This window comes from Hemiscyllium ocellatum, chromosome 19, assembly GCF_020745735.1.
Source record: "Hemiscyllium ocellatum isolate sHemOce1 chromosome 19, sHemOce1.pat.X.cur, whole genome shotgun sequence".
NCBI classification, from domain to species: domain Eukaryota; kingdom Metazoa; phylum Chordata; class Chondrichthyes; order Orectolobiformes; family Hemiscylliidae; genus Hemiscyllium; species Hemiscyllium ocellatum.
The window spans coordinates 6,817,447-6,961,625 of record NC_083419.1 but is presented as its reverse complement, the minus strand read 5'-3'; the positions used below and the strand labels follow the sequence as shown (position 1 = coordinate 6,961,625).

At 41.6% G+C, this 144,179-nt stretch overlaps 2 protein-coding genes across 3 annotated transcripts; both read left to right on the top strand.

The window, feature by feature from the left end:
• Positions 1–9,939: 9,939 nt before the first annotated feature.
• Positions 9,940–29,187, top strand: LOC132824850 (sodium-coupled neutral amino acid symporter 2-like). 2 transcript variants are annotated; one of them, XM_060839635.1, is made up of 16 exons: positions 9,940–10,214; positions 11,078–11,339; positions 11,612–11,693; positions 11,815–11,930; positions 14,516–14,589; positions 14,690–14,782; positions 14,955–15,036; positions 18,043–18,125; positions 18,803–18,861; positions 20,484–20,684; positions 21,760–21,839; positions 22,446–22,546; positions 23,143–23,267; positions 25,169–25,313; positions 25,427–25,524; positions 26,249–29,187. In XM_060839635.1, exons 2-16 carry the CDS (start codon positions 11,221–11,223, stop codon positions 26,348–26,350), a joined length of 1,560 nt encoding a protein of 519 aa, XP_060695618.1. In that variant the 5' UTR covers positions 9,940–10,214; positions 11,078–11,220; the 3' UTR covers positions 26,351–29,187. The 2 variants fall into 2 exon arrangements, with proteins under 2 accessions (XP_060695618.1, XP_060695617.1); XM_060839634.1 differs by having other exon boundaries at positions 11,612–11,699.
• Positions 29,188–62,693: 33,506 nt separating this feature from the next.
• LOC132824619 (sodium-coupled neutral amino acid symporter 1-like) lies at positions 62,694–127,250 on the top strand. Its single transcript, XM_060839218.1, has 16 exons — positions 62,694–62,889; positions 84,371–84,520; positions 85,515–85,593; positions 88,024–88,139; positions 100,167–100,240; positions 104,856–104,948; positions 111,188–111,266; positions 113,034–113,116; positions 117,716–117,774; positions 118,529–118,639; positions 120,023–120,102; positions 120,187–120,287; positions 122,752–122,870; positions 124,194–124,335; positions 124,456–124,553; positions 126,795–127,250. The coding sequence occupies exons 2-16, from the start codon at positions 84,435–84,437 to the stop codon at positions 126,915–126,917; spliced, it is 1,443 nt and encodes a 480-aa protein (XP_060695201.1). The 5' UTR covers positions 62,694–62,889; positions 84,371–84,434; the 3' UTR covers positions 126,918–127,250.
• The last annotated feature ends 16,929 nt before the right edge of the window (positions 127,251–144,179 follow it).

The following is a 144,179-nucleotide window of genomic DNA, read 5'->3' as shown; positions in this document are numbered from 1 at the left end:
TTTAATTTAACGCAGAACCAAATCCTTTTTTGACTTGTGCACAAATCTGTTCAAAAATCCTGTGAGAGGATTTGGATCTCAACTTTATTCTAATATGTTAGGAGCTATGCAGTGACCTTTAATATGTTGCATTGAGCTTCTCAAGCATGGGAAAGGAATGGCTGGCAGTGAATGGAACACTAAATTATATTTCTGTAGTTAGCAGCTGATTTCTGGAATGGTTGACAATCATTAACTTTTGATATTCTGAGCGATTAAACTGGGATTAGCTAGGATTAAATCCTTCACTAACAAAGGACCTTTTACTTCAGAAACACAATCAGAAATTGCTGAAAAAACTCAGCAGGTCTGGTAGCATCTGTAGAAAGAAAGCAGAATTGATGTGTTGGATCCAATGACCCTTCTTCAGAACTAATCTCATAGCTCAGTTTGATTTTTATGATCAATTCCCTCAGCTAATAATTATCTAACTTCAAGACATGATTACAATGATCAAAGGGACTTTATACATCCTTTCCCATCACTAATTATTCCTGCCTTTCATGCTATCCAGTGATCGACACGTGGAATTGAAAATTCATGGCCTCTCCAGTGTATCTTATAGGTATGAAGAGTGACATCACAAAGGCTCCAACTCCTTTCAGGATCCAATATGAACAAGCTTACACCAGGATTCCACAGGTTTTGTAACAAACAGAACTTCTATCAGATGCAAGGTAAAAAGGTGGGATCCACTTCCATGCTACCATCTCCTATACTTCCTCAGGATCAAGGAAGACATCAAAAGCTTTTAAAATCACATGACATCTCCTTCCCAGAACTGACAAGCAATGCCACATTTTTTCAGCTACTGCATGCACCTGATTTTCAACTAGTGACAAAAGCACCCACGATTGCCGATGTAAGAGGGAATCTTCACATTGGGTCAGGGTGGGTAGTGACAATTCCCAGCAGCCAATTTACATTGCCTGAAAATCAGTTTGGGGGTGGAAATTGCATCTTTAAAGACCACATCTGAGCTTTGGAAACTTTGGCAGCATTCTCATCACTATGCCCAAAAAGATTGCAGTACAATTTCCGGGCTTTGGATTTGAGCACAAACTATTTGGGTGAAACTCTAGTGCATACTGAGGGAGTGCTACACTGTCAGTGGTGTTGTCGTTTGGGATGACATGTTCCAAGACCCCAGTTGAACCTTTTAGCTGAATGTCAAGGGTGTCATGTGACTGTATCAAACAAAATGCAAGGAGGGAATGGATTTTATCTTGTGTCCTGACCAATTCTCATTCATAAATCACTGAAAAGCAGATTCGTAGGTCATTATCCCATGATTCATTGTGAGAATTTGCTGTGTGTAACTTGACTATTGCATTATGTTTCCTACGTTATGATAGCAACAACACTCCAGAAGCTGTTCATATGACTTTGTATATCCCTGCAATTATGAAAGGTATAAATGAAAGTCTTTCTTTCATCTTTTCCAACAATAGAAATCAAGTATTTATAAATTAGGTGACACATTCATGTACTTACCAAACATCGATGCATGATGCACATGCATGTGATTCTATAAATGACACCAAAATGGATGGATCTTCTATTTTTACCATTTCTGTCAGGATACTTACATGTCAAGAATGCAGAACAGAAATTCAATCAAATGATTCAGGCATCAAAAATTCTTATATGCACCCTCAATATGGAAAGCACCCCTTCGGAATGAAAAAAAATCACAACATTATCCCCGTAATATGAATAGAACAGTAACATTGACTGCTCTGATCCTATACGTAAGAGTGGGCACATGGTTAAGGTAAGAAATGGTGAACAAGAGAATGGAGCTGTCACTCTAGTAAAATATAAAGCATTCTCAAGAGATGGAGGGAAAAATGAAAATGACAAATCAAAATAACAGGCATAAGTTGGAACGTCCATCACCACTTTTTCCAAGGCAGCTGGGGACAGTCAATAAAGGTTGGCCCATCCAACAAAACTCACACTCCACAAGCAAATAATAAAAAGAGTAATCATAATGAAATAATTGCACAGAAGCCAGTATCCTGTCACCAAGTCACCTTTTACTTACATGTGCATAGTACACTGGCTGTAGATAGTTATCCTCCCAGCACAGAGTCAGTCCCTGAACTGAGGAGATTCTAAACCCTCTTTTTTTTTTAATTTTGTACATGGTTTTATCATGAACAGGTAATTAGGCTTTTACTCAGAACATAAATTTAATTCCCTGTTTATATTTTCTTTATTTTCCCCGCATTACCACCTGACTGCGGTAGTGCTTATTTTTCCACAGCACCCATGTTGTGTGTGTGCAGGTGTGAGACACAGTGAAAGACACAAGGTGCACAAATCTTTATTTGTTTTATGCCATCAGGAAGAAAGGAATCAGCTGAGTGGCCAGTGACAAGCAGTGCCCTACACTCCTGTTTTTTTTCTCTTTTTTTTCTTTTCCCCCCGCACTACCGCCTAACTGCGGTAGTGCTTATTTTTCCACAGCACCTATGTTGTGCGTGTGCAGTTGTGCAACACAGTGAAAGACACAAGGTGCACGAATCTTTATTCAAATTTCCACCATTAGGAAGAAAGGAAACACCCGAGTGGCCAGTGACAAGCGGTGTCCTTGATCCCCTGTTTATATCAGTCATCCAGGGCTTCCTGATTGGCCAGCTTAACAACCCCAATCAAGGATCTCATAGTCAATGAGATCCACCTGGTTCCAATTACTACATATTTTAAATACTGGGACACTCAAATGCTAATTTTATATTTTGCACTATCCACTTGTTTTATATCTGGGTGCAGTGTCAAATGGATAGGTGTCATTTTTTTATGCTCCAAGTTATGCTGTAAATACTACATGGGAAGGAATCATAAATTCAAACATATATTAATCCTGATCCAGTGTCTGAAGAAAAGTCATATTGACTGCAAAACACTAATTTTATTTCTCTCTCCATCAATGCTCCAGACTCTCTGAGGCTCTACGGCACTTTCTGTTTTGATTTCAGATCTCCACCATCTACAATACTTTCCAATAGGCACAGCCATTCCGCCTGTCAGCAAATGGAGCACAGGGAAGCCAAGTGCAAGGGTCCAGAATCCAGAACATCTTGCCCAATGCTGCCTGCCCCAACTGTGGCAGAAACCACAGCACCAACCACCCCAGAACTCATCCACCCACCACCACCAGAGTGAAAATAAGTCATCCTTAACCCTGAGATACTGCCAAGGAAGAAAACTTTGCTTTTATTATACTTGATCTTGTCCCAATGTAATTTTCAACAAGGGTCACCGTTTAACAATTGGAGGAAACTATTCCTTAACAAAAGTGTTCTTTCTGGCTAATTTACAATTTGAAAAATATTGTGCACAGATGCTATCTGTTCCCATCATGACCGCACCTCCAGGGGGAATTATCCTGTGTGAATGATCTTCCCCCAGTCCAGTTAAGGGGTAAGAATTTCCAATGCAGCATTTCTGAAGTCTACTTTTAATTGTGTTCACCAAGGTAATGTTGGAGAACTGATTGTGCCCTTTAATTTAGTTTATTATTTGAATCCCCGATTGTACAGTCTTCACAAAATCTCACTGTAGCTCCTAAACAAAGATTCATGCCAATGCCTATTCTCAGACCAATGTTAACTGTATTTGGTTAGTAACAGGAACCCTGGATTGATCTTTCTGCTTAACCTTTCCTTTCATGCCTTGCATAAAGGGATTGTCAGCTTGGACGTACACCCAATGTACAGTTAATGCTGTGATACACACATGTATCCTATTCAGCCAGATTTCAGTCCATCTTGCAATTTAAGGTGGCTGATGGGATAATTCTTCTTGTAATACAAACCCATTAACAAAAACAGCTGATCCACCCACCAATGGAGAATAAAAACTGGACAGTTGGCACTGCAAAGACTCTCACAAGAAAAGGGAAGCAGGACTAACATCTGGCTCCTTCTTTCAGCATCATGGCTTTTCCATTATAACTAACCTGCCTCAGGAATGCCCTGTCTAATGGGGAGACATTACATTGCTTGGAAAAGGAGGCACTCCTGTCAAAACCAGGTGCCACAGTTATTTTTATATCCCACCAGTGCATTAAATTTGTTTATTAGCAAACTGTTTGAATGTGTGGCACACCCTCACTCACACAGCACTGTATTGCAAACAGGAAGGAGAGAAAGTGACATTTTATAGCAATTTGACACAACCACAAAAAGGTTTCCACTAAGAATGTTGACCCTGTACATGCCAGAGCCTGAGCACCTTGAGAAATGATAAGACCATAAGAAATAAAAACGGGGTAGGCCATTCAGCCCCTCATGTCTGCTCCACCATTCGATAGAATTTAGGTGGCATGGTGGCTCAGTGGTTAGCACTGCTGCCTCACAGCGCCAGGGTCCCAGGTTCGATTCCAGCCTTGGGCGACTGTCTGTGTGGAGTTTGCACATTCTCTGCGTGGTTTCCTCCTGCAGGTCAGGTGAATTGACCATGCTAAATTGCCCATAGTGTCAGGGGCATTAGTCAGAAGGAAATGGGTCTGTGTGGGTTACTCTTCAGGGGGTTGGTGTGGACTGGTTGGGCCAATGGGCCTGTTTCCACACTGTAGGGAATCTAATCTAAACCAACATTCCTCAGTCTTACTTTCCTACCCTTTCCCTGTACCCCATGATTCCCTGACTGATCTGCCTCAGCCTTAAATACACACAAGGACTCTGCCCCAACAGTTCTTGCTAGTAAAGAGTTCCAAAGACATTCACCTTTTCAGACAAGAAATTCCTTCTCATCTCACTCTTAAATTGGAGCACCTTTATTCTGAGATTATGGCTCTCCCATAAGAGGAAACATCGTCTCAACCTTTACCCGGTCACGCCCCTTAAGAATCGTTTATGTTTCAAGGATGTCACCTCTCATTCTTCTAAATTCTAGCGAGTAGAGTCCCAATCTGTTTAGCCTTTGTTCATAAGACAATCTCTCCATCCCATTGTGTGGTGAACCTTCTGATAGCTGTTCAAGCTTGGTGTTTGTAAGTTTGAAAATATGTTCTCTTGTACATTTCTGTTAGTACAACAGGGAAACAAAAAACTTTTCAAACCTACCACTTTCATGCAGATGTACACCTTCTATCTTTCCATGTATCTTGTAGAGCTCTATGAGGTCACCTTTCATTTGCTCCTTTGAAAGCTGAAAAGTTCACAAATCTTTGATTTTGATTTCTTGATTTGATTTTGATTTTATTGCCACGTGTACTAAAGTACATGATCCAGTGAAAATGTATAATGTCACTACACAAGGCACCATCTTAGGTACAAGTACCTTCAGTCTGCTCTTCTTCACCAAAGGTGAAGCATCTGGTTTAAGGGATCTTCTTTGAACTACCTCCAGGTTTTGAGTACGAATTAGGGTAGTAAAGGTGAAATCGACATTGGATGGTATTAATCTAAAACTCAAGCCTATTAAGCTGGTGGAAGAGAAGGGAATAAATGATTTCAAAATGAAATTAGATGGGCAACTGAGGGAAATAAAGTGGAAGTAGAAGCTATGGGAATGAAGTGGGAGAACAGGCCTAACTAGGTTGCTCTATAGATAGGTATGACTGAATGGGCTGAATGGCCTTCTTCTGATTTGTCATGATGCTGAAACTTTAAATTGCGACAACTAATCGCTAACTGATGGTAATGCAGTAGAGGTACACACAACCTTTAATCACTTTATACAATTTGAACATCATAAACTAGTTCTTGTGCTTCTTGAATTTTAAAGATTAATTCACAGCTGACAACTTCCATGGTCAGAGGTCAATAATCTGCCCACATCCTGAATCATGTTTTTCTTATCTGACTGCGCACTGAGCACTGGTCAGCCTTGTACAATGTCTTATATATCATGTTTCCTGACAATCGTCATTCTCCCAGTGATTTTCCTTTGTTCCCCATGGTTACACAGAAAAACTATCGAAAGTTCCCATGATTTTTCATTTCTCTCTTATGATGGAATTTCAAAGCATTCCTTATCCAGGGTTTTCAAGAAAGTTTGCACAGTGTCTTTGGTGTCTGGACATCCTCCTAGCCTACGCCATCAGAAACAATCATTATGGTCATCTTTTAACTAAAGCCCTTTCCATTAGCAGGTAACTAATCCACACAAAGTCCAATTCACTTCCTTCTCATCTCAATAATTGAAGAGGGAGGACTCTCAAAGTAAAAAGTCAACGAAGCACTGTAAATGACTTTGTCTTCATTCCATTTGGCTAGGGAATTAAACATTCACAAGTTTTGTTGCTCTTTCAATGTTAATTGTCTAATGAATGTTTCTACTTTTTTTGAAGTTTCTGTTTGATTTCCACAGTTTGCAGAGACTTTCTTTTAAATATCTCAATTTTCCATTTGCTTTGTTGATTTTAGCTAATCCTCCTGAATTGTCCTGGAATTAAAACTTTAGTCACCTAGACACCATTGCACACTACCTGGGAGAAAACATTCAAGAGCATGAAAAAGAGGTTTCATTCATTCATTTGTTTGCATTATATGTTTACAGAGATGGTGGAGAAAGTCTGTTTGTTCTGGTTGGGGGCAGGGTGGGAGTTTGGAGACCATGTGTTGGAACAGCCTTTGTCCCACCATCTGTGATGACCCTACTAACGACATATAGTACCAATCTGTTGCTCTGAAAGGTTAGACAAGCTTAGTTTATAATAGAGAGCCTTCCTGACAAGTGGGAGGATCTCTACTCTGAACTCAAAGCTGCAGGTTCAAGTGCCACTTCAGTATTTTTACTGGGAATGAAGGTGTATTCACAAACAGTCATTTGATTTATAGAGTCATAGGGCATGGAAACAGACCTTCCAGTCCAACCAGTCTGTGCTGAACATAATCCCATATTAAACTACTGCCTTCTGCCTGCTCCTGGCCCACATCCCTCCAAACCTTTTCTACTCAAGTACTTATCTAAATGTCTTTTAAATGTTATAATTATGCCCACATCCACCAGTTCCTCAGTCATTCCACACTTGTAAAGCTTGTAAATCTTCCTAGTCAGCAGTATCTGTACCTTTAAATGTGTTTTTAAATGAGTAGGCGCTGTAAAAGGCATTATGGTTTGCTGATGGAAGTCCATGATTACCAATGGATATAAAGCATGGTGGCTGAAGAAAGCAACATTGCAAAATAAGGACAGTGGTAGGCCATTCAGCCCTTTGAGCCTCCTCTGCCATTCAATATGATCTTACTCAGTACTCTGCTCCTGCAAGAGAGTATATGCACTTAAAACCATGCAGAACACCATCATAAGTATAAGGAATCTCTTGAATACTAATGCCCTCAATATGCAATTTTACAATGTGATTTACCAGTACTGTTACTGAGAGTAAATGCATTGTTTTCATTCTGTATAACTGGGGGAGTGATGGCCCGCTGATATTATCATTTGAACTATTAATCTAAAGATTCCAGCTGATGTCTGGGAACCAGAACATGAATCATACCAAGGCAGGTGTGAAGTTTGAATTCAATTTTTTAAAAAATGAAAAAATGTCTAATTCTGACCATGAAAGTGTTGGTTACAGTGAGAGTGAATATGTCCCAGGTGAGTAAATTAAATTTTAAATTCAGTAACATTCTGGATGGAGTTGTGCATTTTCCCATTGGGAGTGATGGCCTACTTGAAATATATGTTCTTTTATTCCACAATGGGGGTCTGCTGCCAATTGTCAGGGTAAAGCCCATCTGATTCACTCGTGTCCTTCAAGATCATAGAATCCCGACAGTGCAGAAGCAGGCCATTCAGCCCATTGAGATTGCACCAACCCTCTGACCAGCGTCCCACCCAGAGCCCGCCCCCTACTCTATCCCTGTAACCCCAAATTTCCCATGGCTAGTCCACCCAACTTGCACATCTTTGGAACCTGGAGCACTGGGGGAAACTCAAGCAGACACAGGGAGAATGTGCAAACTCCCAAGGCTGGAATTGAACCCAGGTCTCTGGCGCTGTGAAGTAGCGGTGCTAATTACTGAGTGCCACCCCGAGGGTTAGCCCCTCTAGGGAAGGAAATCCGTGATCTTTACCTGGTCTGGGGGTAAAAAATGAGGTCTGCAGATGCTGGAGATCACAGTTGAAAATGTGTTGCTGGTTAAAGCACAGCAGGTCAGGCAGCATCCAAGGAATAGGAAATTCGACGTTTCGGGCATAAGCCCTTCATCAGCCCTTCCTGATGAAGGGCTTATGCCCGAAATTTCGAATTTCCTATTCCTTGGATGCTGCCTGACCTGCTGTGCTTTAACCAGCAACACATTTTCAACTTTACCTGGTCTGGCCTACATGTGACCCCAGATTGATTACAACAAAATCAGAAATTGCTGTAAAAGATATTTAACCTGCAGCAATGTGGTTGACTCTTAACTCCCTTCATGGCAATAAATGCCCAGCAACACCCACATCCAGGAAATAAATAAAATATATATTTTAAAAATATACTTTATTCATAAAAATGCCTCTATATACATACATAGTCACTGGATCAGTCAGTTTTTTGGAGTTTGTCCTGACAGTTCCAACTAAAGTCATTAACTCCTATTGCAACATATATTCGAGGCACCAGGATCGTCCAACAATTGAAAGGACCCCACTGTAGAATATAAAAATATATAATTCATTACAGGCTGTCACTCCCAACGAAAAAAAACACAGCTCCACCCAGAGTTTTATCGAATATGAATGTAATTTACCCAGTGAACTTACTCTCACTGTAGCCAATAGTGAAGGTTCTCGGTGAGACCGCTCCTTTCTTGCTGATGCAATTCCTGCTGCTTCTGTCAGTTACAATATTCTAACAAAAAGCGCCATTTACTGTAAAATACTACTTGTAACTGTACTTTTCAATGCATCGCTTTATAAAGTGGCTGTGAACACTAGGAAACACACCAAGTCCAAGCAATCGTTTAAATATTTGCAGTTTAATTTATTTTTAATTTGTCGAAAGGACTTCGATCATGTTAATCGCTCCCAATATTTTGTACTTGATCAGCGCCCGCTCGATCGGGCACTACACCGTGCACCAACCCCCCCACCTTCGCCGTACGGAGAATATTCCCCTCCACTATTCCAGATACTCACTCCTGGGAACGCGGGAGGAGTAATCTAAGGAGGGGCTGCAAGAGTGAGTCATAGTGATGCACAAATACTTAGCATCGGTTGTTCATGAGTAATGGCGAGGTTAAAGTGTTCGCTATAGACTTTATGGAGAAGAGTAACTGGGGTTCCAGAAATTATTACAATTATTATTTTTCCAACCCATGACAAAGAATCATGACTGTATTGTGAGACTGGTGGATACTATCTCACGGACTGGACCGATATACATATATGACGGTTACATTGATCATAAATTTTAAATTCAACATCTTGTTTATTTTGCTACTTGCATTTTGCGGCCGGTTTTTTTTTAAAGGCTTGTATTCATTTTGAGAACATTACAAGTGCCTTTACTTAAAGGGAGGTTTGTGATCCTCAGTCGCTCTGTTCACGTTAATGTGATTTTTCCCCCACTCTCGGAGAAAACCATTTGCTCAGCTTCTTTTTTCAATCCAACCTCCACTCGACATACTTCTCCACATAACTCCCATTATCATATCTTTGAGGTTGGGGCTCAAGGAGGGGATTTGATTCGGATGTCTGCTTAGATAAGTTACATTTTATGGAAAAAGACGGGAACGCAGAAAGGTCACTGGAAAATATTTATCAATTGTAAACCTTAAAATAATTTCACTAATAAATTGTCTGAATTCAGATGTAAATGTTTCACGACGAGGGTTTGTTTACAAGCATTAAAATTATACGTCTTTCATTCACAATTGGGGATAGGCTCTCAAGAATTGAAAGTAGCTCCTCCCTCAATCTGATGCAATTTTTCCAAATGCTTCATATATCGGCGAGACAAGGCTTTCTCTCAGTGCAGACGAGACACTGGAGTAACATCGTTTATTGGGATTTTACCTGAAGTTTTTTTCAAACATACAATCTAAATACATACATAGATTTAAACTGGACAAATCTGGCTATCTCAGAATTAACGCAGACCTTGAAATAAGTCGAACTCTTATTGTTGTAATTTTTTGGAGCCAAAATAGCTTCGGTGACGAGGTTTGGACTGTAACGGAAGAAGCCGGGAAAAAAGCCTGATCGAGAAAGTCGTGGTTTGGGAGGTAAGATATGTTTGAGCGATTGTAGGTGTGCTAAATGTATCATTCTGCTAATGATTTGATACATTCCTAAACATTGCTACCCTTAACGCGCGGACTTGTAACAGCGTTGCGTTTATTAATCAGAATGTACATACATGTGCGATTAGTCAGTCAGAAGAATAGGATGATGTAACAATAGGATGATGCCGCCTTCTCATTTTCTGGCATTTTGAACTCCACATCAATGATCAGATTGTTATTTTGCTTTTTAATTGATTTTCAAATGGTATTTACATTTTATCCATGCAGTGTCTGAATCTGATCTTATTCTGGTTCCTCCATTTTTCGACTTTGTCTCCCTAAGTCATTCGGTGCTTTAATCAGCCATCAGAAGAGAAACTGTATTGTGTTGGGTCTTCATGACTCACTCATCCAAAGCTTCCCGCTAGGATTAGGAGACCGTGAATTGGCATACTGCTATGATGTGGGGTTGGGTTTGTAGAGCCATAAATGATGAGCCACGACCAAAAGAAAACTAAGATAAAGAATGGGAGATACGTACTTGCAAATGAAGATTTGAAATATCAGGAGGACAGAAATGGGGTGGCATTGGTGACTCGTATTTCTCCGATGAATGAGGCCTGGCTAAATGATAATGGCATGTACAAGCTAATCCTCGGTTTGAATGAGAATAAATTTATGTCCAGTCCTAACTGCTGCTGTGTTTACATTGTGTTACACTGCTCGCAAAACCCAGCATGTTGTCATTCTTCAGTATTTTTCCATTCGGTTTGCCTCTGCCCGTTGTGAGTCACGTGAGGAGAGACAATTAGGGAGGAGATTCTGCTGGTTACTTGGTTATTGATGTTTCACTATTTCCTTAGGGACTACAAGGACAAAGCACAAGCAGAAGAGGGAACGTTTCTCTGGGAAGAAGGGATAGGTGGCATATAAATTGCCAGTGACAACTGCAGCTGGGAGAGGACAGAGAGAGATAAACATTTAGAAGTGCTTCAGAAAACCCATCATGACTATAACAGAGATGAACAAATTTAACATTGCTCCTGATGATGACAGCAGCAGCACCAACAGCAATGAGTACAACTATCCAGGAAATACTACCATGAAAAAGGTTCCTATCAGCAGGTAAGGCAGGGCTGGTGATCTGTCATAATGAGAGATGTGATTGTATTACATATCGTTGTGGAGAATGTGCTTAGTAGAAAATTATTTATAACGCAAATTATTTTGTGCTATCTTCACTGCATTGAAATTGAGAGCCCATCACAAGACTTAATGAATAATTCAAATCTTTCAACTCGTGAGTTGATGCATTAAAGATTAATGATTTACATTTAGTGGAAGAGTACTGGGGAATCTTTCCTGCATAACACCACAATTTTCTTTTATTTTTGCAGTCAGTATGTTGATATCGATGCAGAAAGTCAAAATTTTCTGCCAAATTTGTACTATGGAAAGAAGAAATTTGAAGAAGAATATGTAAGTGTAAGAATATTTTGTTCATCATCCTCTCTTAAAAATCAGTTGTTGAGATTCTGATGTATATGAAAACATACTGCTGCAGAGCAGCTGTGACTATCTTATTCTTTTATTTCTCCAGAGAGCTGGGAATACATCATTTGGAATTTCTGCGTTTAATCTCAGCAATGCGATCATGGGTAGCGGCATTCTTGGCCTGGCATATGCCATGGCTAACACTGGAATTGCACTTTTTGTGTAAGTGTTTGAAATACGACAAAACAAAAAGCACGTGCTTTGTAAGATGCAGTTCTTAACCTGCTGACACTGCAGTGCAGCAACGACTGCAGCAGAACCTAATGCGGTGCTTTACAGTGAGCCTTACCTACTGTTCGACTCCTCCCCAGGCATGTGATTGGTTAAAGTGGGATGTTAAATGCCACAATACTTTAAAATCATGAGATTTCATTATACAGCCAGCTTTGCCATTTGTAAGAGCTTTTAAAAATTTATTGCAGATTAATAACACTAGCAGCAACAATCCAGAATTTGTCTTTCTAAGGAATGTGAGGTATGATATATTTTGGTGTAGAATTAGTAGTTTTACACAAATAAAAAAAATGCTGATAATATCTTTCACATGATTACCAGTGAACCAACAATTCAATTTATAGGTGTAGTTAAACATTAAAACTTCAGATTATAATATATGGGAAAGTTCGGGCATGATTTTCTGCTTGACTTTGTCATTAGTCATTCTGTATATATGAGCATTTTAATATTTTAAATCAGCCTGAAATGACATTTCAGCATGTAAGCTAACCAACATAACAATGAGTGATAGATACATCTGTGTATGTCGGGAGGAGTGGACATTAGAAGTCTGGGACAATTCAGCATTGATCACTTGTTCAGTTAGTTCAAGATAGTAAAACCATAAGAAATAGGAACAGGAGTGGGCCATTCGGCCCCTTTGTATCTGTTCTGCCATTCAATACGATCATGGCTAATCTGATTAACCATTTATAAATGGAAATCAAGATTTGCATTTTTAAACGACGAGTCATTAAAGATAATCTTGAGTAATTGCACAAGACAGGTTGACCGTGCTTTCTTGAAGGTGGGGTAGGTGTATTTACAAACAAAGCAGTAATTGGTTGGGATCAGTTGAATGGATGCATGGAATTAGATTCTTAAGCCTGATTAAGAAGGTCAGACTTGTGGAAAGTGTTGTGGTGTGTAAATGGTCATTTGTTGGATTACATTGTGAAATTGAATTTTATTACGTGACTATAGATGGTCAAAATGCAACATGTGAAAAAGTACAGACTGTGTAGTGTAGCAAAGCAATGACTTATTTGATGTCTCTCTACTGATATAAATTACATTTGTTTAGAATGCCCTTTATGTATTAACTTTTATAACCATTTGCTTGGAGTGACTAGTCTAAATAAAGGTGTGTTTCTTTTTATGAATGGTGTGTATAACAGGGCTTTTAAGCTACAGATAATTCTGCGGCCACCTCTCAGATCTTTCACTCAGTAAGATTACTCATGTTAATACAATGTCCAAAACATTATCAACAGAGCAATTCATCAGTAAAAATATCGACATTTTCTTAATTGTGAAGCACATCCGTGTTGAATTGTAAGCTGTTAAAATTCAGACATGGTTAATGCTAGTGCTAGGCAAAAGTGAGGACTGCAGATGCTGAAAATCAGAGTCTAGATTAGAGTGGTGCTGGAAAAGCACAGCAGCTCAGGCAGCATCCAAGGAGCAGGAAAATCGACACTTTTGCCCGAAACATCGATTTTCTTTGATGTTAGTGCTATGCTAGTGTGCCAAGATTCAATGGACTGACATTTAAATGGTAGTCTGAATTCAGCAAATGAAGGTTCTGTTCCTGAACTGTGGTGGAAAAATACTGAGAAAATGCCTTACTAGGTTTACTTAGATGTGTATAGTAATATTTTGAAATTTTGGATTTTTCTTTTGAAAGCCAATTGCCTTTTTTAGGATGACTGCTACTCAATGCAGTCCTGATAACAACATGTTTATTTTGAAATACAAAGCAACAAAGCAGGGTTAATGTATCTTTAAAATGGAGTCGAAGGGTGGTACCACTTATAGTGATGCAATAATACAATGAATAATTACTATAATGATCATAGGATTTGGTAAAATCTTCTAAAAGTTTGAACAATGGATTGAGTTTAATTTTGTTATATAACACGTACCACTGGGAGGGGGGGGAAACACATGACATAGGCCACAAAGGCAATGGATTGCACTTTATTCCTAAAGTAGCTAATTGTAGTTTAAGTGTAACATCAATTAATAAATGTTATTTGCTATTCTGAGAACTTAATCTTCAATGGATTAGAGCAGCATCTGTTTAACGTTGCCACATACAGGGAAGTGATTATGAAGAAGTATCCCTGGCATGTGAAACACCCTGAAACTGATAATCAGCTTTATGGTGAAATCTGTTGGTTATGATGGTAAAAATGTGGTAAATCCAGCTTTGTAAGCTATTCTTGATCACTACAATTGAATAAATTTAAGTTTTATTGTTTTAACTTAATATTGTGAGTGCCAAACAGTTTTCAAATCTGCTAACTTATTTACTATTCAAGCTCCATGATGATAGATTGATTGCAATCAGTTTATTGCATTAAAATTAGAAATATTATTTGTGACTGCAGCAGCCAAATCTTTTGATTTTAATGTAAAGTAAATTCTAACTATGATTTAAGGAGGTTTCATACCATGTTGTTTCAGTGCATCTTATTTAAATAATATTATAACATGTTAATTACAAAATGTCTTTCTTTCTTTTCCAGGATCCTTCTGAGTGCTGTAGCAGTATTTTCATTATATTCTATACATCTTTTATTGAAGACTGCAAAAGAAGGAGGTAATGGATAAGCTCTTTGCTTAAATGAGTAATCTAATCAACACGTTTTTAATCAACATTCTCCTTAACCTCATTTTGTTAAATATTTGATTTTGTTTAGGTTCACTGGTCTATGAACAGCTGGGACTCAGAGCATTTGGGTTACCTGGGAAATTGGCAGCATCTATTTCAATCACAATGCAGAACTTTGGAGGTAAAATTCTAGTGCCTCACTCAATTAGCACTTTTTTTTCATTTAAAAAGGACAACTTCCTCACTAACGTGTACTTAATCCAACATGAGGACTTTTAGATTAAATATCACAGCGTAGAGAGTTTATAATTTTTATTTTGCTTCTTTTCTCCCTGTTCATTTTCTGACTACAGCTACATCAAGCTACCTCTACATAGTGAAATACGAGCTACCAATAGTCATTCAAGCTTTCCTGGGACTTGAGGAAAAAACTGGGTATGTTGAATGAGTTGCTTAATAATGTTAGGCACACTTTGGCATTTTCTATATAATTCAGCACTTTTCAAGAAATAACTATTTTCAATAATTCCCTTAACACTACTCATAATTATCATGATAGTTAAAAGTTTATATCTAATAATGAGAAAAAACATCGCCTAGGCTTGGATTTGAATACCAAGTTGACTTCTTCAAAATTTAACTCAGAAAATTGTTTTGTACCAGTTCCTTGGGTAAATCCAATGCTTCATTTGACCCAATACAAGTATCTTGGTGCATTTTTTATACTTAAGATTTTTAAATATCTGTAATACAGACGTATGAGAACAGTTGAGTTCCTTATTATTCTTCAATTAAACACTAAGTAAACATATATTGAAATATTATTTATTTCTAACCAAAACTGCATCAGTCAGCTGATACACAAATAAACATGACATGTACCTTTGATACATGGAATGTGGGACATCACAGGCTATTAACATATTTTGACCATACTGCAGAATGTAAGAAAGAAGCAGTTTTGTACAATTGGTAATCCTATTTTTCCAGTGAAGTTTAAGGTCAGCAAGTCACAGCCATGTATTTTGACCAAGGCCACACATGTGCAGATTTCTTTATTGTTGCAGTTATGACTATTATCTCTATATTTATGATCAAATCTAAGTGAGCCATAAAGAAAATAAAAAAAAAACTGTGGATGCTAGAAACCGAAAACACAAACAGAGGATCATTAATATGCTCAAAGTTAGGCAGCTTCTGCGCAGAGAACAGACAAGTTTATATTTTAGGAGTGGCGCGCAAATAAGGTGCTTTCAAAATTGCCCCTGGCATTGCAAATTCCACCCCAGAAAACAGCAAGTTTTAATTTGGACTACCAAACAGATTGATCGCTTGGATTCTGCAGATAAAAGTAAAGATATGGCTAGCAGCAATCAACATTATTGAAGTGCAAATTTGATAATGTCCAATGACCGAATTAGATATGAAAATCTGAAGTTGCTCTGCTCCTCCTGAAGCTTTGTTGTGACAGTATCTTACCCAGACACTGATGATGGATTACACAAAATGGCATGCAAGTGTTGCACTACATAATATATGCTCACTAAACTTGCCAGAAAAAGTTAGGGTTATCCATTTCATTGTAAGTATTTTTAACAGTGTGATAAGTCATAAATACAAACAAACAAATTCTCACCATTGGGAAATTAAGCAAGTATGGAATCTCATCCCCCTCCGATTTTAATGATTGCTGCAAATGTTTAAAAAATATATTTTTGTTTCACAATTTTCTCTAGTCTCTTAAATCTCATCCTCTCTTTATTTCACTCACGTGACATGTTTTGATGTTGATGTAAATATACCAATGGCACCATCTGTTTCAATCTATGCAGGCCTCAGTAACAATATTTTGACCTGTTTAAGAAGATACGCAATTCTTTATCTCCACATATAATCAAATAGATCCCATAGAGAGGGGGGTTATGCCAAAATCAATTTCAAATATGGATGCAAAATAAGCATCAATGAGCAATTGCAGATGTAAATGAATAGCTGGTGCAGTTAGTAAACCAGTATCTGAAACAGTTGTCCATTGTTTTGCCAAATAGAAGTGATTTTGCAATGGAAATGTAAAACGTAAATCATACTTCAAACATACAATAATTTAGAACTTGCTAATGATTAATGGAATGCGTGACAATGTAATGGAAAAGTAAATCAATGATTAGGAAATCCCATTATAGAGTTGCCTTTCTGAAATTTCCAACACTTTTATTTGGTATCATCTAATTACTTTAGAAGCAATAATACAACATTAGAAATTTGACTTATGTTTAGCTACAGGCTAAATGGCATAAATGCTTTCTTAAAACATGAGTGCCTTTTGACAGTAAAGGGTGGAATAGCAATGTTTTAGTTTTACTTTTGAACTTTATTTACCGTGTAACAGAAATTAATTTCATAATTTCATTTCACAGCACCGGCTTTTACTGAAATGAATACTTCAAATAAATATTTAATTCACTTTTGAGTCATTTGATGTATCATGCCACTGTGACAAATCAGTTGACGTAAATCCTGCACAAGCATGTTCATATGAATATGTATCGAGTCACAGGTTAAATAAATCGGTGCATAATCCATGGCACCCTAGTACATACTAAAGATCAAACCGTCAGTTGTCATTCTGTTTATGTCAAGCTATAAGAGTGGTATTAGGAATAATAACGTGGCAGTGCCATGTGTAATTACAGCTTTCCCTTCCTTTGTGAAAGACAGCTCCTTAAACAATGATAAGGCACCATATCAGCTGAAAAGTGATTGGCGGAAAAATGAAAAGTGGGACAGTTTAATCTGTGAAATAATTAATGTCCTAGCCCAGGAGAGCCGCAGCACCCTAAATCCATGAGGTGTCATGCAAAGAGTAGAAAACAACTTTTGTCGATTCAAATGTTTTATTTTTAAGCAAATATCACAAACTTCTGATCACTTTTGCACAAATTATTAAATACATTTAAATCACAATTTAATGCACCACTATCAAGGCAAGTAAGATTTGTAAACTTCAGGTTTTTCTCTTCTAATTTAAAATAAATATGGAGTAGTGTCTCTCAGCTGGATTGGGAATGGTTACAAACTGTTTTCAGTTCCATTTGGCCTCAGGTGGCATGTAGCAAATGAATGTTTTGAACTGGTACTATCTGGTTCTTTTTTTCATGTTTTTGTTTTTGTATAAGCTGTAACTAGCTCTAACCAGCTCTAACCAGTTCCACTTCAGTATCTTGCGATGCTTTCCCTTGAAGGAAAGAGAAGACTAATCAAAGCTGCATAGCAATAACATTGAATTTTAAATTACATAAGTGACTTTCATTCAATTTTTTTAAAATTCTGGATTTATTGAAATCATGCATGATGTGCTTTTAAGAAGGATGTACAATATTAAAATAATTGTGATTGCATTCATGATAGTATTTATAGCAATTTGCTTGTTTTCTTTTTCAGACATTGGTATCTGAATGGTGACTACTTGGTCCTCTTGGTGTCTTTCATCATAATTCTTCCTTTGTCTCTTCTCAAGAACTTAGGTAAGTAGTTTGCACTGGAAATTTATTTAATATAACAGCAGAAAAGCCTTGATTTATGATAAACATTTCCCTATCTACATTTGGCCGTCTGATTTTTATGAATTATTTAGGAATTTCCAAAGTCACTACCTTAACATTAAGTTTTAGTTTGGGATACTATAGTTCATATGTTTTCATTTAATTCTGTCTGCTGTGATGTGCATAAAATAGTCAGTAACATTATTAGAACTGGTACTGAACACTCATCATCAACAAAGCAAATGACAGAATTCACATCATATTGATCTGGCCCTAGCCCTATCCTGCCACATGTTCTATTATGAACTCGACAAAAGGCAGTTGCTGGGTTCATACCAAATATTACATGAATATAATTGTACGTTCTAAGTCCGGCAGTGATATTTAAACCAGTCAGTTTCTTCTGACGTACTTTCATCTGTTCATCACTAGGGAATTGCAACTTTACTGGGAAAAAAAAATTCAAAAATGTATTTGTAATTTTCTTGCAAAATTGTATAAGTAGTAATTCAGAATTTTGCTACATTTACTGTGTAAAATTATTAAATCATTCATTAAAGAGTAACTGAGAACAGGCTTCTAGACTTCTTTTTTTGTTTTTCTGTTCATAAATGTATTATTGATTTTGAATCATAGAAATCTGTCATCTTATTTTGCAGGGTACCTGGGCTATACCAGTGGATTGTCTCTTCTTTGCATGTTGTTCTTCCTAATAGTTGTAAGTATGAGATTAGCTTAATATTGTTAGAAAAGACAACATAAACTGATCAAAATGTTGAATGCAAGGGTCAGTTTTGCAGGGATTTTGATTCATTTTTCAACCATTACCAAGTTGGATAGCATTTACTTTTGCAGAGTAGTAGAAATAATAGGATTTTAGTTCCTAATTTCTCCATGTCACTCTGATTCCTCTCTATTTCTCCGAAAATGCTAACTGTTTTAAAAGGATCCTGGCTGGCTCCTTTGTCATGTTCAGGCTGACTGTTATTTCCAAGTCAGCAATGACCATTGAGTCACAGAGATGTACAGCATGGAAACAGACCCTTCGGTCCAACCCGTCCATGCCGACTAGATATCCCAACCCAATCTAGTCCCACCTGCCACAAGGACTAATTCTGTGCTGGGAGAATCAAAACCAAATCCCGTCATCCAAATGTGGCATTCCTGGGGTTTCCTCACCTGCATACAGCAGAGACAAATATTGAACTAAGTATCTCATGTTCCAAAAGCCTCATTATTAGAATCATATAGATGCACAACATGGAAACAAACCCCTCGGTCCAACTCATCTATGCCTACCAGAGATCCTAACCTAATCTGTTCCCATTTGCCAGCATTTGGCCCATATCCCTCTAATCCTTCCTATTCATATACCCGTCCAGATGTCTTTTAAATGTTGTAATTGTGCCAGCCTCCACCACTTCCTCTGGCAGCTCATTCATACACACATTACCCTCTGCATGAAAATGTTGCCCCTCAGGCCCCCTTTAAACTTTCCCTTCTCACCCTCAACCTATGCCCTCTAGTTCTGGACTCCCCCTCCCCAGGGAAGAGACTTTGTCTATTTATCCTATCCATGGCCCTCATGATTTTATAAACCTCTATAAGGTCACCCCTCAGCCTCTGATGCTCCAGGGAAAGTAAGCCTATCCTCTCGCTGTAGCTCAAACACCCCAACCCTAGCAACATCTTTGTAAAATTTCTCTAAAGTCTTTCAGGTGTAGTGTTTTTATACATGGGGAAGCTCAGCCATTAATAAAAGGGGGACCAGTTGGAGATGTTGAACAATCTATTCTGTCTACTTTCTCAGAACTATTATGGACTTCAGATATTAATGTATTCAATTTGACTTCAAACCTTAGTTCTAGCCTGAAACATTAGCATCGGGCCATGTGGGTGTTCCTATCCAGTGTCTTTGGCAAATGGTTACTCTTCATCAAAGTACCTGGATCACGAGAGTCTGATTTACATTTCATTTCCCATAAAATATGCATACTTTTTGTGCTGGGATATCTGACTGCATTCAGGTGCAGGAAATGTGGCTGATGTTTTGACCTTCCCCACGAAAAGTTGTTGAGATCAGAAATGATGGCTTCTTGCTTTTTTTTTTCTGAAATTCATTTAAATGCAGAGCATGCATTGAACTCAAAACCTTCCTGATTGGCATCACATTATGTTAGGTGTGCACTCACTGAACCTAGCAAGGCAGAGGAATTAAAACCGCTTTTAAGGAAAGAAATGTGTTTCAGCAATAAATGTGTTTTCTCTTGATCACTTTCTGTAGTGTAGCCACTTATTTTTATATTTTAACCACAAATCTCACTTTACAAAAACTCACAGGTTATTTATAAAAGTGCTCATATCCCTTGTCCATTGCCTGATCTGGAGCAAGGTCTCGAAAATGCAACCTTGAATGCCACCTTAATGATGACAGCAACAGCTGCATATAAAACAGTTACAAGTGGATCTGACACTGCTTTAACGTACAATGCAACAGACGAGGACACCTGCAAGCCAAAGTATTTTATCTTCAATTCACAGGTATATAGGAGTAAATTTTAAAAGGTGTCATTTCACATTGACTTTGTGGGTCGTAATGTTGGAGAATACCAATTTATAACTCAAGATATTTGTATGTAACGTAAAATTTTATTAAAAGAACTGTGGATACTGAATATCAAAAACCGAAACAGAAATTGCGAGAAAAAGTTAGCAGGTCTGGCAGTATCTGTGGAGAGAAATCAAAGTTAACATTTTAACCTTTTTTGCATAAGACCCTGAGCTTCCAGTTGTGTGCCACTTCAAGACGCCACAATATTTCCTGGCCAACATCTTGCTGCAGTGTCCCAGTGCAGGTCAGCTCAGCACAAGCTGGAAGAACAGCACCTCATTTTCCACTTGGGAACTCTATAGTCTTCTGCACTCAACATCGAGTTCAACAACTTTAGGGCTTGAGGCAGTTTCTCCCATATCCTCACCCCAGTCTCCACACACCAGGCCTTATTATCACATGGACACACAACTGTCGAAAAGTGTGGCGCTGGGAAAGCACAGCAGGTCAGACAGCATCTGAGGACCAGGAGAGTCAATGTTTTGGGCATAAACCCTTCGTCAGGCATGTGGTGGGGTGTAAGGGGGCTGAGAGATAAATAGGGGGTGGGCTGGGGGGGAAGGCTGTATTATGCACCACCCATTGTTAGCCACTAATAGTCCCCATAGCTGTTCCTTCTCCATGGCTGACCATTATCTACTGCTTTGTCTGTCCGACTATCCTTTCTCTCTGTTTGGGTTCTATCTCCACTTATCGCTTAGTCCTTTCCCCCTTCCCCCACCCTGTCTTCTGCATAAGAAAACAACTTGTCCCCAGCTACTATCAGTTCTGAGGAAGGGTCACTGGACTTGAAATGGTAACTCTGAGTTCTGTCAACAGATGCTGCCAGACCTGCTGAGCAATTCCAGCAGTTCCTGTTTTTGTGTATAAAATTTTAGAATGCAGTTATTTTATTGTCAATAAATACAGCAAAGCAGCCCTGAAATCTATTCCTTAAAATTGCATTGAGTATTTTCTAGACTTGTTGATGTGTGACTGATCCAATGGTTCTCCTTTATCTTTCAGACTGTCTATGCTGTACCAATTCTGACATTTGCATTTGTCTGCCATCCTGCTGTTCTTCCCATTTATGAAGAACTGAAAGAGTAAGGATTGTTCTTCTTTTGAACTTATGTTCAGTTTAGGATTATAGTCACCTCTCTGGGTTCAGTCGAAGTGCCTTGCATTAAATAAATCGGGGGTCCAGCAGTCTGATCCAATTCCTGGGCTGCATAGATTTACAGATTAAATTTTCCCACAGGTTTGGAGAAATGCATGCTCACTGAAAGAAAGTCTGGTGTATATATTGAATTGAAAATTCACCACAGTGACTCTTCAGTGGTTGATATTGAAACACATCAAGGGGCAGATTAGAAAAAACATTTCGCTGTACTTGGCATATAGTACACCGAACATTGCAAAGTATGATTCTAACACTGGATTCCCAACGTGAAATATCTTTCTGTTCTTCACATCCTCAGCATGAGCATTTGCCAAAAATATAATACTTGATGATTTCCAAAATAAAATATTCAGTGTCACATTCTGAAGTAATAGTTTGAAGTGCATGACAATTTACTTATAAGCTTTTAAAAATAGTGTAAGTGAATCCTTCAAATGCAGTTTTCTGAAAGTAAATTTGTACTGTCTTAAGGATTAATACACCGTTCTGGCAAGTTAATAAATCAAATCAAATTATTTTTCTCTTCTAGCCGGTCCCGCAAGAAAATGCAGAGGGTTTCCAATGTTTCATTTCTGTTTATATTTATTATGTATCTGGTGGCTGCTCTCTTTGGTTATCTGACCTTCAATGGTAAGTTCTATTGAATATTCTTTACCCTTTCCTGTGACATACAAAATTCAATAATATTCTTATTTCAGAACTTCAGGAAATGCTTGCTAATAATTTATGCCATTAAAATTATATACATAAGTTTTGCTTAGGCTAAAATTAACTACATTTCTATGTAGGATCCTTCAGTAACTGTTGATGCATTTTGAGTGGTTACCTGTTTTACTAATAGTATGAGATATTTTTTACTGCATTAAACACATTTTTAGGAAGTCTTTAATCCAAAGTGATGACCCTGATAATGTTAGTGAACCATGGAATCGGTAAAGTAAATCATAAAAAAATTGCTGACAGTTCAAGCTTGAGTGCCATGAATTATTCTATATAGTTCTCTGACCTCAATCTTGACTGTAATTGTTCATATGGCAATAATTAATTGGCTATTTCTTATGAATGGCCAAATAAATCATGATTTCACAGGTTAGAGTCAAAGAATTAGAGTCCAGTTTTTGATGTCATTTGTGAAATTATTGCTACTAATTACAGGAGACATACACTTAGCAAAGCAAGGTAAATCAGACAAAATGAAAACTCATAATCTGTTTCTGTTTTTGCAGAAAATGTTGAGCCAGAATTGCTTCATACATATTCAAAAGTGTACCGATTTGATGTTGTCCTCCTTATTGTTCGGCTGGCTGTACTCATCGCTGTCATTCTGACAGTACCAGTTGTTCTATTTCCAGTAAGTACATTCAGTGAAAATAAATCTTCTCTTGAGTATAGTCTAATGTATAGTCTAGTGCTTTCAATTATGTCTGCCCTCAGAGTAATGCTGCTATTGACTCCTGTTTTAAAAATCACCTTGCTTATGCTTTTCTAGTGCCTTAACCAGATAAGACTGCAATTCAAATAGAGTAAGACGTAGTTCAAATATACAGTTCTCATAACTGATGTAATTGACGTCAGCATGTGTTTGACTAACGTCATCACAAACTGTTCGATTTTCCTCCTGCTTCATTCATGTAAGATCCCATTGATATAACAAAGTTCCATGGGGTACTACATTCTGCTTCGGAATGGAAGCTTGTTCTATTAAACTTGTGTTTTATTTTGGTGAAACATTACCCCACAAATTGACTAAAAGTTGTCATATTTTGAGTTATCTTGCCCTATTTGTATCTCCCAAACACAACCTGAGGACAGAAACACTTATAGAACATAGAACAATACAGCACAAAACAGGCCCTTCGGCCCACGATGTTGTGCCGAACATCTATCCTAGCTTAAGCATCTATCCAATTGCCGCTTAAAGGTCACCAATGATTCTGACTGCCATTCCCACAGGCAGTGCATTCCATGCCCCCACCACTCTCTGGGTAAAGAACCTACCCCTGACATCCCCCCTATACCTTCCACCCTTCACCTTAAATTTATGTTCCCTTGTAACTCTCTGTTGTACCTGGGGGAAAAGTCTCTGACTGTCTACTCTATCTATTCCCCTGATCATCTTATAAACCTCTATCAAGTCACCCCTCATCCTTCGCCATTCCAATGAGAAAAGGCCTAGCACTCTCAACCTATCCTCGTATGACCTATTCTCTATTCCAGGCAACATCCTGGTAAATCTCCTCTGCACCCTTTCCAAAGCTTCCACATCTTTCCTAAAATGAGGCGACCAGAACTGCACACAGTACTCCAAATTTGGCCTTACCAAGGTCCTGTACAGCTGCAACATCACCTCACGACTCTTGAATTCAATCCCTCTGCTAATGAACGCTAATACATCATAGGCCTTCTTACAAGCTCTATCCACCTGAGTGGCAACTTCCAAAGAGCTATGAACATAGACCCCAAGATCCCTCTGCTCCTCCATCTTACTAAGAATCTACCGTTAACCCTGTATTCTGCATTCTTATTTGTCCTTCCAAAATGGACAACCTCACACTTGACAGGGTTGAGTCAAGGTTGAGTTTTCTGCCACTCCTCAGCCCAGCTCTGCATCATATCTAAGTCCCTTTGCAGCCGACAACAGCCCTCCTCACTGTCCACAACTCCATCAATCTTTGTATCGTCTGCAAATTTACTGACCCACCCTTCGACTCCCTCTTCCAAGTCATTAATAAAAATTACAAACAGCAGAGGGCCCAGAACTGATCCCTGTGGAACTCCACTTGTAACTGGGCTCCAGGCTGAATATTTACCATCTACCACCACTCTCTGACTTTGACCGGTTAGCCAGTTCACTGCATCACTGTGGATTTGGTACCAGTTATTTGCAGATTGAATGAAGCTACACATTTATATCAGAGTTTGTGTTGTGAAGTCAACACCTGCACTTTCAATATTCCCAAACTAGTTTTCTTAATCATATTAAAACAGTAACTTAAATGTATGACTGACTTGAATCCATCTGCGTTCAATCCCACTGCACTGCCCACTTCCTCATGCAATCTGTTTATGTCCGGGTTGAAAACTAATAAATTTGCAGCAATAGTGTAGCACAGGTTTTCAAAGCTTGTTTTGACCTTATTTGCTTGTCATTTGTTGACTGCCATAAAATCTAGTGTTTTCACTTTTCGATGTTTTGGTAAACATTTTGTGGGATGTAAGAATGTTGAAAATAATGATAACCTTTTCCCACAGATTCGTACCTCTGTTCAGCAGCTGCTATTCTCAAGCAAAGAATTTAGTTGGATACGTCACAGTATAATCACTGTTGTAATTTTGGGTTCCATTAATTGCCTGGTGATCTTTGTTCCCACCATTCGAGATATCTTTGGATTCATAGGTAAGCAACATAAATGAAACAAAATATGTCTTTTACTACTATTCACTTGCACTAACTGTTCAATTGAACAAGCTTGGTTCATTCACTCTACATCTGTTCTCTATTTGTTCTAGGTTCCTCTGCTGCTGCGATGTTAATCTTTATACTGCCTTCTGCATTTTACCTCAAACTTGTAAAGAAAGAGCCTATGAAGTCCGTGCAGAAGATTGGGGTACGTACCAATGTGACTCTTAAAGTGCATTGAATAAATGTGTTTGATGAGCGCAAATATCTAAGATAAGTAGATTCCCTATTAAAAAAAAGTGTGGATTTTGGAAATCTGAAATAAGAACAGTGTGTTGGAGAAACTTGGTAGATCTGGCAGCATCTGTGGAGAGAAAAGCAGAGTTAATGTTTTGAGTCCAGTATTCTAAAGATCTCGCAACGATAACTATTTTCTCTAAACAAATGAGGTCAGATCTGCTGAGTTTTTCCTGCATTTTCTGTGTGGGACTTCTACTGTTTTTTTTCATCATTACACTTTAGCGGCAGGTGACATGTCTTCAGTAGGATATCATAGTTGCTCTTATTTCCCTCAACTTTTTGGATAACATAACATTACCTCAAAATGTAAAGGAAAATGTTGTGAGGTGGATGCTGAGAGGCCAGTCTATGATTGTTTGGTGGCCCTGTCAAATTTATTTTCACCAGACATGTTTTATCATTGTAATGTGAAACCATTTTTAAAGACTGCAGGAGCAATAGTACAGCACACTTTTTTAAAAAAAGTGTTAACCGCATAAAAGAATTAATGGATTTAACCTTAACTTTGTACCAGCAGATGTGTATTGACTAAGTTAAAATCGTGTCCAGTGATAACTTCTTGACACCTTTATTTTAACTGCATAGAATACATGAAAGCAAATACTGGATTAAATAGTTCTTTTCTTTTCTAGGCATTAATTTTCCTCATCAGTGGCATATTTGTAATGATTGGAAGCATGACCCTCATCATTCTTGACTGGGCCCACCATGCACCGTCCAGTGATGGGCACTAAGCTGCGACAGAAATAGACCACGTACTCAACTGAAAGGAAAGAAAGGCATTTACAAATTCTTCTCCGAAAGTACCATCACAATATTTATTTTACCCCTTCAAAAATTCCAAGTGATCAGGAAGGCAGACTTCATGTTCGCTGTCTTCCTGGAAGATAGGAATTCTTTTCCAAAGAGTAGATTATTTATATTATAGTCATTATTGAGTAATGTGGGACCCCAGCAGTAATAATACCATTCCTAGAGAATGGAATAATTGGTGTACAATATGTATTTATAAGGCCATGTGCTTAGCAGAACAAAATGTTACGGACCCTTTTATTTGTAGATACAGTATCTAAATTCCTGTAGGTGTGCCTGAATAGTTCACTGTATATTGGTAGGTTAAAAAAAGGTAGCACGTAAACATATAATAATATTTTTGACCTTTTTTAAAAAAAGGCTGTTTGTGGATAGAGACTTGACTAGTTCAATTTTAAGACATTAATCTGAATCTTTAGTTGAGAGTTGTGTTTACTTCAGTTCAAAATGTACTATTTATAAAAATAACACTGACAAATTCAGGTAAGACACAATGGAAAAGTCTTACTCTGAAACAGCCCAGCTTATCTGAATGAAGTGCTCAAACTTCCCTTAATTGGCAAGGCACAGACAATTGGAACTTAAGGAAACAATGTATAGAATTAAGCATGTTACCATGCCTTGTCAAAACATTTAGCATGTTCAGAGTATTTCTGTGAAGCTGGATTCTCTTCTTTAACAATGCTGTTTGTTACAGTGCTACCATGTGTGTAAGTATGAGAAAATTAGTGTCTAGAATCCAAATTAACAAAGTGAAATAGATATTGAATTTTTGAAATATATTTCATACTATATGTTCACTACGGTTGCAGCACTTATTCAGATCTGCCAGGTATTCAATTTTGTAAAGATTAATCTGTCCTATCTAACTTTCCAGCTTGCTGTCAGCAGTTGCTGGACATGTGAATTAGGTGGGAGAAGAGTCTGTGGTGTGCCATTTTGTATTCTGCTAATAAACATCAGCAGTACACTCTGTAGTACCTATATTGAATGCTTCACAAAGTGCACTCGTGACAATGCATGAGCAGACAAAACACCACTACATTGTCCCTTCTATATCACATGTCTGAAACCAAACAACAATTGTTGGGAACTAAAATTGTGTTATTGTAATGAACAATATGGTACCTTTATCAACAACTGAAGCTGAAAACATAACATTAAACTATTCACTCTCTGTCCCTTTCACACATTCCTCAGCCATCTGTCACTATCATTAATAAATGACAACAAAGTAGTGAAAAATGGCAACAGTAGAAGTTAGAAAGAGGGACCTAAAAGAAAATACAAAATACATTAAAAGTAATATTGTATTTCAGTATTTGCCTATCAAACTTTACTGATTTTCTGCCTCCCAGTGTTGTAGTGTTATCCTGCTGTCACCCTGGTTACTTGAAAGAAAACTTACACTTTGTGCTTCCTATGACAGTCAACTGGCTATGATGTGTTTTTTTTTAATTTGCTATTTGTCATGGAATATTTATAGACCTGGAGGAAATCAGTATAATTTAACATATTTATGACCATGTAAATATAAATGTATATAATCTTGGATAATGTGTACATATATTGTCAATATTTAAGAGGTGTTATGGTTCCATGAAGTCCTTATGTGTGCAGTTAATGGACTCTTTATTAAAGTCAGCAAAAGCTCCAACAAAGGCTATTTGAAGAACTTCAGCTGACTACTGGTGGAAGGAGCTCTGTTTCAGTGCTTTGCTCAATGTAAGCTTGTCTTAACACAATGTTAAGTGCTAAAACAGCGTGATCATGCCAAAATGGTGAATGAACCACCACAGTGTAACTGTAATAAGTGACTGAACAGTTGCAAGTTCTGAGTTACTGGCCACTTCTGTCAAACAGAACCTTAGTTGTTCAATCTTGAAACCATGTCTGATGGAAAAGACTTGAGTAAATTGGACTGAATGGAAATCAATAATATTTGAAGGGTTTGTTGTTAGACAACGTAAAACATGCTCTTTCTTTAAAAAAAAGTGAAACACTGGCCAATTGATAAGATGATTTTTAATATCTTTGGGGAAAATGTTACAAAATGCATAAGGATGAACTGTGACGTACCACTGAAGTTCATGTTTGAAAGATAAATGCTAGAACTTCAGCTAAAAAAGCTTGTGCATTGATATTGCTTGTATAATTCACCTTAACTATTTCTATCAGTGCAAGCATGCAGTGCAGAAAGCTTATAAAGCATGTCTGCTGCTTTTAGCCTATTCTTTTAGTTAATGTGGGTAGTATGCCTTCATGTATGTTGCTTTTTCAGTCACTAATTAAAGCTTTCCCTGACATTATGTAAAAGTCACCCTGTATGTACATTTCTATGCCGTTAACTGTGAAAGGCTGACAATGTGGATGGAGGGACTTTAGTTGTTAACAAAGAGAGTCCATTATTGCCAATGCTACATTCTTGTTTCAATGAAACACTGATTGTACTGTACATATTGTAAATAAAGTGATACTCTGAAACAGTAATTTCATCTATGCCTTTTGAGATTGTCACAATTTCAGTCTGTCATAGCTGCATTCTGGAGTTTAGTCACCTCCATTTGTCACTTAAGCATATTTTATGGGAATTACCTCATGTTATCCTATTTTTATAATGTAGCTTGTTTCGGAGGGTGTAAGAGCTGTAGACTACAGTAATCTGTGACTCACATATGCATCTGATGAAGAAGCCTCATCTGATGAAGGAGTAGCGCTCCGAAAGCCTGTGATTTCAAATAAATCTGTTGAACTATAACCTGGTGTCATGTGACTTCTGACTTTGTCCACCCCTGACCAACACCAGCACCTCCACATCAAATGCAGTTTCTCAAATGCAGTTCTTTCAACTATCCAAAAGCCATTCTAATAAACAAATCATGTCAGACATGACGGTAGTGCAAATAATTTACCTCCATCATTTGACCATTAGCTCAGTTGGCTGGACAACAGATCTGCAATATGGAATGACACCAACAGCGCAGATTAACAGCGCCTGTACTGACTGAGGTTAAGAACAAAGAAAATTAACAGGCCCTTCGGCCCTCCAAGCCTGAGCCGATCCAAATGTACTGTCGGTCAATTCTTAAGCGTCTGTATCCCTCTGCTCCCCACCTACCTATGCATGCGTCCAGACACATCTTAATGAATCTACTGTGCCTGCCTCTACCACCTCTGCTGGCAATGCGTTCCAAACGCCCACCACCCTCTGTGTGAAGTACTTGCCGTGTGTATCCCCCTTAAACTTTCCACCTCTCACCTTGAAACTGTGACCTCTCGTTATTGAATCCTTTGCCCTGGGAAAAAGCTTGCCTCTATCCGCTCTGTCTATACCCTTCAAGATTTTATAAACCTCAATCGGGTACCCCCTCAATCTCCTTTTTTCTAATGAAAATAAACCTAACCTCCTCAACTTCTCTTCATAGCTAGCACCTTCCATACCAATCAACATCCTCATAAACCTTCTCTGCACTCTCTCCAAAGTATCCACATCCTTTTGGCAATGTGGCGACCAGAATTACACAGTACACAGTATTATACATGTCATGTACAATTTTAACATGACTTGTCAGCTGTTACACTCAATACCTCGTCCAATGAAGGCAAGCATACTATATGCCTTCTTGACCACTCTATCCATCTGTGCAGCAACCTTCAGGGTACAATGGACCTGCACTCCCAGATCTCTCTGCCCATCAACTTTTCCCAAGGCTCTTCTATTCATTGTATAATTCACTCTAGAATTAGTCTTACCTAAATGCATCACCTCACATTTGTCTGGATTGAAAAACCATCTGCCAACTCTCCAGTCTATCTACATCCTCCTGTATTCTCTGATAGTTCCTTATGCTTTCTGCTACTCTACCAATCTTTGTTTCATCTGCAAACTTGCTGATCATACCAACAGTGCCCTCTTCTAGATCATTTATGTATATTACAAACAACAGTGGCCCCAACATCACCCCTGTGGAACACCACTGGTCACCTTTCTCCATTTCGAGAAACTCCCTTCAACTACTACTCTCTGTCTCCTGTAGCTCAACCAGTTCTTTACCCACCTAGCTAGAACACTCTGCACACCATGTGACTTCACTTTCTCCATTGGTCTACCATAGGGAACCTTATCAAAGGCCTTGCTAAAATCCATGTATGTGACATCAACAGCCTTTCCTTCATCTATCAACTTGGTCACTTCCTTGAAGAACTCTATTAAGTTGGTAAGGCACAATCTCCCCCTCACAAAACCATGTTGCCTACCACTGATAAACCAATTATTTTCTAAATATAAATAGATCCTATCCCTCAGTACCCTCTCCAGCAACTTCCCCACCGCCGACGTCAGGCTCACTGGTCTGGAGTTACCCGGAATATCCCTACTACCTTTCTTGTACAGGGGGATAACATGAGTGTTCCAGTCCTCCGTTACCTCAGCTGTATTTAAGGATGCCACAAAGATATCTGTCAGGGCCCCAGCTATTTCCTCTCTCACCTCCCTCAGCAGCCTGGGATAGATCCCATCCGGTCCTGGGGATTTGTCCACCTTAATAACCTCTAGCCTACCCAACACATCTTCCCTACTTATGCCAACGTGATCCAGATGAATCAAACTTCTATCTCTAATCTCAAGATGAATTATGTTCCTCTCCTCAGTGAACACTGATGCAAAGTAATCATTCAGAATCTCACCCATTCCCTCAGGTTCAACACACAGCCTTCCTTCATTATCCTTTCATGGACCAATCCTTTCTCTAATTACCCACTTGCTTCTTATATAAGAATAAAATGCCTTGGGATTCTCCTTAATTCTGATTGCTAAAGCTATTTCATGACTTCTTTTAGCCTGCTCAATTCCTTGTTTAAGACTTGTCCTACTCTTCCGATATTCCTCCAGGGCCTGTTCCATTCTTAGCTGCCTAGACCTTATGTACACTTCCCTTTTCCTCTTGGCTAGCCGTACAATTTCTCCTGTCATCCATGGTTCATGAATATTGCCCTTCCTATCCTTTGCCTTCAACGGGACATGCCTATCCTGCACTATCTGTAACCTATCTTTGAAAGCCTCCTACATCTCAAATCTGGACTTTCCTTCAAATAGCTGTGTCCAATCCACATTTCCCAGCTCCTGCCTAATTTTGATATAATTGGCCTTGGCCCAGTTTAGTTCTCTTCCCTTAAAACCACTTTTTTCTTTATCTACGAGTATTCTAAAACTTACAGAATCATGGTCACTGTTCCCAAAGAAAACCCCACAGCAACTTCTACCACCTGTCCTGGGTCGTTCCCCAGTACTAAGTCCAATATGGCCCCTTCCCTCATCAGACTATTGACATACTGTTCTAGAAAACTCTCCTGGATGCTTCTTACAAATTCTACCCCATCCAGGCCACTGACACTAAGTGTATCCCAGTCAATGTTGGGAAAGTTAAAATCTCCCACCACCATGATCCTATTGCCTCTACATCTTTCCATAATCTGTTTACCGGTTTGTTCTTCTACCTCACTATGAAGATTACCGTGAAGAACTGTCCTTCTCAACCTCTTCCCTCGCCTGAGGCATAGTGACCCTCAGGTTAAACCACCACCAGTCCCATCTGTCTTATCTTCCTTCCCACCGATCTGCACCACCCTCCCCTCCGACCTATCACCTTTACCCCCACCTCCATCCATCTATTGCACTCTCAGCTACCTTCCCCCTTCAGCCCCATCCCCCTCCCATTTATTTCTTCACCCTCTAGGCTTCCAGCCTCATTCCTAATGAAGGGCTTTTGCCCAAAACGTCGATTTTCCTGCTCCTCGGATGCTGCCTGACCCGTTGTGCTTTTCCAGCACCACACTCTTGACTCTAATCTCCAGCATCTGCAGTGTTCTTGCCTTATGAGTGAGCAGTCTGATAAGACTATGGTGACTACTTTTTTTTGCTTCAAGTACAGCTATAGTTGATCAGGCACTAACATGATCTGATTACTTCATTTACATCAATATATGTTTCACCTTAAAATGCAAAGAAGTGTGGAGTTCTCTGCAATTCTCTTGATTGTAATGAGTTTGTGGATAATGAACTAATGGGCAGGGAGAGGTGGAGTAATGTAAATATGTGAAAGGGCAGAGCTAAGGCACTTTATTTTTACAATTAATATGATTGCAAAATATTCTGATAAATATTCTGCCCAATTAAGGTCCAAAGATGTGCAGGTTGGATAGATTGGCCATGCTAGTGTACAGGCTAGATGGATTAGCCATGGTAAATGTAGGCATTACATGGATAGGGTTTACAAAGTTAAAAATCACACAACACCAGGTTATAGTCCAACAGGTTTATTTGGAGCACTAGCTTTCGGAGCGCTGCTCCTTCATCAGTGCATCCAATTAAACCTGTTGGACTATAACCTGGTGTTGTGTGATTTTTAACTTTGTACACCCCAGTCCAATACTGGCATCTCCAAATCATGGATAGGGTTGGGGGTGGGGAGTGGTGAGATGGACTTCGGATATAGATTCGATGAGCCAAATAGCCTGCTTCCACAATGTAGGGATTCCAGGGATTGAAGATAGAAAAGCAGAGGGGAAACCAATTTGTCAATGTTTGGAAATGGCTGCTAAAGTGTACACTACAAGCTATTGCAGTTCCAGTCTAGAATAGTTTGTGGTCATGAGAGGCAATTTCCAATTGCTTTTGGACATTTAATCATTACAAATGATGGGACTGAGATTCGATTATACCCTAATTCCAGTTCACAATACTGGTCAGTTTAATATTGGCTCACACTCATCTAAGAGTAAAAAAGGAGGTCTGCAGATGCTGGAGATCACAGCTGAAAATGTGTTGCTGGTTAAAGCACAGCAGGCCAGGCAGCATCTCAGGAATAGGGAATTCAACGTTTCGAGCATAAGCCCTTCATCAGGAATGAGAGAGAGTAGCCAAGCAGGCTAAGATAAAAGGTAGGGAGGAGGGACTTGGGGGAGGGGCGATGGAGGTGGGATAGGTGGAAGGAGGTCAAGGTGAGGGTGATAGGCCAGAGTGGGATGGGGGCGGAGAGGTCAGGAAGGAGATTGCAGGTTAGGAGGGCGGTGCTGAGTTGAGGGAACCGACTGAGACAAGGTGGGGGGAGGGGAAATGAGGAAACTGGAGAAATCTGAATTCATACCTTGTGGTTGGAGGGTTCCCAGGCGGAAGATGAGGCGCTCCTCCTCCAGCCGTCGTGTTGTTATGTTCTGCCGGTGGAGGAGTCCAAGGACCTGCATGTCCTCGGTGGAGTGGGAGGGAGAGTTAAAGCGTTGAGCCACGGGGTGGTTGGGTTGGTTGGTCCGGGCGTCCCTGAGGTGTTCTCTGAAGCGTTCCGCAAGTAAGCGGCCTGTCTCCCCAATATAGAGGAGGCCACATCGGGTGCAGCGGATGCAATAGATGATGTGTGTGGAGGTACAGGTGAACTTGTGGCGGATATGGAAGGATCCCTTGGGGCCTTGGAGGGAAGTGAGTGTGGAGGTGTGGGCGCAAGTTTTACATTTCCTGCGGTCGCAGGGGAAAGTGCCGGGGGTGGAGTGCCTTATTTTCACTATGGACATCCAGTCCCTGTACACCTCCATCCCCCATCACGAAGGACTCAAAGCCCTCCGCTTCTTCCTTTCCCGCCGCACCAACCAGTACCCTTCCACTGACACCCTCCTTCGACTGACTGAACTGGTCCTCACCCTGAATAACTTCTCTTTTCAATCCTCCCACTTCCTCCAAACTAAAGGAGTTGCCATGGACACCCGCATGGGCCCCAGCTATGCCTGCCTCTTCGTAGGATATGTGGAACAGTCCATCTTCCGCAACTACACTGGCACCACCCCCCATCTTTTCCTCCGCTACATCGATGACTGTATCGGCGCTGCCTCGTGCTCCCACGAGGAAGTTGAACAGTTCATCAACTTTACTAACACCTTCCATCCCGACCTTAAATTCACCTGGACTGTCTCAGACTCCTCCCTCCCCTTCCTAGACCTTTCCATCTCTATCTCGGGCGACCGACTCAACACAGACATCTACTATAAACCGACTGACTCCCACAGCTACCTGGACTACACCTCCTCCCACCCTGCCCCCTGCAAAAACTCCATCCCATATTCCCAATTCCTTCGTCTCCGCCGCATCTGCTCCCAGGAGGACAAGTTCCAACACCGCACAGCCCAGATGGCCTCCTTCTTCAAGGACCGCAGATTCCCCCCAGACGTGATCGACGATGCCTTCCACCGCATCTCCTCCACTTCCAGCTCCTCCGCCCTTGAGCCCCGCTCCTCCAACTGCCACCAAGACAGAACCCCACTGGTTCTCACCTACCACCCCACCAACCTCCGCATACAACGTATCATCCGCCGTCATTTCCGCCACCTCCAAACGGACCCCACCACTAAGGATATATTTCCCTCCCCTCCCCTATCAGCGTTCCGCAAGGACCACTCCCTTCGTGACTCCCTCGTCAGATCCACACCCCCCACCAACCCAACCTCCACCCCCGGCACTTTCCCCTGCGACCGCAGGAAATGTAAAACTTGCGCCCACACCTCCACACTCACTTCCCTCCAAGGCCCCAAGGGATCCTTCCATATCCGCCACAAGTTCACCTGTACCTCCACACACATCATCTATTGCATCCGCTGCACCCGATGTGGCCTCCTCTATATTGGGGAGACAGGCCGCTTACTTGCGGAACGCTTCAGAGAACACCTCTGGGCTGCCCGGACCAACCAACCCAACCACCCCGTGGCTCAACACTTTAACTCTCCCTCCCACTCCACCGAGGACATGCAGGTCCTTGGACTCCTCCACCGGCAGAACATAACAACACGACGGCTGGAGGAGGAGCGCCTCATCTTCCGCCTGGGAACCCTCCAACCACAAGGTATGAATTCAGATTTCTCCAGTTTCCTCATTTCCCCTCCCCCCACCTTGTCTCAGTCGGTTCCCTCAACTCAGCACCGCCCTCCTAACCTGCAATCTCCTTCCTGACCTCTCCGCCCCCACCCCACTCCGGCCTATCACCCTCACCTTGACCTCCTTCCACCTATCCCACCTCCATCGCCCCTCCCCCAAGTCCCTCCTCCCTACCTTTTATCTTAGCCTGCTTGGCTACTCTCTCTCATTCCTGATGAAGGGCTTATGCTCGAAACGTCGAATTCCCTATTCCTGAGATGCTGCCTGGCCTGCTGTGCTTTAACTAGCAACACATTTTCAGCTCACACTCATCTAAACCAAACTCCAATTTTTCTAATTAATTAATTAATAGTAAATCCCCATCAATTAGATCCAATTAAAAAACCTTCTTATATTTTGCACAGTAACTCATGCCTAAATGTTTGCTCATGTGACTAGTCACGTACATAGCTTTTTAATCCTGAGATCCAGTATATGTTCTGGGACATGGATTTAAATCCCATACAACAGCTGGTGCAGTTTAAAATCAAGTATTTTAAAGATCTGAAGACACCGATGGTTCAGTGATAGTGTCCCTATATATGACCTAGGAGGCCAAGGTTCAAGTCTGAACTGCCCCAAGCTCACAGTGCCTCTGAACAGGTAATTTAGGAAAATTTCAAAATCTGCAATTGAAAGGTAGTCTTAGTAAAGGTGACCATGGAAATATTATAGAATGTAAAAACCAAACCAAGGGTTCACTAATTCCGTTAGGGAAGGAATTCTAATTCTTGGTGATAGTGAGGATTGCAGACGCAGCAGGTTCAGAATTGATAAAGTGCGGTGCTGGAAAAAGAATGGCAGGTCGGGCAGCATTCAAGGAGCAATCAAGTGGACATATCCAGCATTGAATTTATTGTCACGTGTACAGAGGACAATGAAAGGTTTTGTCTTGCGAGCAATACAGGCAGATCACAGAGATAAACAGCAGCAAAAACAAAAACACAGGTACAGGCGAATGTTAGGAGTTTGTGAGTCTAACAACAGTAGAAACTGTTTCAAAACCGGCTGGTATGTGTGTTCAGGCTTCTGTACCCTCTCCCCGATGGTAGAGGTTGGAGAAAAACATTGCCAGGGTGGGATGGATCTTTGAGAATGCTGGCAGCCTTTCCTTGACAGCGGGCCTGGTAGATGGATTCCATAGATGGGAGGTCAGCCTTTGTGATTATCCGAGCTGAGTTCACAACTCTCTGTAACCATCTCCAATCTTGAATGGTACAGTTATCATACCAGGTAGTGGAACATCCAGACAGAATGCTCTTGATGGCGCACTTATAAAAGCTGGCAAGGATATTCGCGTCATGCCAAATTTCTTCAGCTGCCTGAGGAAGAAGAGATGTTGTTGGGCCTTTGTAACCAGTGCGTCTAAATGAAGAGTCAAAGAAAGCTTGTTGTGGATGACCACTCCCAGGAGCTTGACATTCTCCACTCGTTCCACCTCTGTGCTGTTAATGTGTAGGGGGGCATGAGTAACATCCCGCCGAAAGTCAATAATGAGTTCCTTGGTTTTGTGGGCATTGAGAGCTAGGTTGTTCTCAGAGCATCATTTTTCCAGGTCTTCCACCCCCTTCATCAGGTCTATGCCAGAAACTTTGACTCTCTTGCCCCTCAGATGCTTCCTAACCTGCTGTGCTTTTTCCGATTCTACATCCTTCCCTATTTTGGCTACATGTGACTCCAGACTCACAGCAATGTGGTTTAGGGCACTCATGTAAAACTGAGATGTGAGGGAATTTCTTCTCCCAGAATATGGTCAATATCTGGATGTCTCTACCTGAGAAAGTTGTGGAGTCTAGATCCCTGAAAGTATCGGAACGTGAGACGAATGGCGAAATAACTCCATAGAGATTGGAATCCCATCACCAAGTGGTGCTTTATTTACACTTGGAGAGTCCTTGACACTGATCTAGCTCCCTCAGAGCCAAGTCTCAGAGTGAACAGAGCCTCTGTTTATATCTCATATCTTGACACTGTCCTGTCTCCCTTGATCCATGAACTCCCAACATACATTTGGGACACCACACATGCTGCCCACCTCCTCCATGACTATTGTTTCCCTAGCGCCCAATGCCTCATCTTCACCATGGACATCCAGTCCCTATATGCATCCATCCACCTTGTGAAGGCCTCCAAGCCCTCCGTTTCTTCCTCTTCCGCTGATCCAACCAGTACTCTTCCACTAACACACTCATTCGATTGGTAGATTTGGTCCTCCCCCTTGACAACTTTTCCTTTAAATCCTCCAACTTCCTTCAGACAAAAGGTGCAGCCATGGGCACTTGCGTGGGCCCCAGCCTCTTCATCCATCTTTCTCAGTTACACTGGCACCATTCCCCACCTGCTCCTATGCTACATCGATGACTGGATCGGTGCCAACTCGTGATCCCAAGAGGAGGTTCATCAACTTCACTAACACCTTCCAGCCTGACCTTGGGTTCACCTGGACTATCTTGGATACTTTCCTCCCCTTCCTGGACCTCACCTTCTCCATCTCCAGCAAGTGACGCAACACGGACATCTACTTCAAACCAACCCACTCCCACAGCTACCCGGATTGCAAAGTCCAACCCTGCCTCCTGTAAAAACATAATCCCTGACTCCCAATTCCTCCGCATCCAGCTTGGGCCCAAGCCAATTACTACAATCACTTGTAACTGAATCAGCTGCTTCTCATATGAGACTGGAACGGAATTTATACCCTTAATCTGTAAAGGTTTCCTGGTATAGGTTCTTAGTCTAGCTGAGATATTGTGCAAACCTAACGGATGGAGTCTTGCATGAATTTTGTTAAAGGCTGGTTCTGCAATCACTTAAATGTCCATGCTGGTATTGACCTCCATTAGAACCAGGTGACTATTTAACTAGATGTTTATTTTGATTAGTTCTGATTTGGATGTTGCTAAGCAAGTTAACTGTTCCAACCCAGGTGGAGGTGGACATCTCAGGGTATGCACTCTCCGGGATACCGGCCTATGAATTCTCTTATTCCAGTTGGGTCTAGTGGGATTCTTTTATTGTCTTGAGTCTGCATACCAACAGCAAGTATAATAGCTTGCCGGCCCGGACCCTGAAGGAAATTTTAATCATTGGCTGAGGCTTGGCTTTGTTTTGGGGTTTTGCTGGGGCCTGATCTAGAGTCCCTCTGTTCAGGATACGTCCTGAGTGAGGCTATGCAATTGCCTTCACTCAAATGGTGCTTCCCCAAGCTCAGCCGAATTGGTGGTGTCCACTTTCATTGGAATACCCTGCAAGTCATATGCTCCACTTGCCATATTTTACAATGATAAGGTCAGTTGTGGAGCCTGTTTGAAGTCCAGTTGGGCTTCAGCTTTTGCATGGTTACATCATTAATGCCAATTCCAAACCAGAGTCACATGGCTTTCCTCTCTAGAGAGAAGGAGGAAGAGAGGCGACCTGATTGAGGTGTACAAAATAATGAGTGGCATAGATAGAGTCAATTGCCAGTGATTTTTCCCCAGGTCAGGATTGACTAGTACAAGGAGTCATAGTTTGAAGATATTAGGAGGAAGGTATAAAGGAGAGGTCAGAGGTAGGTTCTTAACGCAGAGAGTTGCGAATGCATGGAATACGTTGCCAGCTGTGATGGTGGAAGCAGAGTCATTGGGGACATTTAAGCGACTGCTGGATATGCACATGGATAGCAGTGAGTTGAGGGGTGCGCAAGTTAAGTTACTATATTTTACATTAGGATTAACCCTCGGCACAACATTATGGGCCAAAGGACCTGTTCTGTGCTGTACTTTTCTATTCTACCTTAAACTAGTCAAAAATCCCAATACGGATTCCCTTAGTTTTTGAACTGCCAACTAAAGGTGATGGCATCTCAGAATTAGAAGAGGCTTAGGGACATATTCCTTAACTAAATCTGTCAGTTTTTGGAAAGTTTTAGTATCTGGTGCCTTCAGGAAAGTTAGGCTGTTAATAACAGAAAAAACTGCAGGTCCACAAACTGTCAGGAGAATTACTCGTCGCTTTTCATCTTCTCCAATGTCATATGGCTGGAAGAAAATAACACATTCTTTCCACACACTGAGCCCAGTCTTTGATGGCAGCGTCAAGTGAGTCAAGCTTCCCAAATAACAGTATGATGCCAGAAATGCTTACCCCAACTCAAAGATGACTGTTATGAGTGAGTTTCTTCAGGAGCATGCTTTACTCTCACTGTCACTGAAATAACTCCACAGAGGCTGGTATCGCATTACCAAGTCACCTTTTATTTACGCATGGAGAGTCCTGGCCACTGAGAGCACTCAGAGCCAGCTCCCAGAGTGAACAGAGCCCCTGACACTCTTGTTTACATCTGTCAGCCAGGGCTCCCTGATTGGACAAGATCAGGGAACTTTTAATTAGATTACTTACAGTGTGGAAACAGGCCCTTCGGCCCAACAAGTCCACACCGACCCGCCGAAGCGCAACCCACCTATACCCCTACATTTATCCCTTGCCTAACACTACGGGCAATTTAGCATGGCCAATTCACCTGACCTGCACATCTTTGTGACTGTGGGAGGAAACCGGAGCACCCGGAGGAAACCCACGCAGACACGGGGAGAACGTGCAAACTCCACACAGACAGTCGCCTGAGGCGGGAATTGAACCCGGGTCTCAGGCGCTGTGAGACAGCATAATCTATGAGGTCCACCTGGCTGACCTTGTTACAATCACTACGCACGTATTTTTTGAAACATTGGGAAGTTGGGGCTGTGATGAAAGTTGCGTTCAGGCCATGGGGCACGATTTTGTCGAGAGGCAGGGCAAGTCTGAGGCGCTGACTGGCCAATTCCTGCCCCTATTTCTAACGTTATAATTATCCTCAATTGCTCTCCGAAACAGCCTAGAAAACCACTCAGTAAAGGAGACTCTGTGATTGGCGACAAATACTGTCCTTGCCTGTGAAACTTGCATCCCACAAAAGCATAAAGGAAATAAAAATGATGGAATTAAAAACAAACAGCAGCTTTTATTAAAGCCATCTGACGCTCTGTTCAACAGATGACATGGTATACCCTTGACTTTTAGTGTATATTTTCTTTTAACTATATGCGGCAGACCCACATCAGAAACACAGAACTATGACAGCTCAGAAGGAGGACATTCTACCCATCATGCCTGCACTGGTTCTGTTACCTTGTGCCAATCTTCTGTCTATTTCCCTAGATCCAAATAACCATCCAATGCCCTCTTGAATGCCTTAATTGAACCTCCCTCCACCACATAGGTTCATAAAGTAAGATAGTTAAACAGTGCAGAAACCGACAATTTGGTCCACTTTCCGCGTCGACCACATATCCTAAACTGAACTAGTCCCTTTTGCCAGCATTTGGCCGATATCCCTCTAAACCCTTCCTAAATATGTACCTGTCTGAGTTTCTTTTACATGTTGCAATTGTATTCCCTTTATAACTTCTTCTGGCAACTTGTTCCATGCGTGCACCACTCTGAGACAGTTGCCCCTCCCCTCTCGTTTTAGATCTTTCCTCTCTCACCTTAAATCTATGGCATCTATCTTTGTACTCCACTACCCTGAGAAAAAGACCTTGGCTATTCATTTTATTTATGCTCCCAGAGGGAGCAATCCCTGTGAAATGTAGACAGGGGGAGTGAGGGGAAGATGTGTTTGGTGGAGGCGTTCTGCTGGCGTTGTCTGATATAATGGAGGATGACCCTTTGATTGTGTAGGCTGATGGGATGAAAAGTGAGGACAAGGGGGATCTGATCACACTGTTGTGAGTGATGGGAAGGGGCAAGGGTAGAAGCACGGGTGATTGGTTGAGGGCCCTGTCAACCACAGTAGGTGGGAAACCACAGCCATAGAAGAAACAAGCCATTGCAGCAGCACTGTTTTGGAAGGTGGCATTATCCGAACAGATGCAACATAGATGAAGGAACTGGGAGAATGGGATGGAATCTTTGCAGGACGTAGGGTGTGAAGAGCTGTAGTGAAGGTAGCTTTCGGATCCTTGCAGAACATGTTGAAAGCCTTGCTAAAGTCCATGCAGACAATGTCTACAGCTCTGCCGTCATCTATCTTGTTGGTCATCTCTTCAAAAAAACTCAACCACATTTGTGAGACACGATTTCTCATGTACAAAGCCATGCTGACTATCCCTAATCAGTCCTCGCCTTTCCAAATGCATGTCAATCTTGCTTCTCAGAATGCCCTCCAACAACTTACAGTCAGGCTCACCAGTCTATAGTTCCCTGGATTTTCCTTGCAGTCTCTCTTAAACAATGGCACAACATTAGGCACCATCCAGTCTGCTAGCACCTCACCCATGCCTATTGGTGACACAAATATCTCAGCAAGGAGCCCTGCAATCTCATCTCTAGCTTCCCACAATGTCCTGTGATACACTTGATCAGTTCCCAGGGATTTATCTACCTTAATGCATTTTAATACCTCCAACACCTCCTTCTGTAATGTGGACTCTTCAAGAAATTTCTATGCAGTGTTATCTATATCCTAATTACTTCATATGTGAAAACTTTTTTAACCCTCATCACCCTTATTTTGCATATCATTTTAAATCTTTGTGATCTTGTTCTGTTTCCAAGCAGGGACAGCTTCCCCCCTTATCTACTCTGTCCAGGCTGTTCATCATTGTGCAAACCTCTCTCAAGTTGCCTCTCAGCCTTCTCTTCTCCATGAAAAACAATCCTAACTTATCCATTCTATCCCTATAACTGAAGTTTCTCATTCCTAGAACCATCCTGCAAATGTCATTGCATGTCAAACTTGTCACTTGTGTCTAGATTAGAGTGGTGCTGGAAAAGCACAGCAGGTCAGGCAGCATCCGAGGAGCAGCCTGATCCCTGATGAAGGGCTTTTGCCCGAAACATCGATTTTCCTGCTCCTCGGATGCTGCCTGACCTGCTGTGCTTTTCCAGCACTCTAATCTAGACTCTGGTTTCCGGCATCTGCAGTCCTTGTTGTTACCAACTTGTCACTTGTGACATGAAGATGGATCATAGTCTCAGTTGTTGAATGGAGAATTGTGCACAGTCTCAATGAATATTAAGACATCCAATTCATGACCAGCCAAGAGTTGAATGGAACACCGGCCTGAGTAAGTGCTTTCTTGGGAGGTTCAGAAAAGTGGCTGCCTCCCCAACAGGAAAAATATGGAGGCTTCCTGGCCATAGTCACCCCAATCCAGGGAGCACAGGCTGTGGCCTGTTGAAAGCCAACCACCTGCTCTTGTGTATAACTCTCCCACCCCGCACGGTCTGACCATCATCTTCTCCTGACCTCCCAAACCCTCTCACTTTCTCACTGATGTCAGACTACATCACTCCCTCCAGCTCCTTATGGTAACTACTGGCATCTGATTAGTAGCTTCAGGCAGAGCAAGACTTTATACATTAGGCATCTAATATGAGGAGTAGCCAATTGGTCAGCACTCAAGTGCCTGATTGGTATTTAATCTGATGGGCTTCCTCGCTGACGGGGTGATGGGGTAGTGTTAGTCATTGTTAAAGGGGTTCGCCCAAACAGTGGAAATAGTATTAAACCCTAGCTGTTAAGAGACAGGACTATTGTTGGATTTCAGGACATGAGTGAGTACAGACCTGAGGAATTTACGGGATAAAACAGACAATCACACAGTCCTTGTCCTGCTGGATTGTTGCATTGTGGGTTTTGAAGGTGTTATCGAAGGATCTTTCATGAATTTTAGCAGTCCATCTTGAAGATGGTACACACTGCTGCTACTGAATGTCGGTGGGTGGAGGAAGTGGATGCTTGTGGAAGCAGTGCCAATCAAGCTGCTTTGTCCTGGATGGTGTCAATCTTCTTGAGTATTGTTGGAGCTGCACCCACCCAGGGAAGTGGAAAGTTTCGATCACACTCTTCACTTCAGCTTTGTAAATGGTGGAGCGTCACAGGATGAATTACTGGCTGCAGGGTTCCTAGCCTCTGATCTGCTCTTGTAGTCGTAGTGGCTAGTCTGGTTCAGTTTCTGTTCAGTTGTAAACCCAGGATGTTGATCATGGGGTATTCAATGACAGTAATACCGTTGAATACCAAGGCACAATGGTTAGATTCTCACTTATTGGACATGGTCATTGATTGGCGCTTTTGTGACACGCATGTTATTTGCATTGTACATCTACCAACACCATTCTAAACCTTCATATTGTCCAGGAAATGATGTATTTGAACCCTTCACCAAGATTAAAGTGACTGTGAGGTTGTGATATTTGTAAAAAGATTGAATCTATCTTCCTGTTTTTTTTTAAAATTCAGTCATGGGACATAGGCATGACTGGCTGGCCAGCATTTATTGCCCATCCCTAGTTGCCCTTGAGAAGGTGGTGGTGAGCTGTCTGCTTCAATCACTGCAGTCCATGTGCTGTAAGTAGACCCATAATGCTGTTAGGGAAGTAATTCTTGGATTTTGACCCAGCATGAAGGAATGGCGATCTACTTCCAAATCACGATGGTGAGTGGCTTGGAGGGGAACTTGCAGGGGGTGGTGTTCCTATGTATCTGTTGCCCTTGTCCTTCTAGATGGAAGTGGTTGTGGGTTTGTCATAATCTCTGGATACTAATAATATCAAGGGATCATGCAGGAGAGTGGAAATGAGGTAAATGATCAGCTATGTGCAATTGATTGACCAAGGTGGCTGTGTGGGCTGAATTGAAAAGTGGGCACTGGAAAAGCACAGCAGGTCAGGCAATATCTGTGGAGCAGGTGAATTAATGTTTCAGGCATATGCCCTTCATCAGAACATTCCTAATCAAAGGCTTATGCCTGAAACATCAACTGTCCTGCTTCTCAGATGAAAATGTGTTGCTGGTTAAAGCACAGCAGGTTAGGCAGCATCCAAGGAATAGGAAATTCGACGTTTCGGCTGTGCTTTTCCAGCACCACACTTTTTGACTCTAACTCTCCAGCATCTGCAGTCCTCACTTTCTCCTTCTGTGGGCTGAATGGCCTACTCCTGCTCCAATGGTCTAATGGCAATTTCCACCAGCAGCACAGCATCCAGGGGTCCTGCTGCCCACAATAATGGGGTTGCCTCTCACTTCCAGTTCTGGTAGTGGGACTTCAATGCCCCACATTAAACTCAACCATCTGTTTCTCTCTTCAGAGATAATGCCTAAGCTGCTATGTTTTGTTTTTCTTACAGCTGAACACTATCTGCTAACATGCAATTTTTCTGCCTGAACCTTAGATTTGGAACAGCTTATTCTAACAAACACTTGAGAATCACAAACTCACAGTGCAAACACTGAAACATAATTCTCCTCCTCCTTATTTATTGGTTTAACATTATAGCCTCTCAAAAGATGACTACATTTACACTTTTTTTATTCAAAAGCAAGCTGTCCTGCAAAACATTTCTAGTTTCTGTCAAAACAACACTTTGCCCTTCCACGTTCAGTTGTGTGAAGAGCCGCATTTAAAATAAGAGCTTTAAGTAAAAGACCAAGCTTTGTAAAGTTTTATGAAAATAGATGGCACCCACCTACCTATAGATACAAGACTTTAATTATTACAGATACTTTCAATTATAATCATACAAATATCAAAATTCTCCATGAACAATAAATATAACTTAGCACTGAGTTAAAATGTTTTGCATCCAATAAACATCCAATAACATAACCTGAATAGTGTAAACAGTGCTTAAAACTATAACAGTTGCTTAGAATCCAAACTGTACACCCTTGTTGGATGAAGTATGTTCTTAACAACACTTTTTCATGAACAGACAACTGACCATATGCCCACTGTTTGCAAACACACCCACCTTTCTTTCCTCACCAGGTCATATTTTACATAGAAATTAAAATCAGCACAAAACATTTAGCTAAGCATTTAGGAATAATTGTAATGAAAATAAACAGTGACATGTTAAATTCCAATATAACAGGACCTGAGAAGCAAAGGAGATGTACACCTGCTTCAGTGTCATCCATGTCCAAGGTGAATATTTGCCTCACAGAATACATGGCATTCATTGTGATTTGGTCAGCTGCAGCATAATTTTTATATATCTGCAAGTGCTGAACATAAGGGCATTGTTCCAGAGTGCTCCCTATTTGACTTTGCCAGGCTTACATTTTGGTTTTGACAATCTTCAAGAATTGCAAGTTCAACCTTATGGAGGGCTTTCTGTTGTCACAGATATAATTCTGTTCTCTGACAAATCAGGGACCATGGAGACACGCACATCCCAGCCCCCTAAGTGAAGTGCCTGACAGGATATGTCTTTGGACTCACGCCAACATCCTATCAAGCGCACCACTGGCTACATTTCACAGTTGCTGCACTAAAGACAAGGTGGGAGAAATTTATGTCCAGTAATATTGAATCAGCCACATATTATACGTAGCATTCAATATTTAATTCCAAAGTTGACAATGAACTTCAGCTGCCTACCACCTAATTGTTGGTTCCTTTCTGCCAATAGTTTCGTCCTTCCAAGTGGCATCTGTCCACAGGAGATTGTGTGAGAGGTGCTGAAACACATTTTGTCAACCTGAAGTCTTCTGCTTAGACAAGTTACTCCCATGCAAGCGTGGCCAAATAGGGCTCCCTCTTGCTAATGAGCACAAGAAGGAGAATAAACAGAGGCTAATAAAAGGTGGGCAAGCTGACTAGCAAAGCAGTGAGGGGATGAAGGGTTCTCTGCATGGATATTATCAACAGAAGCTCTTTACTGAGCAGATCTATTAGAGAACCGATTACAGCAGAGCCTTGACATCTTGGGGATCCTTGTAATTAGTATTTAGTCAGAATGTTTCTTGTCCTGCAATGAAAGCTGAGACATTAGCCATCAGGTGCTGTATCATAATTAGTTCCATCAACGTGCTCAGAGAGTTGGCCAACCATTCCATGCTGGAAAGACTAGCTCCAAACTATGAGTCATAGAATCACACAGCACAGAAATAGACTCATTGGTCCAACTTATCCATGCCAACCAGATATCCTAAACTGATCTAGTCCCATTTGCCAGCATTCAGCCCATATCCTTCTTATTCATATATCCATCCAGATGTCTTTTAAATATTGTAATTGTACCAGCCTCCACTACTTCCTCCAGTAGCTCATTCCATACACACACCACCCTCTGTGTGAACACGTTGCCCCTCAGGTCCCTTTTAAATCTTTCCCCTCTCACCCTAAACCTATGGCATCTAGTTTTGGATTCCCTTTCCCCAGGAAAAAGGCCTTGATTATTTACCCTATCCATGCCCCTCAGGATTTTATAAACCTCTATGAGATCAGCCCTCAGCCTCTAACACTCCAGGGAAACAGCCCCAGTCTATTCAGTCTATTCTTTTCAAATAATTATCCAATTCCCACTTAAATGTGTTGATTGAACCTGCATCCACCACAATCAGGCAGTAAGTTCCAACTCTTAACCACTCACTTCCTTAAAATAGAACATAGAACATAGAACAATACAGCACAGAACAGGCCCTTCGGCCCACGATGTTGTGCCGAACATCTATCCTGGATTAAGCACCCATCCGTGTACCTATCCAATTGCCGCTTAAAGGTCGTCAATGATTCTGACTCTACCACTGCCACGGGCAGCGCATTCCATGCCCCCACCAGTCTCTGAGTAAAGAACCCACCCCTGACATTTCCCCTACACCTTCCACCCTTCACCTTAAATTTATGTCCCCTTGTAATACTCTGTTGTACGCGGGGAAAAAGTTTCTGACTGTCTACTCTATCTATTCCTCTGATCATCTTATAAACCTCTATCAAGTCACCCCTCATCCTTCGCTGTTCCAACGAGAAAAGGCCGAGAACTCTCAACCTGTCCTCGTACGACCTATTCTCCATTCCAGGCAACATCCTGGTAAATCTTCTCTGCACCCTCTCCAAAGCTTCCACATCTTTCCTAAAGTAAGGCGACCAGAACTGCACACAGTACTCCAAATGTGGCCTAACCAAAGTCCTGTACAGCTGCAACATCACTTCACGACTCTTGAATTCAATCCCTCTGCTAATGAACGCTAATACACCATAGGCCTTCTTACAAGCTCTATCCACCTGAGTGGCAACTTTCAAAGATCTATGTACATAGACCCCAAGATCCCTCTGTTCCTCCACCTGACTAAGAACGCTACCGTTAACCCTGTATTCCGCATTCTTATTTGTTCTTCCAAAATGCACAGCCTCACACTTGTCTACCACTCCTCAGCCCAGCTCTGCATCATATCTAAGTCCCTTTGCAGCCGACAACAGCCCTCCTCACTGTCCACAACTCCAACAAACTTCGTATCATCTGCAAATTTACTGACCCACCCTTCGACTCCCTCATCCAAGTCATTAATAAAAATTACAAACAGCAGAGGACCCAGAACTGATCCCTGCGGAACTCCACTTGTAACTGGGCTCCAGGCTGAGTATTTACCATCTACCACCACTCTCTGACTTCGACCGGTTAGCCAGTTTTCAATCCAATTGGCCAAGTTTCCCTCTATCCCATGCCTCCTGACTTTCCACATAAGCCTACCATGGGGAACCTTATCAAATGCCTTACTAAAATCCATGTACACTACATCCACTGCTCTACCCTCATCCACATGCTTGGTCACCTCCTCAAAGAATTCAATAAGACTTGTAAGGCAAGACCTTCCCTTCACAAATCCGTGCTGGCTGTCCCTAATCAAGCAGTGTCTTTCCAGATACTCATAAATTCTATCCCTCAGTACCCTTTCCATTACTTTGCCTAGCACAGAAGTAAGACTAACTGGCCTGTAATTCCCGGGGTTATCCCTATTCCCTTTTTTGAACAGGGGCACAACATTCGCTACTCTCCAGTCCCCTGGTACCTCCCCCATTGACAGTGAAGACGAAAAGATCATTGCCAACGGTACTGCAATTTCCTCTCTTGCTTCCCACATAATCCTAGGATATATCCCATCAGGCCCGGGGTACTTGTCTATCCTCAAGTTGTTCAAAATGTCCAACACATCTTCCTTCCTAACAAGTATCTCTTCTAGCTTACCAGTCCGTTTCACACTCTCCTCTTCAACAATATGGTCCCTCTCGTTTGTAAATACTGAAGAAAAGTACTCGTTCAAGACCTCTCCTATCTCTTCCGACTCAATACACAATCTCCCACTACTGTCCTTGATCGGACCTACCCTCGTTCTCGTCATTCTCATGTTTCTCACATACGCATAAAATGCCTTGGGGTTATCCTTGATCCTATCCGCCAAGGATTTTTCATGCCCTCTCTTAGCTCTCCTAATCCCTTTCTTCAGGTCCCTTCTGGCTATCCTGTATCCCTCCACTGCTCTGTCTGAACCCTGTTTCCTCAACCTTATGTAAGCCTCCTTCTTCCTCTTTACTAGACATTCAACCTCCCTCGTCAACCAAGGCTCCCTCACACGACCATTTCTTTCCTGCCTGATAGGTACATACATATCAAGGACGCGTCGTATCTGCTCCTTGAAAAAGTTCCACATTTCCACCACATCCTTCCCTGACAGCCTATGCTTCCAACTTATGCTCCTCAAATCCTGTCTTACAGCATTGTAATTTCCCTTCCCCCAATTGTAAAATCTACCCTGTTGTGCGCACCTATCTCTCTCCATGACCAAGGTGAAAGTCACAGAATTGTGGTCACCATCACCAAAATGTTCACCCACTAACAAGCCCATCACTTGTCCCGGCTCATTACCGAGTACCAAATCCAATATGGCCTCCCCTCTGGTTGGACAATCTACATACTGAGTTAGAAAAGCTTCCTGGACACACTGCACAAACACCGCCCTATCCAATCTACTTGATCTAAAGAGCTTCCAATCAATATTTGGGAAGTTGAAGTCGCCCATGACTACGACCCTGTGGCTTCTGCACCTTTCCAAAATCTGTTTCCCAATCTGTTCCTCCACATCTCTGCTGCTATTGGGGGGCCTATAGTAAACACCCAACAAGGTGACTGCATTTTCCTATTTCTGACTTCAGCCCGTACTACCTCCAAAGGCAGATCCCCCTCAAACTTCCTTTCTACAGCCGTTATACCATTTCTAATTAGCAATGCCCCCCCCCTCCTTTTTTACCACCCTCCCTAATCTTACTGAAACATCTGTAACCAGGAACCTCCAACAACCATTCCTGTCCCTCATCTATCCACGTTTCCGTGATGGCCACAACATCATAGTCCCAGGTACCGATCCATGCCTTAAGTTCACCCACCTTATTTCGGATACTTCTTGCGTTGAAGTATACGCACTTGAGCCCATCTCTGCGTCCGCAAGTATTCCCTGTCAGTGCTACCTTCTCCACAGCCTCCCTACATTCTTGGACATCCTGAAACCCAGCTAGCTTCCTTGCTGGACTACAAGTCCGGATCCCATCCCCCTGCCAAATTAGTTTAAACCCCCCCGAAGAGTGCTAGCAAACCTACCTCCCAGGATATTGGTGCCCTTCTGGTTCAGGTGCAACCCGTCCTGTTTGTACAGGTCCCACCTTCCACAGAATGCAGTCCAATTGTCCAAATACCTGAAGCCCTCCCTCCTACACCATCCTTGCAGCCACGTGTTCAACTGCACTCTCTCCCTATTCCTTGCCTCACTGTCACGTGGCACCGGCAACATCCCAGAGATGACGACTCTGTTGCCACTGCTTTTTTTTTTGCCAATTAGCCTACTTCTGTGCCACTTTCTTTGTAAGTTTCCGACTAACAACAACATTTTTTCTCTGTCTGTTCTTGTCCAAGCCCCTTATGGTTTTGAATCCACCTCGGTTATAATCTCTTCCAACCTCTCCAATCAGGCAGAAGGTACAAAGGCTTAAATGCACGTACCAACAGGTTCATGAACAGCTTCTTCCCTGCTGTTATTAGATTTCTGAATTTCAAATTTCACAGCTAATGTTGATCTTGCTTTTGTACACCACCTATGTTATTGTAACTTTGTCTGCCTTGCTGTGTTCACCTTATGGTCTGTTTACTCTTGTATGATCTGCCTGTACAGTCATAAAGTTACAGAGATGTAGAGCACTGAAGAAGACCCTTTGGCCCAACTTGTTCATGCCAACCAGATATCCCAATCTAGTCCCACCTGCCAGCACCCAGCCCATATCCCTCCAAACCCTTCCTATTCATATACCCATCCAGATACCTCTTAAATGTTGCAATTGTACTGGCCTCCACCACTTCACGGTAGCTCATTCCATACATGCACCACCCGCTGTGTGAAAAAGTTGCCCCATAGGTCTCTTTTATATCTTTCCCCTCTCACCCTAAATCTATGCCCTCTAGTTCTGGACTCCCCCACCAGAGGGAAAATACTTTAGTCTATTTATCCTATCCATGCCCCTCATGATTTTATAAACCTCTATAAGGTCACCCCTCAGCCTCCGACACTCCAAGGAAACCAGCCCTAGCTTATTCAACCTCTCCCTGTAGCTCAAATCCTTCAACCCTGGCAACATTCTTGTAAATCTTTTCTGAACCCTTTCAAGTTTCGCAATATCCTTCCAATAGGAAGGAAACCGGAATTGCATGCAATATTCCAAAAGTGGCCTAACCAATGTCCTGTACAGCCACATCATGACCTCCCAATTCTTGTACTCAATACTCTGACCAATAAATGAAAGCATACCAAACGCCTTCTTCACTATCCTATCTACCTGTGACTCCACTTTCAAGGAGCTATGAACCTGCACTCCAAGGTCTCTTTGTTCAGCAACACTCCCGAGGGCCTTACCATTAAAGTAGATAAGTCTAGTCAAGATTTGCTTTGCCAAAATGCAGCACCTCGTATTTATCTGAATTAAACCCCATCTGCCACTTCTTAGCCCATTGGCCCATCTGATCAAGATCCCGGTGTAATCTGAGGTAACCTTCTTCGCTGTCCACTATACCTCCAATTTTGGTGACATCTGCAAACTTGCTAACTATACCTCTTATGCTCACATCCAAATTATTTATATAAATGATGAAAAGTAGAGGACCCAGCACCGATCCTTGTGGCACGCCACTGGTCACAGGCCTCCAGTCTGAAAAAACAACCCTCCACCACCACCCTCTGTCTTCTACCTTTGAGCCAGTATTCTACTCACGAAACAAATTCATTGCACTTAGGTACATATGACAATAACAAATCATATCGAATCCTGTTACCAAATATTCTCTCAATTTTATTTTCTCCACAGAAAAGAAAACTCTCCCAGCTTTCTGTATAATTTAATTGCAATACAGCACACAACTGGCCATCAATGGTCCTCCAATGCTGACAAGATTCATATGTTTAGAAATGCAGCCTGATCTCTCAGCCAGCTAGCATGTTCCCAACCTGCAGGAGAGCGAGTCACGAGGTCTCATCATTGCACATTTTACTTTGTACTCAAACTTGACACTAGCAGATGGATTTTGAAGTAGGAGACTGACAAAATCTAAAGTGTTGGTTCAGAGACTTCAAAGAGGCGTCACATGGCATGGGGACAGAGCCACCAGTCATTACAAATCTGAGTCACTAAGGAGAGGACACTTCAGACTCTGGCTTGCAAGATGTTGTTCAATAGGAATCATTCACACTGCATTCACTCTGTGGTGATCTGGCTGATGATAATACTGGACAAGTCAGATTCCACAGTGAAACTTGGTTTGATAGATCATAAACTTTACATTTCTTTATGTTTATCATGACAGTCAGTCACTGAACATGTTCACAAGAGGCTGTCAATGTATTTTAACAGCAAAAACCATCAAAGTTTATTATACTCTTAAGAAAAAAAATCACAAACTATGTTAAAGTATACAAGAACTATTTGAAATAATCTTATTACAAATATTGGAAACAATGATTCAAATCCTTTTATAATCAACAGCAACCTTACAGAGTCAACCTTACAGACCTTACAAAGTCTAACTGCTGTGAAGAGTCACCCTGTCTCCACTTTAAAATTCCTCCATCAGTTGCATGACCCAACTTGATTTCTGAAATTTTCTTTTTAATGGTTTCTAAATATTTTTAGAGCAAACACATGTGTTTTCCACACACACATTCCAGCCATTTTCTGGCTCTGAGCTTTTATTCTAAGCCTCTCAAAATTTTTTCCTAAAATTCAGACTCTTTCCAAGTCTGCTAATCTAACAGCACCTTCTGCTCAGAATGAATGCGCACATGTTATCTGGACTCCTGGATGGTTCTCCTTTCCTGTCTCTCTCTCTCTCTCTAATAGACTTTCCTGCTGGACTTTCCTTCTCTTCTTCCCTTGTTTCTAATCCACTGAGCTACTCACCACAAGTTCTACTCCAAGGCTGTACACTCCCATTAAAAATGAATGTATTACTAACATGAGATACCCAGCACTGTGCTTAGAACAATTCCAAAATGAAAGCAAAACTATGCCCTTTCCTTCTTATCACACAATATGTAGAAATGAAAATCAAACATATACCCACAGGGCAACCCAAGGAAATGGACACATTTATTGACAGTAAGGAATTCTGTTCTCTCAATGTGAAGTAAATCTGTGATTGTCGGTCACATAAATATAGAAAGTAGGTGCAGGAGTAGGGCCTTTTGAGCCTGCTCTGCCATTCAATATGATCATGGCGATTGCCCAACTCAATCCCCTTTTCCCACTTTCTCCCCATACCCTTTGATCCCTTTAGCCCTGACAACTATATTTGACTCCTTCTTGAAAACATTCAATATTCTGATCAAAACAGTTGTCTGTGGCAGAGAATTCCACAGCCTCACCACTCTCCTGATGAAGAAATTTCTCTTCAGCTCATCCTAAATGGACTACCCAGTATTCCGAGACTTTAACACCTGGGTTTACACGTGAACCTAAATGAAATGGATCTAAGTGATAAAGGGGCTACCCACTTTATTCATGGCTGATGCTGCCATAATGAAGGAGCAGAGGTTTGACACTTGTAATGACATAAGGAGCATCAAGGTCAGTTGAAGATGTGCTTCCAATGCCTAAATCATTCTGGGGGCTCCTCTCCAAGATAACCCAGTGAGGGTGCCATAGATAGTTGCTGTGTGATTTGTACTGGGAGAAAGTGAGGACTGCAAATGCTGGAGATCAGAGCTGAAAATGTGTTGCTGGAAAAGCGCAGTAGGTCAGGCAGCATCCAAGGAGCAGGAGAATAGATGTTTGGGCATGAGCCCTTCTTCAGGAATGTACTGCAGAGCATCACCTTGCAGAGGGCTGACAACAAGGATTGGAGGAAGAAGAGGAGGCAGCTGATGAGGAGTTTGGGGACAGACAGTGATACTAACACAGCGATGCCTCAGACGTTAACACATAGGAGACAGGGGCCCACTTCATACTGACCTGCTGCCAAGCACCTGGGCACTGTTAACTGATCTAAAAAAACAGGGGCCTTACCTGATCCATGCATGGTACAATCAATGCATCTGAGAACTCACAATGCTCTACCTTGGTGATCACACAGAGGCCTGCAGCTCTGAGCAAGCATCCTGTGCCTTTTATGCCATGATATTACTCATAATCTCTGAAGAAAAAAGATCAGACGGCCCTCATATTGCAAAATAAAAACACACACTGAATAAATCAGGACAATATTTTAATGTGATGCTTAGCATTTCTGCTTTAACATAATGCACATCAATATTCCATTGTCTAGATTAGAGTGATATTACTGTGTGACAGCGAACTGCATGAAATCTTGCCATGTGCTGATGAGGTGCTTCACCAACACGTGCAGATGTGTTGCTGTTTCTGTCTGCTCAATCTGATTTGATGACCATGAACAGGCATCCTCTGGCAATCCTAGGCCTCATTGGACCAAGGAACCTCAAGCCTCTGAGGCTCCTGTAGGTCATTGGCAGATGTGTTGGGGAGCTCCTGACAACATTCAGAGCACCTTGCTCTGTAGTGTGTCATGTTGCTTCTTCCCTCCACTCCTCCAGCTCTCTCTGTGTAACATAACATCACCGTACTTTCCACTGACTGAGGTGTATCTAATGGGGTATCCAGGCAGACTGACAATCCCCTATTGGAGCATTGTTGCAGTGAGCACCAGGAGGCACTAATGGTTTGCAGCATTGTGTCTCCTGGACCTGTCTCTCCAAGAGATCAGTTGGAAAGTCGGACAAAGAAATGGCAGTTTAATTCAGACAAGTGAGAGGTGATGCATTGTGGGAGGTCAAATGCAAGAGGAAAGTATACAGTAAATGGAAGGACCTTTAGGAGTAAATGAGCATCCGAGGAGCAGAAGAGTCGACGTTTCAAGCATGAGCTCTTCATCAGGAATGATCCTGCTCTTCGGATGCTGTCTGACCAACTGTGCTTTTCCAGCACTACACTTTTTGACTCTGATCTCCAACATCTGCAGTCCTTCCTCCTAATTGATTATAACCTTACTGCAAAGCCTCTTCCAAGGATGCCAATCTTGAAGAAGTTCTTCTCCCTCTACAAGGGATTCCTAATGAAGATCTCATGCTCGAAACATCGACTCTCCTGCTCCTCGGACGCTGCTTGACCGGCAGTGCTTTTCCAGCACAGCACTTTTTGACTGTTGCCTGGATGGACCATATAGTTTATATGGAGAGGTTGGATAAACTTGGATTGTTTTTTTTTAGAGTGTTGGAAGCTGAGGGGGACCTGATGGAAGTATATAAAATTATGCTTGGCACGGATAAGATGGATAGTCAAAGTCTTTTCCTTAGGGTGGAAATGTCAAATACTAGGGGGCATAGATTTGAGGTGGGAGGTGAAAAGTTTAAAGGAAATGAGCAAGACATGTTTTTACACCGAAAGTGAAATATGCCTGGAATGTATTACTAAGCAAGATGGTAGAAACAAATATGTTAGCAAAGCTTAAGAACCATTTAGAAAGACATATGAACAAGCAGGGAATAGAGAGATATGGACCATGTACAGGCAGATGGGATTAGCTTAGAATGGCATCATGGATAGCATTGACATGGTTGGCTGAAGGGCCTGTTTCTGTGCTGTATTGTTCTATGTTCTATGTTCTAATGACACTCATCAACATGCAGAATGGAATGTTGCTTGGAGAGTGAGAAGCACTCAGGAGTCTCTTGCATTACTTGCGCATTCCTTAATGACTGCCGAGTTGTCACCCATTCTTGCATATTCTTCGGCCATGGGCTGACCACATCCATTTAGATACTATCCACAAAGTTCTCAACCTCATGGTTGTGCTCTTCTAAAGAAGGGTCACTAGACCCGAGACATTAACTCTGATTTCTGTTCACGTATGCTGCCAGACCTGCTGAGCTTTTCCAGTAATTTCTGTTGCTTTGCTAACATATTTGTTTCCACCATCTCGCTTAGCAATACATTCCAGGCATACTTCACTTTCGGTGTAAAAACATGCCTTGCTCATTTCCTTTAAACTTTTCATGGGTGTGTCACAGCGGTGTTAGCTGCTGCTTAAACTCCAAAACTTAGAGCTCTAACTGCAGCAACAGGTAACATTTCCTGCACATGTGATTGTACAGGGGATGGGAAGCATTCTAGAGTTCCCTCAAGACATGAGATGTGGATCTCAGAGGTTAGAGTGTCACCTATCTGAAAATAAGAGGTAAAAACAATGACTGCAGATGCTGGAAACCAGATTCTGGATCAGTGGTGCTGGAAGAGCACAGCAGTTCAGGCAGCATCCAAAATGCAGCAAAATCGACGTTTCGAACTAAAGCCCTTCATCAGGAATCCTGATGAAGGACTTTTGCCCCGAAACATCGATTTCGCTGCACTATGGATGCTGCCTGAACTGTTGTGCTCTTCCAGCACCATGGATCCAGAATCCAGTATCTGAAAATAAACCTTGTTACTATCAATAAGTGTTCTTGCCACTAATAAACTTTCATACTACTAACAAGCAGTGCTGTTGAAATCTGGAAGATTTCACTCACTGTATGAGCATCATTAACTTCCTTCAAAGGAACAATATGCTGGTGCTTGTCCTTTATTTCCAATGAATCTCAGTGCAAATGACATTATATGACTGGCAAACATTTCACATGCAGATAGAACCAGGTTGAGAAAGATCGGTCAGTGCATTGAGTACAGGAGTTAGGATTTTATGTTGCGCCTGTACAGGATATTGTTCGGCCACTATTGGAATACTGCATGCAAATCTGCTCTCCCTCCTTTAGGAAGGATGTTGTGAAACTTGAAAGGGTTCAGAAAAGATTTACAAGGATGTTGCCAGGGTCAGAGGGTTTAAGCTGTAGGGAGAGGCTGAATGCGTTGGAGACTGAGGGTTGATTAGAGGTTTATAAAATCATGCGGGGCATGGATAGGGTAAACAGCCAAGGTCTTTTCCCCAGGGTGGGGAAGTCTAAAACTAGAGGGCATAGGTTTAAGGTGAGAGGGGAAAGGGTTCAGAAAAGATTTACAAGGATGTTGCCAGGGTTGGAGGATCTGAGCTACAGGGAGAGGCTGAACAGGCTGGGGCTGTTTTCCCTGGAGCGTCAGAGGCTGAGGGGTGGCCTTATAGAGGTTTACAAAATTATGAGGGGTACGGATAGGATAAATAGACAAAGTCTTTTCCCTGGGATCGAGGAGTCCAGAACTAGAGGGCATAGATTTAGGGTGAGAGGGGAAAGATATAAAAGAGACCTATGGGGCAACTATTTCACACAGAGGGTGGTACGTGTATGGAATGAGCTGCCAGAGGAAGTGGTGGAGACTGGTAGAATTGCAACATTTAAGAGGCATTTGGATGGGTATATGAATAGGAAGGGTTTGGAGGGATATGGGCTGGGTGCTGGCAGGTGGGACTAGATTGGGTTGGGATATCTGGTCGGCATGGACGGGTTGGACCGAAGGGTCTGTTTCCATGCTGTTCATCTCTCTCACTCTATGACTCTATTTAAAAGGAACCTAAGAGGCGACATTTTCATGCCAAGGATGGAATAATCTATCAGAAGAAGTGGTGGAGGCTGGTACAATTACAACATTAAAAAAACATCTAAATGGGTGCATGAATAGGAAGGGTTTAGAGGGATATGGGTCAAGTGCTGATAAATGGGACTAAATTAATTTAAAATATCTGATAGACGTAGACAAGTTGGACCAAAGTGTCTGTTTCGATGCTGTATGTCTCTATGACTATGACTCTGTGATTCTATTTGAATTGAATTGAATCGAATTGAATTGAATTTATTGTCATGTGTTCTGAGGCACAGTGAAAAGCTTTGTCTTGTGAGCAATACAGACAGATCACAGTTAAATAGCATAGATAAGTAAATGATAGGTAAACAGCGGCAAAAGCAAAAAAACACAGGTACAGGTGAATGTTTAGAGTTTGTAAGTCCATCAGTAGTCTAACAACAATAGGGTAGAAACCGTTACAAAGCCAGCTGGTGCATGTGTTCAGGCTTCTGTACCCTCTCCCTGATGGTAGAAGTTGTAGGAAAACATTGCCAGGGTGGGATGGATCTTTGAGAATGCTGGTGGCTTTTCCTTGACAGCGGGCTTGGTAGATGGATTCCATAGATGGGAGGTTGGTCTTCGTGATTGTCTGGGCCAAGTTCACCACTCTCTGTAACCATCTCCGATCTTGAATGGTACAGTTGCCATACCAGGTAGTGATACATCCAGAAAAAATGATCTCAATGGCGCACCTATAAAAGTTGGCAAGGGTATTTGCCATCATGCCAAATTTCCTCAGCTGCCAGAGGAAGAAGAGACGTTGTTGGGCCTTTGTAACCAGTGCGTCTAAATGAAGATCCAAGAAAGTTTATTGTGGATGACCACTCCCAGGAGTTTGATACTCTCCACTCGTTCCACTTCTGTACTGTTAATGTGTCAGGGGGTTATGAGTAACATCCCACCGAATGTCAATAATGAGTTCCTTGGTTTTGCCGGCATTGAGAGCGAGGTTGGTCTCAGTGCACCATTTTTCCAGGTCTTCCATCTCCCATCTGTAGTCTGTTTCATTGCCATCTGAGATTCGACCGACTATGGTGGTGTCATCAGCGAACTTGTAAATGGCATTAGTTTGGTATTTGGCGACGCAGTCATGTGTATACAGTGAGTACCGTAGGGGGCTGAGAAAACAAAACCCTTCATCAGGCTTTTGCTCAAAACATCAATTTTTCTGTTTCTCTGATTCTGCCTGACCTGCTGTGCTTTTCTAGCACCACACTCTCGACTCTAATCTCCAACATCTGCAGTACACACTTTGGCCTTCAGCTATACAGGGCACTGGTCAAAACACTTTGGGAGAATTGTATATACTATCAGTTAACTTAATTAAGAAGTGATGTAAATTTGATAGAAGCAATCCAGAGAAGACTAACATCTGGAGTGGAAATGTTGTCTTAACAAGAAAGGTTGGATAGATTGGGCTTGCATCCTCCAGAGTTTCAGAGAGAAAGAGTGAACTTGATAGAATCCTGAGGGTCTTGATAGCGTATATGTGGAGATAATGTTTCTCTTACGAGAGAACGTCAAACAAGGGGTCACTGGGTCCTTTAAAAATAAGAGGGAGCACATTTCAAACAGAGATGAAGCAAGTTATTTTCTTTTAAAGGGTCAAAAGATTTTGGAACTCTCTTTCTGAAAAGGCGGCTGAATAAGAGTCTTTGAAGATTTTTAAAATAGAGGTGGATAGACACTTGGTAAGTAAAGAGGTGAAAGGCTGTTGGGGTGGACAGGATGGTGGATTTGAGGTTGCAATCAGATCAGCCATGATCCTACTGAGTGGCAGAGCAGGCCTGAACGATAGGATAGCCTACTCCTTTGTTTTCCATTGAGGGAATGTGGGCATTGCTGGCTAGGACAGCATTTATTGCCCAAACTCAAATGCCCTTGAGAAGATACTGTTGCAATACATTTGTTGTAGGTGCACCCTGCATGCTGGTAGGGAGAAAGTTCCAGGATTTTGTTTATATTTGTAAGAAATCTCTATCATGAGATTATAAACTGATGGGATGGTTTATTGTGATTGCATCTGTGCATCCACAGAGCAACAGGTCATCCCCACACAATGGGGAGGTGATGGGCTAATCGTATTATCACTAGACTGTAAATCTAGAGATCTAGATAATGTTCTGGGGACCCAGGTTTGAATTCTGCCATGGCAGATGCTGGAATTTGAATTCAAATCTTGAAATAAGAGTCTAATGCTGACCAAGAATTGATTGTCAGAAGAAAAACATCTGTTTCACTAATGTCCTTTAGGGAAGAAAACTGCAATCCTTGCTTGATCTCACCTACGTGTGACTCCAGACTCACAGCAATGTGGTTGACTCTTAACTACCCTTTGGGCAAATAGGGATGGGCAGTAAATGCTGGCCTAGACAGTGACACCCTCATTTTGTGAATGACTAAAAAAAACACTTTCAAACTTGGTAGATCACTGACTATCTCATGCTGTCTATGCCAGCACTTTTCTGTAGCATTAGAAATGTCAAAAGGAAGATGGAATCTATTTATACTTCCAAAATGACATCCAGAACACAGTCAGAAATCTATTGTCTTTGTCTAACTTCTCTCACCAAAATCCATCCTTAGCATCCCCCCATTGGGTAGTAAAGATGTTTGAAAGAATCTCTTCCATGGATGGCATTGGGATCTCTTTAAATCTTTATTAAGGTCCTTTGGATCAATACATAATCTCAGCTTTCCAGGAATTGTCACTGCTGCTGTATTGCGAATCCAATCGATAGGAATTATCACTGTTGATTATTCCCTTCTCACCAAGCTCCTCTATCTTGTCTTTCTGGCTGAACTTGAGGGTAGATTGATCTTTCCTCAGAACATGTAGAGTTGGTCTCACAAACTTATTTGCTTCAGTATGGCATTTACAAAGTCAACATCCAAGACCTGTGAAAGCATTTTTATATTCTGTCCACACTTTGTTGAACACTCTATGCCTTGATATCATGCAATCTACTCTGTCTTTTCTCGTATGTGAAAGGCTACCAATCCAAAATTTTAACTTGTGTTGACTGATTCTGTTTTATAGGACTCTCAATTTAGTTTGTCCTCGTGATGTGATCATTGTTCCCTGGGAGAACATCAACTTTACCTTTCATGCCCTAATGTTACAAACCTTCTCCATCTAATACTTCACAACAACTTGATGCTTTCCTTGTGTATTTGTATTTCCAACACTCACAAGTCACAACCTGCAAAAAAAACATAATAGTACCAATGTGTTTTAGGAAGTAGAGTAATTTTTCATTTGATCATGATCTGATATCTATCCAGCAATGGTCTTTGTGCATTTTGTTTACCTCTTCTTAGCAAAGCACTTGCCTAGCAAAGTGGTTTAGCATCTTGCAGTTTACCCACATTGCTTTCCCCACATTGATCTGATTATTTTTCTTCTCGTATCTTGAACATCATTTGCATCCTGTACTCTGGTTTTGATCTTTTTGCTGGCCCTGTTGAAAGTTTTCTTCCTTTTCATCATTGACCTGGACTTTTGGGTAACTTGGATTGTCATAGTGCACTGCCTCACTTTAACATTTTTCAACAGTTGATAAGCGACCTTAGAGTTTTTGCACATGTAAACAACTTCCTGGTGAAGAACCTTCCCTCCTCTCAGCAGACAGGATCCAAAAATAATCGTATCTCTGCTGAGTTTATCCTTCCATAATCTGAATTCACAAGATTCAGCTAGATACCTCAGTTCCATCACGTCCTGCTCAATATTCTCCCTCTCTTCCTGAATCTGCTGTTCTAGACATAACATTCATAAATAATATTGGTTGGGCATTCAAAATCTTTAATGTCTTAAAAATTCAATGCCTGGCTTTCCTACTTCTCAGAGAGATCGAGGTGCAGTACAGCTTATGGAACTCCTACCCAATCAATGATAACAGCTGCTGTTCTTATTTGTTTGGGTTTCATGTTCAGATCATGGCAAATTGATCATTCTGATATCAAGACTGAAAGAATTACCAGTTCTATCTCAAATCTCCCTTCATATCTCTATAAATCTCATTGGAAAATTCCAAATTAAAATGATTCACTTGGTTGCCAATGTCCTGTATCAAGTTGTAGTCCAAAGCTTTATTTATCCTTTGATGCTTTTTTTGCTTGGTTCCAAATGCTCACTCTGTCATCACTATCAAAATCCATTCAATCCCTGTTACTCTCTCCTAACACCAAATTCCAAGTGCTGAGTAAAATGACTTATGCTGAACAAATCAAAGGTCATAGCTTTGCAGGTACTAAGAGATATGCCCAAATAATCTTCACATGATTTTGGGGGTTCTATTATTTTAGCTCCTCAGTGCTCAAGAATGCTGACACAAAAAGCATAATCTTTCCGTAGAGGATTATTGAAACAGACATCACAACCTTTTTCCATTTAATGATTAACAAGTGATAACAACTACAGGTCCTTCTGCAGTTGTACTTTAAAGGCTGTCATGATCATACTTATAAATGCTGGTCAACCAGTAGCTAATCTGGGTAATGGTGGGAAACAAACCAGACATCACCTTTCCCCGCATTCTAATGAACAACCCATTTACATAGCAGTTGTCTTATGGGAAAACTGGGAGAAAGTGAGGAAGCAGATGCTGGAGAGTCAGCGTCTAAAGGTGTGGGGTAGAAAAGCACAGCAGGTCAGGCAGCATCAAGCAGCAGGAGAGTTGACATTTCAGGCATAAGCCCTTCATCAGGAATCCTGATGGTCTTATACCTGGAACATCCACTTTCCTGCTCCTCGGATGCTGCCTGACCTGTTGTGCTTTTCCAGCACCACATCCTTATGGAAAACCTGAACAATGGGTACATGATGAACCATTGCGTGATTTCAGGAAGGAGTTGACTATAGCTAAAGGGATTAAAGGATAAGGGGGGTGGGGGGAAGGGGAAGTAGGAACAGGGTAATGAGTTGGATGATTAGCCCTGATCCTACTGAATGGCAAGAACAGGCTCAAAGGGCCGAATGGCCTATTCCTTCTCCTATTTTCTATGTTTCTATGAAGCTGCACTATGGGTACATGGTGAAAAGTATCCTGGAGCATTATTCCGGGCAAATCAACCTCTCCGGATCTCTTCCAAAATCAAAAGGCAAAAGGGAACAGTGGATGCTGGAAATCTGAGCCAAGAACAGACCATCAGCTCAGTCACCACCTGTCCACATGCCCACCTTGGCACACAGAAATGCTGATTGACTTTTACGTTTTGTAACTTACTGATGTATTTCTCAGGAAAGCTGCTGGGACATGCCCTACAATTCAGCTATTTTTGTGTGTAATGAATTGTGGGCTTCTATCTTGAGCATAATATGTCACCGGGGCTGGATGGTGTCGCGAGATTTGCTGAGGCGGTGAAGAGAGGTGTAAAGTCCCGCTAATATATAGGAGAGTTTGGGAGGCTTAGAGAGTAACTGCTATCGTACATTCTTTTTGCTTCCATCCATTCACTATCGCATCGCTAAGCCAAATCCTCCAACATTAACTCTCTGAGACAGATCTACCAGTCGAGTTTAATTGAACCGGATCCACACAAGCCATTCTTATCCATCAACAGAAGAAGTCACCGAAAACAAGTGTGGAAGGGACTTTACCAGCCTTAAAATTGCAAGGTAAATAGCAAAACAAAACTTTCAAACCTATATTTGAGCGCGCTTTTGGGCTAGAATGTTCAAATCTTGCTTTTGCTACAATATCTTCTTGAACATTTTTCTTCATAAAACTCAGAGCTCAAAAGAATCAGGAGATAACTGTGTCAGAGACTGGAGAAATTGGTTTTGGAAAGAGTGGAATTGCAGATTTTTAGAAAATGCATGGACTGCTCCAAAATTGGATTGTGTAAAAAAAAAACCCAGATGTTTCCTTTCATGTGTATTTTTAAAATTAACTTGCGTAACTGCTCATGTAGTAAATAAATAAGAACCCACATTTTAAGCATGTAAGGGCGCGAAGTTGAAAAACGCTGACTTGTTCCGTTTTTACACCATGTGCAGATCAAACATCACATTCTCATTGTCTTACCGTTAAAGTTTAATCAACTCCAAACGAATATTTGAGGAGAGGTATGGCAGCTTTAATGTTGAATCTCACGACCTGAGGGGAGAGGGGCTTTCAGTGGAAACTTCAGAATGAATAAAAAACTCAACCCTCGATGATCGTCATCAGTGGAAATAGTAATACGTTGAACTTTTCCTGCATTTAAATTGTTGAGATCGTTTGAGGATCCTTTTATAAGCACAGCGACAGATTATACTGCAGTTTGTGGCCAGAGCAATTCACCAGAGTGTGCACATTCGGATCTTTGACAACAGGGATATATTGATCTATTCAAAATTAATTTGTTGCATTTTTGTATCTTGTGCATCAAATACTGTCTTCTTTCCCTTTAGATAATAGGGTGCATTCTAAAGAGATGTGCCAGAATGGTTCTAGGATAACGGATTTCAGTTATATGGATAGATTGAAGAAGCTGGAACTGCTTTTTTTCCTTAGAGCAGGACAGTTTAAATGATGAGTTGCTAGAGGTGATTCCGCAACAAGGATAGAACCCCCTGGTCCTCACATTCCACCCCACGAATCTCCAGATCCAGCGCACTATCCTCCACCATTTCCATCATCTACAATCAGACCCCACCACCAAAAATATATTTCCCTTCCCACTCCTATCTGCGTTCCGCAGAGTCTATTCCATCTGCAACTCCCTTGTTAGGTCCATGTCCCCTACCAATCCACCTTCTACATATGGCCCTTCCCTTGCTGTCACACAAAGTGTAAAACCTGCGCCCACACCTCCCCCTTTACGTCCGTCCCAGGCCCTAAAGGATCATTTCAAATCCAGAAGAGATTTTCCTGCACTTCCACCCACCTCATTTACTGCATCTGTTGTTCTTGTTGTGGCCTCTACATCGGGGAGGCAGACATCAACTTCTGGGGCTTTTCAGCAAACATCTCTGGGACACAGGCACCAACCAACCCCAGTATCCTGTGATCAACCACTTCAACTCCCACTCCCCCAAGGATATGCAAATCCTGGCCCTCCTCCATCGCCAAATCCGAGCCATCCGCCACCTGGAGGAAGAACACCTCATCTTTTGCCTTGAGACCGTTCAACCACATGGCAATCAACATCGACTTCACCAGTTTCCAAATCTCACCCCAAGACCTCATCCCAGATCCAACCCTCCAATTCAGCATCGCCGTTTTGACCTATCCGACCTGTCCATCTTCCTTCCCACCTATCTGCTCCACCCTCCAATCCGACACATCACCATCACCGCTACCTGTATCCACCTATCACCTTCCCACCTACCTTCCCCCTCAGCCCAACCCCCCTACTATTTATCTTCAGCCCCCTCCCCAATCACATTCCTGATGTGAAAAGTTAACTCACCTGCTCCTCAGATGCTGGCTGACCTGCTGTGCCTTTCTCGTGCCGCATTTTGCAATTCTGACTCTCCAGCATCTACCGTCTTCACTTTTTCCAGGTCTCACTCAGAAAATCAGAGCTGTACATCCATTCTGACCGCTCTTTTGTAGCATAGAACTGTCACAGTAAGGCTGACTGCACTCTTTTTGACATATTCTGATGTCAAAGGGCAAGTGTTCTAAGGTGAGTGTGATTTTAGGATGCTGGAAAAGTAGGGTGCCCAATGGGTAATGGGTGGAAAGCCAGGTAAGTAGGGAACCAGTTGGGTAGGGTGCCAGATGTGCAGGATGCTATGGAAAAAAGTTGGGAGCCAAGTGGATTGTGTATCAGATGGCAAGGGTCCAGATGAGTAATACAGTGTAGAGGGTAGGTTGTGATGGGCAGGGGATGTTGGGTCTGGTGGGATGTGGGAAGGGCAAATGATGGGCCTGGAGCTGTTTGGGTCCAATAGTGAGGGACTGGATCAGGTCCAGCGAAGGGAAGGAGCTTATCGGATTAGGTTAAGGTCCATCATGGGAGGAGAATATTGGGTCAAGTGGCAGCAGCACTGAGGGAGGAGGTGATTTGGGGGTCAGATCCAGTGGAGAGGAGATTTGGGTGTGGATTGGAGCGGAGGTGTCAGGTCTCCAGGGGGTGTAGATCCTGGAGTATGTTTTGTCAGATGGGGGGGGGGGGGGGGGCGCGCGGGGGAATGTCATGTCAGGGTCTGGGGACTGGAAGGGATCTTGGGGAGATATAGTTCAGTGTGTGTTAGGTAAGTATGGTGTCATTTTAACTTCTCATGAGAAACTATTTGACTTAATTTCATCAGAATCCTCTGATTTGATTGGAGACTTTCGAGGATTCCAGGGATAGAGGAATTGCCCAGTGGGAGATTCAATTTCCTGGGTAATTCCTTCAGAGTGTGCTACGATGGGAATTCTGCAGGGTCCCCATGTGCAACTCATGTCTACACTGCTGTACCTGTCTGGCCATTAGGAACACTGTTTCGTGGTCAGAGGATGCAAGTTTAGACTGAACAACAAAACAATCCATGGGGAAGCTTCTGTTAAATTCAATGAACTGGTGCTCGAAGGTGAAAAACCTCAAATAAGAGCAGATTTGACATCTTCACTATCTTTATGGCAAGGAAGCAGCGTTTTTCATCTCTCTCTGAAGGACAAATGCAGCATAAGTATTTCATCTAGAGTTCATAGCTTATATATATGACAAGGTTTTGAATATATTTTGATTCATATACGATCATGTAACATACAAGAAGTTCTTGTTTACAAATGAGGTAGTTGTGGGTGGAACTACTTCAGAATAGAACATTGAAACAAACTGCTGCTGAAGAAATGCTTGGAGGATATAGAGTTGGTGCTGGGAGTCAGATTGTGTCAGATTTTTTTTTATTGATCTGTGTTAGATTCTTGAGATCTTGAAACTATTTTCATTGGAGCAGAGCTCAGTAGAAGGGGATCTCATAAAAAAGAAAGTTTGGAAACTTTTGTTATTCTTTATGGGCTGAACAGGGAAAGATAAGTTGGAGAGGTAATTATCAAGAGGGATATGTTTTAAAAATCCCTGTTACAAGGGCAGGGAGAAATTGTACAGTGTATATAGGGCAGACAGGAGGAAGCTTTTCAGCTTGATGGAGGAATCAATGACCGGGAGTGTAGATTTAAAGTAAGAAGCAAGAGGTTTAGTGGTGATGTGAGGGAAACATTTTCATCCCGAGGGTGGTGGAATCTGGAACTCCTTGCCTGTAAGGGTGGTAGGGGCATGAAGTCCTCATAACATTTAAGAAGTATTTAGATGTACACTTACTTTGCCAAGACATACAAGGCTATTGGCTGGAAAATGAGATTAGAACAGTTGGTCCTTTTTGACTGGTACAGACCTTTTGGGCCGAAGGGCCTTATTCCTTGCTGTAGATTCCTGTAACTCTATGAGCATAGTTAAAAACATGCAAATGAAGTGGGGAGACAGAGACCATTGCAACTTTTAAGGGGAGAATGGTATGAGTAAAATAGAGACTATTGAAAAAGAAGTGTTTTTCTGAATGTCCTCGATCCATCCTGTAAACTTCTGAGTTTTTGTGCTTAGGAGTGGAACAACCCTTTGCACCATTTCCCACTATAAGTTCTCTCTTCAAAACCTAACTCCTTCCTGCCCACACAGAAAAGATTACTCACGCAGTAAGCATTAGTTTCAATGAAAACTTCCGTGCACCTCAACATAAGACAGTTCTTCACAATTGACTTTATAAAGTAAATGTAGTCATTATAAAATTAGACTTTGTATATATCTATATGTATCAGAAGTCTAGCATTTAGCTTGCTACCAGCGTTCTTCAGTGTGCCGTGTGCTGTTATAGCTGTGGGTTTAACATAGAAAAACAAGGCAATACGTTGCTGCTTGGTTTCCTGTTCTTGGTAACCTGGACTTCTCAAAGAGACTTACAAGTAATTGTGAATCTGTAGATATGTTCTTCAGATTCCAAGGAAGGAAATTTAACTTAACAATGCCCTTGGAGGTGGATGGTGTCCAGCAACAGGCAGGACACCAGGTCATTGCATTTGGATCTAACTTCTGGATTCAATCCAATTAGAATGAGCAGGTTTGATGGTGGCCCACATTACTCAGTTTCAGCTGCACTATTCGAAGTGAAACTGCAAAGATACCCGTTATTGGTTTGCGGAGATGGAGGAAGAAGTTAACTGATTGTTCTAATGGAGCTTTACTATGCTAAGTGTGTGCCTTACTTCACTGATGCTTCCCTGACTTTAGTGCTGTGGTGTTTAAGACCCGAAGGAGATCCTCTTTCACATCAATAGGCGAAAGTAGCCTGCCACTGAAAAGCAAGAATAAGTAGCGGATGATTGTTTAAGAGATCAACAGCAGAAGTCTAATGCCACAGTTGCAGATTCAATGCTGAAACCAGTTTGATTGCCTAAGAAGGTCAAGAGAGTGTGAACAATAAGTACATTTAACCATGTTATGTCATTACATTCCTGCTACACATCTTTCGATCAAACAAAGCCTTAATGCTTCCAGTGAATCACTTCAACCTCTGTACTCAGCCTTCAGAAGCCTATTGCACCATTTTATTCCACTCAGCAACTTGCGCTGCATGGGATGACCATTCAGGACTGGAAAGCTTGGTGACACTCAGAGTGTTGAGGATGCTTCATTGTTGAATACATTTCAGGCTGGGATAGGTGAACCTTTGGTCTATTCAGGGTGGGAAAACAGAGGAGGAATGAGCAGAGAGGATAAGTCATCACTTTTTATAGAATCCCTACAGTGTGGAAACACTGGCCCAACAAGTCCACATCGACCCTCCAGAGAGTAACCCAACTAGACCCATTCCCCTACTACTGTTTATTTACACCTGACGAATGCCCCTAACCTGCACATCCCTGAACACTATGGGCAATTTAGCATGGCCAATTCACCTGCATATTTTTGGACTGTGGGATGAAACTGGAGCACCGGAGAAAACCCACACAGACACGGGGAGAATGTGAAAACTCCACATAGACACTCACCTGAGGTTGGAATCGAACCCAGGTCGCTGGCACTGTGAGGCAGCAGTGCCAATCACTGAGCCACCGTGCTTCCTTGTTGAAAAGCTTGGTGATATCCTATTATTGAGAGTTGGGGACAATTGTGATTCTGTTAAATGGCAGAGCGACCTCAATGGGCCAAATCCACTCCTGTATCTTGTGTTCTTGTACTCCTATTTTTCCCTGCTGCCAAATAGTGGCCTTCTCAGTATTGATACACATTGAGACCTAATGCTAAACAATGGGTGGCTGGAAAGGGATGCTTTGGGGATTGTAGGTCTGCTTTTAGTTGAGAGAAGGAGTGGGGGTGATATGTGTGTAATATGTGGCCTCCAAATAAATGCAAAACAAACCTTGTCATTCATAGCAGTTAGTAAATTGGCCATGGGAGATTCTTTTTCTGGAGGGGCTCTGTGCTGTCCACCTTGCTTCTCTTGAAGGCCCGAATCTGGATAGTTTCCTGCAGAATGCAGCCCCTCACGACCATTCTGGAGAGTGTGGTGAGAGCACGCTGAGGGGCACCGACAGATATGTCAACACGCCCAAAGCACACCTTCAGCACTCTGATGCTGGCTCAGTGACACATCACATTGTCATCTTGATCACATTCTCACTCTCCTGGGCTTTGCTGTTTTCAGATTCCTCACAAGTGTCACCGGCAGCTGTAGTCTGTAAGTGTGTAAAAAAAAGATCAAGGAGAATGGACCATTAGGCAAAAGCTTCACAGCAGGCAGCTGGGAATCATATGTACACCTCCATAATCAGGATTTGGAGATGCCGGTGTTGGACTGGGGTGTACAAAGTTAAAAATCACACAACACCAGATTATAGTCCAACAGGTTTAATTGGAAGCACTAGCTTTTGGAGCAACTGTGTGATTTTTAACTCCATAATCAGGACTGCATGTTAGTTGTACATTGTTCAAAATCTCACAACACCTGGTTATAGTCCAACAGGTTTAATTGGAAGCACTAGCTTTCGGACCTTTGCTTCTTCATCCAGAAGCAGCACTTTGAAAACTAGTGCTTCCATGTTGTGAGATTTTGAACTTTGTCCACCTCAGTCCAACACCGGCTCCTTCGCATCATAGCTGTACACTGATGGAGTAGAAACTCTGGCATTTCACAAATAATCTGGTGTGACCGGGGGTGACCCTCCTTTGCTGGGCACATGGAATCAGTGATACCCACCATCTGTGGGAAACCAGCCAGAGACTCAGACGTCACTCGTTCTGACTGGTATCATTCCCTGGGACAATGTGCATCATTGTTCAGCCCTGGAAAACATGACCTGGGGCACCTGTTTGGTGCATCTGTGAGAAATCAGCTGTGAAATCCTGCAAGTATTTCCGGCTGATGGCAGAAAGGGGCTTAAAGGAAAAGCTCTAAGGAGGGTGCTGATTTTAACAGCTCCTAGTAATGTGCAGGTACCTGATCCACTTGGCTATGAACCTTCTCCCAGCAGGCTGCGAAGGCCCGACACTGAACCCCAAGACCATGATATGTCTACAAAGATGATCCTCTGCCTGCACACCCTATTTTGTGGATGTTGCCTCCTGTGAGCTGCACATCTCAACTCATCCAATGAACTCCGGCTGCTGGATATCAGAAACAGAAATTTCTAAAACAAAACTCAACATCTGCGGAGAGAAACAAAAACAGAAATTGCTGGAAAAGCTCAGCAGGTCTGGCAACATCTGTGAAGAGAAATCAGTTAGTGTTCGAGTCTGGTGACCCTTCCTCAGAACAACAACTAAGCTTTTCCAGCATTTTCTGGTTTTGTTTCTCTCCAGATGTTGTCTGACCTGTGGAGAGTTTTCTGATTTCCAGCATCCACGATTCATTGCTTTTTAAAATTTATTTAGCGTAAAACGTGTCCTCTAGCCTGCCACGTTTTGGTTCCGATTCACAGCATCCGCAGTTCTTTCGGTTTTTATCTGTGGACAGAAATCAGAGTTAACTTTTCGGCTGCAGTGACCTTTCTTCAGCACTAATTGTAGTTCGGAAAAGGTTGGTGTCTTGTACATGCTAGAGAAGGAGTGGGGGAGTGGGAAGGCGGTGGAAATGAACCCCAGAGAGGGAGAGAGAGAGAAAATCAGTAGGGCAGATAAAACAATGAATATTGGTCAGCTGAGGAGAATCAGTAGCTGTTACTGGGGATCATTAGTGGCTGACAATGGGTCAGTTGTAGTAGCAGCCCATGTTATGATAAGGTTGAGGGAACGACATGGGAATAGGTGCTCAGGCCCTGAAAGTATTAATTAATATTGAGACCACAAGGTTGCAGGGTTCCCGATTGGAAAATGAGGTGTTGTTCCTTCAGCTCAAGCTGAGCTTTGCTGGCGCACTGCAGCAAGTCCGAGATCGAGACATTGGCCAGAGACCATGGTGTGTGTTGAAATGGCAGCAGTTGGAAGCTCATGGTCATTTTGTGCACAAAATGTAGGTGTTGTGCAATTTCTGTTGCTGACTGGCAGTCTTCCTACTGTTTCTGATGGTTTTAGTCTGCTGTTCTTGGTGCTAACAATTACATTGGTCATCTTGTCCATTACCCAAGGTCCAAAGTAAGAAAGTACAAGCAGCGCCCATGCGGATCAACTATTTTTTGATTATGACCCCGAGAACAGAGACACAGATATCCCACAAGAAAGTGACAGCTAAAGCAGTGAAAGTAACCTGTCAAGGTGCAAAAACAAATTACCAGAGCAAGCATTGTGAATGGAAACTCTTTACAAAACGAGGCGAGGAAACAGGCGATTTCCCATTTTATTTTGTCTGTTATTCAGCCACCTCACATTGTGCTCACTGTTGAACTTCAGAAAAGCCCAGGAAACTCATGTAGCTATAGTTGAGTCCCAAAGCCCTCATTACAAGAGTTCATAATGAGTTATTAACAAATTTAACTGGCTCTTTTCTCTCCTGAGTGGGTTGTTAGCATGCTGCCTAATGTACTGTAGGCAAATACAAAAGTCAACAGATGGATCTCAACTTCCCAGTGCATTGTTAATTCAGTGAATTGAACTCCCACCCCTCTTAAACCACACACTCCCCGCTCCTCCAAGTGACCTTACTGTCGATCCATTTCCCCAAGGGTTGGAGCATGAGTAGTGATTTTATAAGGTAAACTTCATTTTACCAAACATACAAATAAGCTTTAAATTTAAGACTACTTGTGAATAGACTTACTGGAGGACAGCTGCAAACTTCACAAACCCTGGGCAATGCAATTGTGAGGCTTAAGCTGTATCCTGCACTGCTCTTCTAAAGCATTTCAATGGCTATTAAGCATGTTGGAGTATCCTGAGGTTAATAGACTGTAGTTATATAGTAAGCAGTCACTTAAAAACACACAACTCCACAAACACCTGATGGAGCAGCGCTCCAAAAGCTAGTGCTTCCAAGTAAACCTGTTGGGCTATAACTTGGTGTTGTGTGATTTTTAACTTTGCACACCCCAGTCCAACACCGGTACCTCCAAATCATGACTATGTAATCATAAGTCTTTCTTACTTGTATAATTACTTGTTGAAAGTTGACAATTCACTTTTTAAAATGCCTGTACTTATTGCTACTAGAGTCATAGAGATGTCATTATTCCTGATGAAGGGCTTTTGCCCGAAACGTCGAATTTCCTGTTCCTTGGATGTTGCCTGACCTGCTGCGCTTTAACCAGCAACACATTTTCAGCTCATAGAGATGTACAGCATGGAAACAAATTCTTCAGTCCAACTCATCCATGCTGACCAGATATCCTAAATCAATTGAATCCCATTTGTCAGCATTTGGTCCATATCCCTCTAAAACCTTCCTATTCATATACCCATCTAGATGTTTTTTCAAATGTTGTAATTGTGCCAGCCTCCATCATTTCATCCGGCAGCTCATTCCATACACACACCACTGTCTGCATGAAAATGTTGCCCCTCAGTTCCCTTTAAAATCTTTCCTCTCTCACCATATGCCCTCTAATTCTGGACTCCCCCACCTTCGGAAAAAGACCTTGACTATTCACCCTATCCATGCCTCTAATGGTTTTATAAACTTGTGTAAGGTCACCTCTCAGCCTCCAACATTCCAGGGAAAATAACCCCAGTCTATTCATAGTTTTATAGTAATAAAAGCAGGAGTAGGCTATTTGGCCCATTGAGCCTGCTTCATAATTCATTAAGGTCATGGCTGATCTATCCATCATCTCAGTTTCTCCTACCTGCATTATTCCCATCACCCTTAATTCCCCTACCATGCAAAAACCCATCCAACTATATCTTAAATATATTTAATAAAGCTGCCTCTACTGCTTCCTTGGGCAGAGAATTCCTTAGATTCACTACTCTTTGGGAAAAGCAGTTCCTCCTCATCGCCGTTCTAAATCTACTCCCCCTAATCTTGAGACCATGTCCCCTAGTCCTAGTCTCATCCAGCAGTAAAAACAACTTGCCTACCTCTATCTTATCCATCCATTTCATAATTTTATAGGTTTCTATAAGATCCCCTCTCATTCTTCGAAATTCTAGCCAGTACAGTCTCAGGCGGCTCAACCTCTCCTCATAGAGTAACCTCCTCATCTCCGGAATCAACTCCAGATTCAGCCTCTCCCTGTCGCTCAGACATTCTAAGTCGGTAATATCCTGTTAAGCTATTTGGAACCTTTTCAAGTTTCACAACATCTTTCCTATAGCAAGTAGACAAAATTAGGAAGGGCATGATTAGGGTAAATAGGCAAAGTCTTTTCCCTGAGGTCAAGGAGTCCAGAACTAGAGGGCATAGGTTTAGGGTGAGAGGGGAAAGATATGAAAGAGACCTACAAGGCAACTTTTTCACACAGAGGGGGTACATGTATGGAATGAGCTGCCAGAGGAAGTGGTGGAGGCTGGTACAATTGCAACATTTAAGAGGCATTTGGATGTTTATATGAATGGGAAGGGTTTGGAGGGATATGGGCCGGGTGCTGGCAGGTGGGACTAGATTGGGTTAGGATATCTGGTCGGCATGGACGGGTTGGACCGAAGGGTCTGCTTCCATGCTGTACCATCTCTATGACTCAGTATTCCAAAAGTGGCCTAATCAATGTCCTTACAGCCGCAACATGACCTCCCAACTCTTATGCTCAATGCACTGACCAAGAAAGGCAAATGTGCCAGATGCCCTCTTCAACATACCCAGTCTACCTGCATCTCTGCTTTCATGGAGCACAATTGTTGCACCACAAGTAAATATCTAAATACTGATCATATTTTTGTGTCCACCATCCCTTCAGGCAGTGAGTTGCAGATCTCCTTTACCCTTTGAGTGGGAAAAAAAATCCTCAATTCTCCTCTTAGCTTTCCACCTCTTAGCTTAAATCCATGCCTCCTGGTTGCTGACCCCTCTACTAACAGGAAAAAAAAGCCTTCCTATCCACCCTATCGACTCCCTCTCATTGTCGGATATGCCTCCATTAGGACCTCTCTCAATCTGCATAATTCCAAGGAAAACAACCCCAGCCTTTCCAATCTTTCCTCGCAATTCAGACTCTCCAGGTAATTTCTGCACCTTGTCTAGTGCGATCACATCCTTCCTATAACAGGGTGATCGGACTGCCTGCAATACCGCTGTTGTGGCCCAGTATTTTATACCATTCCAGCTACAACTGTGACAATGCTTCGCCCATTGCTCTATTATATCAAACACTATCACCTTAACACAATAAAAAAAAACTGAAAACTGAACAGTGTCTTCCTCTTTCACCTATTACCCCTCTCTCATGCACTTTTGATCAATCACCATGTAGCAACCATATTTTTTACTTGATTAGGGAAGGAGGTTCCCAGGCCAGAATCTACTCCTGATATGAATCTCCCCTGTTTATCTGGACTGAACAGTGGAAAACTAATAATAAATTTACTGGGGATATATTAGACAGGCAAGATGGACTGAAAGATTCTGTGATATAGGCATCAACATAGGTCGTACAGCATGCAAACAGACTCTTCAGTCCAACCGGTCCATGCTAAACATAATCCCAAACTAAACTAGTCCCACCTGCCTACTCCTGGCCCATATCCCTCCAAATCTTTTCTACTCGTGTTGTTGACTTCTTTTAAATGTTGTAATTGTACCCACATCCACCACTTCCTCGGGAAGTTCATTCCACACATGAACCACCTTCTGTGTAAAGAGTTTGTCCCTCATCTCTTTCTTAACACTCTTCTCTCACCTTAAAATGTGCCCCATAGTCATGAAATCCCTTATCCTAGGGAAAAGATAGCTTCCTTTGACTCCACACTTTATTATTTTATAAACTTCGATCAAGCCACCTCTCAACCTCCTACATTTCAGTGAAAGAAGTCCCAGCCTATCCAGCTTTCCTTTATAACTCAGACCGTCCATACTGGGCAATAGCTTGGTAACTCTCTTTGAACCCTCTCCAGCTTAATAATATCCTTCCTGTAACAGGGTGACCATGACTGGATGCAGTATTCCAGAAGAGGCCTCACTAATGTCCTATACAACCTCAGCATGACGTCCCAACTCCTGCACTCAAAGGACTGATCAATGAAGGCTAGATTTTAAGAGTGATTGGAAGCTTAAGATGCACAATATCAAGTTGGCTACTATTAAACATTCCCTGAATATTGGATGGAATTTCTTTTTAATTTCTCTTGGAAGATTTGCAGTTTCAGAATTTTCACACTAGGGATTTTACCACCCTACATTTCCTTTAAATATTCCCTTGAAGAGGGGTGTGATGTGCAGATGCAGGCTGGCTCTCTGACTCTAGATGTAAACTTTGAGTTCATAAACCTTTGGCAAGATCCCCTTCTTATCCTTTCAGCTCTCACTTAAAACATTTCATAGGCTTTTTAGGCTTAAAGAAATTCCTTCATCCTGAATATAAATTATTAATCAAAGAATAATTATGAGTCAGAGGATGCCATTTGGCCCCATTAGGTACCTGCTGGCTTTCATAGAAATCATAGAATCCCTACTGTTTGGAAACAGACCACTTAACCCAACAAATCCATGCCGACTCTCCAAAGAGTAACCCATTCAGCCCCATTCCCCTACCACTCTACATTTATCCCTAACTAATGCACCTAACCTACACATCCCTGAAAACTATGGGCAATTTAGCATGGCCAGTTCATCTTTGGACTATGGGAGGAAACTGGAGCACCCGGAGGAAACCCACACTGACACCGGGAGAATGTGCAGACTCCACACAGTCACCCGAGGTTGGAATTGAACTCAGGTCCCTGGTGCTGTGAGGCAGCAGTGATAACCACTGAGCCACCGTGCTTTATGTAGATTGATCTAGTTGTTCCTATTTCCCATCTGTTCCTACAGCCATACAAATTATTTCCCTCCAGACTGCTGTTCCCATTCACTTTTGAAATCATAAATTGTCTCTGTTGCATCGCCTGCATTGGCAATAAGTTTCAGGTCACTACTGTATGCCGTATAAAGATATTTTCCCTCACATCCCTCCTGTATCTGATAGCCAGAACCTTAAATCTAAGCCCTTTAATTCTTAAACCATCAGCAAATTGTCTATCTTAAACAAACCCAGTTACCCAATCCTATCCTCACTCTTGGAACATGTTGCTAAATGTCCTCAGTGGCCCCTCAAAGTCCCTCATGTCCTTTCTAACATACGGTAGCTAGAACTGGTCTCTTCCTGTGGCCTGACCAGAGCTTTCTAAAGGTTCAATGCAGTTTTCTTATTTTTGTCCTCAATAACTCTATTTATGCAGCCCACGATCCTACAAGTTTTGCTAACCATCATGACACCTTCAAAGAGTTAAGTGCAAGAAACCTCCAGGTCTCTCTGTCCCTGCTCATTTTGTCGAATTGTACTATTAAGCATATACTTTCCCTGACTGTGCCTTCTACTAAAATGGGGAACATCAGTGTCTACCATCCTCTAGTCTGAAAATTCACTCCAATGTGTGTTTTACATTGGTATGAGTTGGAGGGTCAGGAGGACATGTTTGATGTAAAACTATGTGATAGTACAGCCTAGTGGTATTAGAATGTTGTTGTGTGACTAAAAATGATACAAGTCTTTCCAATGTTTCTACCTTAATCTAGTTAAGACCAACAAGCTAGATGCCACGCACAAATTATTGATCTTTGTTACAAGGAGGAAAACATCCAAAATAACAGTAACAATAAGGCTCCCATTAACTCAGAGTCTTCATTAATTACTTTACATTGTAGAAAATGCCAAAAAAATTTTATCATTGTGTTTTTTGTTTCTGCTACAACAACTCTGTTTTCATTTCCACCCACTTACTATCGATGTGGAATTTCCCTGCAGAGCATGGATATTGAAGTTCTACAAAAGTTAAAAATAAAGTTGCCTTTGTCTCAGCCGACCATAAGAGTGCTCTTCCATTAGAGAGTAATATTGGTGATGGTATAACCACAGGCAAAAGGAGAGGTTGAGAAAGAGAGTCCATTGGTGGAAGATCAGCTAGTGTGGGAATTGAACCTGCGCGGTTGGCATCACTGTGTTGCCCTCTAGCTGTCTAGCTAACTGATCTCCATCTGCAAGAATAGCGTGAAAATGATCATTCTTATTATGCTCTGACTTTCTCAGACTCTGAATTTGTCTCCAATCCTTTAAACATCAATGAGTGTTGCAGCTGTACAATGTATAGCATATGAAGTGTGGAACATTGTCATGGCAAGGTGGAACACTGCAGCCAAAGTGTTTCCACTGTACAAATATCCAACTCTATTCTCTGCATTTGAGTCTCATCTGATTCAATTTACCTTGTTATTTAGATTAAATGTGTCTCCATTGAAGCATGACTGCCCATCAGCTATTCCATTCAGAAATTTATATATATTTGTAATTATGGCATTTAGTTTAGACTGCCCTTCAGATATTCCATTCAGCGATTCATAGGATGCAGTTACAATTACAATGTTTAAAAGACATTTGGAATCATGTATGAATAGGAAAGGTTTGGGATGATATGGACCAGGAGCAGGCAGGTGGGACGAGTTTAGTTTGGGATTATGGTTGGCATGGACTAGTTGGACTGAAGGGTCTGTTTCAGTGCTGTATGACACGATATGTAGTCATGGCATTTATTTTAGTCTGCTGCATATTTCACTTCAGCTTGCCAAAGCAAGCAAGATTGTAAGGTTAAACTTGAATGAAAGATTCACCAGTAGGTTTAGAGCTGTTATCATGAATATACGTAAACATTGTGAAGTTAGGGAACAAGTAAGCTGAGATATAAACCAATACGTGAGTTAGATATGTGGGCGGAATAAAGTAAGCTAAAATTATACAGGTTGCCATATGACGTGGGGGCTCAGGAAGGGGTAGGTGAAAACTCCAGTGATGTGTCTTCCTCTTTCACATGAGCTCAGTGTGACTGAAAAACCCCAGCCTTGGTAGAGTGAAATTTCCAAAACAAGTTGCTGGCCACTGACTATGGGGAATGGAGCAAATCAATGAGATCATCCTCAGATAGTTACTAACATTAAGTTTGAAAACAAATCAGTCACGTGGTTGGTTCAAGTAGTAGTAGTACAGTATTATAGTTACATTTTGAATGCAGAATTTATAATCTTATCTAGTTTTTATAGAGAATAATCATAGCAATCTAATGGCATCATTAAACAGCATAATTTTCCAGTAATATGTTCATACCGCAGCGCCAATATCTCTAAGTAGTCACTCCTCATTACCAGTTTTAATTTTAGCTTTGCTTACATCAGTCCTCCGTCCTAAATAAAATCTCACGTTCAGTTTTGGGTCTATAATTTCTCTCCTCCCAGCTTCAAATTGGAAGTAATTCAAATAAAGGCAATATACTGCGGATGTTGGAAATCTGAAACAAACACAGCAAATCCCAGAGAAACTGACCAGATCGAGCACATCTGTGGAATGAGAAACCGTCTTAACATTTCAAGTCTGATATGACTGTTCGTTGGGATTGAGAGTCACACCGGATGTGAAACACTAACTGCTTCTCTCTCTCCATAAATGCTGCCAGACCTGCTGAGTTCCTCCAGCATTCTCTGTTTCACAATGTTTATGTTATTTGGTAAATCCATTTGTGATTTGAAGTTTACATTTCAGTATTGTTTGTTTTGATAAGCAAAAGTGAAATATGCAATGGGTTACAGTAAACATCATTATTACAAATATGTATGAATTTCTCAATAGACTGTCGGATGACCAGTAATGCTTTAATTAAGATGCATAAATCTGAATAATAGGCTAAACAGGATCAGTTGACACTTGAATGAAGGATAGGATGAGATATTTGTGCCATAGCAACGTTTCGCTTTAACTGGTTGCCGTGGTAATATTTCACTGTCTACAGTGCACTGTGTTCTACATTTCATATGCTGTACTGCGAATTGGTGTTTAGCTGTAATATTTATTGAAGCTTAATGGTTTGGAGTCCAGAATATGTTTTTGTACAATCAAATGAAACATGATGGTTGTGACATACTGCAAATCGAAAAGAATATTTGGAACTGTCTTAGTACGCTTGCCTACATAGGAACACAGTCCATTTGTATCCACGTTTTGCAATTGCTGTCTTTGGTGAATTTCTGCAGATATAGTGCACACTGCTGCAACTGAGCGTCAATGTGGAGGCAGTGGATGTTCAAAGTCTTGATTACTCTTCTGGCAGTAATTCTTACTGAAATATGTAGAAGCATCTGTCAGTCAGTGGTTCCTGGCAGTATGTTTAGAGTCACGTCCCATACCAGTCCAAGAGATTAGCCACTGTCAAGTGTTCGGCTATGTGTGCCGGTTCGGGGGTGCCTCTGCATTCTAGGGATTGACTCATTGAGTCAGTCCTGTAGGGCTATAACAGCCAGTCTGAGAGCTGGGGTGGGGTAGCACTAACACAGTGATGAACTGCCATTGGTCAGTGGTCTCGGCATGTCACACCTAGGGCACTTTGGTCAGTTGGTTGAACAGGATGGAATATTGTCAGTCTGTTGCGTTTGCTCCTGTCCCTCCCTGTGTGTGTGAGTGAAGTATCTGAATGTCTTTACCTCCAGTTCCTCTCCTGCCAGGAACTGAGTAGGTACCTGGTCTCCGACAGGCCGCCGAGTGTCAGCAATCGGGAGCGACCTGCAGAGCTGTCACACTGAGGAGATTCCTCATTTTTGAAGGCTCCTGGACTTGTTGCTTCCCAAGTCAAACTCTTCCAGTACAGTTACAACACTGCATTTACCTGACAAATGGAAAATTGCCCAAGTATGTCCTGTACACAAAACACAGGATAAATCCAACCTGACCAAATACCACCCCATTAATCGACACTCGATCATCAGCAAAGTGATAGAAGGCGTCATCAACAGTGCTATCAAGTAGCACCTGCTCAGCAATAACCTGCTCAGTGTTGCCCAGTTTGGGTTCCACCAGGGTCATTCGGTTCCTGACTCCTCAAAGTCTGTCCACCATCTACAAGGCACAAGTCAGGAGTGTAATGGAATATTCTCCACTCCTCTGCATGATACAGCTCCACCATACTCAAGAAGCTTGTTATTATCCAGGACAAAGCAACTCGCTTGATTGGCACTACATCCACAAGCATCCACTCCCTCCACCCACCGGTGGTCAGTTGCAGTACTGTCTACAAGTTGCACTTCAGAAATTCACCAGAGATCCTCAGACAGCACTTTCCAAATCCATGACACTTCAATTTGGAAAGGCAAGGGTACCATAGTCAAGGGAATACACCACATAGAGGTTCCCTCCAAGCCACGCACCATCCTGACTTGGAAATATATCACCGTTCCTTCACTGTCGCTGGATCAAAATCCTGGAATTACCCCTCTGAAGGTATTATAAGTCAACCCACAGAATAAGGACTATAGCAGTTCAAGAAGGCAGCTCAGCACACCACCTCACAGGGCAACTAGGGATGGGCAATAAATACTGGGCTAGCCAGTGACAGCCACATCTCAAAAGTGAATAAATAAATACCAATACAATACTTTGGGTTTGGACATTGGTGAAATTCCAACTGTGCACAATATTGTGTTCTCTGTTCTGTATTGGTCATCTTAATTAAGGAAGGATCCGAAAATGATTGAAGCAGAAAATTTCAATATTCTTAAGGCTAGGATTGATGTAGTTTTGATAATCAAAGAGGGTGAGTTACTGAGGACAAAAGGAATATAGAGTAATCCAATCAGCCATTATTAAATCTTATTAAATGGTGGTGCAGATTTGAGGAGCCAAAGGGTTTACTTCCTGTTGTTCCTAATTTGTACCTTTGTATGTTTAGTTCGGTGTTGCTTGATAACAACAAGTTACAATTATTCATTGCTGCAACCTACTATACGTTTACTGCTCACAGTGTGTGATAGGCAAATTGCATTGCCAGGAAGATACACAGCATACAGAAGAAATGGCTGCTGCATAATGTTACAAATTGCCTGACATCTAAATAGCTTAAAGCATTTAGAATGTTAAGAAGTATAATTTGTCTGCAATCGTTATGATCTTTTTGACTTGTGTTACTACTTAACATTACATTATGAATCTGTATTCATAGGTCACTTAGCTCCTCTGCCCCATTACGTTTCTTACCTTCTAAGGAATATGTGACCTCCTGCCAAAATGAACTACTTCACACTTCATTTCCATTTGTCATTTATCCCTACATTCAGGAGGCCATTTTCTGTCTTTCTGTGCTTTGATGTTTCTCCAACTATACCCCACACCCTAGTTTGTGATCAATTACAAAATGTAACACCACACATCTGGTAAGGAAGTATGGTCCCAGCAGATAATCGTAAGGGCACCACTTCCTGCCTGTCCACAAGACCAAGCCTTAACTCCCAGCGTTTTCCCATTATCAGCCAGGGAACTAAAGACCAGTAAGCCTGTCGTCGGTGGTGGGCAAGTTGTTGGTGGGAATCCTAAGGGACAGGATGTGCATGTATTTGGAAAGGCAAGGACTGATTAGGGATAGTCAACATGGCTTTGTGTGTGAAAAATCATGTTTCACAAACTTGATTGAGTTTTTTGAGGACGTAACAAAGAGGATTGATGAGGGCAGAGCGGTAGATGTGATCTATATGGACTTCAGTAAGGCATTCGACAAGGTTCCCCATGGGAAACTGGTTAGCAAGGTTAGAGCTCACAGAATACAGGGAGAACTAGCCATTTGGATACAGAACTGGCTCAAAGGTAGGAGACAGAAGGTGGTGGTGGAGGGTTGTTTTTCAGACTGGAGGCCTGTGACCAGTAGGGTGCCACAAGGATCGACACTGGGTCTTTTTGTCATTTACATAAATGATTTGGATGTGAGCATAAGAGGTACATTTAGTAAGTTGGTAGATGACACCAAACTTGGAGGTGTAGTGAACAGTGAAGAGGGTTATCTCAGATTACAACAGGATCTTGACCAGATGGGCCAATGGATGAGAAGTGACAGATGAATGCGAGGTGCTGCATTTTGAGAAAGGAAATCTTAGCAGGACGTATACACTTAATGGTAAGGTCCTAGGGAGTGTTGCTAAACAAAGAGACCTTGGAGTGCAGGTTCATAGCTCCTTGAAAGTGGAGTCGCAGGTAGATAGGATAGTGAAGAAGGTGTTTGATATGCTTTCCTTTATTAGTCAGAGTATTGAGTACAGGAGTTGGGAGGTCATGTTGTGGCTGTACAGGACATTGGTTAAGCCACTGTTGGAATATTGCGTGCAATTCTGGTCTCCTTCCTATCGGAAAGATATTGTGAAACTTGAAAGGGTTTAGAAAAGATTTACAAGAATGTTGCCAGGGTTGGAGGATTTGAGCTATAGGGAGAGGCTGAATAGGCTAGGGCTGTTTTCCGTAGAGGCTGAGGGATGACCTTATAGAGGTTTACAAAATTATGAGAGGCATGGATAGGGTAAATAGGCAAAGTCTTTTCCCTAGAGTTGGGGAGTACAGAACTAGAGGGCATAGGTTTAGGGTGAGAGGGGAAAGATACAAAAGAGACCTACGGGGCAACCTTTTCACGTGTATGAAATGAGCTGCCAGAGGGAGTGATGGAGGCTGGTTCAATTGCAACATTTAACAGACATTTGTATGGGTATATGAATAAGAAGGGTTTGGAGGAATATGGGCTGGGTACTGAAAATGTGTTGCTGGAAAAGCGCAGCAGGTCAGGCAGCATCCAAGGAACAGGAAATTCGACGTTTCGGGCATAAGCCCTTCATCAGGAATTATGGGCTGGGTACTGGCAGGTGGGACTAGATTGGTTTGGGATATCTGGTCAGCATGGACGGGTTGGACTGAAGGGTCTGTTTCTCTGTGACTCTCTGTCAATTCCATGATCTGGAACCTAAGTCCCCATACCCTGGTGTTTGTCATTCAGTTCTTTTGTGGCACCTTATCAAATTCTTCTTAAAAGCCTTAGGGTACCACATCACTACATTATCTTTGTCCACTCTTCATGTTACTTTTTCGAATAATTTTGTTAACTTAGTTAAACATTACATTTCCTTTTAGAACCTATAATATTTTGAAGTTCTCCTTCTTGAGGTGTTTTTCTAACTCATATTTTCTCGTCTATTTTATAGCGCTGATGTTGTTCGTTGGTCCATGCCTTCCTTAGTTTTATCTCCCAAGCTGAAGATATTAACTGCTTGTGCTATTCACCAGCGCTTTAACGTTTCCTTTTTCTGTTGAAGTGTGGACTCTCATTGAATACAAGCAGTTATTTTGTATTCATCAATAGATGCTGGAGATCAGAGTTGATGGAGAGTGTCATGCTGGAAAAGCACAGCAGGTCAGGCAGCATTCAAGGAGCAGAGGAATCGACATTTCGGGCACAAGCCCTTCATCAGGAATTCTAATGAAGGGCTTATGCCCAAAACGTCAATTTCCCTGCTCCTCGAATGCTGCCTGACCTGCTGTGCTTTTCCAGCACGACACTCTCCATCCACATTCAATCCATCGAGTTTGCTCCACCATTTAATCAGTTTCTCAACCCCATTCTCCAGCTTTCTCCCCATAACCCTTGGTCCCTTGACAATCAAGAAATTATCTATCTCACTCTTAAATATACTCAATGACCTAACCTTCAAAGCCTTCTGATTCACCACTCTCTGGCTAAAGATGTTTCTCCTTATCTCCATTCTAAAAGATCCTCCTTTTACTCTAAAGCTGTGCCCTCAGGTCCTAGTCTCTCCTACCAATGGAAACATCTCCCCAACATCCACTCTATCCAGGCCATTCAGTATCCTGGAAGTTTCTATTAGATCCCCTGCCTCATCCTTCTAAACTCCAGAGCCCTCCAATGTTCCTCATATGTTAAGCTTTTTATTCCTGGGCCCACTCTTATAGATAATACACATGGTTCAGTGATGCTGGAGAGGGGATAGAGTAATGAATGGGGTGCCACTCAAAAGGGGCTGCTTTGTGCTGGGAGATGGTAAGCCTTATGTGTGTTATTAGAGCTGTACTCACCTAGGCAGAAACACATCCCACAATGCATCTGACTTGCACCTTGTACATGATGGTCAGATACTGGGGAGACAGGAGATGAGTAGGTTATTAGGGAATGCTCATCCTCTGAACTGCTCTTGTAGCCACTGCATCTGTGTGCCTGGGCCACTTCAATTTCTGCTTTCGAGTGACTAAATTGTTCGTGTTAAATTTTTTTGAAAACTTTGAGGCTTTTGCCCCACTGAAAAACAAACAATAAACCAATTTATTTCAATGTAATCTCTGCATATTATTCTTTGAAATGCTGGACATTCTTGCAGTTCTTATGAGACCAGCAATGTCACTCAGCAGAAGTACAAAATAGCTGCTCCTAACCTGTGTGTTTACACATTATGAATCTGTTGTCAGCTCTTCCACAGCTCTCTTACTAAGAGAATATTCTGCTGCAGATAATCATCTGGATATTCCAGCAAACCAGAATGATTTAGTCAAATGCTAATTTTGGGATTCTTGTTTTCTGCACAACCAACTGAAATTTTACTTCACTGTTATTCACATAAATTGCACAGAAGAAAACAAGTTATTATAAACAAGTTATTAATAGAAAGTTTGATCTTGCTCTGACTAACTAAGAGCTGGCAAACTTTCCTTTTAAATGTGCTGTTTCTCCTTTAACTGAGTAATGCTGTCATGTGTCATTCTGAACAGGTTAAAGTAACTCCAAGAACAAACTGAACAAACGCAGTCTGCAATTTTCCAACTGGACATTGGCATGGATAATCTGGAATCTAAAGGTGGCAACAATTCTGGTGGCTCTGAACTCAAAGATTTTACACATTCAGAAGATGGACTGCAAAGGTACACAGTTATAATCTACTTCTTTATATGCACATTAGTGCAAAAGTCTTCACATGATTAGATAATTGTTTCCCGTTTAGTTTATAATTTGTATAATAATAGTTTGGATTCTAGGTATCAAATCATTTTGCTTGAAATGAATGTGCCAGTTATCCAAAATTGTGCAGCTCAAGATGCTCAGGAAAATTAGTATCATAACATAGACGCTAACTTAATCATTTTTATCAGAATTACTTTGTTTATTATGGAAGGAGAATTCTCAAGTACTTGTTTCTACCTAACATGTATGCTAAGCTAATTAATATTTAGAGAGCTGGAATTTTCTTTCTTATTCTTTCATGAGATGAGGGTCTCACTGGCTAGGCCAGTATCTATTACCCTTCCCTAATTACCCAAAGGGCAGTTTAGAGCAAACCACATTGCTGTGGGTCTGGGGTCACATGCAGGCCAGACCAGGTAAGGATGGCAGTTTCCTTCTTGAAAGGACATTAGTGAATTAGATGGATTTTTCCTGACAATCAATAATGGATTCATGGTCATCATTAGATTCTGGATTCTTAATTCCAGATTTTTATTGAATACAAATTCCACCATCTGCCATGGCAGGATTTGAACCCAGGTCCCCAGAATATTAGCTGTGACTCTGGATTAACCGTCCAACATAATACCACTAAGCCGTCACCTCCTTCCTGCCCCCCGCCAAGTAAACCATATTAGGGAGGATGCATGTTACATACTTTTTTCAGCTATGTTTTCTTGTTAGAGTAATAAAACAGTTGTTTAAAATGGTGTGGTATACAATTTAGTGTGTTATATTAGAATTGCCAGTTCCCTTCTGATACAATAAAGAATTTTTCCAAGTTCAATATTATAATATGTCATTTGCAATCCTTAGGGATGTTTAACGTACAGTTTGATCAATATTTAGGGATGTTAAAAATTAACTTGTGTAACACAACATGGTTTAAGTGATCTTTTTATTTTTATGTTCCAGAAAATGTGATAATGATGATTTAGAATGTACAATGTACCATGCGAACAGTGATGATGGAAGGAAGGAAAATAAGGAGAATGTAAGTCACCAGTAGGCTCGAAAAGCTGACTGTTGGAACACATTTGCAACCATCCTAGAGGAGGTAGCAAAGTCTGGCAGCAGTGACATAGATATTCCATAAGGGAATTTTATTCCGGGTTTATTGCTGGACTCGTAATTAGATTACTTACAGTGTGGAAACAGGCCCTTCGGCCCAACAAGTCCACACCGACCCGCCGAAGCACAACCCACCCATACCCCTACATTTACCCCTTACCTGACACTACGGGCAATTTAGCATGGCCAATTCACCTGACCTGCACATCTTTGGACTGTGGGAGGAAACCGGAGCACCCGGAGAAAACCCACGCAGACACTGGGAGAACATACAAACTCCACACAGTCAGTCGCCTGAGGCGGGAACATTCTAATCTGTGACATTCTCCCAGAAGACCACTACTTGTGAGGGTATTTGACACCTCTGCATGTCTGTAGTACCGCGTGAGTCTTGTTTGAGGTAGTGCAGTCCCACCTTTATCTTTGCTTTGTCCTGGGCCTATGTAATGACTGATGTAAAAGAGACCTACGGGGCAACATATTCACATAGAGGGTGGTACGTCTATGGAATGAGCTGCCAGAGGAAGTGGTGGAGGCTGGTACAATTGCAACATTTAAGGGGCATTTAGATGGGTATATGAATAGGAAGGGTTTAGATCAGTGTGGTGCTGGAAAAGCACAGCAGGTCAGGCAGCATCTGAGGAGCAGGAAAATCCAAGGTGGAGAGATAACACCCCCACCTCCCCCCATTTATCTCTCCACCTTGGAGGCTTCCTGCCTGTATTCCTGATGAAGAGTTTTTGCCTGAAACGTCGATTTTTCTGCTCCTCAGATGCTGTTTGACCTGCTGTGCTTTTCCAGCACCACACTGATCTAAACCCTTCCTATTCATATACCCACCCAAATGCCTCCACCACTTCCTCCGGCAGCTCATTCCATACACGTACCACCCTCTGTGTGAAAATGTTGCCCCGTAGGTTCCTGCTCCTCAGATGCTGCCTGACTTGCTGTGCTTTTCCAGCACCACTCTGATCTAAACTCTGGTTTCCAACATCTGCAGTCCTCACTTTTACCTGTATGAATAAGAAGGGTTGGAGGGATATGGGCCAAGTGCTGGCAGGTGGTACTAGATTGGGTTGGGATATCTGGTCGGCACGTACAGGTTGGACTGAAGGGTCTGTTTCCATGCTGTACATCTCTATGACTCTATGATATTGAGGTCTGCTTGAAACTTTATGGTCCTCCCATGCAAAGAGTTGACCTCGGCTGAGTGTTGCAGACTCAGGGCCAGGACTGTCTGCTGAGGGACACGATAAAGCTTGGGGCAGCTGCTGTCAAGGTGCTGTGGGGAAAGACCATTGTCTAAGGTCTTGCTGCCAACATATAATGGGGGCACCTTACAATTAAATAAAAGAATCAAGAGTCCAGTCTAGGACTGATCAGATTAACTACCTGGTCATGCCAAGACGTAGGAGATCACAGTGGGAATCATGTTTTTGAACATTCCCCTGTTAGTGAGGGGCCTGGCAGTGAATGGGGTGAGAGGGAATCTGTAAATGATCTGGTGTGCAAGGGAGATGCTGTGCATGTTCATGGAGGTGAGACTCTACTTAATTGGGGTATAGGAAAAGTGTCTCTACATGATCAAGGGATGGTGAGATTCTTTCAGTGATCCAGTGAACGGGAGGAAAACTGTGTGTGTGACTGAGAGATGGGGCATTGTGAAGATGGTCAAAGGTGAGAGAGTCTCTAGATGATTGGGGGACAGAATACTTTATATGTGATCGTGGAATGGGAGGACTCGGTAGATGATTTAGGGTGGAGGAACCTCTGTATATGTCAATGATTTTATGCTTATTTCTTTTAATGATCTTAAAATCTTGGGTCATGTTGACCTGTGCATTGTCATCAGCTAAAACACCCTCCCAGCAGCACAGACTTTAAAAACTCCTCCACTGTGTCCACTAAGACAGTCATTTAATACAATTAACAATTCAATTTCACAGAAGAATAGTGAACATTGTAATTGTTGGCTATCTTATAAAATGCACAGAAAGAATGTTGCTCTGGTGCTAATGTTGTTTTATGAATCCTTTTCACTGTTATTAAGTAACATATTCACAAGTGTAACAAAAACAGAGGTTATAGCATACCCTTTATGAATTATATATCATGCAACAGAAATGGATTAATCCTTCATGCAAATCTACTATTCAATTGAGATGTGACTCTGAACCTGCACTATAATGTTAGTTTGCTTTTAGAGTTTAGTTACATTACATGCAACTTATGATGTTTAAAATTCTGTTGAATATTTAGGATGTAATTGTGTGTATTCATATATGAGATGCTTGCTGAGTCAAATCGTACTTGTTTGACAAAGTTCCATTAATGATCTCTTTGTTTTCTTCAGTATGTTGGATCAACTTCCATGTACATGTCTGTGTTTAACCTGAGCAATGCTATTATTGGCACTGGGCTCTTAGGCTTATCGTACGCAATGGCCAATACAGGGATTATACCATTTGTGTAAGTATCAAATATAAATATGAAGATTATTGCTTTAGTTCATACCTTTAGATGTTCGAATCAACAGTTCCTATCATTTTAGTACAATCAGAAAGAAAAATGTTATATTCAAACTCGCACCTCACAGCATTACTTTGTTATTTGGTGAAGAGGTTATTTTTTTTTGATAACATTTGCTCATTGGCAAGTTTTCTAATTTTTGATACCATCATTTTGAAATTGTCTGAAATGTTCAGAGTACATTTTCAGATGTCATGTAGATTAGGCAAAGCGCAGTCACAGCTTTATGCAAACAATTGTTTTCTTGCTGGTCAGGCATGTAGTTAGGAAACCTGTGATTAGATTAGATTACTTACTTAGATTAGATTACTTACAGTGTGGAAACAGGCCCTTCGGCCCAACAAGTCCACACTGACCCGCCGAAGCGCAACCCACCCATACCCCTACATATACCCCTTACCTAACACTACGGGCAATTTAGCATGGCCAATTCACCTGACCCGCACATCTTTGGACTGTGGGAGGAAACCGGAGCACCCGGAGGAAACCCACGCAGACACGGGGAGAACGTGCAAACTCCACACAGTCAGTCGCCTGAGTCGGGAATTGAACCCGGGTCTCTAGTGCTGTGAGGCAGCAGTGCTAACCACTGTGCCACCGTGCCGCCCGTATAATGCCACCGTGCCGCCCGTATGTGATGTTTTGGGGGCGATTCTCTCTGTGCTCAGAATTGAGAACCACCTTGGGTGTGGATAGACTAAATGTCTTGGGTATAAAGTCTACTGACAAAGTGTGGCAGTTCTTCTTCCTTGTGATAAATAACAAGTCAACTTTGAACTGTAAGAAGGCCAGTCCATATTTGGGGATCAACTTTGCTGAATTGTACCATGATGTGGAGATGCCAGTGGGGTGGACAAAGTCAGAAGTCACATGACACCAGGTTATAGTCACCTGATGAAGGAGCAGTGCTCCAATAGAGAGACATGAAGTCACTGAACATGAACATTGAGAGGTGGGAGGATATTGCAAGCGATTGCTCTCGCTGGAGGCTGGAATTACACAGAGCTCTAAAAGGGGGAGAAGAGAAGTTAAAGTTAGCTGATGAAGAAAAGCCCAGTAAACAGCACCAAGACAATACCGAAGGACAGCACCTTCCAGTGCAGCCTCACTGCCACTCCCGTGTGGGCCTCCAAGGCCACAACAGACGCTGCTCTACTAACAAAGATTGAAGCAAGACTATCCAGGTGCAGATCCATGGTCTTGCAAGATCAACAGATGCCACCAATAGAGGGTACACTGTTGATTTAATTGCTGAATCATTTAAACAGAATTTGGAACTTGTAAGATTTACTCAACTGTTCCAGAGATGCCTTTTCGATCAGTAAAATGCTTAACAGGTGATGGAGTTGTCAACACACATAGAAGAGACAAATGAATGAATCTGAATGTTGAGCATGTTATTAAGTAGCATTAAATTCAGAGCAAGATAAGGTTCCCCATGGTAAGCTGTTGGAGAAGGTGAAGTCGCATGGGATCCAGGGTGTACTAGCCAGATGGATAGAGAACTGGCTGGGCAACAGGAGACAGAGAGTAGTAGTGGAAGGGAGTTTCTCAAAATGGAGACTTGTGATCAGTGGTGTTCCACATGGATCCATGCCGGGACCACTGTTGTTTGTGATATCCATAAAGGATTTGGAGGTAGGCATAGAGTCATAGAGATGTACAGCATGGAAACAGACCCTTCGGTCCAACCTGTCCATGCCGACCAGATATCCCAATCCAATCTAGTCACACCAGCCAGCTCCTGGCCCATATCCCTCCAACCCTTCCTATTCATATACCCATCCAAATGCCTCTTAAATGTTGCAATTGTACCAGCCTCCACTACTTCCTCTGGCAGCTCATTCTATACCCGTATCACCCTCTGTGTGAAAAAGTTGCCCCTTAGGTCTCTTTTATATCTTGCCCCTCTCACCCTAAACCTATGCCGTCTAGTTCTTGACTCCCCGACCCCAGGGAAAAGACTTTGCCTATTTACCCTATCCATGTCCCTCATAATTTTGTAAACCTCTATAAGGTCACGCCTCATTCTCCAACGCTCCAGGGAAAACATCCCCAGCCTGTTCAGCCTCTCCCTGTAGCTCGAATCCTCCAACCCTGGCAACATCCTTGTAAATATTTTCTGAACCCTTGCAAGTTTCACAACATCTTTCCGATAGGAAGGAGACCAGAATTGCACGCAATATTCCAACAGTGGCCAAACCAATGTCCTGAAAAGCCGCAATTTGACCTCCTAACTGTGGTCTGATTAGCAAGTTTGCGAATGACACTAAAGTTGGTGGAGGAGCAGACAGTGAAGGGGACTGTGAGAGAATGCAAGAGAATATAGATAGATTGGAGAGTTGGGCAGGGAAATGGCAGATGAAGTTCAATCTGGGCAAATGTGAGGTGATGCATTTTGAAAATTCCAATTCAAGAATGAACTATACAATAAATGGAAAAGTCCTGGGAAAAATCAATGCACAGAGAAATCTGGGTGTTCAGGTCCATTGTTCCCTGAAGGTGGCAACGCAGGTCAATAGAGTGGTCAACAAGGCATACGGCATGCTTTCCTTCATTAGGTAAGGGTATTGAGTACAAAAGTTGGCATTCATGTTACAGTTGTATAGGACTTTGGTTCAGCCACATTTGGAATACTGCGTACAGTTCTGGTCACCACATAACCAAAAGGATGTGGATGCTTTAGAGAGGTTGCAGAGGAGATTCACCAGAATGTTCCCTGGTCTGGAAGGAGCTAGCTATGAAGGGAGGTTGAGTGGATTCGATTATTTTTATTAGAAAGATGGAGGTTGAGGGGATCCTGATTGAGGTCTACAAAATCATGAGAGGTATAGACAGGATGGATAGCAAGAAGCTTTTTCCCAGAATGGAGGACTCAATTATTAGGGGTCATGAGTTCAAAGTGAGAGGGGAAAAGTTTAGGGGAGGTATGCGTGGAAAGTTCTTTATGCAGAGGGTGGTGGGGGCTTGGAACACGTTGCCAGCGGAGGTGGTAGAGGTGGGAACGATCGCATCATTTAAGAGGTATCTAGACAGATACATGAATGGGCAGGGAGCAGAGGGATACCGATCCTTAGAAAATAGGCAGCAGGATTAGATCGAGGATCTGGATTGGCCCAGGCCTAGAGGGCCGAAGGGCCTGTTCCTGTGCTGTAATTTTCTTTGTTCTTTGAACCATTCTTGCATTTTCCTCACAGTTCACCTTCTCAACATGTTTGTGCCATCCACAAACCTGGAGGTAGGACATTTAGTTCTCAACCTGAATCATTAATATGTATCAAGAACAGCTGAGGCTTAACTACAGCTCCCTGCAGTACTCCATTATTCACTGGCTGTAACTCAGAAAAAGGCCAGTTTATTTGTACTCTTTGTTTCCTGTCTGCCAATCACTTCTCTATCCATGTCAGTATACTACCCCTAATATTGTGCACTTTAGTTTTACAGTTAATTCAGTGTTCCACTAAATCTTTTGCTTTCTTTCACCAATTAATATTTATAGCCTGCAACTGTAGACTGTCTACTTCTAGTATCTTAATCAGAATTATTTATGATCATTATGAGGAGCAGCAGTTTTAAGGCAGAATGTGCTATACTAGTAAAAATATAAAATGGCCTATTTAAAACTGTGTCATTAGTGACAACTGCTTTCATTGTTTCCCTTTATTAATTCTTGTTATTCATGAATTATTGTCTACAATCATGGTAAATGTTCTTTACCAATGTATCCCAGTGCCTTTCTCTTGATAGATATTAGTCTGATGGGCAAACAATTGGACTCAAGATTCCGATATTTTAAATTAATTGTAAAGATAGTAATTCCCCAAACTTTTACTGTAAGTTGATTAAAAAATTCAGTACTCCCAGTTAGGGCCAGCCCTTGCAGGGAAAGTATTTTGGTTCATTGGATAAATAACGCTCCATAGTTCTGCATTGTATACTCGCCCATAATAATTAATAAGCTTTGAAAATGTACACCTTTCCTTTCCTGCAGGCTGCACTGCCTTAACTTCCTCCTGAAAATATTCCAGATTTCCGTCTGATAAATATTCAAATGCCCCAGTTTTTAATGGTAATTCCATCTATGAAATTTCCTACGTGGAATTTAAGGAATATAGGTGCATCACTGTTAAATGAAAGCTACAGTTTTTCATTGGAGAAGGTGTCATAAGAAAGGTGTCAGTACTAATTTTAAGGAAAGTCATTAACATGTTGGAAGCAGTTTAGAGAAGGTTTATTAGACCAATCCCTGGAATGAGCCTTTTTGAGAAAAGCTGGACAGGCAAGGCACTGGAGTTTCAGAGAGTCCGAGGTGATTTTGAAGCATAAGACCCTTGGGGGAGTTGACCAGATGAATGTTGAAAACATGTTCCTGTTGTGGGAGAATCCAAAACTTGGGGTCATAGCTTAAAAATAAGAGGTCACCTATTTAAGACAGAGATAAGGATATGTAAGTCTTTGGAATTCCTTTCCTCAAAAGGTAGTCAATGCATTTTCAATATTTTTAAGGCCAAGATAGTTTCTTGTTTACCCAAGTGGATGAAAGATTATTGAACGATATGTGGGAATACAGTTAAAATAAGAATAGCCATGATCTTGTTGAATGGTGGTGCAGGCTTGAAGAGCCAAATGGTCTTGTTATGACATGGGTAAACCTGCAACACAGAAATGATTTAACTCCTGCTGTAATCTGTTAAAATTCGAGAGGCAAGGATCTATTTCCAAAAGTCACTGTTTCAAGTAAAAATTAACAACTTTATTTTTTATAGTCTAACAGAGAATAATTACTTAGCAACTATTTACAACTGCTTTCTCTAGCCTATCTTTTACCTCCTGACTATAATACTAGTCTGATAAAACCCCCAATTAAGATTTGCTGAAAAATTCAAATTTTAAAATTAGCCAGCTGTTGAATCTTCTCTTTGTATCTTCCTCTGTAGATTTGCTCTCCAGGTCGGTGTCAATGTTTCTTCTCTGTGCAAACTCCTTCTCTTGACAGGTACCTCTCAGAGAGTTCTCACTGGCAGCCTATAGCTGTTGGTCTTTTGGCAGTTCTCCTCCAACTGTTCAATTTTTTTTCTGTTTTATAATCCAAAGCATCGAACCATTTCATTGGTGTTAATATTGTCAAAAATTTAAATTCAAACTTAATTGGAGTTTGGTGTTCTGGGGCATAATTTAAACTGATTGGCCAAATTTGAATTTGTTTTGTCTCCAGGCAGCCCAGTTACTCTAGCTTTCAACCACATGTTACGTTGTTACCTTATTGAGAACACTTGGTGCTATGTCAGGTGGTTCTGCAAGTTTCTAATTTTCTTAAAGGTACAGTACCCCTTACACCTTCATAACAGCCTCCTCTTGCTCCTTGTTCATATGCTCATAAAAAATGTAATATTTACATGTATCTCCTTGCCTGCTGTTTTAAAAGGCTCATTTGTTCTTTGCCTGTTATTAACATACTTAAATGTTTGTTTTTTATTATATATCTTGCAATTCGTTGGCTCCTTTTTTGATTTCACCATAGATGCTATTTTTAGCAATCTTAATACTTTTGGGCATCACTTGATCTCTCATCCATCCTGTTCATAGTCATAGAGCATGGAAACAGACCCTTCGGTCCAACCAGTCCATGCCGACCGTAATTCCAAAGTAAACTAGTGCCACCTGCCTGCGCTTAGCCCAAATCCCTCCAAGTATTTCTTATTCATGTACTTAATCTAAAAGTCTTTTAACCTTGGAACGGTACCCACATCCACCTCTTCCTCTGGAAGTTCATTCCACATGTGAACCACTATTGGAGTATAAAAAATTGCACCTAATGCCTTTTTAAAATCTTTCTTCTCTGTTCCTTAAATCTTTTCAAACTGTTTCCCCTCTATTTAGGCCTGTATTTCATCAGGTTGAATGCTTTGATTTGTTTTGATTTTTGTTAATTTGACTTAATTTGTTGGGATTATCATTTGCACCGAGACACAGTGAAACGTATTGCATGCTATCCAGACAAATCATACCTTACATAAGGACACCAGGGTAGTTGAACAGAATGCAGAATACAATATTACAGCTACAGAGAAGGTGTAGAAAAAGATTCAGTTTAATATATGAAGCTCTGTTCATAAGTCTCATAACAGCACAGGATTTAGAGTCATAGAGATGTACAGCATACAGATGGAAGCAGACCCCTCGGTCCAACCCATCCATGCCAACCAGATATCCCAAAACAATCTAGTCCCACCTGCCTGCACTTGGCCCATATCCCTCCAAACTCTTCTTATTCATATACCCATCCAGATACCTTCTAAATGTTACAATTGTACTAGCCTCAACCACTTCCTCTGACAGCTCATTCCATACACGTACCACCCTCTGAGTGAAAAGCTTGCCCCTTGAGTCTCTTTTATATCTTCTCCCTCTCACCCTAAACTTATGCCCTCTAGTTCTGGACTCCCCTACCCTAGGGGAAAGACTTTGTTTATCCTATCCTTGCTCCTTGTGATTTTATAAACGTCTATAAGGTCACCCCTCAGCCTCCAATGCTCCAGGGAAAACAGCCCTAGCCTATTCAACCTCTCCCTATAGCTCAGATCCTCCAACCTTGTAAATCTTTTCTGAACCTTTTCAAGTTTCACAACATCTTTCCGATAGGAAGGAGACCAGAATCACACGCAATTTTCCAACAGTGGCCTAACCAATGTCCTGTACAGCCTCAACATGACTTCCCAACTCTTGTACTCAATACTCTGACCAATAAAGGAAAGCATACCAAACGTCTTCTTCACTATCCTATCTACCTACGTCTCCACTTTCAAGGAGCTATGAACCTGCACTCCAAGGTCTCTTTGAGTTCTTAGGAGTAAATATTCTCAATGATCTGTCCTCGGCCATCAACTTCGACGCTATCTCCAAGAAAGCACACCAATGCGTGTACTTCCACAGAACCGTTAAGTGTATAAGTCTTGCTAAGATTTGCTTTCCCAAAATGCAGCACCTCACATTTATCTAAATTAAACTCCATCTGCCACTTCTCAGCCCATTGGCCCATCTGATCAAGATTCTGTTGTAATCTGAGGTAACCTTCTTCGCTGTCCACTAGACCTCCAATTTTGGTGTCATCTGCAAACTTACTAACTATACCTCTTATGCTCATATCCAAATCATTTATATGAATAATGAAAAGTAGTGGACCCAGCACCGATCCTTGTGGCACTCCATTGGTCACAAGGCTCTAGTCTGAAAAACAACCCTCTACCACCAACATCTGTCTTCTATCTTTGAGCCAGTTCTGTATCCAAATGGCTTCCTGGGCAGAGCATGGTAAGGGACTGAGTACGGAGCCCTGCAGGGCACCAGTTTGAAGATTATCATGGTGGAGGTGTTGTTGTTTATCCTTACTGATTATGATCTTTGGGTCAGGAAGTCCATGATCCAGTTGCAGATGGGGGAGCAGAGTCTGAAGTCTCAGAGTTTGAAGATGAACTTTGATGTTTAATTAGATAACTACTTCATATTTCATCTGCATTTTAAAAAAATTAAGCCTCAAAAGCATTCATTTTTGTTCAACAATTTCTTTCCTGTGTGTTTCCTCAAAGCGTTTTTTCCATTTCAATCCAGATGAGTTCACAATCAACCTTCCTAAAATTTAGCAGTTTCCTTACAAATTAAACTGGTGCTGGCAACATCCAGATATAGAACATAGACCATTACAGGCCCACAGTGTTGTAACAATCATTTACCTTAATCTAAGATCAATCCAATCTACACACCCCTCAATTTACTGCCGTCCATGTGCTTGTCCAGCAGTTGCTTAAATGTCCCTAATACTTTGGATAATATTGATGACAGTTGCAATGATGCTTTTGTCTTGTGGCAATCCTGCACACATACACACACGCACAGATGCACGGGCGTATGTGCACATGCAAAGACACACACACTCCCACACACATACCCACAGACACATACACACACTTACACACAGATACACACACACACACACAATCACTTTGGACCAACACAGAAAGTGAGAAGCTGCTTGTTTGAAATTTCTATCTCTGAGCTCATCATTTCTGTCTGAAATCCTGTCCAATTTTCTTCCCATTGGCCCATTCACGATCGTCAATGAAAATGATCTGGAATTACTTCAGGTAAGGAAGTAGTATAGGAACAAGGAACAAAAGTAGGCCACTTGGTCCTTAGAGCCAGTTCTGCCATTCAGTAAGATCATGGCTGATCTGATTTCAAATAGGACAGATTGTTGGTGATATTTGCAGTCCTGTGTACCCCTGATAAATTTTCATCCCCTTGGTCACCATAGGCGGCATGGTGGCACAGTGGTTAGTACTGCTGCCAGAGACCTGGGTTCAATTCCTGCCTCAGGCAACTGTCCGTGTGGAGTTTGCACGTTCTCCCCGTGTCTGCTTGGGTTTGCTCCGGGTGCTCCGGTTTCCTCCCACAGTCCAAAGATGTGCGGGTCAGGTGAATTGGCCATGCTAAATCACCCATAGTGTTAGGTAAGGGGTAAATGTAGGGGTATGGATGGGTTGCGCTTTGGCGGGTCGGTGTGGACTTGTTGGGCCGAAGGGCCTGTTTCCACACTGTAAGTAATCTAATCTAAAAATCTATCTGTGTCTTAAAAGCATTGAAGATTTTGTATCCACTGCCTTTGGGGAAGGAAGACTCTCAACCCTCTGAGAGCAATGTTTTTTCCTCATCTCTGCCTTAAATGGGCCACCCTTATTTTTAAACAGTGACCCATTGTTCTAGATGCTTCCACAAGAGGAAACATCCTTTTCACAACCACCCAGTCATGTCCACTCAGGATCTTACATGTTTCAAGTTAGTCGCCTCTGACTCTTCTAAACTCTAAAGGGTGGCCTGTCTAGCCTTTTCTCTTAAGGCGATCTGTTGATTACAGGTATTAGTCTCTGAACTGCTTCCAATAAATTAGCATCCTTAAGTAACTACAGTGAACAGTGCTATATACAGTACTCCAGATGTGGCCTCACCACTGCCCTTTCTACTATTGTGTTCAGTTCCTCTCACAACTGCAGATAGCTTTCCTGATTACTTGCTGTTCCTGCATACTAACCTTCTGCAATTCCTGTACTAGAACACCCAGGTCTCTCTGCATTTTAGAGCTCTGAAACCTCTTACCATTTGGATGACATGTTTCTATTTTATTCTTACAACCATCAATGAGCAATTTCACACTTTCCCACTTTGTACTCTACATGCTTTGTGTGTGGTTGCTTTATTGACCCATAAATCTAGATTTCATCTTTAAATTGAACCACATTTAATCTTTTACCGTTAATGTGCATACTTTCCTGTTTGGGGTGTTGACCCTTCCAGCATCATTGCTTTGTAGCTATTAATGGGTTAGTTTGTCTTTATGTTTGGTTTAACATGTAAGGTAAGTGTAACGATAAGGTGTTTAACAGTGTTTAAAAAAAAAGAGGCAGCTACTATTTCATGATAAAAGTAAATCTACTAACTTCTGCTTGTGACAGTGTTACAGACAAGATTTCCTCCGCACCTTTAATAGTAAGTATTCCAAAACACACAAAACTTTGATGGGTAGTTGACAACTAAATTTAGGAGCTGTTCTTAGAGAGTAACACTCGTTGAGATTTTTTTTCATCTTCATCACGTGTTAATCCAGTGGATGGGATTACCAGCTCATTATAGAATCCATCCAATCTTCATTCACTTGAAATCAGTCTAGACTAGGAAAGCCATATGCTCCACCACTCGGTAAATCTGGGTCTTTACCAGTTATATCCAGAGAGAAGATCAGCATTGTTGCATTGTAAGGGACTTGTGAGGCCATATCTGGAGCAGTTTCTATCCCATTACTTAAGGAAAATATTATTTCATGCGAGGCAGTTCAGAGAATATTCTCTAGGATGATTCCTGGAATGGAGGGATTATATTATGAGGAGAAAGTGAGGACTGCAGATGCTGGAGATCAGAGCTAAAAATGTGTTGCTGGAAAAGCGCAGCAGGTCAGGCAACATCCAAGGAACAGGAGAAGAAGATTCCTGAAGAAGGGCTTATGCCCGAAACGTCGAATCTCCTGTTCCTTGGATGCTGCCTGACCTGCTGCTCTTTTCAAGCAACACATTTTCAGGATTATCTTATGAGCAAAGTCTAAACAGGTTGGGAGTGTATACACTGCAGTTTAGAAGAATGAGAGGTGACCTCACTGAGGATTCTTAAGGGGCTTGACAGGGTAAATGCTGAGAGAATGTTTCCCTTCATGGAAGGAGTCTAGGACCAGAGAGTAGAGTCTCAGAATAAAGGGACACCAATTTAAGACTGACATGAGGAGAAATTTCTTCTTTCAGAGGGTTGTGAGTCTTTGGAACTCTTTGCCTCAGAGAGCTGTAGGGTCAAAGTCCTTTGTATATTTAAGGCTGAGGAAGATAGATTCTTGATGAGTAGGGAACCAAGGGTTACAAGGAAAATGCAGAAAAGTGCACCTGAGGAATGTTGGATCAGCCCATTGAATGGTGGCACAGGCTCGAGGGATCGAATGGCCTTCTTCTGTTCCTTTCTTTAATGATCTGTAAGGACTGGTGTCCATTTATCACCTTTATGTGGGTTATATCTCCTGTAAACTCCTGGGATTGATCTTTGCCTCTGACTAGTGTCAAGATCAGACCTGAATATGATAGTTGGGGCCTTTAAAATAGAACAGTACAGCACAGGCACAGATCTTCCAGCCTGCCATGTCTGTGCTGAACACAATGCCTTTTTAAACTAGTCCATCTGCCTGCAAATGGTCTACATCCCAACATTTCTTGTGTCAGTCTAAATGCCTCTCAAATGTTTGAAACAACAGTCTCTCTCTCACATTGTCCTTTTCTGTTGCAACGTGAACAAAGTCTCAAATTTTACAGTGTGGACTGGTAAGAGCAAACAATTATCTTGGCGCTACATTACAATAAAGAATAAACTTCCAATTGTCTGATATTTTGTCCTTTAGTAAAGTAAATTAATAGATTCACATAACAGAATTTGGGCTACTTTAATTGTGTGGGAGGGGATAAAATGTTATAAGTCTGAATCCTAATTGCACCCCACCTCAAACCCATCCATTTTCAGTTCTAATGGAGGTAGGAAGAGTCAGGTGACCTCCACATCAAGGATGGAGGTTTGCACGTCATTGGTCATACAGAGGATACATGCCTCATTTTTATTCACTGTTAGCAATTCAACACTGGAAGGTGAGTTTCCTCAGGCCTAGAAAATCTGTCATCCAAACTCAACCTGGGAGTGCTGATTTGAGGTTCAGTTGCACCCTCGAGAGGTTCGATTCCAGCCTTGGGTGGCTGTCTCTGTGAAGTTTGCGCTTTCTCCCTGCATCTGCATGGGTTTCCTCTGATTTTCATCCACAATCCAGAGATGTGTAGGTGAGGTGGATTCACCTTCGGGGACACGGTTACAGGGATTGGGTGTGAGGCTCTTTGGAAGGTCATTGTGGACTTGTGCAAGTTGGCCATTCAGCCCATCGTGTAAAGATTCTATGCTATGATTCTACTATCAGCATGCCACACGAGTTAAAATTCTGCAGTTGTTTCAGAAATTACAATCTGGTCACATTGCTTTTTCTTTTACATTGTATACATGAAAATTATTTCACCAGAATACAAAAATAGCCCTTTCAATTTCACCCAGGAAGAGAATTGCAGCAATTATTTGCCAGTGATTCTAACTTGGGCCAAAAGTGGAAAATGTTCAATACCAACATCCACGTGTTATATATCTCTTTTCATTACAGGAAAGTGAAATAGTGCTTTTACACTGTTACCCGGAGTCAAAATTACCTTGTGGTTTCTGTGTTGACTGTTAAATGAGACATGTTTTCTTTGAAAGCTGAAAATAGGGCAAGTGAAAAAAAATGAGTAAGTGCTATGTAGCTTTATTCAGGAAGTAAAGAGAATTTGTTTTATTTATTTTCTTTTGCAGGTTCCTTTTAATTGTTATCGCCACGTTGTCACTTTATTCTATTCATCTTTTGCTCCAGATTTCAGTCTTGACAGGTAAGATGAGGGGGTGTTCTGTCAGAGTTTGGCATCAGAATTAATTGCTAAATTGCTGGATGTCTTTATAACTTCATGCTATGGTAAGCTACCATTAAAGCAGTCTTCAGCTCTGGCTTTGAAATTTATGGGTTCATTTTGGCCATATGTGGCATTTAATTACATATTTTAAAATTTCTGCCAGGGAACATCTTGGCTGCGTTTGGAGTATACATTGAATATGGATAAATATATGGCAAAGCCTAAACTTTCTATGTTTTCAAGCACCAAAATATTTTTCATGTTGTCTTGATTTTGTTTTTGATCAGTAGTGATTGAAACAAGGGCTAGGTGGATCACATTGAATATGAGATTCTTGATTGGGGCTCTTACCTGGGCCAGTGAGGGAGCCCTGGCTTACAGATAGAGTCATAGAGATGTACAGCTTGGAAAAAGACCCTTCGGTCCAACCTGTCCATGCCGACTAGATATCCCAACCCAGTCTAGTCCCACCTGCCAGCACCCGGCCCATATCACTCCAAACCCTTCCTATTCATATACCCATCCAAATGCCTCTTAAATGTTGCAGTTGTACCAGCCTCCATCACTTCCTCTGGCAGCTCATTCCATACCCATGCCACCCTCTGTGTGAAAGAGTTGCCCCATTGGTCTCTTTTATATCTTTCCCCTCTCGCCCTAAACCAATGCCCTCTAATTGTCGGCTCCCTGACCTCAGGGGAAAGACTTTGCCTATTCACCCTATCCATGCCTCTCATAATTTTGTAAAACTCTATAAGGTCACCCCTCAGTTTCCGATGCTGTAGGGAAAACAGCCCCAGCCTGTTCAGTCTCTCCCGAAAGCTCAAATCCTCCAACCCTGGCAACATTCTTGTAAATATTTTCTGAACCCTTTCAAGTTTCACAACATCTTTCCGATAGGAAGGAGACCAGAATTGCATGCAATATTCCAACAGTGGCCTAACCAATGTCCTGTACAGCCGCAACATAACCTCCCAACTGCTGTACTCTATACTCTGACCAATAAAAGAAAGCATACCAAACGCCTTCTTCACTATCCTATCTACCTGCGACTCCACTTCAAGTAGCTATGAACCTGCGCTCCAAGGTCTCTTTGTTCAGCAAAACTCCCTAGGACCTTACCATTAAGTGTATAAGTCCTGCTAAGATTTGCTTTCCCAAAATGCAGCACCTCGCATTTATCTAAATTAAACTCCATCTGCCACTTCTCAGCCCATTGGCCCATCTGGTCCATATCCTGTTGTAATCTGAGATAACCCTCTTCACTACACCTCCAATTTTGGTGTCATCTGCAAACTTACTAACTGTACCTCTTATGCTCGCATCCAAATCATTTATGTAAACGACAAAAAGTAGTGGACCTAGCACCGATCCTTATGGCACTCCACTGGTCACAGGCCTCCAGTCTGAAAAACAACCTTCCACCACCACCCTCTGTCTTCTACCTTTGAGCCAGTTCTGTATCCAAATGGCTAGTTCTCCCTGTATTCCATGAGATCTAACCTTGCTAACCAGTCTCCCGTGGGGAACCTTGTCGAACATCTTTCTGAAGTCCATATAGATCACATTTACCACTCTGCCCTCATCAAACGTCTTTGTTACTTCTTCAAAAACTCAATCAAGTTTGTGAGATATGATTTCCCAGGCACAAAGCCATGCTGACTATCCCGAATCAGTCCTTGTCTTTCCAAATACATGTACATCCTGTCCCTCAGGTTCCCTTCAACAACTTGCCCACCACCGACGACAGGCTCACTGGTCTATAGTTCCCTGGCTTGTCCTTACCACCCTTCTTAAACAGTGGCACCACGTTTGCCAACCTCCAGTCTTCCGGCACCTCACCTGTGACTATCAATGATACAAATATCTCAGCAAGAGGCCCAGCAATCATTTCTCTAGCTTCCCACAGAGTTCTAGGGTACACCTGATCAGGTCCTGGGGATTTATCCACCTTTACCCGTTTCAAGACATCCAGCACTTCCTCCTCTATAATCTGCACCTTTTGCAAGATGTCACTATCTATTTTCTTACAGTCTATATCATCCATATTCTTTTCCACAGTAAATACTGATGCAAAATACTCATTTAGAATCTCCCCCATTTTCTGCGGCTCCACACATAGGCTGATCTTCGAGGGGCCCTATTTTCTCCTTAGTTACCCTTTTGTCCTTAATGTATTTGTAAAAACACTTTGGATTCTCCTTAATTCTATTTGCCAAAACAATCTCATGTCCCCTCTTTGTCCTCCTGATCTCCCTCTTAAGTATACTCCTTTTTTTTTATACTCTTCTAAGAATTCGCTCGATCTATCCTGTCTATACCTTACATATGCTGCAAATGTGTTGCTGGTCAAAGCACAGCAGGCCAGGCAGCATCTCAGGAATAGAGAATTCGACGTTTCGAGCATAAGCCCTTCATCAGGAATAAGAGAGAGAGAGCCAAGCAGGCTAAGATAAAAGGTAGGGAGGAGGGACTAGGGGGAGGGGCGATGGAGGTGGGATAGGTGGAAGGAGGTCAAGGTGAGGGTGATAGGCCGGAGTGGGGTGGGGGCGGAGAGGTCAGGAAGAGGATTGCAGGTTAGGAGGGCGGTGCTGAGTTGAGGGAACCGACTGAGACAAGGTGGGGGGAGGGGAAATGAGGACGGAGTCCGTGTGGGATCAGTCGGTTCTGTAGACAGGTGCTGAGGAAGGAGATGTGGCTGTGGTAACGAGTCTGTTTGAGAACGTGGCTGAAGAGTTTCTGTGCAGAGGAGATGACCTGGGGGGTGCAGTGAGAGAGGGACTCACTGAAATCCTTGTAGAGGGAGGAAGAGAGCTTCTTTATACCTTACATATGCTTCCTTCTTTTTCTTAACCAAACCCTCAATTTCTTTAGTCATCCAGCATTCCCAATACCTACCAGCCTTTCCTTTCACTCTGACAGGAATATACTTTCTCTTGATTCTTGTTGTCTCATTTCTGAAGGCTTCCCATTTTCCAGCTGTCCCTTTACCTGTGAACATCTGCCCCCAATCAGCTTTTGAAAGTTCTTGCTTAATACCATTAAAATTGGCCTTTCTCCACTTTAGAACTTCAATTTTTAGGCCTGGTCTATCCTTTTCCATCACTATTTTAAAACGAATAGAATTATGGTCACTGACCCCAAAGTGCTCCCCCACTGACACCTCAGTCACCTGCCCTGCCTTATTTCCCAAGAGTAGGTCAAGTTTTGTACCTTCTCTAGTCGGTACATCGACATACTGAATCAGAAAATTGTCTTGTACACACTTAACAAATTCCTCTCCGTCTAAACCTTTATCACTATGGCAGTCCCAGTCTGTGTTAGGAAAGTTAAAATCCCCTACCATAACCATTCTATTCTTACAGATAGCTGAGATCTCCTTACAAGTTTGTTTCTCAGTTTCCCTCTGACTATTAAGGGGTCTACAAAACAATCCCAATAAGGTGATCACCCTTTTCCTATTTCTCAATTCCACCCAAATAACTTCACTGGCTGTAAACAGGAGATTGAGAGAGTCTCCTCATTCTAAGGATTGTCTCTGATCTGGCTGGTCAGAGCCCATATACTGTGCATGTGTAAATACATAGTGACTGGTGATGGGGTCCTGGCCCCTGTGCTGTTGCTTCAGATCAAAACAGTTTTGTCAATAATGTCCAGTGGTAATTTTCTTGTTAAATATCTAACAAATTAAAATAACCTTTGAAGGAAAGGAATACATTGAAAGATATCAGAAACTAGGCCCATGTTTCTTAAATCATTCTGAATTTTTCTTAAATCAGTTCTGAAGAAGAGTCATGCCTGACTCGAAATGTTAACTCCGTTTCCCTCACCACAGATGCTGTCAGACTTGCTGAATTTTTCCCAGCAATTTCTGTTTTTGTTTGTCACATTACTCACTGATATTTCATGATTGGAAGCACTGAAACATAGTACTTGCAACATATTAAAAGCTAAAAGCAGTTTTTGTTTAATACATTTTACAAACCTATTAATTACATTATCGTGAGAATGTGGTCTCCTCAGCACTTTAGTCTCTGCTCGCTTGATATATTGAAATAAAAATCAACAATTCAGAGCAAAAATAAGTTTTTCCAATCAGCTTAGATGAAAAAAGTTATGTGATTTTCTTTGGAGCCTGAGAATTTGATATGATGCACTTGACTGAAAAGTGAGTCAGACAAAACTTATGTAATAGGTAAAGTAGGCACTAAAGTAGTAAATTTTACTTATTACGCATTTTTGTGTTTTTCCAAGTCACAGTGAGCCACTCTTGGTAAAATGGGGGAAAGGCATATTTTTCACTAGTCTTAATGGAATTGTTGAAATGTAGAGCTGTTTTATATATATTAACTGGTTAATCAGGTGTCAATAATGTAAATAAAAAGGTATAATAAGTCACAACGTGACATCAATATGAGCTTGTCGGCCATAATCCTATTGAATGGCTGGGGGACCAAACAGACTGTTCCTGTTCCTATATCTTAAGATCTTACTAATAAAGCTGAAGCAGCTAATTGTTGAAGAAAATATCTAAACACTTTCATATTTAATATCAAACATTTAAAATTTTCAATCAGTGTAATTGTTCTTCTTTTAGGTTCCATGGTTTATGAAACACTGGGAGAACATGCATTTGGCAGACCTGGGAAATTAGCAGTATTTGGATCAACGTCACTACAGAATATTGGAGGTAATAGAGAATTATAGACGTTTTATTCACAAGAATTATTATTCAGATCTTCAGTTGCTCAGTTTGGTTTTAATCTGCTGATCATTGTGCTATGATTTCACATTCTATCCATGGCACATCAAAAGCTTTCTTGCATCTGAATTTAGGAGGGGCAGATGGAGTTTAATCTATGTGAATGTGAGATGCTGCATTTTGGAAAGGTGAGTCACGACTTATACATTTAATGGTAAGGTCCTGGGAAGTGTTGCCGAACAGAGAGACCTGGGAGTGCTTGAAAGTGGATTTGCAGGTAGACAGAATAGTGAAGAAGGCATTTGACATGCTTGCCTTTATTGATCAGTACATTCAGTAAAGGAGTTGGGAGAACATGTTGCAGTTGGACAGAACATTGGTTAGACCACTTTTGGAGTACTGGGCCACCTACTATAGAATGGATGTTGTGAAACTTGAAAGGGTTGAGAATAGATTTACAAGGATGATGCCAAGTTTGGAGGATTTGAGCTATACGGAGAGGCTGAATAGGCTGAGCTTTTTTCTCGAGTGTCGGAGGCTGAGGGGTGACTGTAAAGAAGGTTGGACCAATGGGGTCTGTTCCTGTACTGTGCAACTCAATGCCTCTATGAGTGCCGTAGATAGGGTAACTAACCAAAGTCTTTTGCCCAGGGCAGGCGTGTCCAAAACTAGAGGGCTTAAGTTTAAGAGGGGAAAGATTTAAAAGGGACCTAAGTGGCAAGTTTTTCACACAGAGGTTGATGTGTGAATGGAATGAGCTGCCAGAGGAAATGGTGCAGGCTGGTACAATAACAACATTTAGAAGGCATCTGGATGGGTATATGGACAGAAAGGGTCTAGAGGGATATGGGCCAAATGCTGTCAAGTGGGACTACTTTAAGTTAAGATATCGAGTTGGCATGGATGAGTTAGACAGAAGGGTCTGCTTCCATGTTGTCTATCTTTAGAATGTAAACAAGGGAAGAGAGTCATACAGCACAGGAACAGACCCTTCAGTCCAACTCGTCCATGCTGACCACGTTTGCCAACTAAACTAATCCCATTTGCCTACATTTAGCCCATATCCCTCTGAATCTTTCCTATTCATGTACCTATCTAAATGTCTTTTCAATGTTGGACCAGTACCTACACCTTCACTGCCTTCTGCAGTTCATTCCATATACACACCACCCTCTGCATGAAAAAAATGCCCCTTTAGTCCCTTTTAAATCTTTCCCCTGTTACCTTAAATCTGTACCCTCTAGTTTTAGACTCCCGTACCCTGGGAGAAAGACCTTGGATATTCACCCTATCCACGCCCTCATAGAGTCATTCACACACATTCCTGCATATGAAAAGTTGCCCTTCATGTCCCTTTTAAATCTTTTCCTCTCACCTTAAAAATATTCCCTCTAGTTTTAAACAACTCCACACCAGGGAAAAAAAAAATTGCTATTCACCTTATCAATGTCCCTCATTATTTTATGAGCATCTATAAGGTCAACCCTCAACCTCTGACGCTCCAGTGAACGAAGTTCCAGCTTGAAATTATAATTCAAACCCTCCAGCCCTTGCAACAGCCTGGTAAATCTTTTCTCCAATTTAATAATATGCTTCCTATAGCAGGGCAACCAGAAATGTACATATTACTCTAAAAGTGGCCTCACCAATGACCTATGCAACCTCAACATGACCTCCCAACTCCTAACTCAACGGTAGTAGGATTTAACCTGACAGGATTATGTAATGATCTCACAATGAAAGCAACTTTAGCTAACACAGAATGTTTGAGGTCTATATTTGGTTTGCTAGGGAGAAAAGTATTTTAAACTTAAATAAGAGCAACAATGTGGACACAAAAATTGAATGACCGTGATACTAGGCTGGGGGGTAGATCAATAGAGAGGCAATGGAAGATATTTAAGAGATATTTCATAATTAGATTAGATTACTTACAGTGTGGAAACAGGCCCTTCGGCCCCACAAGTCCACACTGACCCGTCGAAGCGCAACCCACTCAGACTCATACCCCTACATTTACCCCTTCACCTAACACTACGGGCAATTTAGCATGGCCAATTCACCAAACCTGCACATGTTTGGACTGTGGGAGGAAACCCACGCAGACACAGGGAGAATGTGCAAACTCCACACAGACAGTCACCTGAGGCGGGAATTGAACCCGGGTCTCTGGCGCTGTGAGGCAGCAGTGCTAACCACTGTCCCACCGTGCCGTCCATTGTCCCACCGTGCCGCCCATTGTGCCACCGTGCTGCCCATAGATTAGATTAGTTATAGTGTGGAAACAGGCCCTTCGGCCCAACAAGTCCACACCGACCCGCCGAAGTGCAACCCACCCAGTCCTATTCCTCTACATTTACCTCTTCACCTAACACCACAGGCAATTTAGCATGGCCAATTCACCTAACCTGCACATTTTTGGACTGTGGGAGGAAACCGGAGCTCCCAGAGGAAACCCACACAGACACTGGGAGAATGTGCAAATTCCACACAATCGCCTGAGGTGGAAATTGAACCCGGGTCTCTGGCGCTGTAAAGAAAATCTCTAGCAGAAGGACTAACCATCCATGGTTTATTAAAGAATTTAAAGAAGGCATCAAACTTATGGAAAAAAACATAATTGCACAAAGTGGGTGGCAGGTCAGATGGGTGGACAGAACATAAATAACGAGTAAATCAAGAGAATAAATTAGACTACAAGAGGAAGCTAGCTAGAAATGATAAAACAGATAGCAGGAATTTCTAAACATACAGGTCGTTCTGGTATAATGCGTGTTTCGTCAACGCGAATTGGCTGTAATGTGATTGATAAGTGTTTGGATAATGTGAAGTTTCTACTGACCAGGTATAGTGATTTGCTATAGTGTCCTCCTGCATCGCAATTATCAAGAGCAGTTTTCTATAGCACAATTTTCTACAGTTTGAGGTCACAGAGGAGCATAATTGTTGCATTATAGCAGAACACCCTGTAAAAAGGAAAAGAGTAAGTATGGTGGCTCAGTGGTTAGCATTGCTGCCTCACAGCATTGGGACCCGGATTCGATTCCACCCTCGGTTGACTATGTGGAGTTTACACATTCTTCCCGTGCCTACATGGGTTTTCTCCGGGTGTTCCAGTCTCCTCCCTCAATCCAAAGATGTGCAGGTTGGGTGAATTGGCCATGCTAAATTGCCCAGAGTATTCAGGGATGAGTAAGTTAAGCACAGTAGTCAGGGGTAAATGTAGAGTAATGGGGAATGGGTTTGGGTGGGATAGTCTTTGGTGAGTCCGTGTGGACTTGTTTGGCTGAAGGGCCTGTTTGCACACTGTGAGGATTCTATGGTTATATGATAAAGTGAATCTGAAAATGAGGAATTAGTAGTAGGTAAGAAGGAAATGGGCATGTAGTGAACAAATGTTTTGCTTCTGTCTTCACTATAGGGATTATAAATAGTATTCCAGTAAAACCCTGTAAATCAGAAAGTGGAAGAGAGAGAGAGAGCAAATTGTGAAACTGTAATCACCAGAGATGTTGAGCAAACTGTGTAAACTGAGGGTTGACAAGTCTATAGGTCCTGATGAATTTCACCCTAGGATATTTTTTAAAAATGGCTAAGGTAATAGATGCAATGGGGTTAATTTCCAAACTTCATAGGATTCTAAAGATGTACCATCAGATTACAAAGAATTTAATATAACTCTTCAATTCAAGGACGAAGGCATTTGGTATGCTTTCCTTTATTAGTCTGAGCATTGAGTGTAGGAGTTGGGAGGTCACGTTGTGCTGTACAGGGCATAGGTTAGGCCACTTTTGGAATATTGTGTGCACTTCTGGTCTCCCTCCTATAGGAAGAAATATGAAAGGGTTCAGAAAGAATTTACAAGGATGTTGCCAGGATTGGTGGATTTCAGCTGCAGGGAGAGGCTGAATAGGCTGGGTCTGTTTTCTCTGGAGTGCCGGAGGCTGGGGGGGTGACCTTATAGAGGTTTATAAAATCATGAGGGGCATAGATAGGATAAATAAACAAAGTCTTTTCCCTGGGGTGGGGGAGTCCAGAACTAGAGGGCATAGGTTTAAGGTGAGAGGGGAAAGATATGAAGAGGACATAAGGGGCAACTTTATCACACAGAGAATGGTGTGTGTGTGTGTGTGTGTGGAATGAGCTGCCAGAGGAAATAGGAGAAGCTGGTACAATTGCAGCATTTAAAAGGCATTTGGATGGACACATGAATAGGAAGAGTTCAGAGGGATATGGGCCAAGTGCTGGCAAATGGGACTAGATTAACTGAGGATGAGTTGGACTGAAGGGTCTGTTTCCATGCTGTACGTCTCTATGACTCTATGGCAGAAACCTTCAAAATTTAAGCCAGTTAGTTTGATGCCTGTTGTGGGTATGGTGTTCGAACTGATGATTAAGGAAGTTCCAACTGGGCAATTAGAAAAGCTGAAAGTAATCCGGAGAGTTAGCATGAAGTTGTGAAAGGGAAATCATGTTTAACTAATATAACGGAATTACTTGAAGGAGTAATATATTCTGTGTCTGTAGACATACTGTGTTTGGATTTTCAGAATGTGTTTGAAAAGTTTCCACATAAAGCATATTGCACAAAGTAGGAGCAAATTACTGCAGCTGCTGGAATCTCTGCTGAAAATAAGAAATGCTGGAGATCACTCTGGATCAGGTAGCATCCGCGGAGAGAAAACAAACTAATGTTTGAAGTCTGTGCTGGGGCTTCAACCTTTAACAATTTATATCAATTTAAATGGGGGACCGAAGACACAATTGTTACGTTTGAAGGTGGTTAGGAAAATATGTTGTGGAACAGGACGTAAGAGAAGTGCAGATGGATTTGGAAAGGTTGGGCAAAGATTTGGCCAATAGAGTACGATGTGAGAAAATATAAAGTCATTCACTTTGGTAGAAGAGTCTAAAAAGCAGAGTATTTTCTGTAGCAAAATAAGCGGAGAGTTTTGATTTGGGAAAAGATCTAATTGTTCAAGTATGAATTGCAAAAATGTAAGCAAGTAGTTAAGAAGACTAATGGAACGCTGTCTGGTATTAACCATAGAGTCATACAGAGGCCCTTCAGCCCATTGAGACTGTACTGACAAAAATATGCTAAATCTACTCTCGTCCAGCACTAAGCCTGTAGTCTTGAACATTGTGACATTTCAAGTGCTCATCTAAGTATATTTTCAAGGTTGTGAGATTTCCTACCTCAAATATTGTCCCATGTATTGCATACCAGACCCCCACCACCCTCTGGATGAAAAACATTTCCTTAACTCCCCTCTGAACCCCCTGTCTTTTTCCTAAAAGGTGTGCCACCTTGTTACTGGCTCTTCAACTAAGGAAACAGTTGCTTTGTATCCACTCTCTGAATCCTCGACATCTATATCAGGACCCCTTCAACCTTCTCTGCTTCAACGAAAACAACCCAAACTTATCCAGCCTCTCTTCACAGTTAAACTACATCATCCCAAACAACATCCTAGTGAATGTGCTCTGCACCCCCTTCCAATGTAATCACATAGTGTGGCAACCAGAACTGCACACGATACTCCAGCTGTACCCAAATCAAATTTACACACATGACCTCTCTGCTCTTACAACCTTTGGGAGCCTGTGGGAGTAAGAGTGTTATGCTTCAGTTCTAAAGGGCATTAGTGAGACTACACCCTCAGATACTGTGTGCAGTTTTGGTTTCCTTATTTAAGGAAAGATCTAAATGCATTTGGAAGTGGTTGAGAGGAAGCTTTCTAGATTGATAACTAGATGAGCCATTTGTCAAATCAGGAAAGGTTAGACAGACTGATGTTGTAACCACTGGAGCTACAAAGAGTGTGGGCTGACTTGATGGGAGTAAATTAAATCCTGAAATGTGTGTTCTGAAAGAATGTTTCCTCTTGCGGGTGAGTCCAAAACTATGAGGTTTAAAACTTAGAGGCTGCCCTGTTAAGACAGAGATGAAGAGAATTGTTTTTCTCTTTGTGAGTTGTGTGAATCTGGAACTACTTCAGAAAGTGATGGAGACCATTGAATATTTTTAAGACAGCAGTGGATCGATTTTTGTTCATCAAGGGTGTCAAAGGGTATTGAGGAAAAGTGGAAATATGGCATTTAAAGCACAAACATATCAGCTGTGATCTTATTGAACAGCAGATCAGGCTTGAAGGGCACAAGAGGCCTACGTCTTTTCCTATTTCAAATGTTCATATTTTAAAGTCGTCGTCCATTTATTTTAGCCATCTTGAGTTACCTGTTTGTTGTCAAGAAAGAACTACCTGAGGTCATCCAATCCTTTATTGGTCAAGACAGTTCTGAGTAAGTACACTTTATTTGTTTAATCTGCAAATTCAATGAAGGAAGTAGCTTCAGGAATGCCACTGACATAAAAAACAACAAGTAAGATTGGTGCAGTCATTATACAGGTTTTACAACATAACTTGTATAATTTAGGACACGGACACACACCCAATGAAGGAACAATGCTCCGAAAATTTGTACTTTCAAATAAATCTGTTGGATTATTACCTGGTGTTGTGTTAACTCTGTTCATCCCAGTCCAACACCGGCTCTTCAACATCATGGCTAACAAATGTCCAAGTCAGGATGATGAGTGTCTTAGACCATTTAATAAAGGAGCAGAATTAGGCCATTCAGCCCATCACGTTTGCTCTGCTATTCCAACATGGCTAATATTTTTCTCATTCCCCTGTCTTCTTCCTGTAACTATTGATCTCTTTCTGATCAATCACCCATCTCATCTTAAACACACTCACCTCCACAGCCTTCTGCAGCAATTGGTCCTACAGACTCATCTACTGGCTGAAGAAATTCCTCCTCATCTCATTTCTAAAGGATCATCCGTTCTCTCTTGAGACTGTGCTTTTGGGTCCTAGTCTCTACTACTAATGGAAAGATCTTCTCCATTTCCACTCTACCTTAGCCTCTCAGTATTCTGTAAGCTTCCATTAGATTCCCCTCATTCTTAAATCCATTGAGTACTTAACCAGAGTTCTCATCCGCTCCTCAAGTGATCAGCCCTTCATCCCCAGGATCATTCTTGTAAACCTCCCATGCACCAGTTCTAATCCAACACATCCTTCCCTAGATACAGCACCCAAAACTGCCTCCAGTATTCCAAATGTGGTCTGACCAGAGCCTGCACAGCCTTGGTAGTACATCCCTAATATTGTATTCTTGCCCTCGTGAAATGAATGCTAACACAGTATTTGCCTTCCTAACTGACAACTGAACCTGCATAGTAACCTCAAGAGAATCCTGAACTGGGACTCCCAAATCCCTATGTGTTTCAGATTTCTGAACCCTTTCCCCATTTAGAAAATAATTCACATCTCTATTCTTCCTACATAACCTCACACTTTGTCACATTGGTTCCATCTCCCACTTCTTTGCCCATTCTCTTAGCCTGTCCAAGTCTTTCTGTAGCCCCACTGCTTCTTTAACATGACCTGACCTCCACCTAGCTTTGTGTCATCTGCAAATCTAGCAACAATGCCCTCAGTTCCTTCATCCAGATCGTTAATGTATAATATGAATAGTTGCAGTCCCAACACTGACCCCTGCAGAACTCCACTAGTCCCTGGCTGCATTCTAAAAAAGACCCCTTTATCCCCACTCTCTGTCTTCTGCCAGTCAGCTAATCCTCTATCTGTGCTGGTACCTTGCCCCTAACACCATGGGCTCTTATTTAACTGCCTCTTGTGGGGCACTTTGCCAGAGGCTTAGAGGGAACTTAAAGGAAGTGGTGTTCTTGAATGTCTGTTGCCATTGTCCTTCTTGATGGTACTGATTTTGGGATTGGAATTGGTCATGACACTTCTGTTTTTTTGACCAATTACTGTAAAGTCTGTGTTCTCTGATTCCCAATCCTCTGGCGAAGGTAACAGTTTGTCGTTAATTTCTATATCAGAACCATTCAATACTTTGCACACCTCTAAAAGGATCTTCTGTGTGCTAGCTAGCTATTAACACTTTCTGAATTTGCAAATGAGCATGTCTGTAAGTGTTTTGAAGAAGGATAGCAGTCAGTTATTAATACCCTCTTTTATTTTATTTTATTTTCAGAGCATGGTATTTGAATGACCGTAACCTTGTTATACTTGTGACTTTAATCATCATTCTGCCCTTGTGTCTATTCAGGAATATAGGTAAGTGTCTAATGTCTCAGCAGTAACATATTTCAATTTATCTGTGGAAGTGAAGACAAATTTATTACGATAATTGAGCATGATTCCTCAGAATAGCACATACACGGTAAACATGATCCCTGTGTCAATTAATGGCCTTCAGTTTGGGGCTTGTATGATAGCTCATTGAGTACACGTGAGTAAAGAATGAGAGTAGGTCACATGGTCCTTTGAGCCTGCTCCACCATTCAATGAGATTATGACTGATCTGATTTTGACTCTACATTCATGCATATCCCCTGATAATCTTTCATCCTCATGGTCATCAAGAATCTCTCTATCTCTGCCTGAAAGATATTTAAAGATTCTGCATTTACTGCCTTTTGAGGAAGAGAATTCCAAACTCTTCTGGGAGAAAAAAATGTTCCCGCATCTCTCTCTCTTAAAGGGGCGACCCCCTTTTTTAAAGTATACCCCTAGATCCAGATTCTCCCACAACAGGAAACATCCTTTTGACACCCAACCAGTTGAGTCCCCTCAGGATTTTAAACAGAAATTGCTGGAGAAACTCACAGATCCGGCAGCCATCTGTAGAGGAAAAGCAATTAATACTTTGAGTCCAGTGATTGTTCTTCAGAACTTGTGTTTCTCCAACAGTTTCTGTTTTTGTTTCAGATTTCCAGCATCCGCAGTTCTTTGTTTTGTCTTAATCCCCTCAGCATCTTTTTAGTTTCAGTTAAGTTAATCGTGACTCTTCTGAACTCCAGAGGAAAAGCTTAGTCTGTCTAACCTTTCCTCACAAAGCAATCTGCACATTCCAGTCTAGTAAGCCTTCTTTGAACTGCTCCCAATATATGGACATCCTTAATTCACCCAACATGATCCTTAATCTAGCTGACCTCCGTCAAAGTGGAAGAGATTCCAACTAGTCTCTGTGTCCTGTGCACAGAGGGACAGATGAAAAAATCACCCAGGAATGCTAGTCAGTGATTGCTGGTAAACTCTGAGTCAATGTGGTCTGGATTTGGCTATGTGCAATATAAATTTCAATATTACTTCAATCAGATGGAATTGGTATTGTTTACTGCCTTGGCTCACATGAAGTTGGTTGAAAGAGGGTGTGAATGTTGCTAACTTTAATCCCATTTTCAAGATGAGAAACTGGCAGGAAGTGAAGGGGAAGGAAATAGTGGTGATGTTATCACAGAATCCCTATAGTGCAGAAAGAGGTCATTCAGCCCATCAAGTCTAAAATGAACCACTGAAAAGCATCTTACCCAGATCCAGCCCCCACCGTATCCCCAAAACCCCACAATTTACCATGGTTTATCCACCTCGCATGCACACTCCTGAATTATACAGGGCAATTTAGCATGGCCAAGTCACCTAACCTGCACATCTTTGGACTGTGGGAGGAAACCCACACAGACACAGGGAGAATGTGTAAACTCCACACAGACAGTCACGCGAGGCTGCAATTGAAGCCGGGTTCCTGGTGCTGTGAGGTAGCAGTGCTAACCACTGAGCCACCATACCGCCCTCAATCAACTTCAAAATAGAACTGACGATTATAAGGTTAAGTTACGATTTAGGAAATTGTATAGTTTGGGAGACGGTCACTCCTATGCTGCTGAGTTCTTGGAAAAACGTTGAACACAGTTAACTTTAGGTCTCCATTAAATGACATTCTGCTGATTTACCAAACTTAACTTCAACCTTATTTTAACCTTTTTTGGGTGAAAAGTTAAATCAAAGTGTATTTAATATGAATTTGTGTCTAGTGGCCTTGAGTATAAATTGAATATTTTTGATTTTCAGTCACATATGCAAAAAGAATGCAATTTTGGTTTGTGATAAAGCACAGTTTCCTCTGGAAGAGCCGAGTTGCTCGAAGTGCAGTGATTGGAAATATACTCGAATATGCAAAGCAAAGCCCAAATGCCATTTTTAGAACTTTGTTGCGAAATTAGTGTGCACACAGGCAAATATGACTCTTGCTGTCATTTTTGAGTTTTACCCTCGCAAAAATGTCGTGGGATTCTGCCAGCCCAGTGTCTTTCTCTTTCGTTTCACCCATCCCCAATCACCGTGTGCAGATGAGGCCCGCACTCCAATTTCCAAGGTATTAATAGCCTCCAAGTATATTTCAATCAGACCATCCTGTTCGCGTTGAAATCTGATGGAAGTTAAATTTCCACTCTCTCATTCTTGCAAAGAGTTCAAATGTGAGTCACACCTGTAGTAGGGACCGCTCAGTCTGTTATTCTAATATTTTTCTAATCACAGTAACAGAAGAGATGAAGAAGTGAGGAATATTGGGGAAAGATTGTGAATCATGGTGACTACCAGGGATCAACGTGCCACAAACCTCAGCCATAAAATCCTCATATTTTAAATTTAATTTAGATTGTTTCTTTTGATAAGATTGTTTGTTTCGGCTCAATCACTCACTTTCCATCATTGGAAGATTGAATACAAATTACCAACCTACCTTCATGCCTCCACCTACGAATTGTCAAAGCCACATCTGAATATTCTGATTAAAAATGTAAACTCTCCACCTGATCTGCTTGCATTTAATCTGTGGCAAGGTATGTATCTGAACCAAATCTGGAAATCCCTGTCCTTATGTAGCATTCATTGTCAGCTTAGATATTGTTGACATTTTGCCACTGAGACAGAGGTTTGTGGTTGAAATTCTGCTCTGGAGTTGAGAATCTTTTAGATCGATATGTTGGTGTAGTCTTGAGGAATGTTGTAGTGCAGTCCACATTGGTGGAGGGGTCATCTTTCAGATGAGGTGTCACATCAAGGCAGTATTACAGTTGATCAGAGCAGAATGAAAAGTTGTTCTATTGTTGTAGGCTATTCAAAATCACCAAAAAGAAAAAGAGTGACCATCATTCATGCCATTGTTGGTAAAATTTAGTTTGGAACTCGATTAAGAAGCAAAATTAGCCAGCTACAAAAGTTAAGGATGAAACATTGGAGGATGTTCTGTGTAAATAAGCATTGTAGGGTGTCCTGTGTAAATGCACTCTTTCTGTACCTTGACATATATCTTGTAGTTGTTGTTGCAGACCCAATTCTGTTACTTCTCTTTCTTTTCTCCTTCCTCTTGGTCCCAGCCAAATCTTCCTCTCTGGCATATATTTCCTTTCCATTTTTGCGATTGGAAACATTTTTGAGTGATCAGGATAGATCTGCAGATGGATGGCAGAATTGGTTATACACTAGATTTGCTTGGGTCTGAGGGATTGGCCAAGCTAATGGAACCAACCATATAGGAGGAAATAAAGCGAAGATAACTTGTGCCTGGCCACCAGACCCACAGCCCACACAGAGCACTTGACAAGAAGGACATGCTCTTTATTTCTTCATTTTTCTGCCTTTATATTTCTATGTATTGGTTTATTTTTCTGTGTTTGAAAATGGCACCCAAGAGTGGTGATAGTATACAACACTTTTCACTGTACTTTGTAACAATATACACGTGGCAATAAATAAATTAAAGCAAATCAGATAAAGGTTTTCAAAGTTTGTGAGAAGATTTGTAGCTCGGATGCTCGTTGTTGTGGTTCTGTTCGCCGAGCTGGGAATTTGTGTTGCAGATGTTTCGTCCCCTGTCTAGGTGACATCCTCAGTGCTTGGGAGCCTCCTGTGAAGTGCTTCTGTGATGTTTCCTCCTGCATTTATAGTGGCTTGTCTCTGCCGCTTCCGGTTGTCAGTTCCAGCTGTCCGCTGCAGTGGCCGGTATGTTGGGTCCAGATCGATGTGTTTTTTGATAGAATCTATGGATGAGTGCCATGCCTCTAGGAATTCCCTGGCTGTTCTCTGTTTGGCTTGTCCTATAATAGTAGTGTTGTCCCAGTCGAATTCATGTTGCTTGTCATCTGCGTGTGTGGCTACTAAGGATAGCTGGTCGTGTCGTTTCGTGGCTAGTTGGTGTTCATGGATGCGGATCGCTATCTGTCTTGCTGTTTGTCCTATGTAGTGTTTTGTGCAGCCCTTGCATGGGATTTTGTAACTACATTGGTTTTACTCATGCTGGGTATCGGGTCCTTCGTTCTGGTGAGTTGTTGTCTGAGAGTGGCTGTTGGTTTGTGTGCTGTTATGAGTCCTAGTGGTCGCAGTAGTCTGGCTGTCAGTTCGGAAATGCTCTTGATGGATGGTAGTGTGGCTAGTCCTTTGGGTTGCGGCATGTCCTCGTTCTGTTGCCTTTCCCTTAGGCATCTGTTGATGAAATTGCGAGGGTATCCTTTTTTGGCGAATACATTGTAGAGGTGTTCTTCTTCCTCTTTTTGCAGTTCTGGTGTAGTGCAGTGTGTTGTGGCCCTTTTGAACAGTGTCTTGATGCAACTTCTTTTGTGTGTGTTGGGGTGGTTGCTTTCGTAGTTCAGGACTTGGTCTGTGTGTGCGGCTTTCCTGTATACCTTTGTAGTAGCATTTCTTAACTTGTTTTAATCTCTTAGGCTTCAAGGGCATTATAAATATTGCTGCAATTCTTCTTTTGATGGAAGGGTACTTCAGGATATGAAGACCAACAATGGAATCTCTTTCTTTATCTTTCTGTTGTAGATTGTACCAATATTGAAAGTAATGTCTTCTCCTGTTTTGTAGGGTACCTTGGATACACAAGTGGACTTTCACTCACATGTATGATTTTCTTCCTAATTGTTGTAAGTAATAATTCTATGTCATTCAGTTAAACCAACTACGTTGTTATAAATAAAAACAGAAAGTGCTAGAAATAAGACGAAGATATAGAAGCAGAAGTGGCCATTTAGCCCATCTCATGTCATTCAATGAGATCATGGCTACATTGTTATTTTCTCCCCCAACTTGAATGGTTCCCAGTGCCGTGGTCAGTTTGCTCATCCTCTCTGTAGTCCCCATTCTTGTCCACACAGCTTACAAGAATACCATAATGTTGGATAATTATAGGGACAGAGGCTCCTCAAAAGCTGTCCCTTGGGTCCCCATGCTTGCCTCACTTTCACCCTCCTGTCCTTGGTAATAGGCCGACCTTTGAAAGGCCTAACTTTTGGAGTGTGATTGCCTCCTGGAACAAAGTGTCCAGGTTTCGGGTTTCCCTTTCCCCTTGCAGTGCAACATCTGTCGCTCCAAGTCCAGCTCCTCAACTCTAATCTGAAGTAGCTTGAGCTGGAGACACTGCAGTTACTGGCAACAACTGAGGAGGGAGGAAAAACAGGATTAACATTGCAAGTAAGAAATAATTTGCTACTTGGACTCTTTATTTATATTTTAGGTTTCCAACATTTATAACATATTGCTTGTATCACTTTGTAGTAAGACCAATCTCAAAAATATGTATATAATATATAGTAAATATCTAGATTGATTAACATTAAATGCATTTAGGCAATTGTGCTTATTATCATAAAAAACCATGATTGTTTGCTTTAATTTCAGGTTATCTACAAATGGACACAACTTTCCTGTGATACTTCAGTATCAACTAATATTACAGACCTTGTTTGTACAATTACGTGTACACCAAAAAGTTTTGTCTGGAATGATAAGGTATCAGTCTTTTGCTTTCATTACTTGATAACTGTTTGAACTTGAAAGAATGCCAGGGTTTCTTTTACCTAAAGTAATATCATTAGGTATTCCCAATACTAAGAATACACATTGGGTACAAGAATAAGAAAGGTTTAGAGGGATAAGGGCCAAATGCTGGCAAATGATATCTGATCAGCATGGATGAGTTTGACCAAAGGGTCTGTTTCCGTGAGATACAACTCCATGACTGTATGTTGCCATTGCAATAAGATGTGTTGGGAGATCTCGCTGTAATTTTTATGATTATGAATGTTATATCAACACGTGTAGAGGAAGACAGGGCAAAATGAATGAGTAGCGAACAATGTTCCTTACGCATTGGGGTGTAGCAACCTGGATGCAAGCAACTCCGAAGTTATCCCCTTTAAAGTGCTACTGATGGGCCGGTTGTACAACAAAATTAAAAACAATCCAACTTCAAATGAATAGGCCACACACAAGACAAACATTGTGTGGGGGAGAGGGGGGCTCATGGATAGTTAATCTGCAGGACTCCTTTGTGTCCTGCAGACATCAGCTCCACACTGGTGCTGGAAAAGATCTTTGAGCAGATTGCTGGTAATCGCTGAAGAACAAGAAGTTACAAATGTTGACAATATAATTTAACACAAAATTCATAACCCTGCTAAATCACATACATTTAATCTTATATCTATGTTTCTGTGCCCTAGCCCCCCGTGACAGCTAGCAAATTGAGTACATCAGTGCTGGCTTCTTACTAGTTGTAGTTTTGTGATGAGTGTGTCACCAGCGAGGTGACATTTATTGCCCATCCCTAAATAGATCCCAGAGTTAAGAGTCAATCGCACTGCTGTGGGTCTGGAATCCCATGTAGGCCAGACCAGGTAAGGACAGTAGTTTGCTTGCTTAAAGGACATTAGTGAACTGGATGGGTTCTTTCCAACAAGCAGCAATCGCTTCATGGTCAGCATCATACCCTTAATTCCAGATATTTATTGAATTCAAATTCCACCATCTGCCGTGGTGGGATTCAAACCCAGGTCCCTGGATAACCGGATTAACAATCCAGCACTGATAGCCCTGGGCCCCTTCATCTGCCCCTGGTGGGTGGTTAATTTTGAATGATTTGACAGAGCATGTGCCAGTACCCATTTTTCCCAAAATGAATTAAACAACTTGCTCAGTTTAAAATTTTCCCAACAGTACAGTGTTTTATGAAGTTTGTGTGTGTGTGTGTGCGCACGTGTGTGTGTGCGTGTGCATATGCGTGTGTGTGTGTGCACGCACACACTCAGACGCTTTGTAATCTTTTAAGCTTATTTTGTAGTTGATTTTGGTTTGTACTTATATGGCAGTTTGAATTATTGTTTTATTTTCCAGACAGTTTATGCTTTGCCCACTATGGCCTTTGCCTTTGTGTGTCATCCGTCAGTACTGCCCATCTATCGGGAGCTTAAAGAGTAAGTATATTCAGTTCAAAATGTATTTAATATGAATTTGTAACTAGTGGCCTTGAGTATAAATTGAATATTTTTGTTTTTCAGTCACACATGCAAAAAAATGCAGGTTGTTTCAACGATATCCTTCTTCTCAATGTTTGCCATCTACCTGCTTACAGCAGTATTTGGGTACCTCACCTTCTACAGTAAGTGTTCATATTTTCTTCCCAGATTCAAAGTCCTGAAATCAGACAAAACTGAAAGAACTGTGGATGCTGGAAATCAGAACCAAAAACAGTAATTGCTGGAAAATCTCAGTAGGCCTGGCAGCAGCTGTGGAGAGAAATTAGAGTTAATGTATCGGGTCTGGTGACCCTTCTTCAGAACGTTCTGTGGACTCCTCAGAGGAAAGGTCACCAGACCCGAAACATTAACTCTGATTTCTCTCCACAAATGCTGCCAGACCTGCTGAGCTTTTCCAGCAATTTTTGTTTTCATTCCTGGAATCAGAAGATGGTTAAAGCAAAGGAGACCATTCGGCCATTCTGCTTATGCTGTCTCTTTGCAAATGTAGCTGAGTCAGACTTACTCCCCTGTCCCTTCCCTTTTGCCCTCCACTTTTGCAATTCCTCTTAAAGTGCTTGTCCAGTTCCCCTTAGAAAACTATGATTGAATTTGCTTTCCCCTCCTCGGGCATCCGCATTCCCGATCCTAATCTGCATGAAAATATATTCTCTTATCATCATTGCTTCTTTGCCTATCATCTTAAATCAGCATCTTCAGATTCTTGACCCTTGTGTTCATGAGAAGTTTCTCCCAACCTGTTCTGTCTGTATTTTACATGATTTTTGAATAATTCTATTAAGTCTCTTCTCAGCCTTCCCTTTGAGACAAGTCGATCAGGCTGCCCAATCTATTCAAATAATTGAGGTGCCTCAAATTATTCTCGTCAGTCTCTTCTTTGATATCTCAAAAGGCTTCACATCCATTCTAGGTGCAGCACCAAACATTGTACATAGTAGTCCAGCTGAGGCCAAATCATTGTTCTCTCAAGGTTTAGCATGTCCTCCTTGCTTTCATAGCTGGTGCCTTTATTGCAGCATTTGCCCCCATTCCCCCCCACCCAGTCCACCTTCTAAATTTTCTCTGTTCATGTCCCTTTTAGTTTGTATTACCTGAGCTCCCCTGCCTATAAATTGAATTGCTGTTGAGACATTATCATGATTTCATTAAATCTCGAAAGATTGTAAAATGATTTCCAACACCACCACTGCATTCCACTATTGCTCAACATCACAGCAGAGTCAGTCAAGATGCTAAAGTTTAACTTCTGAGGGGAATTGAAATGGCATTGGCTTTAGTTCAAAAGCAAGCATCAGAATGACTCATTACTGCCTCCATCTAGGCACACTTCAATTACTTTGTCAGATTATTCAGTTTTCCAAATTAATTAGTTCTGAACTAAAAGTGCATATTTATTTTCCTGAAACCACCAAAAAAAAGAATTGGATTTCAGTTTGCCTACAATTTTTACAGTGAGGGTGTGGTAGAGTCGCAAAGGAGCTAAGAGTTAATATCATTGAAACTAAAAAAATACTGAGAGGCCAGGGCACAGTGGACGAGAAGATGTTTCTACTAGTATTAGAGGCTAGGACCTGAGGGCATGGCCTGAGAGTGAAGGGAATGACCCTTTAGAACTGAGATGAAGAGGAATCTATCCAGCCACAGACTGGTGAATGTGTGGAACTCCATGTCACAGAAGTCTACAGAGGCCACATCAATGAGTGTATTGAAGCCAGAGATGGATAGCTTCTTGATTAGTAAGGAGATGAATGGTTACAGGGAGAAGGCAGGAGAATGTGTTCGAGAAATATATCCTCAATGATGGAATGTGGAGCGGACTCGATGGGCTGAATGGCCTAATTCTGTTCCTAATCTTATTGTCTTATCATAAGGATGTTGGTTTGTTTGAGGTTATGGGAGGCCAGTACTTTACTTTGAAATGTTGTTGAGGTGAAATATAAGAACAAGGTACAAGAGGAGGACATACAACCTTTTAAAGGTTGCTTCTCCCTTCAGCAGGGTCATGGCTGACCTGATTTAACTCTCGACTCTACATTTGTGCATGTCCCCAACAATTTTTCATTCCCTTATTCATCAAGATTCTATCTACTGCTACTGTAAAAATATTTAAAGGCTCTGCATCCACTGCCATTTGAGGAAAGGACTCAAAACACTCATAACTCTCCAAAAGAATTTTCTTTCTCTCTCATCATTGTTTTAAATGGGTAAACCTTCATTTTTAAACTGTGACCCGAAGGTCTGGATTCTGCCATGTGATTCATCCGAACAGTTGTCCTCAGGATGTTCAAAATCCCAGTACTCTTATCTTAAACACAAGACAGAAAGTAATCGGACTGACGTTATTTTTGTTTTCCCCCATTACTTTAAAAGCTGACTCAGTATGTAACCAAAACAATATTTGCATTTCTTTCGTAATGGGTGTGATTCATTTCATTGATCCTGAAGGTAGGAGATTGGTAATAAATTATGAAACAATCATAATGAGAATGATACTGCAAAATTTCCTAGGTTTGTTTGGAAATCGATAAACAAGCCAATGACAACAAGAAATAATTCTACACCTGGTTACTTTTTCTTTCCTCACAGACACGGTTAATGAGGAGCTGCTTTTATCTTACCGTGATCATCATGACAAACTCATTTTGATACTTCGCTTGGCTGTAATAACAGCTGTAGTTCTAACTGTTCCAGTCCTTCTGTTCACAGTGAGTATTACCTGTTAAATTTAAATCATCTGATCAATTTTGTCTTAAGAAATTTGTTCCAAAATCAACAGTGGTCCTCAGATTCCTTTCCCTTTGCGTTCTCACAAAAAGCATCATTCTGTCGGATAACCTTCAACAGTGATGCTTCAGCAATGCAGCTCTTTTTATTGTGTATTTTGCAGCTGGTATTTCACACTCAGTATATCCACAGTCTCACAGAGAATGTTGGAGAAATTCAATCTGCTGCTATCTACAGAAAGAGAAACAGTTAACATTTCAAGTTCAATGTGACTCCTTTTCAGAACATAAGACTTAGGTGCAAATAATTTGGCCGTTCAGTAAGACCATAGCCAATTACTTGTGGTCTCAATTGCATTTTCCTCATTCCTCCCTTAATTCTTGATTCCCTCATTTACCAAATATCTGTCGCAGTTAAACAGGGTGAAGAGGACATTTGGTACGCTTGCCTTCACCGGTTAGTGCATTGAATATAGGAGTTAGGATTTCATGTTATAGAGTCATAGAGATGTACAGCACGGAAACAGACCCTTCGGTCCAACCCATCCACGCCGACCAGGTATCCCAACCTAATGTAATCCCACCTGCCAGCACCCACCTCATATCCCTCCAACCTCTTCCTATTCATACACCCATCCAGATGCTGTTACGGCTCTACGGGACATTGCTGAAACCACTTTTGGAATACTGCTTTCAGTTTTGGTCTCCCTGCTAGCAGAAGGATGTTGTCAAATTTGAAAGAATTTAGAAAAGATTTACAAGCATGTTGCCAGGGTTGGAGGTATTGAATTATAGGGAAAGGCTGAATAGGCTGGGTTTTTTTTTCTCTCTGGAGCGTTGGAGGCTGAGGGGTGATCTTATAGAGGTGTATAAAATCATGAGAGGCATGGATAGGGTCAATAGATAAGGTCTTTTTGCTGGGGTAGGGGAATCCAGAAGTAGAGGGCTTAGATTTAAGGTGAGATGGGAAAAGTTTAAAAGGGACCTAAAGGGGCAATTTTTTAACACAGAGGGTGGTGCGCTTATGGAATGAGCTGCCAGAGGAAGTGGTGGAGGCTGGTACAATTTCAGCATTTAAAAGGCATCTAAATGGATATGTGAATATGAAGGATTTGGAGGGATATGGGCCAAATACTGGCAAATGGGACTAGATTTATTTAGGATATCTGGTCGTCATGCTGAGTTGGACAGCATGTTTCCATGCTGTACATCTCTATGAGAGAGACTGAATTGAAGGTAGTTGGCTGTCCTACTGATTATCTTAGTAGAATTTGCTAAATGCAGGTGTCATTTTTATTTGCACAGGTCCGCTCTTCAATTGTCTTGTTGGTGTTAAAGGGGAAATTCCGATGGCTCCATCACTTTATTATTACATTCTTTCTTCTCGCTGGTAGCAACCTTTTGGTTATATACATTCCATCGATAATGGATGTATTTGCTGTTATTGGTAAGTTGAAGTATCTATTTTAGTGTATGCTACGTCACAATGTTTTGAGTAACTTAATTTTGTTTTCATTGTGCTGTGTTTAATAAACCTTTCAAATGATCTTTCTTTTCTGTGGTACAGGCTCGACTTCGGCTAACATGCTGATCTTCATTCTTCCTGCTGCCTTATATTTAAAACTTGTAAAGAATGAGCCTCAAAACAGCAGGCACAGAAAAGGGGTATGTATATTTGAGATTACGTTTTCATCAATTTTAAGATTTCGGCATGTTAACATTGCTGCCTAGTTCGTTCTGAAAAATACTTGTATCGCAAGCCTGCTTCCCCTTGCACCTTCCTTCTTCTAAGTGCCGACCTTTTCCAGTGCAACCATCCTGTTCTGAAGAAGAGGAAAGCTGTTCTGCAGCTAAAGCAGGAATCCAATGTATATGTCTCACAGTTAATAGGGGGCTAGCTAGCTTAGCGGGCTGCGTAGTGATGATGAGTGATGCTGATAGTGTGGGTTCAATTCCCACACCAACTGAGGTTACCCTTAAGGACTCTCAACCTTTTCCCTCACTAGAGATTTGGGGAACCTCAGGTTAAACTACCAGAACTCTCTCTCTCTCTCTCTCACACACACACACACACACACACACACACACACACACACACACACACACTCCCCCCATTTCTAATGAGACAGCAGCTTTATGATCTGGTAGGACTTTACCTTGCAGGCAACTGAGACATAGAACATAGAAAAATACAGCGCAATACAGGCCCCTTGGCCCTCGATGTTGCGCCGATCCTAGCCCACTATCCTCCATATGCCTATCCAATGCCCATTTAAATGCCCATAAAGAGGGAGAGCCCACCACTGCTACTGGCAGGGCATTCCATGAATGAGCTAGACATATCTTGTTTGAGCTAAACATATCTAGCTCAAACAACAGGGGGTTCAGTGTATGGGTAGAGGCAGGAAGGTGGTGGCTGATATGCTCAACATTCTCCTAACTTACTTTCACATTAGCAGTGGGAAAGCTTGTTCAAAACTAAACTAAAGCACATCAGTGACCAATTAAGGATCTCTTCTCCCTCTCTCCTGGTATTTTGTTATGACTTTAGAACCTCTGCCAGGTGGGAGGATCTCTCACTGTCATACTTCCACACATGCGCGCACACACACTCTCACTCACTCACATTCTTCCCATGCCTGCATGGATTTTCTCCATTTTCCACCCAAAATCCACAGCTGTGCAGGCTAGCTGAATTATTTGTGGGTCTGGGTAGGATGCTTTTCGGAGGGCCACTGTGGACTCGATCGGCTGAATGGCCTATTTCCACGCTTGGTGTTCTATGATTCTACCCCATCGTCACACCCCACTTCCCAGAGACCAATGCCTGTTCCTGCCTGTAGCGAGGGTGCGATCTGCCTCATCAATCCTGTCTTCCCATCGCAAAGGCCCTCAGTGCAATCTCAACCACCAAGTGTAGCTTCAGTAGTGGCCACCATTCCCGGTGGCACTGTTGAGCTACAGGCCTTCCAATTGGCCATCAACTCTTCATGCGTCATTGATGGGATAGCAGCCACTTTATCGTTTACTGCTGAGGAGAATTAGCCAGGGGTCAGCCTGACAACTGAAGCAAGTTAGCACCTGCTTTTGGCCCCAGTGGTGGGAACCATGCTGGTCCCTTATAATCCATTCTGAGCTGTATTGAGCGCTGAATAGATGCTGCAGTCCAACATGTGGTATTGGATTAATTCTTGAGTTTTCAACCCAGAGACTATTTGATGGGAGGAATTGTCGAGTTTTTTTTTGTAATAGATAGCACAACAAATGCTACAGGTTAATTATTTAGAATCCACATTGACATGTTTCCTGCAATGGGTTTGTCTTTGTTGTTTAGGCCGAAATGATTTTTCAAATTTGTTTCTGGAATGTGGCCATCACTGGCTAAGTCAGCATTTAATGCCCTTCCCTAACTGCCCAAAGTCAGCCACGTTGTTATGAGTCTGCAGTCACCTGTAATCCAGCAGTTCCTTTCCCTACAGGACATTAGTGAACCGGATGAGATTTTCTGACAATCAGCAATGGTCAGCATTGATCCCTTTATTCCAGGTTTATCCCACCATCTGCCATGGAGGGATTTGAACCTAAGTCCCCAGGACATTACGTGGGTGTCTGGATTAATAGTCAAGTGATAATACCAGTAGGCCATCACCTCCCCATATATGTTATCATAAAGCAGTATTAATAGCATTTTGCAATGATTGAACGTTGTGCACTGGCATCTTACTGATGATGCTAGCAATTGATGCTCTTAATGCTCACTCTGCTAAAATGTCAAATCTGCAAATCCTAGCAGAGTGGCATCAGGCACATCTCTCAGAAACGCATGCTGCTGATGATTTAAATACTGACCATCACTTACTTCAGTGAATGAGAGGTAATTTACCTGTGATCTCTTACTTTATCCAGGCTATGGCTTTTCTAGCTGTTGGGATAATATTCATGTTCGTCACTGTACCATTGATCTTTGTTGAATGGAACAAAAGAAGCAGCAACAACACCAGCACAGGCAGCTGTTCTGGCCATCACTGATATTAGTAACGGGAAGAAGACAAGGCAAGCTTTCTCAGCAGTACAAGGCCTCTGAAGATACTTTGTTCAAAACATTGTTTGGATCATCAGAGGTTATGACACTTCTCGGGGTTTTTTTTGCACAATGGTCATTGCAAGAAAAGACAGCCCTATTAAAATTTGGATAATGTGATCGTACACTCAGACACTTCGGAAGCTGCAGTCTTCATAGATGGACAACGATAAGTAAATTTTAATTTTGCCCATGTCTCAAAATTTCATAACTTTTTTTTTAAAAAGGGATTTCCAGTATTAAATTCGAACTTGCTAAAGAGCTCCTTGAAGTGTCCAGTATTTCCCGAAACTCTAAATGTCAATGTATTTCTTGGATTTTTTTTCCTGCTTTTTGGCAGATTATTTTGTCTTAATTAGGCTTTTTAGAAATTGATTTAATTTCTTTGGAACGAATACAAAGCCTAAACCTTTCTGCCCAGCCTCTCTATTATCTATTTTAATTTGGCACATTGTTGTACTTCAGGGAAATTTGTCCTACCTTAATTGTAACAGGACTCAATAATAAAACATGGTTGAAATTATTGAATTAGTGGTGCTGCCTGAACTGCTGTGCTCTTCCAGCACCACTGATCCAGAATCTGGTTTCCAACATCTGCAGTCATTGTTTTTACCTCCATGGTTGAAATTACGTCCTGCTACACAATAACTTAATACATTTCTCATAAATGCCTCTCTTTGTAATATTGGTGGAGACAAGAGCATTTTCTGGATTATTATTTGCCTGTTACTGAATTGCTCCATTGTTAATGGGGCATGTTAAACCTAGAATGATTGTGACACAGAAAGAGGTCATTTGGAAAATTGAAAGAATCAAGGACCAAAGGGAATAAGTTCAGAATAAGGAGATCACACACTTAAAACAGAGATGAGGAGCAATTTCTTCTCTGAGGGGAGTGAATCTGTAGAATTCCTTACTGCATAATGTTTTTATGTTCAAGGTGGATATAGATTTCATATCAGGAAGAGCATCAAGGCTTATTTGGAAAAGACAGAAAATGGAGTTGAGGATTATCAGATCAATCATGATCTTATTGAATGGCAAAGCAGACTTGATGGGTTGAATAGCGTACTTCTGCTCTGATGTCTTACAGTCTTGGCCCTTCATGTTTGTAATGGTTCTCTAAAAGAGCAGCTGATCTGGACCTACTCTTTTGCCCATTCTCTGTGGCCCTGCAGTTTTTCTTCAGATGTAGACCTAATTCCTCTTAGAACCTGCCTCCACCACAATCTCAGGCAGCACATTCCAGATCCTATCCACTCAATGTGTTTCTCTTCATGGTGTCTCTTTTTTCTTTTAACAGTCCCCACAGGTTCTCAAACTTTTCATTGATCGAAACAGTTTCATTCTGGCTACTGAGTCTAGACCCCTCATGATTTTGAATGTATCCATCAAAACTTCTGTTGCAGGAGTTTTTTTTATTCATTGACAGGATGAGGCTGTGTCTGGCCAGGCCAGCATTTATTGCCCATCCCTAATTGCCTAGAGGGCAGTTAAGAGTCAACCACACTGCTGTGGGCCTGGAGTTACATGTAGGCCAGACCAGGTAAGGATGGCAGTTTCCTTCCTTGACAAACATTAGTGAGCCAGATGGGTTTGTCCGACAATTGACAATTGATTCATGGTCATCATTAGACCCTTAATTCAAGAGGGCAGTTAAGAGTCAACCACACTGCTGTGGGCCTGGAGTTACATGTAGGCCAGACCAGGTAAGGATGGCAGTTTCCTTCCTTGACAAACATTAGTGAGCCAGATGGGTTTGTCCGACAATTGACAATTGATTCATGGTCATCATTAGACCCTTAATTCAAGATTTTTAAAATTGAATTCAAATGCCATCATCAGTCATGGTGGGATTTGAACCTGGGTCCCCAGAACATTACCTGGCTCTCTGAATTAAAAGTCCAGCACTAATACCTCTACGCCATTGTCTCCTCATCCAGCTGCTCTGAACTCATTTATCTCAAATATAATGCTGCAGACGCTTTCACTGTCTACAGTTTTTCTCCTGATATTAATTATTATTTTTGTGTCAATTTTCTTTATTTGTACATGAGTGTGATTGTGGACTGTCCTTGAGAAGGTGGTTGTGATATTCCAATTTGAGAAACACTGCGTTGAAAAATAATTTCTGTAGTCACAATCTTGGTCTCAATATCAGTTGAGACACCAGGTTGAAGATCATTTCAACACAAGGACTGATTTAGACATCGCACAACCCTGCGATACATTATGACTGCAGAATGCAAATATTCTGCACCTGTGACTTAGATTAAAGTATAAATCTGTATTTGTTTTAATATACATGAAGTAATATTCACTTTGAAACAACTTTCTACTAAAATCCGTATACTGTTCATGTTACAGTGTGTATAAAATCAGTATCTCATGGCATACTTGTAAATCTAATTTTTTAAAATTTTGTATGAATTTACTTTTGTTAAAGGTTTGTGCGAAGATTTGTAGCTCGGGTGCTTGTTGTAGTGGTTCTGTTCGCCGAGCTGGAAGTTTTTGTTGCAAACGTTTCGTCCCCTGGCTAGGAGACATCATCAGTGCTCTGGAGCCTCCTGCGACATGACCAGCTATCCCTAGTAGCCACATACTCAGACAACATTTATCAACAAATGCCTAAGAGATAGACCACGGAACGAGGACATGCCACAACCAAAAGGACTAGCCACACTACCATACATCAGGAGCGTTTCAGAACTGACAGTCAGACTACTGCGACCCTTAGGACTCATAATGGCACACAAACCAACAGCCACTCTCAGACAACAACTTACTAGAACAAAGGAGCCAATACCCAACATGAACAAAACTAATGTAGTTTATAAAATACCATGCAAGGACTGCACAAAACACAATATAGGACAAACAGGAAGACAGCTAACAATCCGCATACATGAACACCAACTAGCCACGAAACGACACAACCAGCTATCCCTAGTAGCCACACACTCAGACAAGAAGCAACATGAATTCGACTGGGAAAACACTACTATCATAGGGCAAGCCAGACAGAGAACAGCCAGGGAATTCCTAGAGGCATGGCATTCATCCACAAACTCCATCAACAAACACATCGACCTGGACCCGATATACCAACCACTACAACGGACAGCTGAAACTGACACCCGGAAGCAGCAAGGACAGACCACTATAAATACCAGTAGAAACATCAAAGAAGCGCTTCGCAGGAGGCTCCAGAGCACTGATGATGTCTCCTAGCCAGGGGACGAAACGTTTGCATCAAAAACTTCCAGCTCGGCGAACAGAACCATTACTTTTGTTAAATAATGAAACTTATTTTAGCCTAGATTCCTACTTGGTGAACTAGACTGAAAGGTTTGAAATGTTGCCAAATACTTAAATTTTATTATGGCCAGTACATGTGGGACAGAGAACAACACTGGTGTTTAAAAAAAAAAGCTGTGCTGTAGAGGTGCCAGTGCTGGGTTGGGTACACAGTTGGAAGTCACATGACACCAGGTTGTAGTCCAACAGGTTTATCTGAATCACAAGCTTTCAGAGCACTGCTCCTTCGTCAGGTGACTTCTGATACTTAAGAAAAGCTTATTTATTTCATTAAAACTTTTGGCAGTTTCAATTGTTTGTGAAATAAAAATTGCAACATAAATACTGGCTTTATTGTAAAATAAAAAAATTGTATTTTTTTGATATGTCTACAATAAAGATGTACAGTAAATAATGTGGTATACAGTATAAGGTACTGTGCGGATAATCTCCCTTCTTCTTACTTTTTAATTATGTTACCATCTCTGTACGTTTATTGTGTGCACTTCAACCCTCGTTCAACCACATTCATCTTTATATTTGTGTCCAAACAACTTAACTTACTTTACTTGTTTCCCTTCATTCTCTTGGGTTCATGCAGGAATTCCCAGATGATTTAAAGGGCAGTTAGATTAATGACATTACTTGAAACTGGAACAGTGAAAAGTACTGGGCCCGAAAAGACTGTGATGTTCCTGTGGCAAGTTCCATAAACCGTTAAACAGCACAGAGGGAACTTGCATTTATATGATGTTTTTAAACCTCAGGCAATCCCAAAATACCTTACAGTCTCTTGAATTTTCTTTTAAAAATGTATTCATGGGATGAGAGAATCTCTGGCTGGGTCAGAATTTATTGCCCACCTCTAATTACCCAGAGGGAAGTTGAGAAACAACCACATTGCTGTGCATCTGCAGTCAAATGTAGTCCAGACCAGGTCAGGATGGTTGTTTCCTTCCCTACAGGACATTAGTGAACCAGATGGGTTTTTCCAACAATGGACTCATGCACATTGTTAGACTCTTAATTCCAAATCTTTACTGAATTCTCCAGAATCTGCCGGAGTGGGGCTTGGACTTGTAAGTTATTGTTGTGAAGTGTGAGCCACAATTGCACCTTTGTACGTAGCAAGATTCAACAAATAAGTAAAGATAGCTACCAGATTAATCATTTTTTAGTGATGTTGACTGAGGGATGTATTTTAGCCAGAAGTCCTCAAGATTTCTTTTTTGAATTTGAGCCCCTGGCGACTTTTTGCATCTAACGTTTACATTCACCTGCTTTTGCACCCTTCTCAAAATTGGCATCTCTGAGAACGCAGCACTGTACTGAAGCAGAGTGGTGACCTGGACACTGGGAGTAGGGAGTTCAGAACACAAACTGATCTCATTGAATGGCAGAGGAAACTTGATGGGCTGAATGGCCTTCTGCAGAGTATTGACTTAGACATTATACCCAAGACCCTTGAGTAGCACTTGAACATACAACCTCGGACTCAAAGGTGAGAGTGTTAATAATTAAGAACAATGCAGCAGTTATTATTGAAGACCTTTAACTCCTATATTCCCGCAGTTTAAATAACTAAATACCACTCAGTTCTTCTGCGGTGAACTGTGTGAATACAGTTGGTTTGGTACTCAAACCACACAATATTAATACACTGGATTGTACGATCACCAGTGGGTGGGAAAGCAGGCAGGTGAACCTGTACAAAGGATGCTATGTGATTTTACAAGTGGCAGGGAAGTCTGTAATGCCTACTGAAAGGACCCATTATCCTGCCACTCAGATATAACAGGTGCCAGGAGATGCTTGCATCCAATTTGCAGTCCAAAACAATTTTGTCCTTGATCACCAAAGGGAGCTTGCTTCCTTTCTGGGTCTTCAATGCCATTTATTGACAGCCCCACACTCTTATCCCACAGAATTCCCACCTTGTGTCCAACCTCCCTGTCTTGTCTATATGACATGCCCCCATTCCCTACCCACATCGATATGGCCTGGCACTATACTGGTTGTCCAGGCATGTCACTGAGCTCAATGTACTCAGTAGAGTGCCAACAGCGCTACCACCACTCCTGGTGGCATTACCAGTAATGCAGACTACTGGCGGTCTCCTATTAGCGAACAGTTCAACAAGGTGGCATCTTCTCGAGAATGACTGAAATTTCATCTTATAATAATTAAAGGTCCATCAACTGAAAGATTTACGTGGGACTAGGCAGCCAAGTGGAAGCAGGTTTGTCTCTGACATTTACAGGGAGCCCACCTTCAAAGTATGATCTAGACCTTGGATTTAATGTCATAATATATCTCAAATTAGGAGAAAGGAAAAGAGAGAGAGACCAAAGGGTTTAAGGGAGAGCATCCAGTACATGGAGGCTAGATAAATTGAAGACGTCTGCCAATAGTGAAACAAAGACATTTGGGGAAAAAAAATGTCACAGGTTAAATTATGCTAGGCCATGGGTTCATTGGTTGAGATAGAGGACAATTCTGCTGCTGCTGGTTGCCTTACAGACAGCGAAGGTCAAGCTTCAGGTTCTGTCCTGGATTTATTCCCTTTACAAGCTGAGAGAACTCCATAACGCACAGACAACGGTAGCCTCACCATTCGAAAAGTATGGTGCTGGAAAAGCACAGCAGTTCAGGCTGCATTTAGGAGCAAGAAAATTGATGTTTCAGGCATAAGCCCTTCATAAGGCTTATACTCCAAAACATCGACTCTGCTGTGCTTTTCCAGTGCCACACTCTTTGACTCTGATTTCCAGCATCTACAGTCCTCACTTTCTCCCAGTATCCTCACCAGGACAACAGGACTGTTTGATAGCTGGGGACACTATGAGGGAATTTATTCCGTTACTTTGGATCTCTCACCACTCAGTTCTGTCACTGAGCCCCTTTGCTGATGATGATCAATGATATTGCATCCAGTTCCCTTACTGCCCTCAGTGTTTTTTTTTCCCAAGTGATGTTCGACATAAGACATAGGAGCAGAAGAAGGCCATTCAGCCCGTCAGTTTGCTCTGCCATTCAACGAGTCATGGCTGATCAGTTTGTGTTTTGACTTCCACATTCCCAACGGCCTTTTGATTCTGTCGCCTAATAACAGTCCCATTGTCCTCTGCCTTAAAAGAATTCAATTACCCCACTTTCTAAGGCAGAGAGTTCCAAATTCACACAACCCTCTGGGAGAAAAACAACTCTCCTCTTTGTAAGGAACTTTTTTTTTGCTTTTCAACTACAAGCTACTAAGTGCAAATTGGACTGCTATATAGCGAAAAATACCAGACACTTATTATAACTTAAAGGTCAAATAGGACCATGCAACCCTAACTTTAGCTGTACAAGATTTTGTTGCCTTTTGGGGCAGTGAAGCGGATACTTTATGAGGCAAAGTAGCACCAGGAGTCTATGAGTTAAAGAAAAACTGCCAAGCAACAGCCTTCAGATTGGTCCATCTGCACTTTGTTACGGACCTGTGAGTACAATGCACTCAGAGACATCCAAAAGCCTGCAAGCTAGAAACATCGCTCCTCATCTCACCCTCTGAGTGAAAAGACAAAGCTTAGAAGACCTTAAGATGAGAGAGTGCTTTACAATAATATGTGATGTGGAGTTGCTGGGGTTGGACGGTAGTGGACAAAGTTAAAAATCACACAATGACGAGTTATAGTCCAACAGGTTTAGGTAAAAGTACAAGCGTTCATAGCGTTGCTCCTTCATCAGGTAGCTAGTAAAAGATGACATTCAACTGGTCAATGATTGAACTGAAGATCAACCATCACCCTGTAGACAACATCACTTCACCATCATTGAAAATAAAACAATCAAAGGAACTGTGAGAAACAGCTTATTCCACCATTGTCATCTGGACTTGAACTACATAATATGTTTCTCTCTATGTTTTTCCATCTATAATATTTGTGTCAAACTATCTGCTTTCATCTACCTTATTTGCAAATGTATGTGTTTATGTTTAGGGTTTTAAAGGATTATCGCTTACTTTACAAAGCAGTTCTGAACAATGTGTTTTTGAATGAATGAACAATTTATTGTCACATGTATCTCAGGAGATACTGTGAGAAGTGTTCTGTTACCACAAGCTGGTGCCATTTGAGGTATGAAAAAGAAAGTACTTAAGTAGAGTTTGTCTTCATCGACCAGTGTCCTAACATGGCTGCAGGACTTCTGCAAGGTCCACGTTTTGGGCCTACTGCAGCCAGGAGTCCCTGCTCCAAGCATCAACACCACCACAGTTGACGACCCACCACCACCAAAAGAGTCAATGCTCCAGGCCTACCATAGCCAGGAGTCAATGCTCTCCTGTCGCTGCAGCTAAGGCCCTGCTGCCATTCCAGGAGTTTACGTATGCGGCCTATTCACCAGTAGTCACCATCGACACCACTCCAGCCTCCCCACGACGTCAGGAAGTTGGAAAAAAAAGACGAAAAGGGAAGAGAGAGAGACAAAGAAAGTGGCTGGCCTGAAGCAGATGAGCCCAGCCCAAACACGACCTACTGTGCCGCCATCTTGAAATTTAGAAGAATAAGAAGAATAATGTTTGTTGTTTGTTAAAGAATAATTGTTGGCAACAAATGGAGTTATTTTCCTGTTAATGATGAATCACTTATCCTGATTATCAATCACACCTGATAATTGATGTCCTCGGTTGTGTAATCACATAGTTACACTTTTTTATTCCTTTGTGACACATGGGTATTTCTGGCTGGTTGGCAATTATTGCCAGCCCCTAGTTACCCTGAGCAGATGGTGGCAATTTGCTTTCTTGAACTGTTGTAGTCCACATGTTGCAGACTGATCCTCGATGCCCCTTGAGAGGAAATGCCAGGAGTTTGACCCAGTAACAGTGAAGGAACAGCGATATATTTCCAAGTCAGGATGGTGAGTGGCTTGGAAGGGAACTTGCAGTGGGTGGCATTCCTATGTATGCATTGCCCTTGTCTTTCTAAATGGAAGTGATTGTGGGTTTGGAAGGTGCTGTCTGAGGGTCTTTAGTGAATATCTGCTGTGCATCTTGTAGATGGTACAAACTGCTGCTACTGAGTGGCAGTGGTGGAGGGAGTGGCTGTTTGTGGATGTGGTGCCAATCAAGTGGGCTGTTTGTCCTGAATGCTGTCAAGCTTCTTGAGTGTTGTTGAAGCTGCACTCATCCGGGCAAGTGGGGAGTATTCCATCACAGTTGAAAATGTGTTGCTGGTTAAAGCACAGCAGGTCAGGCAGCATCCAAGGAATAGGAAATTCGACGTTTCGGGCATAAGCCCTTCATCAGGAAGGGCTTATGCCCGAAACGTCGAATTTCCTATTCCTTGGATGCTGCCTGACCTGCTGTGCTTTAACCAGCAACACATTTTCAACTGTGATCTCCAGCATCTGCAGACCTCATTTTTTACCCGAGTATTCCATCACACTCCTGACTTGTGCCTTGAAGAGGGTAGACAGGCTTTGGGAAGTCAGGAGGTAAGCTCCTCGCCACAACATTGCTCGCCTCTGACCTGCTCTTGTTTATGTGGTGAGTCCAGTTAAGTTTCTCGTCAATGATAACCCCCCCAGGATGTTGATAGTAGGGGAATTCAACGATGGTAACACCATTGAATGTCAAGGTTTAGACCACAGATCAGCCATGATCTCATTGAATAGTGGAACAGGCAGGTGGGGCTGAATTGCCTATTCCTGTCCCTATGAATAGTTTGGTGATGTTGGGAAGTCTTTCCCTGGAGAGAAGAAAACTTGGAGGAAATTTGAGAGGAAGTTTTCAAAATCATAAAGAATGGAAATAGAGTAGATAGGGATAAACTATTCCAATTGAGAAAAGGATTGAGGACCAGAGGGCACAAACATAAAGTAATTTGTAGAAGAAGCAAACTTGAGGTGAAAAAAAAACAAACTCCTTCATGCAGCAAGTAGTCAGTGTGTGGAATGCTGTATTTGGAAGAGTGGGGGAGGCAGGTTCAACCGAGACCATGTGCAGGGACATGTCGAGAAGATGTGAGAGTGACACTAATTCATAATGCTCACTCAGAGATTCAGTGCAGACACAGTGGGGCTGAATGGCTTCCTCCCGCATTGTAATATTTCTGACAGCATTGATGAGAGAGTGAATAACAAGGACTGATCTATGATGGTGTGCAGAGAAACTCGGCTGCAATTACTGTCAACCTGCATTTAATTTACAAGAAATGTCTGCAGAAAGCATTGGAGTAAATAATGAAAATTTATGTGAGAATTTGTGTACCTCAGCTGGCTGGAATTGCAAAGTATTAATGGGGTAACAGGCTCATCACTTGTTAGCAACTTAATAAATCTAATTTACAAGCCTCTTGACCTTTCAAACAGGCAAACCACACTGTCGCACCTTATACAAGCCTCGATAAAGGCTAAAAATTTACAGCATATTTTTGGAGCACTCCTCTTTCACAGAAACAGGATGATGTTAATTATTTATGTATTTATCCTAAGCAATCTTAACCTTAATTCATCCTGAGGGCATTATTCTGTTTAAATAATTGATTAACGGTGACTTGAGCACAGTCTCAGCTGCTCATCTCTCTTCTGTTGGGTTTTGGAGTCAGGTAGAGTGAGCGATATGTTTTGCAATTTGAACTATCGACTGGACAGAGGGTTAGCCTCAGAGTAAATGGAAATATCCAGCTGTAGGCTATTGGTCCATCGGCGCTGAAGCTGAATGTGGCAAAAATGATTGTACTGGTCAGCTTGGGTTTGGCTGTCTTACAAAACTGTGAAGACCCACAGACAGGGCAGACTTTAAGGCTGCTTTTCCGGGAAGGGAGAGATCAAATTCTCTTAAGTGTCTGCTTCAGCCAAAATTACTCTTACCAAGTGTGTTTTCCTTATGTAATCGCTTGTTCTAATTTGCCCACTTTCTCTAAGAGTGACCTTTCATGACTGTAAGGGAATGGCTACACCCTTCATGACAATCACTATTGAGACAATTTTCCTTTGAAGGGAATCCTTTAGAATTAGCAGATGGCCATGAGAGCAATTAAGACAGTTAGACTGTATCATTGATAGCTGTTTATTTGAGGTTCTATTTGACTCCAGGGAGAATCCTTTAATTCTGTAAAACGTAGCTGATTAAAATGGATTGTTTTAGTTATTTATTCACAGCATATGGGCATTGCTAGGCCAGCGTTTATTGCCATCCCTAATTAACCAGAGGGCAGTGAAGAGTCAATCCCCATTGCTGTGAGTCTGGAGTCACGTGTAGGCCAGACCTGGTGAGGATGGCTGATTTCCTTCCCTAATTACATTAGTGAACCAAATGGGATTTTTTTTCTGACAACTGAGCAACAGATTCATAATCACCATTACACTCCTAATTCCAGATTTTTTTTACTGAATTCAAATTCTAATACCTGCTAAGACAGTGATTCAAATCCAAATCCCCAGAACATCACCAAGGCCTCTCAGTTAATTGTCGAAAAGTGTGGTGCTGGAAAAGCACAGCAGGTCAGGCAGCATCTGTGGAGCAAGAAAGTTGACATTTCAGGCATAAGCCCTTCATCAGGAATGTGGGGAGTGGGGGAGGGAATAACAGAGAAGGGGGTTGAGAGATAAATATGCAGGGGGGTGGGGTTATGGGAAGGTAGGTGGGAAGGTAATGGTGATAGGTCAGAGGGGATGGTGTAGCAAACAGGTGGGAGGGAAGATGTATAGGTGGGTCAGTTCAAGAGGGTGGTGCCGAGTCAGAGGATTGAATCTGGGATGAGGTGGGGGGAGGGGGGAAGGGAAATGAGGAAATTGGCAAAATCGATGTTGCTGCTATGTGGTTGGAGGGTCCCAAGGTGGAAGTTGAAGCATTCTTCCTCCCGGTGTCAGGTGGCTAGGATTTGGTGGTGGAGGAGGCCCAGGAATTGCATGTCATTGGCCAGTTTCTTCATTTTCTCTCCCCCCACCTTATCCCAGATCCAACCCTCCAATTCAGCACCACCCTCTTGAATTGTCCATCTTACTTCCCACCTGTCTGCTCCACCCTCTGTTCCAACCTATCACCATTACTCCCCACCTGCATCTATCTATCGCCTTCCCACCTACCTTCCCCTCAATCCCATCCCCCCTTCTATTTATCTCGCAGCCCCCTTCCCCCCTCAAATCCCACATTCTTGATGAAGGGCTTATGCTCGAAATGTCAACTCTCTTGCTCCTCAGATGTTGGCTAACCTATTGCGCTTTTCCAGCACCACACTTTTCGTCTCTGATCTCCTGTATTTGCAGTCCTCACATTCTCCTCTCAGTTAATAGTCTAGTGTTAATACCACTAGGCCTCACATGAAGGAAGTGCTAAAGGAAGATTCTGACACTGTCTTGAGTTGATGGAGCCAATGAGGATGGCATTTTTACAACAAAAGTTACAATTTAGATTTGTACTTTCTTGAATATACAAGAAAGTACAAATGAAGTACTATGTAGTGAAAATACTTGAGTGAGGCTGATTTTATAATTCACAGACTATAATTTTTTTTATCTGTATGGATGTAAATTAATACATTTTTCTGCAGACCATGCAGAAAGCTGGATGAATGACTTTTGACAAGCTTTTACTGTTTGGATTCTTAGAAAAAACATATTTCTAAAGGAAGTGATGGTGGGTTATTTGTTGCTGAACTATTTAACCTTTGTGGTTTGTTGCAGCCATGATGACATCAAGAGAACAAAGTTCAGTGAAAAATATCTTGACTTAATTTTGCTCAAAGATTAGTAGGAACTTAGGGACAGAAGTGGGTCACTCAAGAATTTTATTTCCTTTAGCTTCATCCACTTTTACAACCTTACCCAGCCACAAAAGCTATCAATTACCGTTCTGAACCTTTAGATTAACCAATCCATAGCAACGTTTTGAGGACATCCACTGCACGTTGTGGCCAGAAGCGCTGGCTAACCGAACAATGATTGTAAACTTATTCCCCTTATTCTGAACTTCTCCCCCAGTCAAGTACTTCAATAACTTTAAACACTCTCATTTCACATACAATCTAATCATCTTTACACAAGAAACAATAAGCCTAGTCTAGGTGTTGTGAAGTTGAGTGTGTGTACCATACATTTAAGAGAGAGTGAATGAAGGCACCTGTCATATGACTGATTAGCAGTCTCAGAGTGTACTGGAAAATTGAAAATATATAACATTTGGCTGCTATGTTCACAACAGGTTGAATTTAACCAATCAGTTTACTGAAATACTAAAACCCAATCTAATTTGAATTTTACTGGTTTGACAACGTTGAACCAATGAGACGATCTGATGTTTGGGGTATAAAAGAAGCCAGTTCCTGGTGGTGGAAATTGAATAAAGATTCGTACACCTTGTGTCTCTCACTGTGTGAAAAAAAAATAAAAGAAGCCAGCATTCTGAGAGTTAGCAGAGAGGGAGAGTGACAAACTGCCAGCAAGAAAGACAGGTATTCAAAACACTCTCTATAAGAGATACCTTTCTCATATGAAACAAAAGACCAAAGATGACCCAGGGAGATCTACAGACAGAGGAAGGCAGACACCGTTGACAACAGCCACTGTCTGGTTTTGAATATTAAGTTCATACAATTTTAGTTGGGGTTTTTAATTGGATCAGTATGTTGTTGTAGAGTTGGAGGTGGATAACAGACCTTTAAGAGAAAGGAGGCTTAGGGCTGTAAATAGTTGTTGTTTAATGTTCAGATTTAGAGTTAAAGAATAAAATTAATACTTTAAATAGTGGAATTTAGGGAGTTCTCTGTCACTCATACTTTATCAGATTGCAAGACGAGATGAGCTTTTCTATGTATTTGGTTTAATGAACAGGAAGGTCCACCATCGTGTCATAACATATGCAATTGGGTCTCCTAACTTACCCTTTTAATATTGCATAGCCCCAGTATAGTTCCAATGAATCTGTGTTCCAACCAGTTTTAAATATCTTTCTAAGGTATAGTGCCCAGAACTGAATGCAATACTTCAAATGTGATTGGCCAGAGTTTAATACGGCTGTGGTATACTTGCACCCTGTGATCGCCCAGGATGCGTGCTTCTCAGATGGTGTCGTGATATTATTGCAGGCCGATAAATCCAGAGAGTTGATTTCTGAAGAAGGGTCACCAGACTTGAGGTGTTAATTTTGTTTTCTTTCCGCAGATGCTGCCAAACTTGCTGAATTTCTCCAACAGTGTTTCTTTGTTTCAGGTCTCCAGCGTCTTTTGCAATCTTGGTAAAGAGGGACATCCCACTTGCCATTCTTTTTTTTATATGCATGTCAATCAACTTTTGGTAAGCTCTGCTTTGCACCATTAGAGATCCCAGCTTTTACCAATTAGAAAATAAATTGCTCTCTCTTGCTTCCAAAATGGATGGCTTCCCGTTTCCCCACTTTGAACTGGATCTCCTCGATTTTCCCACCAACATCCATCAAAGCACATTTGCAAATGTTCTGCTCCCATCTACATTACTTGCTGTGCCACCTAAATCAGGTTGTAAAAGTGTATGAAGCTAAAGGAAGTAGAATACTTGAGTGGTCCATTTCTGTCCCTAAGTTCCTACTCCTCTTTCAGCAAAATTATCCAGGAGAAAATGAAGACTGCAGATACTAGAGATCAGAGTCGGGAGTGTGGTGACAGAAAAGCACAGCAGGTCAGGCAGCATCCGAGGAGCAGGAGAATTGATCTTTTGGACATAAGCTCTTCATCAGGATGAAGGGCTTATGCTCAAAACATCGACTCTCGTGCTCCTGGGATGCTGCCTGACCTGCTGTGCTTTTCCAGCACCACACTGTTGACTTTGAGCAAAATTAAATCAAGATATTTTTCACTAATCTTTGGATATCTGGCTTATTAGTAATTCATCTATGTCGTTGACCAGGTATATTGAAAAACTGAAAACTAATACACATCTCTGTGGGACACATTAATTAGGCCTTGTAAATCTGATTGAATAGTCACTAGCCCCTACTCTGCATCACCTTCCTTCTAATCTGTTACATATCTATAGTCATACATTGACTCTAATTTCCATTCACAGTTACTTAAGTGTTACCTTTTCATTGTCTTCGGAAAATCTGTGTGAATAATGACTACAGACATTCTTTTACCTGTTGCATCAGTCTTCTCCACATATTCAACTTGATTCATTAGCTAAGACTTGCACTTTACAGACTAGATGTGGGAAGAATGTTCCTGATGTTGGAGAAGTCCGGGACTAGTGGACACAGTCAAGGAATGAGGGGTAAGGCATTCAGGATTGAGATGAGGAAGACTTTCTTCACTCAGAGAGTTGTGAATTCTCCCCTACAGGAAGCTGTTGGGGCCAGTTTGTTAGATATATTCAAGAGGGAGCTGGAGATGGCCCTTGTGGCTGAAGGGATCAAGGGGTATCGAGAGAAAGTGGGAGAAGGACACTGAGATTGCACGATCAGCCATGATCAAATTGAATGGTGGAGCAGACTCGAAGGGCTGCATGGCCTCATCCTGCTCCTATTTTCTCTGTTTCTGTGAGTCCATGCTGACTTCTTCTGATCAGTTCATATTTGTCCAAGTCTTTAGTCAATCTGTTAGTTAGAATCAGATTGTAGAGTATTCCTTGGTTATCCAGACATAAAGTCGCCTAGTTTCTAACATAGAGCAAAAAATATTTGCAAATCTTGTTTTGAAAGATGTCCAAAAGAGAAGTGCAAATGTTCCTGTTCCTTTGTCTGGGCTAGTGAAATCCCTCGATACAATGAATTCAGCAAAGTCAGGCAGGGAGGTTATTTGTTTTCAACTCCTTTAGATGAATGTACAGTTAAACATAGGATGCATGAGTCTCAAATGGCCCTAGTGGTATTATTGCCAGCTGATAAATCCAGTGAATTGTTTTCTGAAGAAGGGTCACTGGACTTGAAGCAATAATTCCATTTAGTTTCTACAGATGCGGCCAAATCTGCTGAGTTTTTTCAGCAGTTTTTGTTTGTTTCAGGACATCTCTATGACTCTATGACTCTATCTGTAGTTCTTTGCTGTATATTAATCCAAGAGACCGAGGTAATGTTTTTTTATTTACTCATGGGATGTGGGTGTGCCTGGCTGAACAGCACTTATTGCCCATCCCTAGCTGCCCTTGATCTGAATGGCTTGTTCGGCCCTTTCAGAGGGCAGTTGAGAGGAAAGCATATTGCTGTGGGTCTGGATGCATGTGTAGGCCAGACCAGGTAAGGGTGGCAGCTTCCTTCCCTGAAGGATATTAGTGATCCTGATGGGTTTTTCCAACAATCTGCAATGGTTTCATGGTCGTCAGTAGATTCTTAATTCCAGATTTTTTGTCAACATTGATTTCAAATTCTGTCATCTGTTGTGGGATTTGATCCCAGGTCCCAGTTGATTTTCCTTAATTAATAAGATAGCGATAACACTGCTGGGCCATCATTTCCCCTTAATGTAAAAATTGAAAGAACTGCAGATGATGTAAATCAAAAACAAAAACAGAAACTGCTGGAAAAGCTCTGGCAGTGTCTGTGAAAAGAAATCAGAGTTAACGTTTTGGTTCTGGTGACCCTTCCTCGGGTTGGGCAGTTCTTGATGTTCTCAGTATGTCAGGTGATGGCATTTGAATCCAATTAAAATCTGGAATTAAGAATCTAATAATGACCGTGAAACCATTGTTGATTGTCAGAAAAAAACATCTGGTTCATTAATGTTCTTTAGGGAAAGAAACTACCATCCTTACCTGGTCTGGCCTACATGGGACTCCAGACCCACAGCAATGTGGTTGATCCTTAAAAGTATCTGGTTGATTAGGGTTGGGCAAGAAATATAGGTCTAGCCTGTATTCACATCCTTTGAATAAATAAATTAAAATACCTGATTTTCTTCTATTTGGTAAGAGAATCCTATCAATCCAGGAAGATCATCCAGAGTAAAGCATAACATAATCCTCAGACACTGAAGCAGTCCATGTTCAAATGCAGAAAGGCATGGACAATATCCAGGCTGGAGCTGAGAAGTGGCAAGTGAAGTAATCCTGTGGTCATTCCCATAGATCCACCACCTCCCCTCTGTAAACCCAAGGCATATAATTTGAAAAGTTTAGATTAGATTCGGCCCAACAAGTCCACACCAACCTTCCGAAGAGCAACCCACCCAGACCCATTCCCCTACATTTACCCCTTCACCTAACACTATAGCCAATTCACCCAACCTGCACATCTTTGGACTGTGGGAGGAAACCAGCGCACACCCACGGGGAGAATATTCAAATTCCACACTGACAGTTGCCTGAGGTAGGAATTGAACCCAGGTCTCTGGTGCTGTGAGGCAGCAATACTAACCACTGTGCCACCATGCCACCCCAGTTGCTGATGCACAGTTGGTTAGGTAACCAATGTTAAATCTGGGGCTCCTGCTTCATCAGGAATTACTGGGGTCCTACTCTTTCAAAACTGCTCACTCGATTGGAATCAACCAATCAGATCCTTTTCCAATACCACTCATGTTCCCTGGCCCACCAACCCAAATCAAGAAACATAAATAAGTTTAAAGTGTTACAAAACTCACCATGAATCAGTGTGGGAAATACATGATGCTTCATCAAAGATCTGTAGAAATGGTCACCATAGGAAAGAAGAGAGAAAAATTGACTGGCCATGTTCTGGAAAATTGAGAAACAAGCATCTTGCCTTCCAGCAATGACAAAGATAATTTATTTCCAAGACAGTGTATCAACAATCTTTCTTCCAGATCAATCTGGCCAAGTCATGAAGAGCCAAATAAATGTGATTATTTTGTGATTAGTTCTATTTAGTAGAACACACTGCCTGCAATAGTAGGAGTCTCACCAACATTAAGGGCATTTAAATGGTCATTGGATAGTCATATGGATGAAAATGGAATTGTGTAGATTAGATGGGCTTCAGATTGGTTTCACAGGTTGGC

Coding starts and splice junctions, on each gene's coding strand:
- LOC132824619 (XM_060839218.1), top strand. CDS start 84,435: ATGGATAATCTGGAATCTAAAGGTGGCAACAATTCTGGTGGCTCTGAA. Junction 113,117..117,715: donor GTGTCTATTCAGGAATATAG/GTAAGTGTCTAA, acceptor CCTGTTTTGTAG/GGTACCTTGGATACACAAGT. Junction 120,288..122,751: donor TGGGTACCTCACCTTCTACA/GTAAGTGTTCAT, acceptor CTTTCCTCACAG/ACACGGTTAATGAGGAGCTG.
- LOC132824850 (XM_060839634.1), top strand. CDS start 11,221: ATGACTATAACAGAGATGAACAAATTTAACATTGCTCCTGATGATGAC. Junction 11,931..14,515: donor ACTGGAATTGCACTTTTTGT/GTAAGTGTTTGA, acceptor TTTCTTTTCCAG/GATCCTTCTGAGTGCTGTAG. Junction 25,314..25,426: donor AGATATCTTTGGATTCATAG/GTAAGCAACATA, acceptor TATTTGTTCTAG/GTTCCTCTGCTGCTGCGATG.